This window comes from Hyperolius riggenbachi, chromosome 4 (genome assembly GCF_040937935.1).
Source record: "Hyperolius riggenbachi isolate aHypRig1 chromosome 4, aHypRig1.pri, whole genome shotgun sequence".
NCBI classification, from domain to species: Eukaryota; Metazoa; Chordata; class Amphibia; order Anura; family Hyperoliidae; genus Hyperolius; species Hyperolius riggenbachi.
In genome coordinates this window covers 273,709,799-273,831,694 of record NC_090649.1, presented here as the reverse complement: position 1 = coordinate 273,831,694, position 121,896 = coordinate 273,709,799, and the positions used below count along the sequence as shown (strand labels likewise).

The window sequence follows — 121,896 nt, the reverse complement described above, 5'->3', positions numbered from 1 at the left end:
AAGCTTAGTGAATTAAGGCCAATCTTCTGAACTCCAAACTGAATGTCAGAATGGGTGATTTAAGCAATTTTGAGTGTGGCATGGTTGTTGGTGCCAGACGGGCCGGTCTGAGTATTTCACAATCTGCTCAGTTACTGGGATTTTCACGCACAACCATTTCTAGGATTTACAAAGAATGGTGTGAAAAGGGAAAAACATCCAGTATGTGGAAGTCCTATGGGTGAAAATGCCTTGTTGATGCTAGAGGTCAGAGGAGAATGGGCCGACTGATTCAAGCTGATAAAAGAGCAACATTGACTGAAATCACCACTCGTTACAACTGAGGTATGCAGCAAAGCATTTGTGAAGCCATAACACGCACAACCTTGAGGCGGATGGGCTACAACAGCAGAAGACCCTACCGGGTACCACTCATCTCCACTACAAAAAGGAAAAAGAGGATACAATTTGCACGGGCTCACCAAAATTGGACAGTTGAAGACTGGAGAAATGTTGCCTGGTCTGATGAGTGTTGATAGAGTCAGAATTTGGTGTAAACAGAATGAGAACATGGATCCATCATGCCTTGTTATCACTGTGCAGGCTGGTGGTTGTGGTGGTGTAATGGTGCGGGGGATGTTTTCATGGCACACGTTAGGCCCCTTAGTGCCAATTGGGCATCGTTTAAATGCCCCAGGCTACCTGAGCATTGTTTCTGACCATGTCCATCTCTTCATGACCACCATGTACCCGTCCTCTGATGGCTACTTCCAGCAGGATAATGAACCATGTCACAAAGCTCGAGCCATTTCAAATTGGTTTCTTGAACATGACAATGAGTTCACTGTACTAAAGTGGCCCCCACAGTCACCAGATCTCAACCCAATAGAGCATCTTTGGGATGTGATAGAACGGGAGCTTCATGCTCTGGATGTGCATCCCCCAAATCTCCATTAACTGCAAGATGCTATCCTATCAATATAGGCCAACATTTCTAAAGCATGCTTTCAGCACCTTGTTGAATCAATGCCACGGAGAATGAAGGCGAAAGTTTGGTGTTCCTAATAATCCTTTAGGTGAGTGTATAAATGCTGGCATACTGGTCGTCTCAGGTTTCCTTTAAAGGGAGAAAGAATCCCTCTTTTTGTAATGTGTGAAAGTATACTGTAGTTCACGCTGATGACACAAATTCACAAAAATTACAAATCTTTAATTAAAATATTAAAATTAAATAGACATTGAAAGCCACCTTATATACACTGGACTAAAGATGCAAGCCTTGCAAATACACGCTTAAGAATAAATAAATGTTTTAAAAAATCATCACTTTTCCCACATGATATCATCCTTCTTCAAGCTCATCTGAACCTTCTGCACATTCTTCAGCAGCTGTAGGGCGGGGTTGCTGTTGGTAGCTGGAGGGCTTCTCACTGGGGCTTCTTGCCTTTGCCTTGGAGTGCCAGGAAGGTCAGGTCTCGGAGATTGTCCAGAAAACACGGATCTGGCATTGGAGGAGAGTTTCTTCAATGAACGAGCTGCTTTCTTAAGCCTGACGACCTGAAATATTGTGCAATTTAAGAAACTGATGTTAAAGTCTATCCACAAATCACAGCATCTTTAATAAGCAGCATGAGACATAAAAGCCCATGTATGGGGTAAGATATACTTTGCCTCATAGTTTTCTAGCAGTGAGGCCAGGGGTATCACCATAAGGAGGGTGGGGGAATCTGTCCTGTACTGCATAAATACACTTACAGTACGTGTTAGGGACCAGTTCACAATAACACTTAACACTGCTTTCCTAGCTTTTTCTATAGTGAGAAAACATCACTTTTTAGGTGATAAATACTTCCTAAACAAGGTCTTTTGCACATTGTTTTTCTGGCATACATGTTTCCAAACGCTGTTCAAATGCTGCGATTATACTTGAAAATGGCAAGCATAGGTAATGGCGGAGTTGAGTCATGGGGCAAGTTTTGTCATGGGGAACATGTACCATATATCCTTGACTATAAGTCGAGAAATTTAGCTCTGATCCACTATGGCAAAACATAAGGGTCAACTTCTATTCAAGTCAGACCTCAATTCCCTCTCATATCCGATGGGAGGGGTTGTATTATGCTGCTGCAGACAACCCCTCCCTTCATCCCTGCTAATAAGCCTGGGCAGTAGTTCTCTTGCAGAATTCCCTAGCTGCCAGCCTCTTTCTCCCCTCCCTGTGTGTTACCACTATATATGCAGAGTGAATACAGCGGAGCTGACATGTGTTACCTTATCCACCGCTGATCGGTTTGTTCTTCAATCTCCTCTTTCTCAAGCCAGTGAGCATGCAATAGCATCTCTCCGGCTCCTGGGGTCGTGTGACTCCTGATGTCACATGACACGGGAAGCCAGAGTGACGCTATTGCATGCTCACTGGCATGAGCAAAGAGGAAATCAGAGGACACAGCGCCCAGTGGTGAATAAGGTAACCTATGTCCTCTCTGCTGCTTTACTCTGCATGCATGGCACTCAGGGGGAAAAAAAGAAAAAAAAAAAAAGAAAGAAAAAGAGGCAGGCGTCATGACGGCTGACCGAGAGTGGGGAAGGGGGCTTATGGAAGTGAAATACTGCCCACCACTAGTAGGAGGATGGAGAGAGAGTGAGAATGGGTGGAGGTTTGAAAGTTAAATACTAGCCACTCACTGGGGAAGGGGGGAGGGGTGTACAGTACTGGCCACAATTAGTTACTGAGATGGGGAGGGGCAATACTTGCCTCAGTTTGTTACTAAGGGGGTGGGGGGGGGGGGAGCAAATACTGGTCGCTGTTGGTTTCTATGGGGGGGGGGGGCAATACTGGCCACAATAGGTTATGGGGGGTTGCAGGCAACACTGGCTTTAATTGGTTACTGAAAGGAAGGGGCAGGGGGAAGATATCTCCAATGGGGGTACCAGGAGGGGTTAATGGCTGCACTTGGGGACCAGGAGTGGTTAATGGCTGCAGTGCTTTATGCAGTAGGCGTTAAACCTCCTGATCCCCGAGTGCAGCCAGTAATCTTTATAGTCCCCACTTGCAGCAATTAACTTTCCTGGGCCTGTTTATATTTGAGTCTTGAAAAGAAATCCAGCTTAATGGGGTAAATTTTTGGGTTTGACTTATCTACGTGGTCGACTTGTATTCAACTATATATGGTATATTAACGCTGATTATCTGCTTAATCCATCTTTTTCACAGCCCTGACATCACTTAATATGGTAGATTGCTTACATATAAAGCTGCATGCATACTTTCAATAACTGTCACCCAGAAACATGATTCTTTGAAAGATCACTGTACAAACACATTGCTCGGAAGACTGTTCTGTGGAGAGGATAAGCAAGAGGTGCCCTGTTGTAGGGGATACAATAGAAGTCAGTAATTAAAGTGTACCTGAAATGTTACATACTTGCCTGGTAATTCCTCCAGCCCCATGTGGTCTATGGACTCCCTTGCTGTCTTCCCCGACTGATCCGTTGTCCCATGGTCACCTCTGGTAATTTGGCCAGTCATGCTCTTCTGCGCATGTGCTGCCCGGCTTCGCACACGTCCCTGTCACATTTCCAGGAGCGTTCTGCGTCTGAGCAGTACTATTACACAGGCACAGAATGCTTCCGGCTGAGGGAGTGTGATGGGGAGGTACGCACGGCCAGGCATGCACAGAAAAGAACAACTGACCAGGAGGATAGGAAGGGAGCCCAGGTACCACATGGGCTGGTATGTTCCATCTCAGGTTTCCTATGATCCAACATGGCAGATCACCAACAATGTTGTCAGTGGACTTCTGTATTCATACTAGGTTTATGAATGATTTCCACAAAAGATCCTTTAAAGAGGAGCTGTTAGGTATAAGGTCTCAGAGAAAATAAACACATATATCAGTAGCTAAAGATTGGCTGTACTTACATTACATATGCATTTCACTGTCCACGTTTGGATATCACAGAATTTGTATATAGTATATGCAGAGATAGATGCTCCTGACAGCTCATGGCAGGCTCCATGTTTTTCTGTCAAATGTGTCGTCATGTCCTGCCTGCTTCCTGATCACAGATAAGCTCCTACTTGAACAACACAGTGTGCAGTGAATATTAATGAGCCATGTGGCTAGGAACAATAGCTGACTCCTGCAGAGTACTCTGCCCCGAGATTTATCAGTGCTACACGCTGGACTGATTACAAGCTTCTGTAACATCTCATTAGCAGCCGAGGGGAGGGCCCCAGAATGCTTTGCAGTTTAGTATGCGGCTTGCGTCTTTATGGGTCTATAACAGACTTGCTGATAAGCACACATCAAAGGTAACTGAGATTTTTATCTTCACTAATGGCTTTTGAGCTTCCTTCTAAACTGTTTAACACAGGAGAATAGAGGTTTAAATTAGCTTCTGCAGCCTGACAATTACTCTATAAAATTAAGATAATCTGCTGTGTGCAAGTAGCTTTAGTCAGAATTAATTAACCAGCATGCTGAGTGATATCTGGGGCTTTCAATCAGCACTATCTCTATAAATACAAAACCAATGGTTGCAGCAGGTAACCATATTTAATCCACTGTAGGACACTTAGCTCCTCTGGAGAATTCCTCAAAGCTCACAATTGATAATAGGTCACACAGAACCTGATCCAGAATAATTTGCTGAAAGCTTCTAGTTTCTTAAAGTGAGTTTTTTTTTTATGTTAAGGAAGCAAAAAAACCTGGCCCTTTAGTGTGCTGGTAAAGGTGAGCTACTGGACCCATACATGGTGTCTATAAAGATTCCTTCAGTTTGGCACATCCAAAAATTATTATTAAAATACAAAAGTAGAAAAAAAAAATCAGTTTATTTCCTTCATCTCTCCATTATACTGCTAAAGCGTGATGTTTAACTGGCTGCCATAAGTTATTAAATCACTATACATTCTCTTATGATAGATGAGCTCTGTCCTCAGACTGCTTACGTTTTGCTGATGCCTCTTCAGTTTCAGTATTTGATCACTTTTTGTTTCCATTTGCTTTATAAGGCATTCCACCTCACGTTCTAAATCTTCACGCATGTTGGTGTCTTTTGTCTCATTTATTTGCTTCAGCAGATCATCATGTTCACTTAGAGGTAAAAGAAATTTTCATCAGTTAATACCATTATGATATACTAAAATACATTAAAATATTGCACTTTTTCACATGTAACAATAAGTCATTGTTCCTCTTTGCATTTTCACTGTATTCAATTATTCACTACATTGAATGGATTGGGCAGGTGCAATAAAAACTGGAGCAAAGGTAGAGTAATTGCCCAGAGTAACCAACCAGGTTTAAGCAGCTAAATAAGAAGCTCTGAATATTTTCTCTGAGCAATTGCTCTGCTGTTCCACTTTCCATTGCACCTCCCTTGTCAGATCAGCATCACTGAGTATTTGGAAACTGATAAATGAAAAGAGAATGTGTGCTTCAACTACAAAGAAGAAATACTGTGGGCCTCCTATTCTGCTGCTGACCCACAAGGATTTCCCTACTTGAAAATCTCTGCTGATCAGTTGTTGTTTAAAGAGACTCTGTAACAAGATGTTCAGACTCTGTAACAAGATGCAGCCTTAGCGGTATGCGCTGGCGTTCTCCTCGCTGTTCAACAAAATATATGCACGAATAAACTTTTCATATGAGATCTATGTTGATGGACAATTCACCTTCTAAGACCCAGGAGAAACTTCTATCAATATGGGAGGGAACATCTAGACTATAACATCCCCCAGGCGGCAGTTCACTTTTTACTGGCTTTGATAAAGGCGGCTGTGGACCGCTGAAATGCGTCAGCACTTCAGTAAATCCACCTGGGGATCCGAATTGCATTAAGGAATACAGCACACTACTTAAAAACGCACGGAAAACGACTCTTATCAAGTCCGTGCACTGCAGCTGTATAGTGTTAACCACGCAACCTTGCAATAGGAGACGCAGGCAACAGGTGACGTCACCGAAACTGAACTAGCCGCCTCCCGGAACTGCCACTACGCCTCACCGCTACAGAGGCAGAGGATTACACGGGAGACGCGAACTGTCACAAGTTGTAGAGCAGCCGGCCGTAGCTCCAACGCGTGAACTGGACTTATATCTAGAGGCATCGCAAAGGGGAGCGTGAGTATATATAAAACTACATCTAAACGGATTACCGCTCCTGAAATACCTATTGGACAGCGCTAGTACGGGGAAAAAACAGTATGCCACTGTGCTGACTAGTGAATCAGCACCTCTACTACCCAATAGGACTAATTACAAGGGGAACGGTAAAATCATCGAAGAGGAACATTGTGCAACGGATACTGATACTCCCCAATCTACTGAATTTCCATCATATAGTCATTGGTCACCATCCATATCTATTGCACAATATATTAGTACTCAAGAAGTTGTATGCGCCAAAACCCCTCCCCCTCTTGGCGTACTTATCCCAAATAACCCCATACCTATCCATTTCACACATCCTCTTCTTTTTTTACACATTGGAAGGTCTGAGTGTGTTTGAATGGATGAATGTTTTATGTTAAAGCAATCTTATTGATTAGATGGGTACCGATATTGTCTGATGTAATACAATTTTATGTGTATATTTTATGAATACAATTGTTTGATACATGTTTTATAAAAATAAAACCTTATACTTTTAAGTACCAAGTCTATGAATAGGCATCTAAAATTATTGAGGATCCAAAATACTGATTAGTTATACCCAGCGCAACTAGTCTATTGTTTTATAAAGATGTTCAGCCTTATTTCTTCTATCCTATAAGTTCCTACACCTGTTCTAATGTGGTCTGACTTGCTGCAGCCTTTTCTAATTGCACGGTCTCTGTAATAAATCTAATCTTCTTTCCTTTGTCAAGCCTTGTCCAGGCAGAGAGGAATGCACTGCTCTGCTGTGATAGGGAGAAGTTATACACACCTCCTCCACGCCCCCTGCAGGCTCTGTGTGTGTGCTGTGTGTATGAGTCAGACAAGGTCTTTGCTCACAGCCAGTGTCTGCAGGCTCAGTAGCTGTGACCTTGTGAACAGCTGTGAGTGCAGAAAGATCAGTTCAGAGCTCAGACAAACAGCTAAGGTAACAAGTGGTGTAACATTCCAGCAATCAAATCACGTTTGAGAGGAGCCTCTGCAAACAGGCACCTGCTCTGATGATGCATTTCCTGTTTGGCGGCCATCTTCATTGTTTACAAAAACAATGAATAAAACAGTGATTTTATTACCAAGAAAGCAGCGTGGAGCAACGAAAATGTCACAGAAGGGGCTAGGAGAAAACAAACAGGCTGGTATGTTTATTTATGTAAGATTTTCACAGTACAGATTCTCTTTAAATGCAACTAAGCTAAAAGGAAAACTGTAGTGGAAGGAATATGGAGGCTGCCATATTTATTACCTTTTAAACAATACCAGTTGCCTGGCAGACCTGCTGATCTGTTTAGTTGCAGTATTATCTGAATCACAACAGAAACAAGCATGCAGCTTATCTTGTATGTAGAATAAACACAGCGCAGATGTACTCTTCTAAGTAGATATTAGGCTTCTCCACTCCTCCACCTGTATGCACTCAATGTGCAGATAGAGCAGACAGGGAGGCTTTTAGTGGAATGTACAAAAGTTGTATTGCTGGATAAAAAGGAATATACAGTACAGGCAATCCGAGGATAGGCACTTACTTTAAGAGGTTCCTAGTCCACTTAGGACCCCCCCCTGGCTGACAGCGCTTCCCACCCAAAGTGGTACTCAGGCCCCTCAACTCGATCCTGTATCTGTATTGCCCGCTCCTGTCCCGACTAGTTTCGGCTATTGCCGTCTTCAGGGGGTTTAGTGATTAGTTAACCAGCTAGTTGATCAGTAGCTGCTGGCATTGATTAGTCCAGTTTCTTTTCTTCTTTTGTTTTGTTTTTTTTAATTTGGCTGTTATGCACATTTTTCGCTGATCACTACTCAATAGCTACCTGATAGTATATAGCAGGAGTAGGCTAATGCTTCATACACACTTGAGATAAAAGTCTTTGGAAAAGGCAAGATCACAGACCAATTTTACCCCCTTCCATGTAGTATGAGAGCCATACTCTACACAGTCTATTCTATGGAGCTGAACTCCCCATCAGATAAAATCTTTGCAAGATGCTGCACACAAAGATGCCCGTACACACTCAAAAGATCATTATCTGCAAAAGATCTGTTCCTGCAAAATATCCATTCCTGCAAAATGCATTCATAGTCTATGAGATCTGCAGATCATCATACACACTTGGTTTAACAGACAATCATCTGCAGATAATCTGCAGATCAGATCCACCAGGATGGATTTTCAGATCTGCAGATGATTGCCAGATATGCAGATGAAGTCTGTTAAACCAAGTGTGTATGATGATCTGCAGATCTCATAGACTATGAATGCATTTTGCAGGAATGGATATTTTGCAGGAACAGATCTTTTGCAGATAATGATCTTTTGAGTGTGTACGGGCATCTTTGTGTGCAGCATCTTGCAAAGATTTTATCTGATGGGGAGTGCAGCTCCATAGAATAGACTGTGTAGCTATGGCTCTCATACTACATGAAGGGTGGTAAGATTGGTCTGTGATCTTGCCTTTTCCAAAGACTTTTATCTCAAGTGTGTATGAAGCATAACCTTTTGACTTGTGGGTCATAATGGGTTCTTAAAGAGAACCTGGGTTGGCATAATAGTATTAAAGATACATAATAACTGATCCTGGGGGCTTAGCTGGATCAGGTAGAGCCCCTTACTGCTCCTTCCGCATTGTTATAAGCTTTTAATTTTTTATTTTTTTTTAAATAATTGGCCACGATGCTGCAGACTCAGGTTTGTGCGTCTCATCCGAGAGCACCGAGCACAGAGAGGCAGGGAAGAGACAGAGAAGAGGCTTTCCTAATGCCAGAGTGGGTGTTCTGCAGGAGTGTCTTTCCTGCAAAGGAAGCCTCTTCCCCTATAGAGCAGGGGGGCAGATAGCAGTGGCGAGAGAACACAGAGGAATGCCATTTAGAAGAGAACATGCCCCTGTGTCCCATTTGCCCCCCAAAATCAGCCTCTGGTACACTTACAATTTGACAGAGGGGCCTGGACCAAGAACAGATAGATGGAATGTTTGGATGGGTGGGCGTGGACATCCGGGGAGCACCAAATGAGACAGTGCATGCGCTCCATTGCCTTCTTCTGTTTGACTGCTTTTAGTCACTGCCATAAGCCTGAGGCAGAGCGGCACAACTGAAGGGAGCTGACTAAACAGGGAGTTCTGTAATAATTAGGAGCCTATAATACACACATAGTTGTATTTCAACAGTTTTGAAGTTTGGCCATGCGTCTTTAAAGAGGAACTTCAGCCTAAACAAACATACTGCCATTAAGTTACATTAGTTATGTTAATTAAAATAGATTAGTAATATAATCTCTTACCCACCCAGTTTTAAAAGAACAGGCAAATGTTTGTGATTTTATGGGGCCAGCCATCTTTTTGGTCGAAAGGAGGTGACAGGGAGCACAAGACTTAGTTCCAACTGTCCTGTGTCCTGATCACCCCCCCCCCCCCCCCCACAGTAATACAATGAGGGCTGCCAGGTTCTGTTTGTCACATTACACACAGGCAAGCTGATATCATCTCCAGCCCTCATCCTGTGAAAACTTCACTCCACTCTCCTCCTACCTCCTCCCCTCTGCCTTTGAAATCTCTGGCTAGTAACCTCCTCCTGCACAGACTGAGCTCCCATAAGCCCTTGCTACTTAAGCTCAAATTGCCAAGGCTCTCTGGAGAAGCTATGTGCGAGGCTTGTTTAGTTTATAGGGAATTAGAGTATTAAAACAAAGCAAAAAAAGTATTTGGCTTGAGGAATGCCCTATAAACTATATAAAAGGAACACAATTATGCAACGAGTAAAAGTTTATCTTGGATCCACTTTAAAGAAACACCAAGCATTTTCAGTGCTGCGGAGTAGATTTTTAGTCTGGAGGTTCACTTTAAGTGCCTTTTGCCTCTCCACCCACTTTAAAATTCTAGTACCCTTGGGCCCCTGCCTCTCCCTCCCCCCACTGTCTCATGGGAGCCTGCTTTTTCTCTACCCCCTGAAAATCAGTCCCCCAAATGTCTATAGCCCCCCCCCCCTAATACATTTAGCCAGAGCCCCCCCCTTCAAGAATAGGTAGCCAGAGTCCCCCCTAGTATAGATAGCCAAATTACCCTCCACTATACGTAGCCAGATTACCCCTCTCCAGGCATCCTCACAATGTAGCATCTCTCATCATGTGACTCACATATACGTACAGACAAGTCACATAAGAGATGCTACAGCAATGGGGACTTGGGATTGGTGCTGGGTAGAAGAAGCTGAGCCTGTAAAGGCCTACTGGTCAGATCACAATTGCATGTGTGTGTGATGGGACAATAAACTGCTAGACAGTGTTCCAGCAAGTCTGTGTGTGGACTCTTCTTTCCTAAGTCATGTTCTGAGCAGCCTTGGAATTCTGCACCAGCATTCTCACAGCTCGGAGTGCGGTTTTCTTTTCATGTAAAGGAATTTAAACATGTGAGGGGAGCTCTCTGCTCACATGCAAATACTGCGGCTGGGGGAAGGCACATCTCCCTTGGCCTGGCCCTGCCTACCCTGATTCTAGTTTCAAAAACCAAATGGGTAGAATATGGCCTGCAGGCCCATGGGCCTCAGATATTCAGTAGATTTCAACATGAAATCTATTAAAATCTAACCGCAGCATTGCACTGCTCGATGCAGTGCAACATTATGGTTCACAAATCTACCGCCAAACCTGCCCCAGCGTGTTTAATCAGGATCTACTGCTTGGCCTGATTGATCATTTCAATAGATCTTCAATAAAAATAAATAAATATTGAAACTACTATTGAACTGACATATTGGGGCATCGATTTCTGACCTTTAGATCAAGTAAACAATAAAAGGAAGATATGTATTGTTTGCGCTTTCTATACACTCAGCATGGATTAGGTAAAGTGCTCTCAGCATTGCTGCTTTTCAGCTCAAAAGGTCTTCTGTAAACACTTTATAGCAACTAACTAATTAGCTGTTTAAACTACATTAAGGAGTGAAATAAGCTATTCAAATGAATAATTTCAAATAAAAATCAAATATTACTTGTCTCAAAGTACAGAACATTTATACTTACATATTCATCTGCTCCAGCTCGCTCTGTAAAGCGAATAGTAGATCAGACAGACTATCACCTGTAGAGGGCATTGCGCAGGCTGATGTCCTGATGGTTCCTGCACTCCTAGATGGCTTGTGTCCTACAGATTTGGAGCGCTTTAATGTTGTGCGTGGACTCTGATGCTTTATCATGTGCATAAGACTCTGGACATTTGCACTTATGGAATGACTGCTACTGGTAGACTTCAAATGAAAAAAAGTAGAAAAAATATATAAATATCTAATTATAATGCAGATTCTAAATTTCATATGCACCACACTACACAGAAGCAACTTTGATAGACTTCTAAAATACATGACAAGCCAAGCAGAGGTTATTGAAACCTCATCTAGTTGTCTGTTCATGATAATACATTGGCATTCCTATCAACACTTATGCTGGCCCCACACTGTCAGACTAATCTGGTAAATTTTATTAGATCAACCACATTAACAGATCAGGTTATTTACTAAAGCTTTTCAGCAGGGCCGGATTTACCATTACTCATTGTAGGCACGTGCCCTTTCTTTCCCTCCCTCATATGTTTATTTAAGTGTGATAGGCGCTCTGCATTCAGCGGGATCGGGAGTTCATTTGCAAAAAAAAAAAATGGTGACCAGCGCGCCCCACACCACTGTCGCTTATGACAAGGGTGAATAGGTATGAGAAGAGCGCAGGGAAGCGGTGGATTTCATAGAGCGGCAGTAGAGGCTCATGTACAGAAGCTTCCTCTTTCCAGGCCTTCCACGTGGTTCCAGGATTGCTGGTGCAGCAGCCTCACATGCTCAGCACAAGCAAAGGAAGGAGGGAGCCGCTGCAGATGAGCCTGTACTGCCATGGGGGTAAAAACAGTGAGGCCAGCCACCATCAGTATGCCTCTCTCCATCTCCTCCACAAGGCAAACATTTGGCTCCTCTGCGTACTGCCTGAGAGAGTGTCCGTGTCCCAGTGCTAGCAAGTCAGAGGGGTTCTGCTTTCAAGAGGAGGGGAGGATTAGCAGAGCCAGGAGCCCTCTTTACCTGCTGGCCGTCTCATCAAAGTTTCCAAACCGGAGGCTGACAGTGGCCGCTGAATGCTGTGTTGTATATTAGCCTAGCTTGCTAACATGTAGTTTTTGTAGTGTTTTCAGCAGGTAAAAAAAAGGCTAACTTCTTCACTGAAAAGCTCCTGAGCTGTATTTTTCTCTCCCCTCTGTGACAGCTTACAGGTCCTCTTCACTTCCCCCAAACATCTCTGACAATTAAACACCAGGAACCTGTAGCTTCAGAGCATAAGTATGGACATGCTCCGATTATGATGCCTGGGACTTGTAGTGCTCCAACAGCTGGACAGTTTCAGGCTGCCAGAGACTTGGACTGCAACTTCTAGCATAATCTGCACCATTCAGGTGCAGCTATAAATGCTAAGATAAATCTTCAGTGCTGCTGTAGAACTTCAAATATAATTTAATTTATTACCAGCATAGCACCAATGAAAAACGAATAAGATGGATGAAGGAGGGACTCTCTGGTCCAGGGGTCCTGGTGCGATCACAACCTCTGCATCTCCTATTGCTACATTACTGACTGTGGACTTTCTACACTAAAACAGTAGCATTGTAGTGCAGCTGCGAGCTCCTGTGGGAGTACAAGTCCCAGCAGAGGCATGTACAACTGTGGTCCAGTTGCAAGATTTAATATGTGTCCATTATCATGTGAAGTCCCAGCATAAACAGTGGCTTGCAAAAGTATTCGGCCCCCTTGAAGTTTTCCACATTTTGTCACATTACCACCACAAACATGAATCAATTTTATAGGAATTTCATGTGAAAGACCAATACAAAGTGGTGTACACGTGAGAAGTGGAATGAAAATCATACATGATTCCAAACATTTTTTACAAATAAATAACTACAAAGTGGGATGTGCGTAATTATTCAGCCCCCTTTGGTCTGAGTGCAGTCAGTTGTCCATAGACATTGCCTGATGAGTGCTAATGACTAAATAGAGTGCACCTGTGTGTAATCTAATGTCAGTACAAATACAGCTGCTCTGTGACGGCCTCAGAGGTTGTCTAAGAGAATCTTGGGAGCAACAACATCATGAAGTCCAAAGAACACACCAGACAGGTCAGGGATAAAGTTATTGAGACATTTAAAGCAGGCTTAGGCTACAGAAAGATTTCCAAAGCCTTGAACATCACACTGAGCACTGTTCAAGCGATCATTCAGAAATGGAAGGATTATGGCACAACTGTAAACCTACTAAGACAAGGCCGTCCACCTAAACTCACAGGCAGAACAAGGAGAGCGCTAATCAGAAATGCAGTCAAGAGGCCCATGGGGACTCTGGACGAGCTGCAGAGATCTACAGCTCAGGTGGGGGAATCTGTCCATAGGACAACTATTAGTTGTGCACTGCACAAAGTTGGCTCTTATGGAAGAGTGACAAGAAGAAAGCCATTGTTAACAGAAAAGCATAAGAAGTCCCGTTTGCAGTTTGCCACAAGCCATGTGGGGGACACAGCAAACATGTGGAAGAAGATGCTCTGGTTGGATGAGACCAAAATGGAACTTTTTGGCCAAAATGCAAAATGATATGTGTGGCAGAAAACTAACACTGCACATCACTCAGAACACACCATCCCGGCTGTCAAATATGGTGGTGGCAGCATCATGCTCTGGGGTTGCTTCTCTTCAGCAGGGACAGGAAAGCTGGTCAAAGTTGATAGGAAGATGGATGGAGCCAAATACAGGGCAATCATGGAAGAAAACCTCTTGGAGTCTGCAAAAGACTTGAGACTGGGGCGGAGGTTCACCTTCCAGCAGGACAACGACCCTGAACATAAACCAGGGCAACAATGGAATGGTTTAAAACAAAACATATCAATGTGTTAGAATGGCCCAGTCAAAGTCCAGATCTAAATCCAATCGAGAATCTGTGGCAAGATCTGAAAACTGCTGGAGCTGTTTTGCAAAGAAGAATGGGCAAGGATTTCAGTCTCTAGATGTGCAAAGCTGGTAGAGACATACCCTAAAAGACTGACAGCTGTAATTGCAGCAAAAGGTGGTTCTACAAAGTATTGACTCAGGGGGCTGAATAATTATGCACACCCCACTTTGCAGTTATTGATTTGTAAAAAATGTTTGGAATAATGTTTGATTTTCGTTCCACTTCTCTCGTGCACACCACTTTGTATTGGTCTTTCATGTGGAATCCCAATAAAATTAATTCATGTTTGTGGCAGTAATGTGACAAAATGTGGAAAACTTCAAGGGGGCTGAATACTTTTGCAAGCCACTGTATATGTGGTTGAACTTCAAGTTATGGAATCTGCCAGCCTGCCACCAGAGTCGACAGATCAGAGCCTGCCACCAGAGTCGACAAATCAGAGCCTGCCACCAGAGTCGACAAATCAGAGCCTGCCACCAGAGTCGACAAATCAGAGCCTGCCACCAGAGTCGACAAATCAGAGCCTGCCACCAGAGTCGACAAATCAGAGCCTGCCACCAGAGTCGACAAATCAGAGCCTGCCACCAGAGTCGACAAATCAGAGCCTGCCACCAGAGTCGACAAATCAGAGCCTGCCACCAGAGTCGACAAATCAGAGCCTGCCACCAGAGTCGACAAATCAGAGCCTGCCACCAGAGTCGACAAATCAGAGCCTGCCACCAGAGTCGACAAATCAGAGCCTGCCACCAGAGTCGACAAATCAGAGCCTGCCACCAGAGTCGACAAATCAGAGCCTGCCACCAGAGTCGACAAATCAGAGCCTGCCACCAGAGTCGACAAATCAGAGCCTGCCACCAGAGTCGACAAATCAGAGCCTGCCACCAGAGTCGACAAATCAGAGCCTGCCACCAGAGTCGACAAATCAGAGCCTGCCACCAGAGTCGACAAATCAGAGCCTGTCACCAGAGTCGACAAATCAGAGCCTGTCACCAGAGTCGACAAATCAGAGCCTGTCACCAGAGTCGACAGATCAGAGCCTGTCACCAGAGTCGACAGATCAGAGCCTGTCACCAGAGTCGACAGATCAGAGCCTGCCACCAGAGTCGACAAATCACAGCCTGCCACCAGAGTCGACAAATCAGAGCCTGCCACCAGAGTCGACAAATCAGAGCCTGCCACCAGAGTCCACAAATCAGAGCCTGCCACCAGAGTCGACAAATCACAGCCTGCCACCGGAGTCGACAAATCAGAGCTTGCCACCAGAGTCGACAAATCAGAGCCTGCCACCAGAGTCGACAAATCAGAGCCTGCCACCAGAGTCGACAAATCAGAGCCTGCCACCAGAGTCGACAAATCAGAGCCTGCCACCAGAGTTTACAAACCAGAGCCTGCCACCAGATTTGACAAATCACAGCCTGCCACCAGAGTCGACAAATCAGAGCCTGCCACCAGAGTCGACAGATCAGAGCCTGCCACCAGAGTCGACAAATCACAGCCTGTCACCAGAGTCGACAAATCACAGCCTGTCACCAGAGTCGACAAATCACATCCTGCCACCAGAGTCGACAAATCAGAGCCTGCCACCAGAGTCGACAAATCAGAGCCTGCCACCAGAGTCGACAAATCAGAGCCTGCCACCAGAGTCGACAAATCAGAGCCTGCCACCAGAGTCGACAAATCAGAGCCTGCCACCAGAGTCGACAAATCACAGCCTGCCACCAGAGTCGACAAATCACAGCCTGCCACCAGAGTCGACAAATCACAGCCTGCCACCAGAGTCGACAAATCAGAGCCTGCCACCAGAGTCGACAAATCAGAGCCTGCCACCAGAGTCGACAAATCAGAGCCTGCCACCAGAGTCGACAAATCAGAGCCTGCCACCAGAGTCGACAAATCAGAGCCTGCCACCAGAGTCGACAAATCAGAGCCTGCCACCAGAGTCGACAAATCAGAGCCTGCCACCAGAGTCGACAAATCAGAGCCTGCCACCAGAGTCGACAAATCAGAGCCTGCCACCATAGTCGACAAATCAGAGCCTGCCACCAGAGTCGACAAATCAGAGCCTGCCACCAGAGTCGACAAATCAGAGCCTGCCACCAGAGTCGACAAATCAGAGCCTGCCACCAGAGTCGACAAATCAGAGCCTGTCACCAGAGTCGACAAATCAGAGCCTGTCACCAGAGTCGACAAATCAGAGCCTGTCACCAGAGTCGACAGATCAGAGCCTGTCACCAGAGTCGACAGATCAGAGCCTGCCACCAGAGTCGACAAATCACAGCCTGCCACCAGAGTCGACAAATCAGAGCCTGCCACCAGAGTCGACAAATCAGAGCCTGCCACCAGAGTCCACAAATCAGAGCCTGCCAACAGAGTCGACAAATCACAGCCTGCCACCGGAGTCGACAAATCAGAGCCTGCCACCAGAGTCGACAAATCAGAGCCTGCCACCAGAGTCGACAAATCAGAGCCTGCCACCAGAGTCGACAAATCAGAGCCTGCCACCAGAGTCGACAAATCAGAGCCTGCCACCAGAGTCGACAAATCAGAGCCTGCCACCAGAGTCGACAAATCAGAGCCTGCCACCAGAGTCGACAAATCAGAGCCTGCCACCAGAGTCGACAAATCAGAGCCTGCCACCAGAGTTGACAAATCAGAGCCTGCCACCAGAGTCGACAAATCAGAGCCTGCCACCAGAGTTTACAAACCAGAGCCTGCCACCAGATTTGACAAATCACAGCCTGCCACCAGAGTCGACAAATCAGAGCCTGCCACCAGAGTCGACAGATCAGAGCCTGCCACCAGAGTCGACAAATCACAGCCTGTCACCAGAGTCGACAAATCACATCCTGCCACCAGAGTCGACAAATCAGAGCCTGCCACCAGAGTCGACAAATCAGAGCCTGCCACCAGAGTCGACAAATCAGAGCCTGCCACCAGAGTCGACAAATCAGAGCCTGCCACCAGAGTCGACAAATCACAGCCTGCCACCAGAGTCGACAAATCACAGCCTGCCACCAGAGTCGACAAATCACATCCTGCCACCAGAGTCGACAAATCAGAGCCTGCCACCAGAGTCGACAAATCAGAGCCTGCCACCAGAGTCGACAAATCAGAGCCTGCCACCAGAGTCGACAAATCAGAGCCTGTCACCAGAGTCGACAAATCAGAGCCTGCCACCAGAGTCGACAAATCAGAGCCTGCCACCAGAGTCGACAAATCAGAGCCTGCCACCAGAGTCGACAAATCAGAGCCTGCCACCAGAGTCGACAAATCAGAGCCTGTCACCAGAGTCGACAAATCAGAGCCTGCCACCAGAGTCGACAAATCAGAGCCTGTCACCAGAGTCGACAAATCAGAGCCTGTCACCAGAGTCGACAAATCAGAGCCTGTCACCAGAGTCGACAGATCAGAGCCTGTCACCAGAGTCGACAAATCAGAGCCTGTCACCAGAGTCGACAGATCAGAGCCTGTCACCAGAGTCGACAGATCAGAGCCTGCCACCAGAGTCGACAAATCACAGCCTGTCACCAGAGTCGACAAATCACATCCTGCCACCAGAGTCGACAAATCAGAGCCTGCCACCAGAGTCGACAAATCAGAGCCTGCCACCAGAGTCGACAAATCAGAGCCTGCCACCAGAGTCGACAAATCAGAGCCTGCCACCAGAGTCGACAAATCAGAGCCTGCCACCAGAGTCGACAAATCAGAGCCTGCCACCAGAGTCGACAAATCAGAGCCTGCCACCAGAGTCGACAAATCACAGCCTGCCACCAGAGTCGACAAATCACAGCCTGCCACCAGAGTCGACAAATCACAGCCTGCCACCAGAGTCGACAAATCACAGCCTGCCACCAGAGTCGACAAATCAGAGCTTGCCACCAGAGTCGACAAATCAGAGCCTGCCACCAGAGTCGACAAATCAGAGCCTGCCACCAGAGTCGACAAATCAGAGCCTGCCACCAGAGTCGACAAATCAGAGCCTGCCACCAGAGTCGACAAATCAGAGCCTGCCACCAGAGTCGACAAATCAGAGCCTGCCACCAGAGTCGACAAATCAGAGCCTGCCACCAGAGTTGACAAATCAGAGCCTGCCACCAGAGTCGACAAACCAGAGCCTGCCACCAGAGTTTACAAACCAGAGCCTGCCACCAGATTTGACAAATCACAGCCTGCCACCAGAGTCGACAAATCAGAGCCTGCCACCAGAGTCGACAAATCAGAGCCTGCCACCAGAGTCGACAAATCAGAGCCTGCCACAAGAGTCGACAAATCAGAGCCTGCCACCAGAGTCCACAAATCAGAGCCTGCCACCAAAGTCGACAAATCAGAGCCTGCCACCAGAGTAGACAAATCAGAGCCTGCCACCAGAGTCGACAAATCAGAGCCTGCCACCAGAGTCGACAGATCAGAGCCTGCCACCAGAGTCGACAGATCAGAGCCTGCCACCAGAGTCGACAGATCAGAGCCTGCCACCAGAGTCGACAGATCAGAGCCTGCCACCAGAGTCGACAGATCAGAGCCTGCCACCAGAGTCGACAGATCAGAGCCTGCCACCAGAGTCGACAGATCAGAGCCTGCCACCAGAGTCGACAGATCAGAGCCTGCCACCAGAGTCGACAGATCAGAGCCTGCCACCAGAGTCGACAGATCAGAGCCTTCCACTAGAATAGACCGATCAGATCCTGCCACTAGAATAGATCGATCAGATCCTGCCACTAGAATAGACCGATCAGGGCCTGCCACTAGAATAGACCGATCAGAGCCTGCCACTAGATTCGTCAGCTCACTGCCTGTATGTCACTAGAATTGAGCAATCGCTACTAGCCGTCATTAGAATAATTGATTTATGAAGTCAGTTAAGTAGTTATAAACTGTCTGAATCTGATTTCCCACATGCAAAGTAAGTACCTCTGCTTTTTTATTTTGTTTTTCAGCTGAAATGATAGTTGATTGATGGTGACAGGTGAACATTTCTGTGTACAGGTGTACCCTGATGTCTTTGACCACGCCTCCAACAACAGATTGAAATTGGTTCACTCAAATGCCATTGCAGCTGATTTTGATTGCTCCACTTTCAATCTGCAAACTTATTGACCATCCCTATTGCCTACTACTACCTTCCTATCACTAAAAATCTACTTATTACCACCTGCCTTTGATTAGAAACTATCACAATTTTTATCAATATAATGTCCTTGTGATTTGTATTATCTGCTTGTTGTTGCTAATATCAACTTATACAGTATTTGGTAAATTCTACATATCAGAATATCTGCACATTTTTGGTATTCTCTACTTGTCTTGGATGTGATGTGAGGGGGTGTGGCCTAGGTTAAGGGGCAGAGTTTAGGGTGCCAGAGCTTAAAGTGGAACTCCAGTGAAAATAATGTAGTAAAAAAAGTGCTTCATTTTTTACCATAATTATGTATAAATGATTTAGTCAGTGTTTGCTCATTGTAATAGCTTTCCTCTTCCCGATTTACATTCTGACATTTATTACATGGTGACATGTTTACTGTGGGCAGGTTATGTAGCTGCTCCTAGCTGTTTTGGCTGTTAGAGACAGCTGTAAACCGCTAATTCCTGTCTGTGAACATTGTTACATTGTGGCAGTTTGCCCAGAGTACCGCGGTACTCAGAGCTTCTTGTGGGAGGGTTTTCAGCACAAAATCAGTCATACAGCACCCCCTGATGGTCTGTTTGTGAAAAGCATTACATTTCTCATGTAAAAGGGGGTATCCGCTACTGATTGGGATAAAGTTCATTTCTGGGTTGGAGTTTCTCTTTAAGTGCCTATAGCAGTGGTCCTCAAACTAAGGCCCGCGGGCCGAATGCGGCCCCCCGAGGCTTTTTCACCGGCCCCCCAAACCAAAATGTTTAACTTATAGATGTGGCCCGCTGCACCCTTAAATATCAGTGGCCCGCATATAGAATAGCAGTGCTACCCATCCACATACTACAGTGAGCAGTCATTCAATGGCTTCCAATCCAATTCTGCATCAGGTGACACTGCTGTCCAAATGATTTGCAGGTTGTCACCTGGGTATGCTTCACTGTCTGGTGCACAAAAGACACTCTTCGGGCGCCGCGTGACTGGGTGGCTGCTTCTGGGAGTTCTCCTCCGGGCAAGATTGGGGGGAATCCATACCTAGATTCAATATGTTTTTCAACATCATTTTATGTATGTTCCGGCCCCCCAGCAGTCTGAAGTATGTTGACCCGGCCCTTGACCGAAAAAGTTTGTGGACCTCTGAGCTGTAAATCCAGCCCTGCTTTTCAGTGTTCAGTGATAACAAAGGTCTATTAATAGTAGGTGACTGCATCTCAGCCTGCTTAAGTGGGAGGCAACCCTGTCCTATATCTGTGACTGGAAATGTAATTTAAAACAAAGGAACCAGTGTCTGCCAAAACAGTAGGAATATCCAGGGAGTACAAGAGGAAAGTAATCAGCTGCAAATTGTAATTAATTGTATCAAGGCCTACAAGTTGCTATTAACCACATTCCAACAGTCTGCCATGTGAAAATGACAATATAAAATGAAAATGAAGAATTAGTATGCAATAAGAATCTAGAGCCTGGTGCAGAAGCAGTCAGTGTCCAAAAATCACTTGGGATTTATATTAAAAAGGGAGAAGCACTACTTCAATAACATTTCCTCGATAGGGGCTGCATAAAGGCAGCCATTAAAGATAAAATGCCCCTCGCGATCAATTATTCAATTCAATTGGAATATCAATACGAAACTATCGTTTGGGCCTACTAACGGAAAGAAATCTGCTATGTGATTCGATCAGATTGAAGGAATCAATACATTTCTTTGGATCGATTTCATTAATCTGATCAAATTGCATAGCAGTTTTCTTTCAGTTAGTGAGGCTGAATGATTATATTACGATCCAATCAGACAATCAATCGTCTGGAGATTTGTATTAATGGTTACCGTTAGGCTTATCAAATGCTTGCCTTCATTTACTTTTCTACAAGACAGTGCATTGTATGGTGAACAAAGCATTAAGTGCCAAGACTATTCAGTCTGGATACTGATGAGTGGAAATGACAGAATTCATATAAAATCTGCACTCACCGTTCCAGCAACGAATGGGAGATCACCTGACTTCACAGACATCCTCGGATCAGGAACTGCTGCCATTGCAGGCTTCTGTTAACACAATATTGAAATCATTATGCAAAGTGATGTACTGCAGTTGGCAAGTCATACTTTCTCATTAATAACACTTCAATAATGAAAGGCATCTTGGGAAAGAATGCAGCATACAGAGATGAAAAGCAGGATATCCCAGGTCACTGCCATGTTAATCTAATATGGTGTTCCTAAGCATAGTGAATACTTTCCTTCAATGAAAATGAAACCTGTAGGTGCAAACCCCACATGGTTAAAGCAGATCCGAGATAAAAAAAAACTATAACAAGTAACTTGTCTATATATCTTATCTAAAGTTTAGATAGTTTACACAGCAAATCTAGCTGAAAACAGCTTTAAAAGAATATTATTATTTCTTCCTGTGATACAATGACAGCAGCCATGTTTGTAAACATTACACAGAGGCAGGCTTATCTGCATCTTGAGCAAAAAAAACCTAATCCCCCCTCCTCCTCTGAAATCTTTGGCTAGTAATACCTCCCCCTCCTCCTGCACAGACTGAGCTCCCATGAGCCCTTGCTAATGTCTGAAAGTGCCTTGGCTCTCTGAAAACCTGTGGGTGTGGCTTGTTTAGTTTATAGGGAATTACAGTATTAAAACAAAAAAGTATTTGGCTTGAGGAATGCCCTATAAATAATAGGAAAGGAACACAATTATGCAATGAGTAAAAGTTCATCTCGGATCCTCTTTAAAGGAAGACTAAGATGGTGAATGCAATCCTGCAGTCTTATAGTAGTAACTGCTCTCTCAACACTAGGGTACAGAGATGAGGCTCACAATTTCACAATCTATGAAACCACATAATCCTGTATAAAATTGACAAGACCGCCTCTCACAAACAGAAAAACACAGAGTTCATTTCTCCACACTGGGCATTTGGGGGGGGGGGGGGGGGGGGCACTTATAGTGCTAATAACATTTACTAAACCCTGAATTAACTGTGTGATTGAGTACTCACTGACTAAAAAGACAACAGAGTATTTTTCTTAATACAGCAAACAATTTCATGGACTGGCATGTGTACGAAAAATTAGATTTTCAACTACTGTTCCAGTGACAACCATAATAATTATGGGCGGGTTGTACAATGGTCCCCCAGTCAGAACACAAACAGCAGGAGAAAAAGTGAAAAAAAGTTGACTGATAATGTAGCACACACTAACCAAATGAACGTTCATCACCATCACTACCACTGCATCTTATTATACTGTAAATACCTGCAATGGCTTCTTTTTCTTGACCTTCCTCTGGGAATCATTTTCAGCAGCTGCTGACAGAAGTATCCTGTTCACTTCAAATCCACTCTCCAGCTGAAAGACAGCAAGTCAAACCTGAAATAAACTGGTATTAGACCATACACCCTTACCACATCCATGCAGTATAACAACCAACACACTGAGAACACTTTGAACACATTGTTTAGGTACACTGCCATACTACATGGAAGGGATAAAGCTGGACAAAATCAAACAATCAAAATTATTATGAATGACCTGGTTATTTCATGGAACGTATAGCTCAGTTATGGCTAAAGCTCCATACACACACTTAACCACTGTCCCTCGAAACAAACATTAAAACAGCGAGTTGGTCAAGAAGAGTTCAAGTTGCATATACTATATCTGCTGCATACTAGGGAGATTATATTTTTTGGCCATAGCTTCCAAAGTGAGTAAATTACTGGTTTCCAAAATCTGGCCCAAGAAGTTCACCCCTCTACCACTACAGAGCCAGAACCTATTGTCAGTTATCATCAAAGTCCTACCAAACAGTAAAAGACAGTATTCATCGTCCATGTAAACTGATCAGTTTTGGGATATCATAGCGGACAATAATCAGAGTTATCGAACTATAACAAATGACCACTCAATTCAAACTACTCACGTTTGGAAAATTTCACAGTTCTGGGTCTTCCCTTTTGTGCTTCTGCTAATGATCTGATCTACGGACTATTGAGAGCACGTTGGTTTCAAATCTAATCCAACTCAACTTTGAAAACAATCGGGGATCACTCGTTTATTAACAGTTATGGAGCATGTGTACGGAGCTTAAAGAGGAACTCCAGTGAAAATAATGTAATTGAAAAAAAGTGCTTCATTTTTACAAGTATTATGTATAAATGATTTAGTCAGTGTTTGCCCATTGTAAAATCTTTTAAATCCCAGATTTACTGTACATTCTGTCATTTATCACATGGTGACATTTTTACTGCTGGCAGGCGATGTAGCTGCTGCTTGCTTTTTTGGCAGTTGGAAACAGCTATTTCCCACAATGCAACAAGGTTCACAGACAGGAAACTGCCAGGAGTACCATGGTCCTCAGAGTTTCTTGAGGTAGGGGTTTCAACACAATATCAGCCATACAGAGCCCCCTGATGACCCGTTTGTGAAAAGGAATAGATTTCTCATGTAAAAGGGGGTATCAGCTAACTGACTGGGATGAAGTTCAATTCTTGGTCACGGTTTCTCTTTAAAGGGACACTTAAGTAAAAAAAAAATGAGTTTTACTCACTTGGGGCTTCCAATAGCCCCCTGCAGCTGTCCGGTGCCCTCGCCGTCTCCCTCCGATCCTCCTGGCCCCGCCGGCAGCCACTTCCTGTTTCGGTGACAGGAGCTGACAGGCTGGGGACGCAAGTGATTCTTCGCGTTCCTGGCCACAATAGCGCCATCTATGCTGCTATAGCATATATCATATACCATATAGCAGCATAGAGGGTGCTAATGTGTCTGGGAACGCGAAGAATCACTCGCATCCCCAGCCTGTCAGCTCCTGTCACCGAAACAGGAAGTGGCTGCCGGCGGGGCTAGGAGGATCGGAGGGAGACGGAAAGGGCACCGGACAGCTGCAGGGGGCTATTGGAAGCCCCAGGTGAGTAAAACTCATTTTTTTTGTTTGACTTAAGTGTCCCTTTAAATTATGAGTATCCTAAGCTTTACACTAGAGAGGAATGGAGGATAAAGGACTAGAAAGGACATGCTTGAAAACTGATGTATCAGAATAAAGATATAAGATACAGCAGGAGATCTAATGCTGGGAATACACGGTACGTTTTTGTACCGTGTAATCGAGCCGCTGATGGCTTGATTGATAATTTCCGACGTGTCCGATCACCCGCCGGATCGATTCCCCTCTCGATACCGCGGGCAGGACAATGGTAAAAAACGAAAAGAAGATGAGAAGCGCCCGCGGGGACGAGCGGGAATCGATCCGGGCGCCCGTGGGGACGAGCCGGAATTGAGCCAGCGGCTCGATTACACGGGCAAAAACGTACAGTGTATGCCCAGCATAAGACCTAAGGTGCCCATACACTATGAAACATTAAATCGGCAGATTAAGTCACTCTGATCAAACCTACCAAAGATTGTTGCCCTAACATGCTGCCCGTTGGTAATTTCAATCAACTTCTATCAAAAATTGACTAACAGCAGGATCGGACAGGATGGTTTTTGATTGCTTGATAAGGGGCATGATGAAGCATGCAGCAGTATTTATTTGGGGCGGGGGGGGGGGGAGGGGGCTAGAATACATGGCACGTTCCCCCCTGCTAATACTGCTCCCCCAAGGGGCCTATGCACAGTTTTGACGCAGTGAAGCGCTGACACTCGCCTCTCTAGCCAGCACGTTCCTTCTCCCGTGCTGCCGTTATCTACCAGTGCCCGTAATGAACAAGTGAACCAGCAGTGTGCATGAGTCCATACATATTGCCTGGGTCTTGGAGTATGTGCACCGGGAGATGATGGCAGAGGAAGGAGCATACCAGCTAGAGAGCCGTCTTTGCTCTGCTTTGTTGATCCTCTGCATGGGGTCCAACGGAGAGCAGCATTGGCAGGGGGGACACCTGGCGGAGTGGCATTGATTGATTTTTGATCGATGTGCAGTGTGTGCCTGTGATAGATTCCTCTCTTATTGGATGAATCCAATGTGCGGAGAAAGTCTGCCCAGGAAATGGCAGACAGGCTTAAGCTTTGCACAAAAAGTGGGATCAGCGCATCACCAGGCCGCCTCCGATCAGAGATGCGCTGAGCCCCTCCAGGGACTGCAAACGCACCTTGAATCCAAACAGAGGCTCTGCATATACACCAAAAGCAAAGCTGTTAAGTGGGAGCGGCTGACCAAAAATGAATTAAATTAGTACAGAGACTGCAAACTCACCTTGAATCCAAGGGGGGCTCAGCGCATCTCTGATCGGAGGCCATTCGGAGGCGGCCTGGTGATGCGCTGATCCCACTTTTTGCGCAATTTTCAATTTTACTTGTTAGCGCGCCCAGGCTATGCATATGCATAGGTAGGATTTAGTTAGTGTTAGGCCCCTCCCATGGAGAATTGACTTCTTCGCAGTGGGAGGGACGAGTATTTAACAAGTTGCATGCAAGCTGTTACAGGAAACCAACATCCTCCAGTGGTAGACAGGTCATGTGTATGCTAGGTGTGTATTTTATCCCATAAGTGGGGCTTGCACTCTTTTGCAGGTAGGCACTCATCTGTTTTTAAGTAGCGCTGTTCATTTCCTTGCTAGGCTTAAGCTTTGATAATGGACTCCTAAGCTCTAATTTATTTAACTTTTCTCCTTTGCTTTCTTGCAAATGTTTGTCATCTTATCTGAAAAATACATTCTCTGTACCCAGCCATAAAAAAGTACTAGAAAAAAAACCCACACATGTAAGAGAATTCATTTTAAAATTAAGTTAAATTTGGGGCAACTTATTTTAAGTACATTTTTGTTTTCTGGTTCCTGAAAATGTATTTTATTGACCTTTGGCCAAGTTGTACTTCTTACTAGACAACCTACAAACACACAGCCTCTAGGTATACATATTGTTTACTACCCCACCTCTTGTCCCCCCTACTCTTTTAGATTGTAAGCTCACCTGGGCAGGGCTCTTGCACTATTTTGTGTTTTAGAATTTGTTATTCATTTTGTGTCTTGTAATATGATGAATAAAATGTATAATAAATTCATTTTGTCACTGTAAATATCAATTCTGTATTTGGTACTAGTGTCTTTACTTTGTACAGCGCCACAGAATATGTTAGCACTTTATAAATCAGTAATAATAATAATTATAATGATGTGGAAAGATTAGGTTTTGTACCCCTAAAATTGTAGGAGTAGCACATAGAGGGGGATGGGGGGGGGGGGGGGGGGACCTCTGCACCGGTCTGTATATCCCTCTCTCTCCCATGTCCAGATAGGATTTGATTGTCTACCAACCTTGCATTGCCTGTGAATTTTTTTTAAAGGAATTTTGAAATAAAACAGTATTTTTAGCAGTGGGTGTGCGCTCTGCTCCCATCTTTGACTGTATCATAGTACTAGCTACATTTGTGAATAACACTCCAAAGTGATATACAGTACCCACTTAAACCTGTGCACCCACCCACTATCTATTGTATTGGGATGGGGGGAGGCGGAGAGGAATACAAATTATAATAAACTATCTGAAGATAATCAAAGATCAATACGTTGGTCTTTCAAGCCAACATAATAATAAGTTGGAAAAACACACTTAAGAGTATAAAGTTTATTGATTCAGAGCCCTAGCGAGAATGGCAAGAAAATAATCCATTAGCAGGAATCACTGGACATGATGTGCAGGTACTTGTGTGTCTATTTGCAAATTTTTTCTTTTTTCTGCAGTACTGAAACAACATGATCGGTAAAAAATTGTCACTTGGCGTTTGCTTGAAAAACGTTGGCTGCAGAACCTGGGGACACCTGCACAGACATCACACTGTCTGTTACCCAAAACAATTGTGTCAGACAATAAAGGCTCTGTAGAGGCCTTACAATTAGAGCTCTTGGTGTTTGATATATAATGACTACTGCTTTAGGTGAATGTGGCTGGCTACTATAAGGGATCAGCAATTTCTAATCGATTGTCTGCCCACCATACAGAAACACAGCAGAGACCAAAGCAACATATTACAAAAGAAAGACGCCTACGCAAATGCTTATAGCATTTTGCATTTCAAATCCCTCACAGGAAAATAATGAGCAGAATCTAAAGTACCTGGACTGCTTTATCTTCCATCAGCTTCCGCTGCTGTTTCTCTACATACAATTTTTCCTCCAACTCGAGGATTTTGCTCTGAGAAATAAAAAAAAGACAAATACACATCTTTATCAGTACACTATAAACAATAACAATAATATTTGTATAGCGCTTTTCTCCCTGGGGACTAAAAGCGCTGTGACCCTGCATTATGCAGTCTCAAAGGCTAGGGTAAAGAGGTGAGTTTTTAGTCTTTTTTTTTTTTTAAAACTGTCCAGAGTAGGAGCTTATCGTACTGATTGTGGAAGTGAGTTCCATAGAGTAGGGGCTGCATAGGAAAAGGCCTGAGCACCAAATGTTAAGTGTATCCTGGGAATAACCTGCTTCATCTTGTTGGCAGAGCGGAGGGTACGTGGAGGGGCATAAAGTTCCAATAGATCCGCCATGTATTTGGGTCCCATGTGGTTTAGAGCCTTGAATGTCAGCAGGCAGATCTTAAAATTGATTCTCCATTTTACTGGCAACCAGTGAAAGGGACTCCGAGCAGTGCAGAAACTATGGAAAGATGCATACCATTTTAAAGCTCTTGTTCTCCTCTTTCCAACGATATATATAAACCGCTGCCCTACGCCTTTTAGTTTTCGCTATTTACGCGATCGAAATCGCGGCCGCCAAATTCGATTGCGAAAATATCGAAAACTAAAAGGCATAGGGCAGCGGTTTAGGTGTCGTTGGAAAGAGGAGAAAGAGAGCTTTAAAATGGTATGCATCTTTCCATAGTTGCTTGTATTACACAGGACGACTTTTCCCCAAAGTCGTCAGCTGAATGGAGCTGCCGACTTGGGGGAAAAGTCGTCCTGTGTAATACAAGCAACTATGGAAAGATGCATACCATTTTGAAGCTCTCTTTCTCCTCTTTCCAACAACACATAAACCGCCGCCCTACGCCTTTTAGTTTTCGATATTTTCTCACCGCAATTTCGATCGCGAAAATAGCGAAAACTAAAAGGCGTAGGGCGGCGGTTTATATATTGTTGCAAAGAGGAGAAAGAGAGCTTCAACATGGTATGCATCTTTCCATAGTCACTGCACTGCTCGGAGTCCCTTGAAGAGTTTGCAGTACTGGGGTGATGTGTGAGCTGCGGGGGGCATTGGCTAGGAGTCAGCATTCTGTACTAGTTGTAAGGGGAGCAGAACTTTATCTGTAGATCCGATGAACAGGGCGTTGCAGTAGTCTAGGCGGGAGGATACAAATGCATGAACCAGGGCAGGTAGGTCTTCAGCTGGGATAAGGTGTTTGATTTTCGCTATATTTCTTAGATGGAAGAAGGAAGACCTGACGACAGCTGATACCTGCTGTCTGAGTTTTAGATGAACTTTATGCATCATATGTGGACCACCTACCACCAACACCTCTGTTTTGTCAGAGTTCAGCCTCAGCCATCTGGTGTTCATCCAATTTTGTAAATCCACTAGACACGCATTTATGGATGCTGATGGGTCTTGGGTGCCAGGCTTGAAGGACAGATACAGTTGTGTGTCATCTGCATAACAATGGTATCCTAGGCCATAGTTCTGGATTATTTTGCCCAGTGGGAGCATGTAGACTGCAAAGAGTAATGGTGATAGTACAGAACCCTGTGGAACTCTATAGGCAAGTGGCACTGGATTAGAGTAGTGTGTGCCCAGACATACTTGCTGTGTCCTGCCAGATAGGAAGGACTGAAAACAGAACAGTACCCCTTAGGCCACAGTAATTCCTCAGTCGCTGGATTAGTATTTCATGATCGCAGTAGAGCCCGGAGGACGTCCGATGACGTCAGCGCGCCGGCGTGGGATGCAGAAGTTCCGGGCCTTGGAGCGCAGAAGAGCCCGACCTGGCAGCCGGCCTGGCCAGGTCGGGTCGGCCACCGGAGACCAGCGGGAGCCTGCGGAGCGGCGGCGAGGGCACCTCCTGCCTGCCACGGGCTGGAGGAAGCCCCAGGTAAGTGGAAATTGATTTTTATTTTTTACCCACCCTCCCTGAACCTTCCCTTTAAGGATCCAGTTGGGCCAAGATCCAGGTCGCAGGTAGTGGGGCGGAGACTTTGAATGAGAATTCCAAAATCTTCTTCACTCAGAGTGTCAAAGACTTGCCATGGTGGTATGGTAGTAGGCATATGCAAAGTCCAGTGGTCAATTGATGATGTTGGTGTAATGCTGGCACAGATGGCGGACACTTTGTGAAGAAGGCAGAGAATTCTTCACACCTTTCCCCGGAGAATGTGGTTGGGGCTTTTAGGCAGGAAGGATTGCAGAGTGATTCCACGGTGTGGAAGAGTTGAGCAGCTCTGTTGTTGGCTGTAGATATTTTGTGCAAGATAAAGTCTGATTTTTTTCTTGGTTATTGCTTGTTGGTATTGTCTGAGGTGTTGGACTAGGCTAGATTTGTGCTCCTCAGACCCTGATTTACGCCACTGTCTTTGTAGTTTGCGCTTTTTTTTTTTTTTTTTAGATCCATGATGGTTTTGTCAAATCAATTAGCTTTCTGCTTTTTGGTTGCTGATTTGGTGTGCCATGGGGCAATTCTGTCAATTGTTTCATATATCGTGTTGTTGTACTGGGTTACTAGAGTGTTGGGGTCCATTTGACTGTGGAGCAGATTTGTAAAATCCAGGTTGGCAGTTATCCTTTCCGGCATTAATTTATTAAGAGGACGGATTTTGATTGTTTCTTTAGGGTGCTGCTTGATAGGGTGATGTTCAATAGTAAACTGTATTATGTGATGGTCTGACCACACCATTGGGGTTACTGTTATGTTACCAATGTCCATTCCAAGGTGGAACAGTAAGTCTAGATTTTACAACTTGTGTGAAGCCTAGTCCACCCATGAGATTTATTAGTTCATTTGCATCTTGGGATTGAGTGTCATCAGCCCAGACGTTGAAGTCACCAAGGATGATCCATCTCGGATAAGACAGAGTCAGCATGGCTAGAAGTTCTAAATACCCAACAACCCTTTTGTCCTAACCTTTAAAATCCAGTTTGCAATTGACATTTTGGGTATTTAGCGTTAATACTGTGGATTTGACTGTATTTACTGTTATGAGTGTCCTTATAAGAAGCCAGAGTAGCTGCAGACATGTACCCAACAACCCTTTCAAAACAAAAAGTGACCAGGCCTGTTTTTTTTTATTTTTTCCAAAGGAGATTCATTGGACATTACTGAACAGAAATCCCACTTTTGTTTTAATAAGTTTTTTTTAAAAACAATTTTAAGTTTTGCAGTGCAAAGAGAACAGCAATGGTTGCCAACACAGGGGCAAAACAGACAAATATAATCAGCTGAAAAACTTTAAGGCCCCTTTTACACTTGATCTCTTCCGTAGCAGTGCGATTGTTGTACAATAGCATCGAACAGTCCCGAAAGGTCGCACCGCATGTTACCGCTGCCGTACAACCAAAGCCTCATTTTCAGGTTCACCAAGCATGATGCACTGTTACTCTTGCGACGTTAAAATGGGACCAACGACACTGTGCCGCATTTAATGTGATGGCCCTAAAGGACTATTACTACTTCTGCCACAGGATGCGGCATTTTGGGGCAACTTGGACGTGTAAAGGGGGCCTTAACATGTCTGCAGCTACTCTGGCTTCTTATAAGGACACTCATAACAGTAAATACAGTCAAATCCACAGTATTAACGCTAAATACCCAAAATGTCAATTGCAAACTGGATTTTAAAGGTTAGGACAAAATCCAAACTTTACGCATAGCAGGTAAACTTGGGAAGATCAGGGGAAAAATTAGGAGAGGATGAGATGCCACGATAAAAAGAAAGCACAAAGACAACGAGAGCCCAAACAATGCAATATGCTGTGATAAATGACAGGCAAGTGAAGGAGAATAGTACTCACAAATAGAGTTGGGCCGAACCTCCGATTTTAGGTTCGCGAACCGGGTTCGCGAACTTTCGCGAAAGGTTCGGTTCGCGTTAAAGTTTGCGAACCACAATAGACTTCAATGGGGATGCGAACTTTGAAAAAAAAAAATTATGCTGGCCACAAAAGTGATGGAAAAGATGTTTCAAGGGGTCTAACACCTGGAGGGGGGCATGGCGGAGTGGGATACACGCCAAAAGTCCCCGGGAAAAATCTGGATTTGACGCAAAGCAGCGTTTTAAGGGCAGAAATCATATTGAATGCTAAATGACAGGCCTAAAGTGCTTTAAAACATCTTGCATGTGTATACATCAATCAGGTAGTGTAATAAAGGTACTGCTTCACACTGACACACCAAACTGTTCACTGAACAGAACAGGTATACAGTGGCGGGTTCACTGAACAGAACAGGTATGCAGTGGCGGGTTCACAGTACAGGTATGCAGTGGTGGGTTCACAGAACAGGTATGCAGTGGTGGGTTCACAGAACAGGTATGCAGTGGTGGGTTCACAGAACAGGTATGCAGTGGTGGGTTCATAGAACAGGTATGCAGTGGTGGGTTCATAGAACAGGTATGCAGTGGTGGGTTCACAGTACAGGTATGCAGTGGTGGGTTCACAGAACAGGTATGCAGTGGTGGGTTCACAGAACAGGTATGCAGTGGTGGGTTCACAGAACAGGTATGCAGTGGTGGGTTCACAGTACAGGTATGCAGTGGTGGGTTCACAGAACAGGTATGCAGCCAGGGACAAGCTAAGCCTAACTAATCTTTCCCTATGAGAGAGAGTGTGCAGCAGCTCGCCCTACTCTCACTAATGCAGGCACACGAGTGACCGTAATGGTCGCCGCTGCCTGCCTTTTAGTAGGGGGGGAGTGGCTCCAGGGGCTAGTGTAGCCTAATTGGCTACACTGGGCCTGCTGACTGTGATGTAGAGGGTCAAAGTTGACCCTCATGGTGCATTATGGGGCGAACCAAACTTCCGCAAAAGTTCGCCTGCGGGACGCGAACGCGAACCACGGAAGTTCGCATGGAACCGTTCACAGGCGAACTGTTCGGCCCAACTCTACTCACAAAGGACGTTTGCAGGAAGGACAACCAACCAAGTAGGCAGGTGGAGATTCACAAACCTGTCTCCACTTGGGTGTACCCAAATGATAAGTGGGCGGTCTCTCTCTCTCTCTACGTAACTAAGCAAGTGCCCAATGACGGCGTTGTGGTCCCGCCCGCAAGATCGTCAATGCCAGAAACGTAGCGGGCAGCCGTGATCGACAGGGCTGCACACCAATCAGCAGCAGCCATGTCGAAAGCCTCTCTTTTCTAGCTCCCCGTGAGATCCTCTTGCACAAGCCACAGCCTGCCCGATGCTGCCCTCAGCCTGGTCAGCTGCCAGGTCACAATAGCAATGACTAGTGGCAGTAGACCTCTGCAGGTATGTGGCTTCTGCATGTCTGGGGACACAAAGGTCGGAGGAGGACACATAGGAACAGAAGGAGATTCGGAGGCACAGAGGAGGAAACAAGGGTACACAAGATGACAGAGGAGGGGAAACGAGGACAGAAGAGGACAAAAGAGGTACAAGGAGCCATAATAATTGGGGGGAGAAGATCCACAAAACGCACCTGTACCATGGACGCACCAGGTTAAGTCTATTTTTTTTCTGATTTTTTTTTTTTTTTACTCTAAATCTAGGTGCGTCTTATGGTCCGGTGCATCTTATGGTTCAAAAAAATATGGTAATCCTGTTTACCAATGACAATTTGAAACTGTCTGATGGGGCAGCCTAGAGTTTTTATAGTGTTTTTTTTTCCTTTTTTAATAAAGACAATCTGAAGACTATTCAAAGGTTCTGTGACATACCTTTTAAAGGAAAAGATTATGTAATGGGCATAAATTACAACATTTTTCTTTTAATGCCCAGTACCTTAACACTTTGTGGAAATCTCCTTTAACACTAAACAGGGTATACCGCCCTACCATTCACAACAGATGTGGGTTACAAACATTTATATAACATAGTGCAGCTTTAACATTCAGGTGTGATGTACAGTACATAAGAAAAAAGTAGATGTGTTTAGGAAAATCTCCCTATGTCACTTTCAGCAATATATTATTTTTTCTCCACTTATTGAAAACCACTGTGACTAATTAATGCAGTATTACAGTCTGGCATAGCATACAATAAAAAACGTTTCCTAACTTCTTATTGCCAGTATAATTTTCCTACCTGCCTTTGCCCAAAGTGATACAAGTGTAAAAGTCCCAATAATTATACTATATAGTACAGTTAGTGGTATAAGCAGCTTAACTATATGGCTGGCTCAATGCTGTTCAGAGAGAGCCATATATAGGAATATAAAGTAGTCTTCACCTCAGGGTTTCTGCAGTTGTCACATTAGTCACACAGATAAGGTCCCTGCTTTGAAACAATCTTATCTCCTGCTCTCCATACAGCAAAGGAAAACCTCTTCTCAGTGGGGACAGCCAAGTAAAGCACATTTTCTTGTTAGCTCTATCATCTAAAAAGGCTCCAGGGAAAAGTGAAAACACACTTTTATTAACTACTTCAGGCCCATTTTTTTTAACAGTTTTCTTGGTAGCTATAACAGTGTCGCTAATATATTGGAGCAGACAAAACATTCTGACTGTAATTTTGATTTAAAATATAGATCTCACCTCTGCAGCTTGCTGAGTGCTTGTAAGTCTAAGACATTCATTCTCCAGGAAGTCAAGTTTTTCTAGCTTGTCCTGAAGGTTTCCTTGCTGAAGTAATGTCTGTAAAATAGGTAAAACTACTTCAGAAAAGTAAGTATTTCTAAATAGACTAGCAAATATAGCAAATAGCAAAGCCTATACAGTCATATGCAGTATTTGTGCTGTAATCAGAGTATCAAAGTAGTACTAAAAAACATATTGTTTCCGAAAGGTAGATGAACCAGTCACTAATAGAAAGAATGAACGGAGAGTAATATGAAAGCTGCAATCTAGGGTAACATTTTACTGAATAAACTATAATCTATATGCATGTTGGATTATTATGGATCTGTACAAATTAACAAGATGACACATCATTGCATTCCAGGGGTTCTGGAGGTGTGTTTAGCTTCTATGGGCAACAATGGTTAATTTGCATATATTCAGCATTGATGCACTGGGAGACATCTCAAGCTCACTCCAACCTGAATTATCGCAAATTCTTTCTGTTTTAAGAAAGCAAACTCTTGTTTCCCTTAGTATTTTAGTAAGGTGGCTTTTAGGACCATTGTAGCCCCTCACACACTCCAATGAGTTCTGGGTCACCATGCGCTTCTTGGTTAGTCTGTACCTATCGGTGTTACAATCCCTACTCCATAGAGCCAAATTAATCCATGCCATGCACTGATGAGGATCAAACAATCCGAAACAGTCTGTCTGCATGTTGGATTATTATGGCTCTGTACAAATTAACAAACTGACATCATTGCATTCCAGCGGTTCTGGAGGTGTGTTTAGCTTCTAAGGGCAACAATGGTTAATTTGCATATATTCAACAGTGATGCACTGGGAGACATCTCAAGCTCACTCCAACCTGAATTATCGCAAATTGTTTCTGTTTTAAGAAAGCAAACTCTTCTTTTACTGAATAATAGATATTTATATTTACAAAAAGTTCAACTTGTGCTTTTTTCCCAAATCTTTTTGGTAGTTTATAGTGGAAGTTTTTCTCCAACCTCATAGGTTCTATCATATGACACTCAGGTTCTCTTCCAGAAAAAAAGCAGTGACAATTGTGCCCTGCACTTTCTGGTTTAAAACAAATCAGACTGGACATGAGCCGGACCAGAATTTAAACATCATGATTTGCGTCCCAAATCAACATGGCGTCTCTGCAGACAACTGGGTCACTAGTTCAGCAAGGAGACTGAATGCTGGATGCTTCTGCTCTCCCTGTTATTTGGAGGGATCATGGATCTCTCAGGTTTACTACACATTACCTAGTAGTGTTTTGCTATGGAAGCATTTCAGGAAATGAAATCACAGTAATATGATACAATTTTCCAATGTTTCTCTCTTGTGTTTGTAGCCAAAATGTGAATCGTCGATTGTGACCATATGATATACAAGGTTGACTAATAGATACCAGATTCCTTGCGTTAAAGTACAGACCATGTGTCTACATGACAAGGTGGGACTTTTGTAGTTTAAAGGGAGGCACATGGGACGAATTTCTTAGACCTCCAGTAAAGTAAAAGGGGAATAAAGTCTCTAAAAGGTCATTAGTCAGTATAGGTAGGTGCAGTTTTAGCAGTCCCAGCCACACCAAAGATGTTCCAATTCGATAAGTTCAGGTAACACTTTTACTCTTACTTTGCAGTGTCTCCGATATAATGCGAGCACCGAGTTACAGTCTAACTCTACCTTGTGTTGCTGGCATCACAAAGAAAAAAGGAAATCTTATTTTATCACATGTGATGAGAAGGGCTAGGGGTGTGGTGTGATCAGTTCACAAGCGCCGTAATGCAGGGCCGTGCAGAGGATTCTCAAGGGGGGGGACTCAAATTTGAAAAAGGGGCCCTAATCGATAAATCGTGCTAAATTGTGTATGTAATACCCCTTCTCCAGAAAGCACTAGGCAGTCTTAACCCCCCCACCCCCCACACACACCACACACACACACACACACACACACCTTTATAGAAGTATCAGGCAGACTTTGTGTCTTCTTCCAACCACTTCTTTGGTGCCACCACCCTCATATCAGCAGTCATAGGTGCGCACTATTAGAGTGGGCACAGTGGAGCCTGATGTAGGCATGGATTCACCTTTCATTACTGGGACCTCTGTCCCTCTAGATCAGCACCCAAGCTTCTTTTCAGGCAAAGAAGCAGTGGTTGCCAATATGCAGTGGTTGCTAAGCATTAGTAGATGCAAAACTGCAGTAAGTGCCAAGGTGCAGCGGGTGCCCATATGCAGTAGATGGTAAGACGCAAAGGTTCACTTTGTGCTAAGTTGCAGTGGGTGCCGATGTGCCAAAGTACAGTCCGTGTCAAGCTGCTGTGGGTACCAAGGTTCAGTTTGTATTGGGTGTTTATTTGCAGTGGATGCTATGCTGTATTGGGTGCTGAATGAGTAGCAGAAGGCAATAAACAATAGTGGGTGCCATGTGAGTGCTAATTGGTACAGGGAGCTATGTGAGTGTTGGACATGAGTGAGTAGGGAGTGCCATGTGTGGTCTGGATGTGTGCCATGGGAGAGTACTGAGTCTCATATGGGTTCAGACCAAGGATGGGTACTGGGAGCTATTTGGGTGCTGGCCATGGACGGGTACTAGGTGCATATAATGGCTTTGGAACTTTGTGCTGTGTGAGTACTATGCCATGTGGGTGTTGATTATGGGGGTTATAGGGTGTCATGTGGGTCTTAGGTGCTAATACTGAGTGCCAAGTGGGTACTGGGAGCGAGTACATGGTAACATCTGGGTAATGGGTGATGGCTAGTGGGGTATTTGTTGTCATGTGAGTGCTAAAGGCAGATGCTGGGTGCCATGTGGGTTCTGGGTGCTGGCACAGGGTGTCATGTGCATTCTGGCTGTATGGGTTGGTGTCAAGCATCATGTAGGTGTTGATTGCAGTTACTGAAGCCCTTGTGAGTTCTGGGTGCAAGTACTGGATGTCATATGTGAGTGTTTGGTGCTTGTGCTGGGCACCAAGTGGAGGCTTAGTGCAACTGGAACTACTGCAGATGAAACATGTGGGTGTTGGGTGCAGGTACATTGGTGCGAATACTTGGTGCATTGCCTGCACTAGGTGCTAGCTATGGGTGGGCATTGTGTGTCATGTGGATTCTGAGTGCAGGTACTTTGGGTGCTAGTACTGGTTTATGCGAGTTCATATAATGTGCAAGTACTGTGCCAAGTGGGTGTGAGTACTGGGTGCCAGCTATAGGGTGAATGATGCAAGTACTAAGTGCCATATGGAGGTCGGATATAAGTATTAGGTAAAAGTTGCTTGGTGCAAGTACTGGGTGCTTGCTATAGTGGGGGTTACTTGTTGAGTGTAATGTGGGTGCTGAATATTGGTGGGATTGCAGTGGGTGCAGGGAGTGGGAGGTCACTGTGGGTACTGCTATGAATGGCATAGTTGTTGCTAGGGGAGGTAGAGGTCAGTGTGGTTGCTGGGGGAGGTAGAGGTCAGTGTGGGTGCTGGTGGAAGGGTAGGTCACTGTGGGTTCTGTGGAAGGAAGAGGTCAGTATGAGTGCTGGAGGAAGGGGAGGTCACTGTGGGTGCTGGGAGAGGTCATTGTAGATATTGGAGGAGGGAGTAGTTGTGGATGCTGTGTGTTGGAAGAGATCAGTGTGGGCGCTGCTTTTGGGATGGGAGGTCCCTGTAAGTGCTGCAGGGGACAGGAGGGTAGCCTCTGGGGGAGGGAAAGATCACTGTGGGTGCTGGGGGAAGGATAGGTCAGTGTGGGTGCTGGGGTAGGCAGGATCACTGCTAGATTTGGGGAAGGAGAGGTGATTGTGGGTGGTAGGTGAAGGGAGAGGTCACTGTGGGAGGGAGAGGTCACTGTGGGTGCTGGTGGAGGGAGAGGTCACTGTGGGTGCTAGGTGGAGGGAGAGGTCAATGTGGGTGCTGGGGAAGGAGATGTCACTGTGGGTGCTAGGTGGAGGGAGAGGTCACTGTGGGAGGGAGAGGTCACTGTGGGAGGGAGAGGTCACTGTGGGTGCTAGGTGGAGGGAGAGGTCACTGTGGGTCCTAGATGGATGGAGAGGTCACTGTGGGTGCTAGGTGGAGGGAGAGGTCACTGTGGGTGCTAGGTGCAGGGAGAGGTCACTGTGGGTGCTAGGTGGAGGGAGAGGTCACTGTGGGAGGGAGAGGTCACTGTGGGTGCTGAGGGAGGGAGAGGTCACTGTGGGTGCTAGGTGGAGGGAGAGGTCACTGTGGGAGGGAGAGGTCACTGTGGGTGCTGAGAGAGGGAGAGGTCAGTGTGGGTGCTGGTGGAAGGGTAGGTCACTGTGGGTTCTGTGGAAGGAAGAGGTCAGTATGAGTGCTGGAGGAAGGGGAGGTCACTGTGGGTGCTGGGAGAGGTCATTGTAGATATTGGAGGAGGGAGTAGTTGTGGATGCTGTGTGTTGGAAGAGATCAGTGTGGGTGCTGCTTTTGGGATGGGAGGTCCCTGTAAGTGCTGCATGGGACAGGAGGGTAGCCTCTGGGGGAGGGAAAGATCACTGTGGGTGCTGGGGGAAGGATAGGTCAGTGTGGGTGCTGGGGTAGGCAGGATCACTGCTAGATTTGGGGAAGGAGAGGTGATTGTGGGTGGTAGGTGAAGGGAGAGGTCACTGTGGGAGGGAGAGGTCACTGTGGGTGCTGGTGGAGGGAGAGGTCACTGTGGGTGCTAGGTGGAGGGAGAGGTCAATGTGGGTGCTGGGGAAGGAGATGTCACTGTGGGTGCTAGGTGGAGGGAGAGGTCACTGTGGGAGGGAGAGGGAGAGGTCACTGTGGGTGCTAGATGGATGGAGAGGTCACTGTGGGTGCTAGGTGGAGGGAGAGGTCACTGTGGGTGCTAGGTGGAGGGAGAGGTCACTGTGGGTGCTAGGTGCAGGGAGAGGTCACTGTGGGTGCTAGGTGGAGGGAGAGGTCACTGTGGGAGGGAGAGGTCACTGTGGGTGCTGAGGGAGGGAGAGGTCACTGTGGGTGCTAGGTGGAGGGAGAGGTCACTGTGGGAGGGAGAGGTCACTGTGGGTGCTGAGGGAGGGAGAGGTCACTGTGGGTGCTAGGTGGAGGGAGAGGTCACTGTGGGAGGGAGAGGTCACTGTGGGTGCTGAGGGAGGGAGAGGTCACTGTGGGTGCTAGGTGGAGGGAGAGGTCACTGTGGGAGGGAGAGGTCACTGTGGGTGCTGAGGGAGGGAGAGGTCACTGTGGGTGCTAGGTGGAGGGAGAGGTCACTGTGGGAGGGAGAGGTCACTGTGGGTGCTGAGGGAGGGAGAGGTTACTGTGGGTGCTAGGTGGAGGGAGAGGTTACTGTGGGTGCTAGGTGGAGGGAGAGGTCACTGTGGGTGCTGAGGGAGGGAGAGGTCACTGTGGGTGCTAGGTGGAGGGAGAAGTCACTGTGGGTGCTAGGTGGAGGGAGAGATCACTGTGGGTGCTAGGTGGAGGGAGAGGTCACTGTGGGAGGGAGAGGTCACTGTGGGTGCTAGGTGGAGGGAGAGGTCACTGTGGGTGCTAGGTGGAGGGAGAGGTCACTGTGGGTGCTAGGTGGATGGAGAGGTCACTGTGGGTGAGGGAGAGGTCACTATGGGTGCTTGGGGAGGTAGAGGTCAGTATCGGTCCTAGGTGGAGGGTGAGGTCAGTATGCCACACTAGGATTCCTATCCAGGCCTCTTCACCTGAAAGTTCCCCAGACGGAGACGGGGCTTCTCGCGGGTGGGCGGGGCTTACCGCGGTTGGGGACGGGGCTTATTTTGCGCGATCAGAGAGGCCTTTTTTGCTGATTTTAAAAGGGGGGGGGGGGGGGCCTGGGCACCCAGAGCACCCCCCTCTGCACGTGCCTGCCGTAATGTATACATTCTGTTTCCCTGACAAAACACACAGCTGCATCTAGGCCAATGCCACATACGGACGGAGATTAATGAATGCTACAAATTGCTTATTCCCAACAACTTTATACTGCAAAGGTTTTTCTTCAGGGAGGAACAGCCAGTTACAAAATCTGTTAATTGATATTTCAAGCATAATCCCTCAGCAGCCATCACTTCTCATACAAAAGCCTGTGTAGCAGAAAATCACTGAGGATAAGAGATGGTAGAGGCATTGTAGGGAAATCTAGTAGAATGCAGTACATTATTCAGGATACCCACTTTTACTGTGATTTTCCTGGTTTCAGCATCAGAAACACTATAATTATAAATAATAATAAATAAATATATAAAAAATAATAAATATTAATATATAAATAATACTAAATATGTAAAAATTATATATGTTTTTTTTTTTTTTTTTGAATCCTGTATGCAGCACTGCCCTCCCAGTGATGCTTAGCCTAGGCTCATTAAATACGCTTAGTTCTCATGCCCAGAGCATTCTGGAGGACCAGGTATATTTTCTACTGGCTTTAGAACACTCAGTAAACAAGCATTCTGTTGAGATCAACTGCCAGGATTAAAGACGACGCCACCTATGGAAAAAGATTTTACAACGGGCAAACACTGACTAATTAATCTACAAATGCATACTGTATAAGTTATTTTATTAATGACGTTATTTTCTCAACAGTTCCCCTTGGAAATTGCAAGATTTCGGCCCATAAACTTGCAACTTATGCAAATCATTCTTTTCAGGTACTTTTATCAAGAATGTACAGGTGCCCCTGGTGTCTGTCTATATATTTTTTTGTAGCAATCAAAGACATCAGCTTATTGCATGTAACTTTATAAAGTTGTATATGATATAGTGCAGAGTTTCTCAACACCATTATAGCAGATACCTGTATAAGTCAGATGGTATTTACAGAACATCCCCTATTATGAATAACAAAATTCCACCCACCTCTTGATCCATATTTATTGGTTAGAAGTACTTGATTTTTAATATAAATGTTTTTTTATAACATTCCTTTATGCTTTTAAATAACTAATAACACTTTTCAGATATCTTTATATATGATTAATTCTTTTGTTGTAGATCTTCAAACTCATTTTAAGGCCTCTTGCACACTGCAAGTGATTCCGGTTCAGATTCCGCTTTTTAATCAGTTTTTACATCCGATTCAGATTCCGATTTGCAGTTTGCTCCCTGCACACTGCAAATCGGAATCTGAATCGGATGTAAAAACTGATTAAAAAGCGGAATCTGAATCGGAATCACTTGCAGTGTGCAGGAGGCCTAAGGGCTAGGGCCCACTAGAAATCGCAATCCAATTTGCTTAAGTGTGTTTGCAGCAATTTTTACAGCATTCTCTGGTAATTTTGAAGTTTGTTTTTTTTAATTAATTTAGTGCCAGCAATTTGCATAGCAATTGCTAAGACTGACCTCGACTCATTCAAATACCACCCAATCCAAGTGTCCAAGGATATGTCTATGGCCTGTTGAGAACTAAGATTATAGAGTGTCCATGTGGCCTACACAGATATAAATATGTTCATGGAATCGGATTGTAATCTTTCTAACAATTGAGGCCTCTGCACACATGTTCTCCCTGATCAACTGGCAAAAGAAATGCATCAGTAATATTTAATTATAAGACGTGATTACAGCATTCTAACAAACAATATTTTAGTTACATGCATATTAAACAAAATCTGCATAAAATAAGGAATGGAGGAAATGAACTCAAAAGAGAATCATTATTGCATTCCGATTCTAAATATACTCAAAAATTCAAGAGGAGGGAGCCTCAATTTTTGAAATTATTATGCTGAATCCCAGATGCATCCCAGATAATGCGCAAGAAGTAGTTCAATCAAACAGTGAAATTAAGCCTTCTATTTTGGAGAGTGTGGAGCTGCCTCATTGTATCAGCATATGGAAACACAATTTGTATGAAATGAAATACTGAAAAACTGCTGTAGTAAGAGTGGGGAGATATTACTAAGGCAGCTAGGATTCAGTGAAGTGTATTCCGTTTTCTTGTAGGGTGCAGACTGATTTACCAAGCTAATCCAGGTCACCAATAAAAAAGGGACAAAATAAGCTGCCTTCTCATTGATCTCTGCATCTCACGTTGTAATACTAAACTTAGAAGAAAACAACAGTAGAACCTGCTGGTTGAGGACTGTATTCTTCTCCTGTTCAGCATTCTGAACCATCTTCCTCATGTATCCCAGCTGCTTCTCCAGGAGGGTGCAACGCTGCTGTGCTGAATTCAGCTGGGTAATTACGTCTACAACAGAGAAAAAACAAAACAAAAATACATGCATGACTAAAGTGTGTGGAACACCTGGCTTTTTAAAAAAATATTTTTGCATTTTGGCAAGTGGCCCAAGTGGAAAAATAAGTACACAAATAGCGAGGTAAGCAAACTAAAGCAGAACTCGAGACAAAATCTCTATCATTTTAGTTTGCATAAAATGTACTGTCAGCACTGGGCCTGGGAAAAGTTCAGCAACTACATTGCTTGTTATGGGGTAAAGGAAGTTAAGTTGGCAAAACTTGTTATTTGTTATTAGGTCTTTGTGGCTTGTTAAAGAGAATCTGTATTGTTAAAATCGCACAAAAGTAAACATACCAGTGCGTTAGGGGACATCTCCTATTCCCCTCTGTCACAATTTCGCCGCTCCTCGCCGCGTTAAAAGTGGTTAAAAACAGTTTTAAAAAGTTTGTTTATAAACAAACAAAATGGCCACCAAAACAGGAAGTAGGTTGATGTACAGTATGTCCACACATAGAAAATACATCCATACACAAGCAGGCTGTATACACCCTTCCTTTTTAATCTCAAGAGATCATTTGTGTGTTTCTTTCCCCCTGCAGCTATCTTCCACTGAAGTGTCAGCCTTTTTCTTCCTGCAGAGTGCAGACAGCTCTTCCTGTATGTAATTCCTCAGTATGTGAAAGCCCAGCCAGCTCAGTGGAGGATTTATCCAGCTTGTAAAAGATAATAGAGCAGAGAGAACCTGCCATAATCTAAATAACACACAGGCAGTGTGCAGAGAGGGGCCTGGAGGGTGGAGATGCATCACAGAACCACAACACTGAAGAACTTGGCAGCCTTCCAGACACAGGCTGACAAGTCTGACAAGAGAGAGATAAGTTGATTTATTACAGAGATGGTGATAGTAGAACGTGCTGCAGAAAGCCAGAACACATTAGAATAGCTTTTGGAACTTGTAGGGTGATAAAAAAACAGGATGCAATTTTTGTTACGAAGTCTCTTTAAAGTATGGAAGTAAAGGGTTAAGGGGGCACCCATCACTATTGTATGGGACGGGGAAGAAGTGGCAGATTTTAGGTAGAGAGGGAAAGATATGAGGGCTGCACTAGCTTTATGACCCCAAGGTTGCCAAAAGTGTGTGGGGTGATGGTAGTATCATACGAAGTGCATGGATAAGAAAAAATTAAACACTGGCAAGTGTCAGACAATTAATTTAGATATGCATTTCACATAAGCCTCTAGCAGCAGCCAGACATTCGTGAGATGGTGCGACTGTAAATGATGTGGATGCAAAAATCACATCACAGAAGACAATCTCACAAATACAGTAAGATGTGGCAGGAAGGGTCTCAGAAAAGAGCAAAATATCAGTGAAGGCACAGGCAGCACTGAGATTAAACAAACAGACACTGTGATAAAGAGGCAAATATTGTATTTATTGTGAGAAGGTAGTATTACCATTCTTCTGTCGTATAGCTTCATGCTGAGCAGCCTCACTCTTTTCTTTTTCAGTCAAGGCCTTCTTGTGTTCAGCATTCTCTAAGGATAAGCTTGTTAGCCGGTTCTGTGCTTTACACTTCTCCAATTCTAACCGGGAAATCTTCTCTTGAAGAGTTTTCAGTGCTGAGACTAAAGCTGCCATAAATTACACGAGACAAAGATTAAGATAAGCCGGACAGTAAAAAAAAAAAAAAAAAAAAAAGAAAAAAAAAAAAAAAGAAAGAAAAAAAAAAAAAGGGGGGAAGGAGGGAGAGAGTGGAAGTGAGAGAAAAGGAGAGACAGAGAAAGAATGGTTATGTACAATGGCTATTTTAGCTACGAATGTGGAGTATCTGGACAAAACACTATTTAAAGCATCAATATTTTTCACAAGCAACCCGAGACAGTTTTGTAAGTCACGTGAGGCCAACTCTCTGAAATATCGTTTATAACGGTACCAAGGATCACTAGTGTGCCATAGTACATAACTTAAAGGGAACCTGAAGTGAGAGGTATATGGAGGCTGTTATATTCATTTCCTTTTAAATAATACCAGTGTCCTGGCTCCCCCTCTGGCTCTAATACTTTTAGCCATAGACCCTGAGCAAGCATGCAGATTGTGTTTCTGGTGAGATAAGATGCATAGTTGTTTAATGCTGGGAATACACGGTTAGTTTCTGCCGCAGATAGATGGCTCAATAGATCATTTCCAACATGTTCAATCTCCCATTCGATCAGATCACTGCTTGATTTCTGATAGAAGTGAATGGAAAAAGATAAGAAAAACGAGCGGAAGATAAGAGAATCGGCTGCAGAATCGAGCGGCAAAAACGATCGATCGGAGAATCGAGCGGCAGACACAAACCGTGTATTCCCAGCATTAGGTATGTGATTCAGACACTGCTGCAGACAAAGATTAGCCGGACTGCCAGGCAACTGGAAATAACTAAGGAAATAACGAAGCATTAACGAAGCATGACTGAGCCGAGTTCTCTTCCCATTCTGCATCATAGGTTGTACTTGTTATCTATGCTGCTATGTCATTTGTACCCCCTTCTTTTTAAATAGTTCTGTGTGCAGTGGGTTTGTTAAAAGGAGTTTATATGGTTGGGTCAATCTTTATGGTCTGAGCCAAGGGCTTATGTCAGATGTGCAGGGTTAGGTGGGAACACTTCCCAATCTTGCAAGGAACCAAGCAAGGGCACCGTATAGTGATAAAGCTGTTGTATGCTTTTATTATAGTCAGCCTCATTATTCAGGGCCCAGAGATTGCAGAACAGCTACACAATTTGTCCATGATTGCTGATCACAATTTCTCAAACATCAGTCACTAGCTTTACATGTTTGCCCCCTCACCAAGTTTGGTAACATTTCAGGCTTAAAGAGGAGCTGTTAGGTATAGGGTCTCAGAGAAAAAAAAACACATATATCAGTAGCTAAAGATTGGCTGTACTTACATTACATATGCATTTCACTGTCCACGTTTGGATTTCACAGAATTTTTATATAGTATTTGCAGAGAATGATGCTCCTGACAGCTCATGGCAGGTTCCATGTTTGTCTGTCTCCTATGAAGCCAAATGTGTCGTCATGTCCTCCCTGCTTCCTGATGATTCGACTCACACAAAACATCCGTAATGGAAAACACTACTGTGCAGTGAATATTGATCAGCCATGTGGCTAGGAATAATAGCGGACTCCTGCAGTGTACTCTGCCCAGAGATTTTTCAGTTTTCAGTGCTACGCTGTTGTAACTTGAGCCTGTACTTTCTCACTAGCAGCCCAGGGGAGGACCCAAGCAGCCCCAGAATGCTTTGCAGTATGGTATGCGGCCTTTCGTCCTTTTGAGAGCTTGTGTCTAACATCCTTGCAGTTCAGCACACATCAAAAGTAAGAGAGATTTTTAACTTCAGTATTGCCTTTTTGGCTTCCTTCTAAACTGTTTAACACAGGAGAATAGAGGTTTAAATTAGCTTTTGCAGCCTGACAGTTACTCTTTAAAGTGGATCCGAGATAAACTTTTACACATTTCATAATTGTGCCCTTTACATATATATTTTATAGGGCATTCCTCAAGCCAAATACTTAATTTTTTGTTTGTTTTAAAGAGAACCCGAGGTGGGGTTCTTCCATCGCAATCGATATACAGAGGCTAGGTCTGTCTATAGAGCCCAGCCTCTGTTGCTAGTTAGTTTCTTTCAAAGCCCCCCCTGCGCGCTGTCAGACCCCATAAAACACAGCCGCGCTGGCGACAAGCAGCGTGTCGCAGCCGGCTGTGTTTAGCTCACTACTGTCAGTCTCGCCGCTCCCCCGCCTCCTGAATCGCTCCGGTCCCCGCTCACGTCCCTTCCGTCCCCGCTGATTGGAGGGAAGGGACGCGGGCGGGGACCGGAGCGATTCAGCAGGCGGGGGAGCAGCCGAGACTGACAATAGTGAGGTAAACACAGCAGCGTAGCGCGGCTGTGTTTTATGGGGTCTGACAGCGCGCAGAGGGGGGCTTTGGAGGGAACTAACTAGCAACAGAGGCTGGGCTCTATAGACAGACCCAGCCTCTGTATATGGATTGCGATGGAAGAACCCCGCCCCGGGTTCTCTTTAATGACCTAATTCCCTATAAACTAAACAGGCCGTGCCCACAGCTCCTACAGAATCTAGGCATTTATTTATTATTTATTATATTTATAAAGTGCCAACATATTACGCAGCGCTGGACATTAGTTTAGGTTGCAGACAATATTTAGGGGTGACATACAGGAAAATGACAATACCTGAATACAAGAACGACCAGATCATGCAGCACAGTATGAGTACAAGGTAATGCTTAGTCAGTCACTGGAGTGGAGCATGGAGATTAGGCAAGTTAGGTTCACTCAGATGCATAGAATGGGTGCACAGTAATGGAGGTGCATGATCAGGTAGGACACAAAAGGAGGAGGACCCCGCCCAAAAGCTTACAATCTAGAGGGTGAGGTAAGGACAAGAATGGTAGGGAACCAGAGTTCAGCTGTGGGTTTAGAGCACTTGTGAGGGGTAGTAGGCCAGAGTGAAAAGGTGAGTTTTGAGGGCTTTCTTGAAGATGTTGAAGGAGGGGGCTGCCCTAATGGGTGAAGGTAGGGAGTTCCATAGTGTTGGAGCAGCTCTTCAGAGGTCCTGGAGGCGTGCATGGGACCGGGTGATGCGGGGGGCGGTTAGGCGAAGTTCATTGGAAGAGCGGAGTGAGTGGCTAGGTGTGTACCTCTGAGTAAGATCGGAAACGTAGGGTGGACAGATTTGTAGGTCAGACACAGTATCTTGAATCTGAAACTGGATAGGAAGCCAGTGGAAGGATTCAAGGAGGGGGATCCGCGGTGGTGGAGCGATGGGAGGAGTGGATAATTCTGGCTGCCGCATTCTTGATGGACTGCAGTGGGGCTGTTCGGGTCATAGGGAGACCAGACAGAAGGGCATTGCAGTAGTCGAGGCGGGAAATTATGAGGGCATGGATGAGGAGTTTGGTGGTGGCAGAGGTCAGGAAAGGGCAAATCTTACAGATGTTACAAAGGTGAAAGTTGCAGGACTTTGTGAGGTTTTGGATGTGGAGAGTGAAGGAGAGTGCGGAGTCCAGGGTGACACCCAGACAGCGGGCTTGAGAGATAGGGCGAATGGTAGTGTGGTTAACAGTGACATGCACATCTGGGAGGTTCATGGATGGCCGGGGTGGGAAGATCATAAATTCCGTTTTGTCTAGATTTAGTTTCAGGAACCTAGCGGACATCCAGGAAGAGATGGCTGATAGGCAGGAGGAGACCTTGTCCATGGCAGTGGTGGATAGGTCAGGGGTGTGGAGGTAGATCTGGGCGTCATCTGCATACAGATGATAGTTAAAACCCATGGAGGAGATAACCTTGCCAATGGAGGAGGTGTATAGGGTGAACAGTAGGGGGACAAGGACCGAGCCTTGGGGGACTCCCACCGAGAGGTGGTTGGGGGTGGATGAGGACTCATTGAAGGCGGTCGTGAAGGAGCGGTTGGAGAGGTAGGATGAAAGCCAGGTCAGGGAGAGATCGTGAATGCCCATGGACTGGAGGAGTAGGGGATGATCTACTGTGTCAAAAGCTGCTGAAAGGTCAAGGAGGAGGAGAATGGAGTATTTACCTTCAGCTTTAGCTAAGGCAAGGTCATTGACCACTTTGGTGTGAGCTGTTTCGGGTGAGTTGGCAGGCCGAAATCCAGATTGCAGTGGGTCTAGCAGTGAGTCGACGTTGAGGTACTGGGTCAGGTGTTTGTGAACCAGACACTCAAGGAGTTTTGAGGCAAAGGGAAGGAGGGAGATAGGGCAGTAGTTGGATGGTAGGGAGGGGTCGAGGGAGGGTTTCTTGAGCAGGGGGTAGTACAGTGGCCTGCTTGAAGTCTGAGGGGAGGTGCCTGTGGATAGGGAGAGGTTGAACAGGGTAGTGAGGACTGGGGCCAATTCCGTGAAGTGAGGCTGGAGTAAATCAGAAGGGATGGGGTCAAGGAGGGAAGTAGTGGTATGGGAAGTCTGCAGTAGGTGGTTGACTTCCTCGTTGGTAGTGGGAGTGAAGGATGTGACGGGAGGATAGGGTGGAGGAGGAGCTGGTTGTGAGGGGATGGGAGGTGAAGATTGGATATTTCCTGACGGATGGAGACAATTTTGTTGGTGAAGTGGGTGGCTAAATCTGTGGCAGAGAGGGAGGAAACAGAGGGTGGGAGGGGGAGGGGGGGGGGGGGGGTTTAAGCAGAGAGTTAAATTACAAAAAGACGCCAGGGGTTGGAAGCTTGTGCTCTGATGAGCTTGGTAAAGTATTCCTGCTTCGCATAAGCAAGGGCAGTGTGGAACTGCAGCAGGTTAGTCTTGTACTGTAGGAAATCCTGGTTAAGTCTAGTTTTCCTATATTTCCGTTCAGTGGCGCGTCGTTTTCCTCTGGATGTTGCGAGTATGGGTAGTGCGCCAGGGCTGGGGGTTAGGGGGTAGGTTGCAGCGAAATATTGGTGGAGCAGCTTTCTCTAGGGCTAGGGCTTCTCTAGGCATTCTAAATCCTATGTAGCAAGTGCTCATGGGAGCTCAGTCTGGGGAGGAGGAGGCTTTTACCGAAAGAGGAGGAGGAGGCATTACCAGCCGAGAGCTGCTGAGATTTCAAAAGCAGGGGGGAGTGCAGTTTTCACAGGCTGAGGGGTGCAGATACAGAGCAGTTTGGCTGTGTAATGATGACAAGCAGAATATGGCTGCTCTCATTTGATCACAAGAATATATAATCATATACTGTTGAAGCGGTTTGCAGCTAGATTTACTGTTTAAAGGATACCCTAACTGACATGTGACATGATGAGATAGACATGTGTATGTACAGTGCCTAGCACACAAATAACTATGCTGTGTTCAGTTTTTTCTTTCTCTTTCTTGAAAGAGTTAATTATCAGGTATGCAAGTGGCGACTCAGTCCTGACTCAGACAGGAAGTGACTACAGTGTGACCCTCACTGATAAGAAATTCCCCTTTTTATCTCTTTCTTGCTCCCAGAAGCCATTTTCTGCTAGGAAAGTGTTTTATAGTTGGAATTTCTTATCAGTGAGGGTCACACTGTAGTCACTTCCTGTCTGAGTCAGGACTGAGTCAGCCACTTGCATACCTGATATTTAACTCTTTCAGGCAGAGAAAGAGAACACAGCATAGTTATTTGTGTGCTAGGCACTGTACATACACATGTCTATCTCATCATGTTCGGGTATCCTTTAAAACCATCTACTCTACAACTTTATATAAGATATATAGCCAAGTTACTTGCTATAGTTAGTTTTTCATCTCGGATCAGCTTTAAGGGACCATTCTTGCTAGAGGGATATAGAAGCTGCCAGATTTCTTTTCTTTTCAATAATGATAGTTGCCTGGCTGTGTTCCTGATATTTTTGGCTTCAGTAGCACCCAAACCACAAACCTGAAACAAGAATATGGCCAGGGTAGCCAGATGACCTGATGTGTACTGTGAGTCAGTGGTTGAAAGTATTAGAGGCAGAGGATCAGAAGGCCAGGCAGACAGGCAATGAGCATTGTTTATAAGAAAATAAATAAGGCCCTACTCCCTCTCACTCTAAGGCCACTTAAAGTAAAATCCACAACATTGAACAGTTCTCTGCTGCTTAATATAGTGGAAAAGCTTAAAAGACCAGTATTGCAATATATATATATATATATATATATATATATATATATATATATATATATATATATATATATATATATATATATATATATATATATATATATATATATATATATATACATGTATAAGCATACCTATAAAATGTACATTTATTTCTAATGCACTTCAAATTATTTTTCTCCTAGGTCGTTATCACTTACAATAGATTGTGAAAATCTGTCAGATTTTGAACTAGTCCATCTTCTCATAGGGGATTCTCTGGGATTTCTTTATTTGTAAAAGCACTTAGCGGCGTTGTTCAGCTGAACTGCTAAAATAGTGAGCAACAAGTAAAGTTGAGAGGCCAGAAGGCATCTTTTAGCAGATCCTTAAAAAAAGAATAAGGCAAATACTGAGAATCCCCTATGATGATATTGACTAGTCCAAAACCCATCAGATTTTAAATGCTTACTGTAAGCGACAGAAACATAGGAGACAAGTAAGTTAGCGCATTTTACTGTAGGAGAAATGTACTTCTATACATATGGATTTTAAATTTTACAATTTTTCACAATAGTGGTCCTTTAAGGAGTGGTAAGATATTACCCTGCATAATTAGGAATACACATAATTAACAATCATGATTTGTTTGGAGCATACTATCATAAACTGATGTGCGTGCGGACACAAATAATAGAATGTTAGAAGTGATATAACACTTCCTGGCTTGTAGGAATTGTGACTGTAATGCGGAAACTGTATATTTTTTCTTTTCAGGGTCCTAACAATATCAGAGTAGTGCCTCAGGAGCTAAGATAATTCCAAAGGCACATTGTAAACTATATTTGGGTAACAACAAATCAATACATACATAATCATCAATACATAACACAACTGTTATATTCTTTTTTGAATGTACTTAGAAAATTGATGATTGCTCGGCTATAAAGCCTTGATAAGATGGAATAATGTTAGAAGGAAACACTACTTGGAACTGTTCATATTTTGTATATATGCTGTATGATAAGCAAATACAGTTTTTTTAATATAAAATGAAATACTGATTGCTCTGATTTATTTCAAGGTACACCGTCAATCTATAATTACTGTTATAGAGGGTTCAGACCCCGCTATGCCGGATTTATATGATAGCAACGCTTTAAAGAGACACTGAAGCGAAAAAAAAAATATGATATAGTGAATTGGTTGTGTACTATGAATAATTACTAGAAAATAAGCAGCAAAGAAAATATTCTCATACTTTTATTTTCAGGTATATAGTGTTTTTTCTAACATTGCATCATTCTATAATATGTGCAGATTACACAACACTCAGCATTCAAAATTAGTCTTTCAGAGCAGTCTGTGAAGTAATGACCTCTCCTCTAGCAGAGAAAAAGTAAATAGTTCACTTACAGTTGAGATAATAAAAGTCAGATAACAGCCCTCTCCACGACTAATTTAGTCGGAGAGCTTAATGGCTTGTTTGCATAGAGATAACAACTGGAGTTTCTCAACTCTTCCTGTACTGGAAACAATTAGACTGATGTATCTGATCTTAATGTTTTATTTCTTAGCTGTACTACACATACAAATCATAATATCATAATTTTTTTTCGCTTCAGTGTCTCTTTAAGGGTGGTCCTTTACTGAGTTAGCAATCATGAAAAAGGCAAGAGCCGCTCAGGTTTTTGACAGGCGGCCTTGCGCAAGTCAGGGGACTCCTTGTACTTGGTCCATAAGATGCACAGACTCCCCCCACACACACACACACTTTTCAGGGAGAAAAAGTGTGTTTTATGGTCCTAAAAATACAGTATATGGAACAGTTGGTAATTACCGTATTTAACCATTTTCAGGAGGCATGAAGCACTTTTTCCAATAAGCTTTAAAGGACTTACGAGGCCAACGGTGGAAAAAAAAGTTAATTACCTGTATTGTCATTTCAGGCACGGAGGACGCCGTCCGCGCCCTCCGTGCCGATCCGCCGGGTCCCCCTGCTCATTATCCCACCTGGCCGGCTCCCGACCCCACGGCCCGGGTCGGGCTCTCCTGCCTCACGAGAGATGGCCGCTTCCTCTGGCCGCGGCTGCGCAGTCCGCCTGGCCGCGAGGGCGGCTGCGCAGCTCTAGGGCCAACACCCCCGATCCACGCTACGTAGCGTGGATCGGGGGGGGGGGGGGTGTTGGCCCTAGAGCTGCGCAGCCGCACTCACGGCCAGGCGGACTGCGCAGCCGCGGCCAGAGGAAGCGGCCATCTTTCCTGAGGCAGGAGAGCCCGACCCGGGCCGTGGGGTCGGGAGCCGGCCAGGGGGGATAATGAGCAGGGGGACCCGGCAGATCGGCACGGAGGGCGCCCTCCGTGCCTGAAACGACGATACAGGTAATTCACTTTTTTTCCACCGTTGGCCGCGTAAGTCCTTTAAAGAGACACTGAAGCAAAAAAAAAAAAATAATTATGATATAATGAATTGTATGTGTAGTACGGATAATTACAGGAACATTAGTAGCAAAGAAAATATTCTCATTTTTATTTTCATATATATATATATATATATATATATATATATATATATATTTATTTATTTATTTTATTTATTTTTATATATGGTAACATTGCATCATTTTCTAATATTTGCAGTTAACACACTACAGGTCGTCCTCGGTTAACGAACGAGATAGGGACTGTAGGTTCATTCTTAACCTGAATCCATTCTTAAGTCGGGACGCTGTGCCATTTCTATCCCTTGTGCCTCCAGTGTCCCCCTCTGTCTCATCTCTGGCCCCAGAGTCTCCTTGGTCTCCATTGTGTGTCAAATTTGCCTCCTTGTATCTCCCTTGTGCCTCTCCCATGTTCCTCCTTGTATGCCCCATGTGTCTCTTATGTGTCCCCTTGTGTGTCTCCCATGTGCCACCTTTGCCCCCATTCTTTAAGCAGAGTAGGCGCAGCGGAAGCCAGATAGGTTACATCTCACCTGTTTCATGGCGGTGTAACGTCACATCTCACCTGTTTCATGGCGGTGTAACGTCCCATCGTGCTGCCTGGAAGCTGCGTGGCCCGTCCTCTCTCCATTCACTGTCCTCCCCCCCCCCCCCCCGGCTGCTTCCCATGCGTCGCATAATGATGCAGTTAGTAGGAGCCGCCACTAGGGGGCTTCTCCTGATTGCGTCATTACGCGACGCATGAGAAGCTGCCGGAGGCGGGGGGTGTTAACGACAGAGAATGGAGAGAGGATTGGCCGCGCAGCTTCCGGGGCAGCATGATGGGGCCTTACACCACCATGGAACAGGTGAGATGTCCCTGATATGGCTTCCGCCGGCGTTTGTATCAGCAGTTAGAGACACTTGAGATAATAAGTTTCAGAAGACAGAGCTCTCTGCGACTTTGAACGTCATGGAGCTCAATGGCTCTTTTGAATAGATAACTGGAGTTTCTGAACTCTTCCTGTACTGGAAACAATATTAGACTTGTATCTCTGCTCCTAATGTTTTATTCCTTAGCTGTACTACACAACCAATTCATTATATCATCATTTTTTTTCCCCGCTTCATTGTCTAAAGGGTGCCATTATCCATCTCTCTATCTGGAGATAGAAGGCCAGAGGACCAATTTCACAAATCTCTGGTACCTACAATAGCTAAACATGACTTCAGATTCCATGGAGGCCGTTGGTTAACAGGCAAAGAGAAAAAAAATAACTTGAAGAGTGTACTAATAATTTGCAAATGTGAGTGAAGCAACCTGAGGACTCTTACACATAGAAGGCGCCGGCAGCGGAAAGGTATCTAACGCATTAAGTTATGTCTGAGCCTGTCCCATGTTTTTCTCCCGTCAGGTAGTAGCACAGGGTGTAAAGCAAACACTGCCATTCAGCTGCATTAACATTAGAGGAAGAAAGTGGCTCAGTGGTCAGCAGATGGGAGGCTGAACTGCCCAACCAGCATACAGTTCAGCCTCAAGTGTGAAAGAGGCCTGAAAAAAGATGTAATACATTGACTTATCCTTTGATATTGGTTTAGTTAACTGAATAGCCTCCATTCCAGTGTTCCGTGTCGTGGACTGTCAGAATTTAGTTTCCTATCAAATTCTTCAAGTAATAAAAGCAAGCACATCAAAATCCATTAGGCCTCTTGCACACTGCACGCGATTCCGATTCAGATTCCGCTTTTTAATCAGTTTTTACATCCGATTCAGATTCTGATTTGCAGTTTGCTCCCTGTTCTGGGTCCATTTTCTTGTCCGGTATAGTATGCTAACTAAAAAAAGGGAAACAAGCTTACCTTTGCTATTGGGAACTTCTAGAATGTCATATGAAGGAGAACTTGGATCTTTCATAGTGGAAGGTGGAGGTTTTCTTATAGATGAAGACTTAGAGTCCAAGAGGTCTGTTAGGGGTTTGGTAGCAGGAAGATGATAATAGCTGTCCAAGTAACTGTCCTTTAGCACAGAGTCCATTTTTAGGAGCTGCAAATTACAACAAAACTTTATAAACATATGACATAATACTCAAGCTATGTTTAAATATAAAATTCTTATAATTATGCAGTAGTGGAAAAAATAAAGCTGTGGGGCTAATGGTAAAGGGGTGGGGCTACATTGTGGGAGGGGGTGGAGCAACCTTGGGTGGCTGTTGGGCCGCATGCCATTAAAAACTTTAAAGAACATTGAGGCCACTAGAAAACGCTCGGTGGGCTGCAAATGGCCCACGGGCCGGATTTTGGACACCGTTGTCCTAAGGGATATTAATCACACCTTTTATGCCACTAGCAAGCAAGGAAGTACTCAAATATAATTTTGATGGTCCTTTTTTCACCTAGTTTTTTGGTAGATTTTAATTGAAAAGTGTTAAAAAAAAGTTATTTTAAAATGAGCACAAAATACCATTTTGAAAGAAAACGATTCAATGCATCCAGTCACAATTTTTGTCCAGGCTGGATTACTGTAACTCCCTCATTTCTGGCCTCCCCTTGAAACGCACTGCCCCCCTGCAATCAGTGATGAACGCGGCTGCAAGACTCATCCATTCTTCGCACCGCTCCGCATCCACATCTCCCCTTTGTGAATCCCTGCACTGGCTCCCTATCCGTTTCAGGATAACTTTCAGGATTCTATGCCTGGCGTATAAATCTGTGCACAAAACCTGCCCTACCTACATCTCGGAGCTTGTTCACAGGTATACACCAGGTCGCCCCCTCCGATCCTCCCAACGACCTTCGCCTCACCACCCCACGCATTTCACACTGCCATGCCCGCCTGCAGGATTTCTCAAGAGCTGCCCCCACCCTCTGGAACGCCCTTCCACCACCCATCAGACTTGCTCCCTCTTTCAACTCATTCAAGCAAGCCCTAAAAACCCACCTCTTTATGATGGCCTACCCACCTCCTACCACACAGTAACTCTCTACTGAATATTTAACAGCCCCACCTAGAGTTTCCACCCCACCCTTTAGATTGTAAGCCTCTGGCAGGGTCCTCTATTCCCTAGTGTAATCTACAGGATCATGTGCTCCTGTCCTATGACAGCCTGTACTTGTATTACTGGGCCTACCTAACCAGCCCATATCACATGATCATGTATTTTGTACAATTTGCATGTATAACTTTGTTCTATGTTGTATAACCTTGTTAGGTCTGTCATCATTGTATATATTTATTGTCCAGCGCTGCGTAATATGTTGACGCTTTATAAATTCAATAAATAATAATAATAATAAGGCCAGGATATGGAGAACAGTCAAGCCACGGCCAGCAAATGGAACATATTACTGGTATAATTGTGAAATATACTTTTTGTGCTAGAATATTGAGCCTGCAGTCCAGTATCGCTACAATTTTTACTGTCAGCATGGCTAGGCTAATTCCTAACTGCAAATGGAAACTGCAGCCAACAGTTCACCATTCTGACAACACATCCTCTTTCCCATAGAAAAAAAAATTCCATTATTCATGCTATGACTCACTTAAATCTTTCATTTCATCACTAAACAGAGGGAAGTGTGTTGAAAAGCATTAATTGCCTCGTGCATCATATTTTAAGGTGTTAATTTTATTTTTACAGTGTTTGATGTCTTTACGTTTACTGTGAATTCCAACAGCCAGGCCATCTGCTATTATTAAATGAAGAAAGAGAGCAAAAAGCATTTTCTGTCTATCCATGGAACACAGATAATTATAGAAACTTGCCTAATCTCTGACAGATGGTGTGAGCATTTCATTAAAAACAAGTTGAAAGCATGTCTCTCTGTGAAAGTGAATCTGCACAATTACCCTTATTTCTTATGGCTGAACTCCAGACCTTACACTAAGGGCCCGTTTCCACTTGTGCGTTGTGGGTCCGTCGCGTGGGTGCAGATGCGTTCGCATTTCCATGCGGATTTTCACGCAGAATCGCTCGCAGTTTGCGCTATGAGATTTTAACCATGTCAATGCCGGTAACCATTGACATGGGTTTTGAAGCGGAAACGCCGGGAAAACTGCAAGACTAAAATGCTTGCGGTTTTCCTATTTAGTTACATTACCGACGAATAGTGTGCGGGTGTGCGGCATGTGAATTCTGACGGCTCTGCCGTGCAGATTTTTTCTGCACAGCAGACCGCATAGCATTCCTGACAAGTTGAAACAGCCCCATCCACTTGTATTGGTTATGTGAATCTGCATGCAGAAAACGCTTGCAGATTCGCTCTAGTGGAAACGGCCCTGACAGTAAAGTGTAAATGTTCTTATCACAGTCACTGACTTTTGTGTCAAAACAGTAGCAACATATACCGGTAGCAGAATGCAGTAAATTATTCAATATACCCATATACAGTAATTTTCCTGGTTTCAGCATCAGAAATAAATACTGCTGTATATTGGTATGTAGCTCTGCCCTCCCAGTGATGTTTAGCCTAGGCTGTTTAGCTATGTGAAATTCTCCTCCCAGAGCATTCTGGGAGACCAGGCATTATTTCCACTGGCTTTAGAATTCTCAGAAACCTATATTCTGCAGAGATGCACCTGACAGCACTGAAGATGTCACCACCTGTGATAAATTTCACAACGTAATTCAGGGTGAGGAAAGATTTTACTATGAGCAAATACTAAATTTATAAATTATTATTAAAAAAAAAACTATTGTATTAATTACATTATGTTCACTCCAGCTCTCTTTTAGGCTAGGTCCACACTTGTCCCCTGCAGAACGGATCCGTATTTGTAAACATTTTTTTTCTCTCTGTTCTGAGAGAATTTGCTTTTTTTGCTAGGACCTTTCCAGTTCGTGGAAACTTCCCCACCCCTGGGTGGGGGGGCCGCCATGCTGAAGGGGAGAGCAGGCAGTAAGGGGGCAGCGGTTGGGAGGGGGTCGTTCCCCCGCCCCCCCTCATCTGGGTCCCCCCTTCCCCGCTCCCCCTCAAGCTAGTTTTAATAATTTAAAAATCAGTCAAAATCAATATAATGTAGCAGGTGGCGATCAGGGAACTTACTTCCTTGCGCTCCACCGCGTCACTTCCTGTAATGCCGTCCAATGAACATCAGAGGACGGCATTACAGGAAGTGACATGGCAGCGGTGAGAAGTAAGTTCCCCGCTCGCCGCCTGTTACATTATATTGATTTTAAACGATTTTTAAATGTGAAACTAGCTGGAGGGGTAGCGGGGACATTGGACCGAGGTGAGGGGGTGACCCCCCCTCCTTCCCGCCGCCACCTCCGTCCTATCTGCTATACCCCTCCAGCATGGCGGCCCCCTCTCACCCACAGGCTGTGACACAGAAACGTATCCGTTTTGTCCCTAAAACGGCCTGTGAAGATGGGGGATCTGTTTTCCCATTGCTTTTCACTACCCCTCCGTGTATCCGGGGTCCGCGAAAATGCAGCAAATCCGGACTGTCCGTTCAGGTTTTGAAAACGGGTCCCTGCAAACTCAGACTGATCAGTTTTTTTCTTGGGTGAAGACAGCTGCTATTTTTAACATTGCTATCCGTGGCTCCGGTTTTGATCCAGGCTGAAAAACGGAGCCACGGATATGTTTCCGGACCTAGTGTGAACTAGATCTTACTGTAACTGCAATCACAGGAGTGAAACAGCATTGTTTTCATAGGCTGGAATTCATTAGATCCTATAACTGGAGTTCAGAAATCACTGTATGCATAACCTATTTGCTACTGCTTGACCCCGATTCTGCTATAATCATCTGTAACTTACCTGCCATATATCTCCTTTTCTTCTAGCCTGTCTCCTTGTCCTAGATTACTGCTGCCGTGGATGTGGCTGATCCAGGTATGTTGTTAACTCTGGCCTCACTCCCATCCCTGTGATGCTACCATGGTCTACTCCTTCCTTCTCATGGGATGCTCCCCTGTACTCTGCATCTAACCAAAATCAATCATCATAGGCCCTATTGATCAATGCTTTATTGACTGTACAATTATTGAGAAAGGTAGACTTTTTCAGTGAGAGAGTGTGGCTGGGCCACTCAAAGGAAGCGGTATGCAACTCACAGCTGTATAGCCTCAAACACATGCAAGACTGTTCTCCAAGGTGGTTGGTCAAGGTTGTCTTGGATGAAGATCTAACGTGTGTACAGTTGTCCCTTGAGGTCTGCTGAAGTCACTTAATTATTTGACATGCCAGATTTTTAAGAGATAAACAGTGGCCAAGTCCATTCACTTCCTTACCCATCTCACCAGAAGCCTCTCCATCGTATGCCATCACTCCTCCCCACTGCTATAGCAGAGCGAGGCATTGGTGTGGTGCTTGGCACCCAAACTGTCTCCTGAGGGATCGACTCTCTTATACTTTACCTTACAGCTTAGCACTGCATCAAGCAGTACAGTACAAGTGGAGGTAAGGACAATATTAGCTGGAGTCTGTCCTTATATTGAGTGGTGAAAGTGTAGGTAAACAATTGATATTAAGGAGTTATGAATCTGATCTCCCTGTCCTCCGCCACCTCCTGGATCCTTCGCAAGTCGGGCGTACTGCACTTGCGTGGCCTGGCTGCACGCGTCTGCACAGTAGTACAGTACTGCACAGGTGCAAAACGCTCCCAGACGAAGGAGCGCACAGCTGGACTGCGCCGACTTGCAAAATTACCAAGCCTAGGATCCAATCAGCTTGAAGGGGGCTGGAGGAGGCCCCAGGTATGTATATATCTATATATATATATATATATAAAATCGGATGTAGGTGTGTGTGTGTGTGTGTGTGTGTGTGTGTGTGTGTGTGTGTGTGTGTGTGTGTGTGTGTGTGTGTGTGTGTGTGTGTGTGTGTGTGTGTGTGTGTGTGTGTGTGTGTGTGTGTGTGTGTGTGTGTGTGTGTGTGTGTACCGATTTGAACGAAACTTGGTATACAGATCCCTTACTACGATATGTTCTGGGGGTCTCGGTCCCCCCTGCACACGTGGGCGGAGCTACATACAGCAAATCAGATTTTACCCATTCAAGTCAATGGAAAAAATGGAAAAGTCTGCCATTCTCACAGTAATCAAGCCACAGTCCCCACACTTGGCACAGGTGGTCACTTGGTGACCGAGGTTACAAATCCAGGAAAAGTGGGCAGAGCATAAAACAGCCAATCAAATTTCAGCCGTTAATTTTAAATGGGAAAATGTAAACTGCAGCTATTCTTAGACTGTTAATCGCAGGGTTCTCAAACTTGACACAGTTGGTCACTGGGTAAATCCGATTAAGATTCAAGAAAGTGGGTGGAGCCTACAACAGCCAATCAAAATTCACCTATTGATTTTCAAGGGGAATATTTAAACTGCTGCCATTCTTACACTGTTAATGGCAGAGGCTTCAAACTTGCTACAGTCGTCATTGGGTGACTGGGGTCCAAATGAACTAAAGGGGCGGGGCCACATACAGCCAATCAGGTTTCCTTGGTGGATAAACTGCTTCCATTCGCGCATTTTTGATGCCAGGAACCTGAAAGCTCACAAACGTGGTCATTGAATGACTGTGTGTCCAGGTTACAAAAAGTGGGCGGAGCCAAAAGGCTTTTACTGGGAAAATATAAACTGCAGCCATTCTTACATCGTTAATGGCAGGGTTCTCAAACTTTGCACAGTTGGTCATTGGGTAACTGAGATTAAGATTTTGGAAGGTGGGTGGAGCCTACAACAGCCAATAAAAATTCACCTTTTGATTTTCAAAGGGAATGTTTAAGCTGCTACCATTCTCTTATGCTGTTAAAAGCAGATGCCTCAAACCTGGTACAGTTGGTCACTGGGTGACTAGGGCCCAAACTCAGAAAGGGGGCGGAGCCACAAACAGCCAATAAGGTTTGTTTTTAAATGGGAATATACAAAGTATTGATACCAAGGACCCCAAAGCTGATAAACTTGATAATTGAGTGACTGTATGTCAAGTTTAGAAAAAGTGGGCGGTGGCAACAACTACATTTTTAACATGGCAGGGTTCCCAAACTGTACACAATTGGCCACTGGGTGACTGGGATGAATATTCAGAAATGTGGGTGGAGCCTACAACAGCCAATCAAAATTTACCTATTGATTTTCAAGGGGAATATTCACATTGCTACCATTCTTACACTGTTAATGGCAGAGGCCTCAAACCTGATACAGTCAGTCATTGGGTGACTGGGGTCCAAATTCACTAAAGGGGTGGAGCCCCAAAAAGCCAATCAGATTTGTTAGATTGATTTCAGCCATTCTGTTATTGGCAGGGTTCTCAAACGTGACACAGTTGGCCACTGGGTGACTGGGACTAATATTCAGGAAAGTGGGTGGAGCCTACAGCAGCCAATCAAAATTCACCTTTTGATCTTCAAGGGGAATATTGCAACTGCAGCCATTCTTACACTGTTAATGGCAGAGGCCTCAAACCTGCTACAGTCGGTCGTTAAGTGTCTGGGGTTCAAATTCAGTAAAGGGGCGGAGCCAAAAACAGCCAGATTTCTTTTCTGGATAAACTGCTTCCATTACCACAATTTTGATGCCAGGAACCCAAAAGCTCACAAACTTGGTCATTGTGTAGTGACTGTGTGTCCAAGTTACAAAAAGTGGGTGGAGTTAAAACAGATTTTTCTGGGAAATTGTAAACTGCAGCCCTTCTTCACTGTTAATGGAAGGGTTCTCAAACTTAGCATAGCTGGTTACTGGGTGACTGGGATTAATGTTCAGAAAAGTGGGTGGAACCTAAAAATCCCAATCAAAAATCACATGTCACTTTTCAAGGAGAATATTACAATTGCTGCCATTCTTGCACTGTTAGTGGCACAAGCCACAGACCTGGTACAGTTGGTCATTGAGTCACTGGGGATCAAATTCAGAAAAGGGGACAGAGCCACAAACAGTGAATCAGATTTGTTTCATTTCATGGGAAAATACAAATTATTGATGCCAAGGACCCCAAAGTTCACAAACTTGTTCATGGAGTAGTTCCTTTGTGTCCAGGTTACAAAAAGTGGTCGGAGCCAAAAAACAAATTTCACTGGGAAAGTGTAAACTGCAGCCCTTCTTACACTGTTTATGGCAGGGTTCCCAAACTTTGGCCAGATGGTCACTGAGTGACTGAGATTAATATTCAGGGAAGTGGGTGGAGCCTATAATAGCCAATCAAAATTCACCTGTTGATTTTCAAGTGAAATATTTAAATTGCTGCCATTTTTCTACTGTTAATAGCAGATGCCTCAAACCTGCTACAGTTGGTCATTGGGTGACTGGGGTTCAAATGCTGGAGAGGGGGTGAAGCCACAAACAGCCAATCTGATTTGTTTAATTTCTATGGGAATATCCAAATTGATGCCAAGGACCCCAAAGCTCACAAACTTGGTCATTAAGTGTTTGTGCGTTAGGGTTAGAAAGTGGGCGGAGCTAACACCAGCCAAATACATACACGGGCAATGCCGGGTCATCAATGGGTGGAGACAAATACAAATTTCACTGGGAAAATGTAAACTGCAGCCATTCTTACACTGTTAATGTCAAAGCTTTTAAACTTTGCACAGTTGGTCACTGGGGGACTGGGATTAATATTCAGAAAAGTGGGTGGAGCCTACAAAAGTGAATCAAACTTCACCTATTGCTTTTCAAGGGGAATATTTAATTGCTACCATTCTTGCACTGTTAATGGCACAGGCCTCAAACCTGGTACAGTTGGTTATTGGGTGACTGGGGTTCAAATTCAGAAAAGGGTGTGGAGCCACAAACAGCCAGTCAGATTTTTTCATTTCAATGCAAATTATTGATACCAAAGACCGCAAAGCTCACAAACTTGGTCAGTGAGTAATTGTGCGTTAGGGTTAGAAAAAGTATGCAGAGCCAACACCAGCCAAATACATACCCGGGCAACGCCGGGCAATCAGCTAGTATATATATATATATATATATATATATATATATATATATATATATATATATATATATATATATTTATTTATTTTTTTTTAAAGGTAGGAAAAAGTACTTTGGCCCAATCAGATCTATTTCTGCATGACCAAATGATAAAAAGCTTGCCTGGCAATTATATTGCTAGTTTTAAAAATCTGGCGATTTCATTTTCCTGGTTCATTCAGGGCTGTTAACCTCCCTGGCATTTAATTTCCCCAGTATTTCTGTGCAAAAAGTGATGAAATTAATTTATGACTTTTTTTTCCCTGTAACTTGCCAAAATGTGTCAAGCAAGGGTCTAGTATACAGTGCAGGAGAGTATTGATGTGTATGCACTTTTATACTGTTCACAGCATGTTTTGTATGGACGGATAATCTGTCAATACCGCTAGGGAATTAATGAAGCATTGTTTAAATGTCCACATCCTTGGTTATATAGCAACACTTATTGCTCAGCTCTGGCCTTCCTCTTTATTTTTTTTAACTGGTCAGATCAGTGGATCAACATAGAAATTCACAGTTGCTTCTGCTGACGTTCCCATTCAGTTTAGTATTGTGGCGAAATGAGAGCAATGGCAAAAAGCATCCATGAACTTCATGCCCGAGCTTTCTATTGGTCCAATGAAAGTCCACAGAGTAAGGAAAGCCTCGGCAGGAGATTTAAAGAACTGTAGTGAGTTGTTTCTGGCGTTATTCAGACACTACTGCAGCCAAATAGATCAGCAGGACTGCCAGGCAACTGGTATTGTTTAAATGCCTCCATATACCACTCACTTCAGTTGTCCTTTAAAAGGATCACAACATGAGGAATGAAGGCTGCAATCTTCATTCCCTCAGTTGCCTGGCTGTCAGTTCAGCTTTTGGCTTAAAGGGACCCTGAGTACTCATTAAAAAAAAAATGAAATTTTGACTTATGTGGGGCTTCCTCCAGATCACCATAGGCCACAAGGTCCCCCGGCCTTCCTGGCGCCTCAGTTATGGTACGACTTTGGCCTGAAGTCGTCAGGCCTGCTTCCCACTTTGCCGATCCACGTTATCACGCCGGCTGGCTACGCCTCATCATGCCAGCCGGCGTGAGAGTCCTGCACATGCGTAGTTCAATATTAGAAAACCACTCTCACGCCGGCCAGCGTGATGACGCGTAGCTGTCTGCCGTGAGGACACGGATCGGCAAAGAGGGAAGAAGGCCTGACGACTTCAGGCTGAATTTGCACCATAACTGAGGCGCCAGCCGGGACAGGAACCAGGAGGACACCGGGGCACCTTGCGGCCTACGGTAGGCTGGAGGAAGTCCCAGGTAAGTCACTATTTCATTTTTAATGAGTGCTCAGGGTCCCTTTAACTTGTTTTTTAGTCACGCTTGAGTCAGCAAGCATGCAGCTAGTGGAGTCAAACTGGAGTCAGAGTTTCTGATCTGCATGCTCATTATGGGCCAGTGCGCTGGCATACAGTCAGGTCCATAAATATTGGGACATCAACACACTAACATTTTTGGATTGGAAATGAAACAAACACTATGTGCTTTAATGTGTACCAGAGATCTTGAAAAAGTAAAGATTTGATACTTACCCGGGGCATTATCCTGCCCCATAAACACGTCTGAGTCCACGCCGTCCTCCAGCGGTTTGCGGTTCAGCCGCGACCAGCCCCAGTAACTGGCTCAGTTGGATCCAGTCTAGGTCTTCTGCGCATGCACGGACCGCATGCGCTGTAGACCTGAACTGACACGACTGAGCCAGTTACCAGGACTGATTGTGGCTGAACGGCAGACCGCGGGAGGACGGCATGGGGCTCAGGCGTGTTTATGGGGCAGGAGGACGCTCCAGGTAAGTAAGTATCAAATCTTAACGTTTCAAGATCTCTGGTACACTTTAGCTGCAGACTGTCAACTTTAATTTGAGGGTATTTACATCCAAATCAGGTGTAGGAATTACAACAGTTTGCATATGTACCTCCCACTTGTTAAGAGACCAAAAGTAATGGGACAGAATAATAATCATAAATCAAACTTTCACTTTTTAAAACTTGGTTGCAAAGCCTTTGCAGTCAATTACTGCCTGAAGTCTGGAACGCATAGACATCACCAGATGCTGGGTTTCATCCCTGGTGAGGCTTTGCCAGGCCTCTACTGAAACTGTCTTCAGTTCCTGCTTGTTCTTGGGGAATTTTCCCTTCAGTTCTGTCTTCAGCAAGTGAAATGCATGGTCAGTCGGATTCAGGTCAGGTGATTGACTTGGCCATTGTGTAACACTTCTTTCTCTTCAAAAAACTCTTTGGTTGCTTTTGCAGTATGCTTTGGGTCATAGTCCATCTGCACTGTGAAGCACCTTCCAATGAGTTCTGAAGCATTTGGCATGGCTGCCAATGTAACTGGTTCTCTTGTATTTATTGATGTGGTTCTCTTGTATTTATTGATGATGTGACTGCTGACAAAAGCAGCAGGATGAATTCAGAAGTGTTTCAGGCAATATTATCTGCTCATATTCATCCAAATGTTCAGAGCAAGCCGGAACTGAAGATAGTTGCAGTAGAGGCCTGGCAGAGTATCAACAGGGATGAAACCCATCATGTGGTGATGTCTGTGCATTTCAGACTTCAGGCTGCAATTGACTGCAAAGGATTTGCAACCAAGTATTAAAAAGTGAAAGTTTGGTTTACGATTTTTATTCTGTCCCATTACTTTTGGTCCCTTAAAGCGGTATTGTCACCATAAAAATTAAATTTCAACAGCAACTGGTCTGAGTGTATTAAGTGATAAAGATGCTAATCCTGCATTCAAAACTTGCAAAACTTTTTCAGCTGTTATGGTTTGGAGTTATCACATACTTTATGAGCACTGGCCCTAGTGCCAAAGAGTTTAATGGGAGTTCTTTTTATCTATAATATATTCCTCCTCTTCCATTTAAGCCGCATCTACACGCGTAGATGCAGCAGCGATGTGGCTTGATCCGACAGGACGGATCTCCCCACCGCCGATTCCCTGCTCGTTCCCCGCAAGGGGACAATGGCAGGGAATCGAGCGGAAGATAAGCGGCGCTGGCGGGGCCGCGCAGGTAATCGAATCCGGCGCACGCGCGGGGACGTGGTGGGCACACGGAAGAGGTGATCCGGCGGTTAATCGAGCCGCCGGATCGCAGCCTCATCTACCCGTGAAGATGAGGCTTTATTTCCCTGCCTAGCTTTCTTATCTGAAACACCTCTGCTCACTTGTGTTTACAAGCAATGCTGAGGTGACTCAGCGATTGGAGGATAAGACAGTGTAGTGCCTAGTATACACCTCAGTGGGAGTGTCTGAAGACTCTGGGAGGAGGGCAGCTAATGAATACACAATGAGCAAAAGAAGGGAGGGGGGGAAACACAGAGTCGGGGAGGATATGATGTCAGCATTAGCTTGGCAAGATTGCCACTGCCTAGAATAGGATTTTCTGCTTTTCCTTAATAAAATTCACAGGAATCAGTACGTGGATAGCACAATACATCTGTTGTTATATAAGTAGAAGTAGTATTTATCTACTTATATATGTGTTTTTTATTTCTAGGTTAGCATTCTTTAACAAGTGGGAAGCACATATGCAAACTATTGTAATTCTTACACAGTTCACCTGATTTAGATGTAAATACCCTCAAATTAAAGCTGACAGTCTGCAGTTAAAACGCATCATGTTCATTTAATTTCAAATCCAATGTGGTTGTGTATAGAGCCATAAATGTTGGAATTGTGTCAACAGCCCAATATTTATGGACCAGACTGTAGAGGTCAGGAAACTGGCATTGTTTAAATGAAGATGGCAGCATCCGTATTGCTCTCAGTTCAAGTTCCATTTAGATTAATTTTCACACTAGGCATTGCATAACCTGCAAAAGCAGGATCGCCATGTAACAGAGTGGAAAAGTCGCATTGCACTGTACTCATGTGATGCGTACAGTGAAGCATATAGTCCATCAAAAATATGCTTCACTGCAACTGTAAATGTGCACCCTGTCAGGTACTACACAGGATGCCTCACGTTATTCCAATGAATTCCATTGCACCCCAGTGCTAATGCACCAATGTGGAAGTACTATTACAATATACTTCCATTCTTTGCCATGAGATTCATGGTGACGCTCGCAGTCATTTGCAACTCCGTGATTACCTACGCATTTTATCAGATGTGCGGCAAAAGCACATTTGCATGTATATTTTGTGAACTATGCCTTAAGGTACGTAAGGACGTAATATTGAACTCGGTTGAGGTGGCCATTTGGAACAGCAACCATCTCTCCTTACCTCTCCCATTGGAAGCCACTCCGCTGTGCGTTGCACCACTGCCCTTCCTCACTTCCCCATAGAGAAAGTACAGCATGCAGCCCCCAAACTGTCAGAGGGACAGAGTTCTGATATATTCTGAGAGTTTATGACAATATAACATGTGCAGAGGTGTTCCTCGATATTGGAGTCTTCCCTTCATTAATCTGCCCCAAAAACCCTAAAATGCTTATCTGACCACTATTTCTGTCCTCCCACTTGTCCATCCCCTTCCACAGGACCAAGTGGGCCACTCAACATAGAGCAGCTCATCCATACACTGACCATGGGTAAACTGTCACCAGCAGCAATCACAAGAGACTGTTTCCAGCATAATTTTGGGTATAAAGTGAATTTTGCATAAGGGGTTAAAGACAGAAAGAATAAAGAATATTTTTGGAGGTTTCCAATTATCACATGAAAAGACATTGTTGAGGAGCATAGGATGACGACAATATCTGATTATGCATCACAATGATGTTTCTCATCCAGGCCTGATAAAGAACAGGTGTAGTCCTGTATAGAAAACTGAACATAAACATATCACAAAATCAATGACATGGCCTTTTTGTGTAGCTCTCGTTTTCTCTGACTGTGTGAACGTGATTTTTTCATCTATCACTGAAATTATGAAAATGGAAGCATCTTTCAATAAACCGATTCTTATAAAACAAATTTCATATCCAAAAATCCACTTAGATGTGGGATGTCTAAAAGGCATCCTGCAGGCTTAACCAGTTCACCATCACTTGATGGCCCCTGATATGTCCCTCTCCAATGTTCTCTGGTACTCCCTCCAAGCTATGTACCCTCACTAGATGAGATACAGTCAAGCAGGGCTGTGGAGTTGGAGCCGGAGCAATTTTGGGTACCTGCCTGGAGTTGGAGTCGGGAACAAAATGCACCGGCTCCAACTCCTACAAAATTTAAACTGCAAGTAAAAGAGAAAATATGATAAAATGTTCTTACTCAGATAATAGTCACCATAAATAACTTACATTTTAGAAGATTGTGAGTGAGCACACCAATTGCTGGATACTGGGTGCTTGGTATCATGGCATAGGCAATGCCACAATCAAAGACAGCAGTCCAGTATATCAGCACACCGTTAACCCAAATCTCACTCTTTATTGAGCAATCATATCCACAGGAAATAGTCGACAATTGTGTTGGGGGCCACGCAGGGTCCCCCTTTACCAAGGCGTGTGGTACCCCTGGGGATAGTTACCTGTAGCGGCTGCTCCCCGTGTGTCCCTTCTGCCCCTAGGGCACAGTTACCAGCAGCAGCTTGGCTCCCCGGGTGGCTGCAGTTCCCCGCAATTCAGTCCGAAAGCCTGGCCGAGTTGTACTTCATCACGAATGCGTGGCCCGGCCAGACACGTTCCCGTTACAGGGAGCGCTCTGCACATGCACAGAAGACCCAGACTGGACCTACTGAGCAAGTTTCCGGGAATGAAAGAAAGGGCAGAGTCCAGGGTGACGTTCAGGCAGATAACAGTACAATATTTTCCTTAGCTGCAATTTTTTGCAGATTTTTACAATCAATTTGTATAGAAAACCAAACAGTACGTGGAAAAGACTCCTATTAGACCTACCGGTAATGGAGTTTCTGATTGTCATCCGGGACAACCTGAGATCCGGTCCCGCCCCGGATCTGTGGAAACACAATTAACCAAGAAGATTAAAAGCCCCCGCCCTCCCTTACTCCTCAGTGAGTCTGAAAGTATATAAGCCTAGAAACACCAAGTTGAAGAGAGGAAATGTAGACACCTGCAAGTGGCTAGTGAACCCTCCAGTGACCTGCATATTATATGATAGGTGCGCAACAGGCGAAGGGAAGGGTTGTAGGCGTTGTCCCGGATGACAATCAGAAACTCCATTACCGGTAGGTCTAAGAGGAGTCTTTTTCTAATTATCATCCGGGACAACCTGAGAGATAGTCAAGAAGTCTTTTAAAGAAAAAAGACTCACCTAGGGAGGGACCACCGCCTGAAGCACCTTTCTGCCAAACGACTGATCCTGTTGCGATAATACATCCACTCTGTAGTGTTTGATAAAAGTAGATGCATTGGACCATGTTGCCGCTTGACATATCTGCTGGATGGTGGCTAGTGCTCTTTCTGCCCAAGAGGTTGATAATGAACGGGTGGAATGAGCTTTGATGTTAGAAGGCACTGTACAATTACTCCCCTCATAGGCTATCGCTATGGTCAGTCTGATCCATCTAGCAATCGTCTGCCTGGAAGCTTGCTGCCCCCTATTCTTTCCCGAAAATAACACTAACAGATTACTTGACTTCCTAAATTCTCTGGTTCTAGTGAGATAAACTAAAATAGCTCTTCTGACGTCTAGACAGTTAAAACTTTCCTCCTTTGGTCCTAAAGGTTCAGAGCAAAAGGAAGGGAGAACTATTTCCTGCGATCTGTGAAAGGTAGAAGCTACCTTTGGCAGATAAGCAGGATCCAAGTCTGATACTATCTGGACAAATAATAAAAAACGGGTCTTTGATGGATAAAGCTTGTAGATCACTTAAACGTCTAGCAGACGTGATGGCGATTAGAAAGGCCACTTTGTACGTTAGAAATTTCATATCAATATCCTCAATTGGTTCAAATGGAGATTTTATTAGACCGTTGAGTACTAATGACAAGTCCCACTGGGGAAAAATCTTCTGTCTGGCTGGAAAAGATCTTTGTAAGGCCTTAAAGAAATTTTTCACTAATTCTTCCTGTGCCCAGTGTCTATCTAGAAGAATGGATAAGGCTGAGCACTGAACCTTAAAGAGTAAAGGTGGCCATACACTGGTCGATGTGCCATTAGATCGACCAGCTGACAGATCCCTATCTGATCGAATCTGATCAGATAGGGATCGTATGGCTGCCTTTACTGCAAACAGATTGTGAATCGATTTCAGCCTGAAACCGATCACAATCTGTTCAGCTGCTCCTGCCGCCTGTCCCCCCCCCGTATACATTACCTGAGGCTGGCTCCCGGGCGTCTTCTCCGCACTGCACCGCACCGCTGTTCTTGCTCCATCCCAGCGCTTCCTGTGTTACTCCGTGACCAGGAAGTTCAAATAGAGCGCCCTCTATTTCAACTTCCTGGTCACCGGAGTGACACAGGAAGTATAAGCGTACACTGGGAGATGCGGAAATGCGGTGCAGCGAGGAGAAGAGGACCCCGGAGCCAGCTTCAGGTAATGTATACCTGCTCGGATCGGGCCCGAATCGTACGCCGCAAGCGACGCGCTCCTACCGCCGGGCGATCGAGGGTAATTTCCCGCACGGCGCGATCGACGGTCCGATCCGATTTCGGGAGGGAATCGGATCGGCGGGTGCGTTTAGCGCAAGCGATTGGCAGCAGATCCGATCCCAGGATCGGATCTGCTGTCGAAACGGCCGTGAATCGAGCCAGTGTATGGCCTGCTTTACTGTCAGGCTGCAGAAGCTAATTTAAACCTCTATTCTCCTGTGTTAAACAGTTTAGAAGGAAGCTCAAAAGCCATTAGTGAAGATAAACATTTCAGTTACCTTTGATGTGTGCTTATCTTAAAGTCTGTTATAGACCCATAAAGACGCAAGCCGCAGCTAAACTGCAAAGCATTCTGGGGCCCTCCCCTCGGCTGCTAATGAGACGGTACAGGAGCTTCTAATCAGTCCAGCGCGAAGCACTGATAAATCTCGGGGCAGAGTACACTGCAGGACTCAGCTATTGTTCCTAGCCACATGGCTCATTAATATTCACTGCACACCGTGTTGTTCAAGAACGAGCTTATCTGTGATCAGAAGCAGGCAGGACATGACGACACATTTGGCTTCACAAACATGGAGCCTGCCATGAGCTGTCAGGAGCATCTATCTCTGCATATACTATATACAAATTCTGTGAAATCCAAACGTGGACAGTGAAATGCATATGTAATGTAAGTACAGCCAATCTTTAGCTACTGATATATGTGTTTATTTTCTCTGAGACCCTATACCTAACAGCTCCTCTTTAAGAGTAATGGGTGCTAATTTCATGTCGAAACCATCCTGGAGAAATTCCAGGACAGAACTAGTCAAAATTCGATCTTTTGAACGTGATTCACACCAAGCTGTATACACTTTCCAAACCTTACGGTATATTTTCTGAGTTACCGGTTTTCTACATTTCATAATAGTTTCGATAACCTTTTCAGAAAGTCCCTTGTTTCTCATTATTACCCTCTCAGGATCCAGGCTGCCAGATTGAATAATTGTGGACTGGGGTGATTCAGTGGTCCTTGAATGAGGAGATCTGGACGAACTGGCAAAGGAAACGGTGGTTCCATCGCCAATTTCAGTAGAGTCGCATACCATGGCCTCTTTGGCCATTGGGGTGCAATTAGAATTAACCTTACTTTTTCTTTCTGAAGTTTTACTATCGGAGGGAATGCGTAACATAGGTTGAATTCCCAAGGGAGACTTAGCGCGTCCAACCCCAGCGACCTGTGGCACTTGTGGAGTGAAAAAAAACGCTTCACCTTTGCATTCCGCAGGGATGCAAACAGATCCACTTCTGGAACTCCAAACTTCTCTGTTACCAATTGAAAAACTTCTGAATGAAGTTCCCATTCCGATTGGTTTATTTCTTGCCGGCTCTAAAAATCCGCCTCTATGTTGAGGACCCCTTTTATGTGAACCGCAGATAAAGATAGAACTCGAGGTTCTATCCACTCTAAAATTCCTGCACAAAGGGACATCAGATCTCTTGATCTCGTGCCCCCGTTTCGACAGATACGCCACTGTCGTTATGTTGTCTGAAAAAACTAAGACATGGTTCCCTTCTATCAGAGATTGAAAAGATAGAAGGGCCTCCTGGACTGCCATCAGTTCCCTGAAGTTGGACGACTTCCTTCTTATTGAGGGTGCCCAATTTCCCTGAGCATGATTGCCCAAAGCTGTCGCCCCCCAACCCCAGGAACTCGCATCTGTAAAAACCTTTATCGGATCGTTCTGCCTCCAAAATTTTCCCCTGGACAGGTTTTGTGGATCCAACCACCAGGTCAGGCTGGACTTCACCCTCTCTGTCCCTTACTCCTCCTCTGTACAGGCTTGACATAGATTTCTAGGGGCCTCTAAAGATATCTTAGTATTGCATAGGCCACATCTTTTATACTTTGGTGGAGCAGATTTAGAATCAGTTCTTGCCTGCAACACGAACATAAAATGACAAGATACTGAGACACCATCAATGAAATCTGGCAGTAAAAAACTCTCTCCAGCTGGAGGACTTACCACCCCAGAACCTGATGGCTGCCCCTGCGAGGTGGCTTTGGAAGCGGGGTTTGGAGCCTCTGTGTCACGCTGCTGCTGAGGCTGCTCTCCCTTCTGCGCCCATTTCTGCGGTTGAGACATGATTTGGGATTCAGGCTGCCTCTCCGCCGATGCTGCCACTGCCTGCGCTGCTCGCAAGTATTTGCAAGGGAGACGCCAGGAGCACACCTGATTTACTTCCTGGCTCTCCGCTCCACCCCTTCCGCGGACGCGTGACGTCAGTACGCTTTCCACCCGCCTTCAGCGTCCAACGTCAACCTGGTAGCCACCCACAGTCCTCGGATGCGCCTTGCAGAGCCGGCGTCTGTTGGAAGAGGAGCAGTGTGATGGCCATACAACAACCAGAGGCCGCACACTGAACACTACGGAAGTCCGCGGCCTGTGCTACCTCCTGCAACACATTGCCCCTGGACCCCCGAACGGAAAGACTCACACTTTGGTGAGTTAACAAAATAAAAAAAAACTGGGAGCTTGCTTCTTTTAGGCGTTTCCGCGCGGAAACACAGATGAACTGAGAAGTAAGGGAGGGCGGGGGCTTTTAATTTTCTTGGTTAATTGCGTTTCCACAGATCCGGGGCGGGACCGGATTTCAGGTTGTCCTGGGTGATAATTAGAGAAAAATAGACATGAAATGATTCTATGGTAGATTGGAATACAGAATTTTGATGATTGGAATGTTGGATTTTACAATCATATTTGAAGAAAAAGTGCCCTAAGGCCCGGTTCACATTAGCGTTTTTTCCAGAACCTAACCGGAACGTATACTATACAAACGGAATGGATGTGGATGTGGATGGATTCAATGTTAACATATGGCTCCATTCACATGCGTCCGTTGAAACGGACCTAAAAATTGCTGCAGGCCCAAATTTTCCAGACCGTTCTGCTTAGCGGAACTGATCCGGACAAACATGCAGCAGCATTGGGGGCAAAGGGAAACGGAACGTTTCTTCACACTAGTGAAGAAACGGACCGTTCCATGGGGGATGGGGGCATGGGCCGACGCGAATCTAGCGACGGGAGGGTGAGAGGAGGGTGCAGCAGCCGGGCGGGTGGGCTAGGGAGGGTTTATACATACCTAATCTTCATAGGCAGCCGGCAGTAGAGGCTTCCGTCTTCTTCCGCGTCATGTGACTAGTCACATGACGTGCTGTGTAGTCACAGCGGAAGAAGAGGAAGCCTCTACCACCGGCTGCCTATGAAGATTAGGTATGTATTGCCGAGTATTATTTATACTGAAGCTAACGTCCTCCTTTGCTGTACCTGTTTTGAATGCATGTTGTGTATTTTAGTCCACAATTGTGGAGCTCTGCACATCTATTGCAGGTAGACAATTCGGGTGCAGCCTCTGTTTGGAAGCACTGCCAATGTCTCCTGCTGTACAAAACTCATGAAAGTATACTTATGGCTAGGTGCATCAATTTGCATTGAAATTATAGATTAGGACTAGTACATGATTTGCATCCAGGGCTGTGGAGTCGGTCCAAAAATCCACCGACTCCGACTCCACGACTCCGACTCCTCTAATTTGCATATTACAATTTTGTTGATTAAAAGTATGTAACATGAAATTCGTCTCTTACCTGCCAACGCTTAGGAATTTTACAAGACAACTGAAGTGAGAAGGATATGTAGACTACTATATTTATTCCCTTTAGACTAAAACTAGTCCTTGGTAAGAGTACTTGTAAAAGGGACAAACCGGAACAAAGAACATCTATCAGGCCCTAGGCAATGCAAGTGTGGGTACATGTAAGAATGATGTGCAGGTACTCTGCAGGGGAATGAGGAGATTGTAAACAGACAACACCTCTGTGTTCAATGTGCACAGCATTCTCAGTGGATTCCCTGCAGCTCTGTGGGGAGTGCATATGTAGAGTATAGTACTACTGTAACAAAGTAAACCTGAGACAGATGAAATTAAAGTTTTATACATACCTGGGGCTTCCTTCAGCCGCCTTCAGAATAATCAGTCCCTCGTTGTCCTCCTCCACCACCTGGATCTTCTGCTATAAGTCCAGGTACTTGAGCCAGTCAGGCGTAGTGCGCATGCACACACTCCGCCGCCAGGAGCATACTACACCTGTGCAGCACTATTGCGCAGGTGCAGAATGTTCCTGGCTGTGGGAGCAGCATGCGGCCGGACAGCGCTGACTGGCTGAATTACCAGGACTCATAGCAGAAGATCCGGGTGGTGGAGGACAGTTAGGGACTGATTAGCCTGAAGGGGGCTGGAGGAAGCCCCAGGTATGTATAAAACTTTACTTTTCATCCGTCTCAGTTACCCTTTAATTTGTAGTCACCAAACCAAATTTTAATAACATATCAAATTATTTGATTTCATCAGCAAAGGGAGTGCATACATTTGCATAAATCAGCATCAATGCAGAATTATTTCCATCTCGTTGACCATCTCTATTAGTGACACAGCTACACATCAGGCTTTATTCTTACAGCATAGATGTTATTTAGTATATATAAGAGATTCCTGTGTACACATCATATATACAGTCACAATCAGATATGTATATCTGACTTTAAAAATACGGAGACTGCTTTATTGAAGCAGCACAAGTAACTCATTTTGATTGGTTTATTTCATTTTTGTGGACTAAGCACAGCAATTACTGTATATAACCTGTATATATACATTATTTTTAATGACTATTATCTGAGAAATAGAACATTTTATCATATTTTCTATTTTAATTACAGTTACAAATTCATTAGGAGTCGGAGTCGGTGCATTTTTCCCCGACTCCGACTCCAGGCACCCAAAATTGCCCGACTCCACGACTCCGACTCCACAGCCCTGTTTGCATCTGATTTGCATTCAAGGCATGTATTTAGCCCTATGGGGCTCTGCATGCCTCTGTTAGTCTACAATTCAGTTGCAGCCTATGAGCGCTGTCATTTGTTTGATGTATGGATTGCTGAGTGAAAACTGATCCAATCAATCATTGATCAGATCCGTTTTCACTCATGTGAACCGGGCCACGGACTGAGCCATCTGGATCCGGTGAAGCGGAGACCGGATCCGCTCACCGGATCCTTTTGGCTCATTTTGCTAATTTGAACTGGGCCTAATCGTAAGTAAATCAGAAAGGAAATTAGGCATTGCTCCTATGAATGGGTAATTTATGGGAATAATGGATAAGTACATTCTTACTAACAATCCTGCAAATCTGATCAAATGATCGCATCTGAGAAAAATATTGAAACATTAATGGGTACTTAATTTAGAATTCACTTTTGGTTACTGTCTTTGTAGGCCACCTCTGCCATATGTCAGAATTCACTTTTAGCTATTGACCATTAGGCCACCTCTGTCATCTGTGTAAACTGGAATTTCAGGGAATATATCGTTAAAAATAAGTATCTGCTAGCCTTTATAATAATAATCCGAACATTTGTATAGCATTTTTTTCTCCTGTTGGGACTCAAAGCGCTCAAGAGCTGCAGCCACTGGGAAACACTCAAGAGGCCACCCTGCAGTGTTAGGGAGTCTTGCCTTGAACTCTTTACTGAATAGGTACTGACCCTAGCCAGGATTCGAACCCTGGTCTCCTATGGCGTCTCTCAAAGGTGGAGCCCTTAACCAGTACATTATCCTTATGACATGTATAGTGTGTACCGGGCCTAATGCCTGGTTCACACTATAACGCCAACGCAGCAGATGCAGAAACGGTGCGGTAACCACATCTTCTCCGGGTCGCTCACATACCTGCCGTTTTGTATCTGCTCCGTTTTTTGTATCTGTCCTCTGTACTGTCCGCCCCTGCTCCTCCCGAAAACGATCGCAGCCTGGCAGAAGCATGGGGCTCTATTATTGGAAGTTATTTCGCATTGCGCTTGTCTTCATTGACAGTGTGAACGCATGCCATTTATAACACAGGATGCGTTCACCATCCGATAAGTATCCCTGCAGTGTAAATCGGCCCTTATCCTTGCAAATTACAGCTGCAACTCTTACATACCAATTATATAAATTTCACCATATATGTGAATTTTGTGGTATAAATTAAGAAAGATGAACATCTGAGTTTTATGAATTGGGTAGGTTTAGAGCACCCATTAGCTAGTTAATATTGTTTATTACGGTATCACCTACATAGGGCACATATGGAGTAGGAACGGAGCTGGAACACCCTTTTTTTTGTCAGATATTTAAATTTTTGCTTGTCAACCCTTTGAGGATGTGGCCTGCTAATAAATAATATACTTGAACCTTATCTATTATTGTAGCACCATGTGTCATTCCTGCTGGGCTTTGTTTGAATCAAGATAGAGCTGCTTTCCTTTTCTAGATTACATAACCAGATCTGCATATCACAAAAAAATGCAGCAATGCTGTGCGATTTAAAAACAGGAAAATTGGATCTGAAAAATTGCCAAACACAACGATGCGATGCCACTGACTTGCATTTGGGGTGCGGCGAATGTGATGTCACAAAAAAATGCAAACTGCAGGCTAAGTCCTTTACTGAATGTTTATACATAGTTTGAATTAAGATTTTTAACCAAAATAAGCAGAATTGGATGGCTGGCTGGCACCAAATTATGTTGTAAGTGGAGCAGGATAGATATGCTGCTATGCAAGGTGCTGTCCCCAGTGCAAATCAATGTGCTCAGGACTGTGAAAGCAGATTGTGAAATAAACACGTAGAGGAATAGAAGTCCAGCACCAGTTTGCTCCTTCACTACCCGCATGTGACAAAGTGCCAGTGCATAAGGATAATGTTCAACATTGATGCATATCAATTGAGTATTCTTCTGAGACCATGAAAGTGCACTTTCATGGCCTTAAAATAAGCTAGGACACCGCCTGTAAAACGGTCATAGGGCCGTGCACTCCCTACTGCTAGACCTCTCTTCCCCTACAAGCAACGATAAGTAAACAATACTCATTTGTTATGCATTAATCCTTACCCTAATGAACTACCACTTTATTTGTCACGTGCTGATAATGGAGAAGCTCAACAGTGCCAGACTTTTATGCCTCCATGTGTTCATTCAACCAAAATAAGATTTAAAAACTATACTTGAAACAAAGCCTGGACCAGAGAAGGCTCCCCATATTACAGTAGAGACCACGGTTTCTCTATAACATAAAAAAGGAGGAGCAGAGGCACTGTTGTTGCAAAAATGAGGTACTTTTTAATCCACGGTGCAGTGACACAGCAGGTTATACAGTGGGAGTGAGGCATCCGCTCACCCCCACTATATACCCCGCTGTGTCACTGTGCCGTGGATTAAAAAGTACCTCATTTTTGCAACAACAGTGCCTCTGCTCCTCCTTTTTCATATTTGCAACTGATGTTTCTGAGAGCACATTGGAGCATGGAGTACGCAATCCGGTGAATCCAGCGTCACTCTACCCGCATTCTGTGCCAATCTGTTTCTCCCCAATATTGTTTCTCTGTAACTATTTAACTCACTTTACTCAAATAGACTTCTGCATGCCGAACTGCTGGCCACAAAATGAGTGCATCTGGACTGGGCATGCACAAATAAAATCCATGCATGCCCAGTAGAAGGAAGCGCTCATATACAGAGTAAGGGCCGGTTCACACGGACGGCAGGCGGCGTTGGGGCGGCCAGGAAGTCGCGTCGTCCTGTGACGTCCCGTTCGGTGGCGGCGGTACAGAGATCGTCGCGATCGGCGTTTCTCGTCCCCGCAGGGGGACATGAAGACGCGCCGGCTAGCCGTCCCTAGACGTTGCATGCGGCTTCTAGGGACGGCCGAAACGATGCGTTAAATCGGGATCAGAACGCCGCGTTTATGCAATCGACGGTAATCGACGGTAACCGCGCAATGCTAAACGCTCCTATTCACTTGAATGGGAGAGTTTAGCCGATGGGTCCCGAACGCTTGACGGTAGACGCCGCCAAGCGTCCGTGTGAACCGGCCCTAAAGAAAAGCCATGCACGAGTGGATTTGTTCTACTGAGCATGCTCTGACCTTACTTGCACATGCCTGGTGTGGATGTGCTTGTCTTCTTCCAGGAGCAAGGCAATAATATGAAGAGGGACCCTGTTCTAGAATGGTGGGGTCTACCAGGTTACGGGAAGCCTCTGGCTCATCCAGAGGCTTCCCACTACTGAAGTAAGTATCCATTTAATTTTTTTGCATTTTCCACATATCACACAGAGGAAAAACCATGTCATTTTGCTAACGTGTTTCCTGCCTTACACTTGCCTTGCAAGTGTGTGTTGCATTATCCTATTTTACCGCAGGACAACGCAAGGCATTGGGTCCTAGCCCACTTATCACTAGGGATAATCAATAAGTTGCAAATATTTTTGGGCTTATGCAAATTTATGTAAATGTTATGCAAATACATGCAGCTTGAAAATGGACCAATCTATTTAAACCTGGGTGGGACTTGCTTGGTCCTGAAATATTGGGCAGTGGCGCAAGGTAGATATAGAGCGGCACAGGTGTACTCAAGGCCAGTCCCCAAGCCTTAAAAGGAAGAAACAATATAAAAACTGGAGCACCTGGCGCTCAATTGCAAACACAATGTGATCAATATGATCCAGTTATAAAGAGCTGTCAATGCAGCAATGTCTCATGCATCAGTTCAAGCACAATTCCTGTGGGCGCAACTGTGCTCCTTACTATTGGTAATGTGTCCGTTCAATGATAATGATAGTATCAGAGTACCTCTCTTAAGTCAGGTGGCCAATACCTCCATACAGGGAACCACTAATCCTCCCGTCCGTTTCGGCGTGTGTGGAGCAGTTCCTTTTCCGCGCGGCTCGGATCCGAGATCGCGTGAGACAGCTAGCAGCCTCCGTCAACTTCCGCCGGTGGTGACGTCAACTCTTGCATTCCAATACTATCCCAGCTGGTGTTGGCTCACTTCCTGGGTAGGGATACGCAAGAGGGACAAACAATAGTGCAGACTGCGCCCTGAGTTGGTGACGCTGCGCTATAAAAACACACTTACGGACGGATTCTTGGTTTTATTGCATCAATAAAATATATATCCCGATCCGGATTTCAGCCTCACGCCTTCATCAGGGGATATATCATACAATTATGATCTGGTTTATATAGGAGTGTCTACAAAGGTTTCTCCTCCCACCTCATTCTCATTAATTGCCAACACTACAGGAGGTGAGAGGGGACATACAAATATTCCCTTTAGTTACAACAGTATATATAAACAACATTAAATTACAAGCACCAATATCAAACCTAAAATAAATTTATAATGATAAAACCATAAGGTAGATTAATAAACCAATAAAATCTATATATAATAAAAGGTTATTCATCTTTAATAAAACAATTGAGATCTATATGGGCGTTGAGACCCCCAGGTTTAAGTGTGTCTAACCAGGGCTGTGGAGTCGGTCCAAAAATCCACCGACTCCGACTCCTCAGTTTAGGATTACAATTTTGTTGATTAAAAGTATGTAACATGAAATTCGTCTCTTACCTGCCAACGCTTAGGAATTTTACAAGACAACTGAAGTGAGAAGGATATGTAGACTACTATATTTATTCCCTTTAGACTAAAACTAGTCCTTGGTAAGAGTACTTGTAAAGAGGTAAAAACCAGAACAAAGACCATCTATCAGGCCCTAGGCAATGTAACTGTGGTTACACGTAAGAATGATGTGCAGGTACTCTGCAGGGGAATGAGGAGATTCTTCCTCTATTACACATTCTTCATGCACAATCTGAACCAGGTTTATGGGTGACAGACAACACCTCTGTGTTCAATGTGCACAGCATTCTCAGTGGATTCCCTGCAGCTCTGTGGGAAGTGCATATGTAGAGTATAGTACTACTGTGTAACAAAGTAAACCTGAGACAGATGAAATTAAAGTTTTATGCATACCTGGGGCTTCCTCCAGCCGCCTTCAGGATAATCAGTCCCTCGTTGTCCTCCTCCACCTGGATCTTCTGCTATGAGTCCAGGTACTTGAGCCAGTCAGGCGTAGTGCGCATGCACACACTCCGCCGCCAGTAGTGACTCCTCATCCCCATCCCAGAAAAACAAACAGTCATCTATGAACCTTTTCCAAAATATCAAAGGCCCCCCTCTAAATGTTCCCAGATGTTGTTCCTCCCAAGCTGACATGTATAGGTTAGCTACACTGGGAGCATGTTTAGCGCCCATAGCAACTCCCCGTTGCTGACTATAGAATCTGTGCTCAAACCAACTCAGGGCGCAGTCTGCACTATTGTTTGTCCCTCTTGCGTATCCCTACCCAGGAAGTGAGCCAACACCAGCTGGGATAGTATTGGAACGCAAGAGTTGACGTCACCACCGGCGGAAGTTGACGGAGGCTGCTAGCTGTCTCGCGCGATCTCGGATCCGAGCCGCGCGGAATAGGAACTGCTCCACACACGCCGAAACGGACGGGAGGATTAGTGGTACCCTGTATGGAGCTATTGGCCACCTGACTTAAGAGAGGTGTGGAGATATATTGGGGTGCTGATGATGTTAGGAATACAGGAACATACTTCTTTCATTTTTCTGTCTACTAAGTCTGCTAACAGCTAGGCTGGCTCTTGAAGGTGTCACCTAGCTCCAGGAAACGGTTAATGGGAGCCTGTATGTACATGTAAATTCTGTATGCCTGTTACAAGCAATTCTGGCTTTGGGGAAAGCTGTGTGTACTATAGGACAATAGGAAGGGCTTTTGAGTCTGTATGCAGTTCCTCTGAGAGTGAGTAACTGCTAATTGGGTTGTCTGCATAGGTTCTGAACTCTTTGACATGGAGACACCCAATTGTCCCAAAAGACAATCGGACTAATTGAATCTGCCAACTTCATAGGCTATCAGGAAACTCAGTAATTTACTTCACACAGGACATCCTGCTGCAATGTGAAAGCCTTAATCAATTGTCACCTGTAACCTGGGGAGATTAGAGGTTAGGGAAATCTTTTCATGTATGTGGGCTATAGTACATTTTTCCCATATGGATGTTAGATCTCTAGAAATTCAATTATGACTGAGATTTAATTAAAAACTAGTTCCTCCCCTCCCCAAGGAAGTTGCAGCCTCCAGGCGTATCTTACAGTATAAAACCGCAGCTAGGATAGCCACAACTTGTAGTTCTTGGAGGTAGCTCACACGGCTAGAACTAACCTGGTTCCTGACCAGAAGTGCGTACCCCCGCAACAACGCCAGATCGGTACGCTGGTACGTTTATTTCCTGTTTATTTTGGTAAGCAAAATTGCTTTGTGTGTTATCTTTGTAACTCTTAATTTTGTAACTTTTTTACTTTGTTTTTTGTAATCTTTGTATATATCCTGTTCTGCATTGTTCCATGTTTTTCTGGAATATTAAATTATTTAATAAGCTTGACTTCTGCCGTACTAAACTAACACTCATAGCCTAGAGGAGACTGCAGTGTAGCTGTGTATAAGTCCGTGCCTAATTGTATGCTTGAGCAACACTACCATATGAAATTGTAATTGCATTGTGTGTGGGGGCGTTTGTCATACGTTGGCCTAAAGCGCGCAGCTGACCCAACGTACGAAACGCCAGTGCGAGTAGCTAACAGTATCGTTCGGAACGACTGTTAGTGGTTTTGCGTCACTATAGTGTAAGATTGCAACTGTGTGTGTGTGCGTGGCGCTCTCGTATTTGGCCTAAGCGCAGAGCTGACCCAAATACGAAAACGCAGATTGCGTATTGAGCACTCGATAGCTGAGTGAACGTGTCTAGCAACGCTAGTGGTGGCAGTGAGAAGTGTTTGAGGGGTTCCAGCCTTGTTTGTAGCTTAAATAAGGCTGTTCCCCGCTTAATCTGGTCAAACCCGCAGTCGGGAACCGTATACGCAGGCGTGCCGCGGGCCGGTTCCTGACAAGAGGTACTCTGATACTATCATTATCATTGAACGGACACATTACCAATAGTAAGGAGCACAGTTGCGCCCACAGGAATTGTGCTTGAACTGATGCATGAGACTTTGCTGCATTGACATCTCTTTATAACTGGATCATATTGATCACATTGTGTTTGCAATTGAGCGCCAGGTGCTCCAGTTTTTATATTGGCTTGATTGGTCCATTTTCAAGCTGCATATATTTGCATAAAAATAACAAATTTGCATAAACTCAGAAGTATTTGCATCTCATTGATCATCCCTACTTACCACGTTGCATTGCGCTGGAAGTTTCTGATCCCGATTATATTATGGCTTCCTCAATCCTCCAGTGTATCTGTGCCTCTTTCTGTTCATCTGTGTGTATGCGAGCATGATGAAGTCATTATGTGCAGCATGCAAGAAGATGGAAAGGGCCTGCCAGACTGTCGAGTACTACTGTCCATCCCATATGCATCTAGTGCAGATAGTTGGTGACAGCGGTGTGGGGGAGATGGCACACTGGGCATGCGCAAAGGCGAAAGGAACAGATGGAGCAGAGCAGAAAAGGATCAGGCACTTCTGAGCAGCAATGGCATGAAGATAAAGGTGGAACCAAAAAAAAAAAAAAAAAAAAAAAAAAAAAAAAAGTGTATGAAGATTTATAGCAGGTAAATATGCACTTAAAGGGCAACTAAAGTGTGAGAGAGATTTGGAGGCTGCCATATTTATTTACTTTTGAGCAATACCAGTTGCTTGGCTGTCCTGCTGATCCTCTGCCTCTAATACTTTTAGCCATAGACCCTGAGCAAGCATGCAGCAAATCAACTGTTTCTGACACTATTGTCAGATCTGACAAGATAAGCTGCATGCTTGTTTCTGGTGTGATTCAGACACTACTGTAGCCAAATAGATCTGCTGGACAATCGAGCAACTGGCATTGTTTAAAAGGAGATAAATATGACAGCCACCATATAACTCTCACTTCAGTTCCCCTTTAATAATGCAAATACCGCCACCAACCTGCAATATTAGTGCCCTATCCTTGAAATTAACATGCATTGTAAGGGCTCAAACCCACTAGAAGCCTTTTCTAAGTGCTGGTGATTTGAGAAAGCTCTTGCTAATGCAATGCTATGGAGGATTTTTATAAACTCACATCTCCCAAGTGGGATCACACCCATAGCATTACATTAGCAAGAACTTTTCAAATCACAAAGCGCTCAGAAAAGCACTCCTAGTGGGTTCCAGGCCTAAGTACGCATTGTGACTAATTTATACTCGCATGTTCATGTTATAAATCACATTTAGGGCCCATTCACACTTGTGCGTTTTCAGAGCGATTTCAGCATTGCTGAAAATCGCTAGCGATTTGAAAAACTTGTGTACAATGAAAGTGTATTGAAGTGTTCTCATCTAAGCGATTTGCTGAAACGCAAACTTGTTGCCTGCAGCATATTCTGAGCGATTCTGCAGGCTTATATTGAACTAGAAATCGCAAAACGTTAATCACTGAAAAACACTTTCTATACAGTGAAAAATCGCTAGCAAAAAATGCCAGAAAATTGCTCAGCGTTTTGCGATTTTAGATGTGAACGGGGCCTTAAAGCATCTGAGGAATTTCAGTTACCCCTGCTTCTCTTGCTATATAATAAGGCAGAGTACTCACTCGTTAGATGTGTGTGAATTTTCCCACACACAGCAAGATGCGCACTGCCCATTGTAGTCAATGCCCTGCTCGGGAATTGCATGTTTGTGTTCTGCGTTTGCATGTTGAAGTACAACAAAAGTTTGCCTTCTTAAAACAGAACGTATTTGCAAATTTTTAGGTTGGAGTGAGCATATGATGTCTCCCAGGATGCATCACTGCTGAATATGCAAATAAGTAGGTTAGCTTTCTGTTTTTTTTTCCACACAACGTGCAAGTTGTTCACAAATAAAATGTACTGTATTCTGCTGCATCAAAAGAATCATGAATAAATGCAGAAAATTGCATGCAGGAAACCGCAAAACTACTGAAACAGGGGAAAAACACACTGTCAAGCAATTGCTTAAGTAAAGATGAGATCGCGGCACCATCAAATTCAGTAATTATTGCTCTTTTATTGAAGACAGGTAAGGCACATGTTACAGCAAAGTTTCGGAGTGTGAAATTGCTGAGACAGGTAGGTAGCACAGCTTCCACCCTGTTACCACCAAGGGACGGAGAAATCCGTACCTGACGCCGCTCCCGCCGCTGTCCGCGCCCCCGCTCGCTCAGAGATCAATGAACGGGAAAAACCTTTCCCGTTCGTTGATCTAAGCCCCCCGCAATGATCAGCTGCTTCTACGAGAAGCAAGCGCGATCATTGTGAAAAAAAAAAGTTGCCCAGCCTCCCTGAACTTCCTGCAAGCGTACTTCCTGTATGCTTGCAAGTCGCATAAACAAAAACTTAATAGTAAAACTACACCCTAAAGCATTTTTCATACACAAATACATTAGTTATACATTAAAAATTAACTCATTACCTCCCACAATCTAATTATTTTTTTTTTTATAATTAAAGAAAAAATAAAAAAAAATACATAAATAGTTACCTTAGGGACTGACCTTTTTAAAAATGTATGTCAAGAGGGTATAACACTGTTACTTTATAAACTATGGGCTTGTAATTAGGGATGGACGCAAAACTGAAAAAAATGCACCTTTATTTTCAAAAAAAATATTGGCGCCAAACATTGTGATAGGGACATAATTTAAACGGTTTTATAACCGGGACAAATTGGCAAATAAATTTCATTGGTTTTCATTACAGTAGCATGCATTATTTAAAAACTATAAAGGCCGAAAACTGAGAAATAATAAAACATTTTCCCACATTTTTTCCTATTTTTCCATTAAAACACATTTAGAATAAAATAATTCTTGGCATAATGTCCCACCTAAAGAAAGCCTAATTGGTGGCGGAAATAACAAGATATAGTTCATTTCATTGTGATAAGTAATGATAAAGTTATAGACTAATGAATGGAAGGAGCGCTGAAAGGTGAAAATTGCTCTGGAGCTCAAGGAGTAAAACCCCTCAGTGGTGAAGTGGTTAAAATCGCGAAAAAAAATCGTACGTGCTTGCGGCAATTTTTATGCGTTTTTAATGCAAGCGAATGGGAGCAATTTTTTAAAAGCGATGAGAAAGCCGATGACCCGAAAACGCTAAGAAAAGCGCTTAGGGCCCGTTTCCACTAGCGCGAATTCGCATGCAGACAACGCATGCGGATTCGCATAGGCAATACAAGTGGATGGGACTGTTTCCACTTGTCAGTTTTCATTTGCGTTTTTATGTGCAGGATTTTTCTGCACGGTAGACCCTGCAGAATTCGCCTGCGTGTGGAATGCAGGCGATTCGCAGGTAATGTATTTAATAGGGAAATCGCATGCGTTTTTTCCCGCGATTTCGCATTGTAAGTAATGTAAATTGACACAGGCAGTGACATGGTTAAAATCGCATATACCCTGCCTATGCGAAATCGCATGCGAAATCGCGGCAAAAACGCATGCGGAATCGCACCCGCATGCGATTTTGTCAACGGTGATATGCGGCGATTCCGCACCGCACTAGTGGAAACGGGCCCTTATAGTGAGTCTGAGCTTGTCAAATATGTTACATGGTTGCACTCTTTTTCATGCATGAGGGCGGCCGTACTGCACGTGGCCATTCTGGTGTGGGTGCAGCATGGCTGTGCTCGTGCATGAAGAGGAGCGCAGGAAATGATCAAGAGGATACCAGGCAGTGGCAAGCCTTTGGAGGATCCAGAAGCTTCCTTCTTCTTAGGCAAGTACGGTATCTATTTTCTTTATTTTAATTCGCCTTGTGTTTTCTTTAAAGGAAATGGGCAATAGGGGCCCACATGCGTGGTATGGAGCAAATGAGGGTAACTGAAGGATTTACCAGGATGGCCAGTGGAGGATTGCAGCGGCCCGAGAAAGCCCACGGCCTGAAGGAAGCCCTAGGTATGTATAAATACTTTCATTTTTTTTTTGTTTCAGCTACACATTAAAGTAAACCTGAGATGACAGGAACAGAGGGATTTTGACTTGCCTGGAGCTTTTAGTCAGCTCTCTGTATTCTGTCAGCTCCCTCGGTGTCCTGCCTGGCCAATCTGCTGTGCTGCTGTGAAATCTGCGATCTAGCTGGGTTGCAGGCCACTGGGAATGCACTGTTCTGAGCCACTCGCCTCCTCTATCGCACCCCTGTGGCTGGGAGAATTCTGCACAAGCTTAGTTACAAGTCATACGAACTGCGTATGTGCAGAACGCTCACGGGCCATAGGAGCGCAATCAGGGAGTAATGTGGCTGCACAGCAGTTACAGACTTTACTGGAGGTAAGAGCATCACAACAGCGGGGACTGGAAATACATGGAGGGAGTTGGCAGATTCCAGGTAAGTAAGAATCCCTTGTCTTCCCTTCATCTCAGGTGCAGTTTAATGTAAGTCTGAAGAAGTCTGAACGCCACAGAACCTTACCAGTCCTTCTTTGAGCTGTTGTTCCAGTGCAGGGTCACGGTGAAGTTCTTCAACCATTTTAACACATTTTAAAGCGTGCATTATACAATGCTCCACTGTGTATTCAGCATTAGGCCCCGATCACAGTGCTGTGGTGTAACGGGTGATTTGTAACGCAGCTTACAGCACTGCAATGCATCACCTATACGATGTTCATAGTGTGGTGTGTGCATTGCGGTATAACAGGTCGCAGCATGCTAATGTACTGCATGCAGCTCGCTACCGGTAAACACGTGTGCTAAAAGCAGACATAAAGCATACTTTTCATTGACTGTATGGGGCACATCGCAGCCGTAATGCGCAGTGCTACTTCTTTGTTCCGTTACATTGCATTCCTGTTATACAGGGAATGCAAGTCCCACAGTGAACATGGCCTATGGGTTGGCAAGTGCCAGACTCTCTGTAAATGTAGATTGCTGTACATGGAGAAAGGTAATAGAAAAAAGAAATGCATGATGGGATTCAGGGTTTAGAAAGTTATGATAGGGTTCCAAAATAACATGACATCACCATATTTGGATAAATTTTGCTTTTTGTTCAGGAATAAATGAAGATTGAAGTTCAAAGAAAAATAAAAAGACATCCCCAGAAAATAAGCCTGAGTGTGGAGCAAAAATTGCCATTGTCAAATGTTTATGGGATCCCAGCACTGTAAGCAGATCAGGGAAGCCAGAGGCTTACCTCTACTGAGGTAAACATCTGGAAGACTATTCAGAGGCTTCCTTCTACTGAGGTAAACATCTGGACTATCCAGAGGCTTCCCTCTACTGAGGTAAACATCTGGACTATCCAGAGGCTTCCCTCTACTGAGGTAAACATCTGGACTATCCAGAGGCTTCCCTCTACTGAGGTAAGCATCCAGAATGTGGCATATTATTATTATTATTACTATTTGACTTCCTGAAGCAAAACAGCTCTGTCCAGCTGGAGCACTGCTTACAGTATCTGCAAATGTCTGTTTGTGGGAATGAGCACTGTGGCAACATGAAAAATGCTAACTAACCACTCATAAGGGCTCGTTTCCACTGTTGCGGTGCGGAATCGCCTGGATTCCACCGCGGACGAAATAGCATGCGGATGCGTTTCTGCATGCGGTTTTCCCCGCGATTTCGCATGGCTAAGAAGCAGGCGAATTTAACCATGTCACTGCCTGTATAAATTTCCAGAACATTACATGCGAAATCGCGGGGAAAACCGCATGACAAAGCCGCATGCGATTTCCCTATTAAAAGCATTGCAGGCGATTCGCCCGCATTCCAGCCACGCGCGAAATCTGACAGCTCTGCCGTGCAGATTTCCCCCGCACACCAAAACGCACAAGTGGAAACAATCCCATCCACTTGTATTGCCTATGCGAATCCGCATGCGGTACCCGCATGCAGATTCGCTATAGTGGAAACGAGCCCTAACACAATTCTGACGTCAATCTCATAAAGCCCCACGAAAAAAAAAGTTCTCCGCCACTATAATTCCCAAACCTCACTACGGTCCAAAACATATCTGCAAACTTTACTATTACCTAATAGACAGTACATATTATGTTTCCTAATCATCTCAACCCCCTGAGAACACAAGAAAATATAGTAATATCCTATATACATGAAGCTTTGTACATTATACAGTTCTGCAAGCGCCTTCTCAAAGTGCTCCTGATGCATACCAAAACTTACAGGTAAATCAGCACCCCCAACAACATAAAAATGCTCTAAAGTGTGGATAGGGATATTAAATTAAGGGCACCTGAAGCAATTTTTGTATTGGAAACCACAGCAGAAAAAAAAAGTGCCATCACTATATAAAGGTGTGAAACAAAATATTTATCAGTTACATTGTGTAATGGCTGTTAAATAGGTAAAAGGGACCTTGTAGCACAGGAAACTCTAAAAGCGTGACAGCAGTACACTGGCATACTGCACGATGCTGTCAATGTAGGCGAGAAGCAATCATTTGGCTTCACGTTGCAATGACACACTGCAAGCTATATGGAACAGCAGAGTCGTGACAGAAGCTGCTTGCAGTCTACACCCTACATATAAGCTTTATGTTCAACATTTCCTACTGCCCAATTCATCCGCTGATCTGACCCAATAAATGGAAGGGAATCATACCTGCAAACATCCAGATTCTGCACGGCTAGTGCTGATAAATGAAACAACGGCTCAGTACAGTGTGTACATGACGCTCAGTGGGGAGGAGCTGCAGTAACCCAGCAAACACCGCCCGTCTCCACACGCCTACTTCCTCACTGCTAGCCAATAGTCTCAAAGTGGGTAACTCACCAATAGTCATAAATCTTATTTGCATATGCTTGCTTAAAACCGATTGGCTGAAAGTAAGTTAGACGGTTGTGCGCTATGATAGGGCAGTGGGAGTTCCAAGGTGGGAGAAGGGTGACTGATTTGCGATAGGTTGCTTAGGGGAGGAGAATTGTGGCGTGGGCTAGGCGGGGCTTTGCGCAGCGGCTGGATGCAGAGAGCTGGCGGGACTAGGATGGAACGACACAGTCAGCAGCAGCATTAGGGAATAGTGACCAGGATGGGTGATGATGAGTTGTTGTAAAGTGTACCTGCAGGCAAACGTGTATAAAATAAACGCATAAATACACCAGCAGCTATTAAAGTATGCCAATATTTATTGCGCTAATACATGAGTAGAATAATGATTAACCCTCGCCGCTGCAGGACCCTGAATATGCGGAGAGCGCTTTCCCAGATAAATATTCCATTCTCATTCAATCACTCACATCCATTCCCACACAGGCAATCTAGCCAGTATCGTCACGTCTTGCCTGACCTTTTCCACTAGAGCGATTGCTGAATTGAAAAATCGCTAGCGTTTTTAAAATTGCTACGGTTTGCTAAATAACATAGGAATCGCGGTAGGTAATTTCCACTATCGCGAATCGTTTTTTACTAAATCGCGCCCTGGAGCGATTTTTGCCTCGATTTTGCTATGCAGTGCATAGCATAGCAAAATTGCGATCGCAAACGGGAAATCGCCGGGAAATTTTGGACTTTGCTGAATCGCAATTGCTAGCATTTAGCGAGATTGCTAGTGGAAAAGGGCCCAGCTTCCTGCACACTGCAAATCCGATTTGCGATTCCGTTTCTGATTTGCAATTCCGATTTTCCCTGAATGCTATCAACAGAAAAACGCAGCATGCTGTAACGATTAAAAATCGGAATCGCATATAAAAAAATCAGAATCGGATTTTAATTGTTTTTTACATGCAATTCCGATTTCTAATTGTTACTGCATGCTGCATTTTTTTCTGTTGATAGCATTCAGGGAAAATCGGAATCGCAAATCGGAATCGCAAATCGGATTTGCAGTGTGCAGGGAGCCTTAAAGCGCTTGTGCAATGATTCCCTATGAGAGTGTTCACATCTGAGTGGTTTGTTTCCAATTCGTTCAGCAAAGCGCTGCCTGTACCATTTTTGGGGCAATTTCCCTGTAATGGCAGGTATAGGGAAATCGCAAAATGCTTGAAAAAGCGATTGGTATAGCGATTTCCCCACCGCTTTTAAGAATTAATACATTGTATTTATTCTTTTCCGGATCAAAGAGTTCACTTCCTGACTTGTGTCATTAAGTGAAAAAACAAATCGCTCTGCTAAAGCGCTTTGAAAAGCACTTTACAAAAAAATGAAGCACGCAGGTAAGCGACAGGAAGGGGGAAAAAAATCACTCACAAAATCGAGAATCGCTATCGTCAGCGATTTCTTTTTTACACGTGAACAAAGCCTTAATAAAGCAAATTGGAAATAAGCGTATGTTAAAGAGAACCCGAGGTGGGTTCTAACAATGTTATCATTCAGCACACAGAGGCTGGGTCTGCATATACTGCCCAGTCTCTGTTGCTATACCGCTCTCCCCCCCAGGCCCCCCCTGCGCACTGCTGTCCCCCTAAATCACACAGCCGTGCTATCGACACACAGAGTGTCGCAGCCGGCTGTTTACCTTCTCCAGTGTCAGTCTCGCCGCTTCCCCGCCTCCTCCATAGCACCAATCCCCGTCCGCGTCCCTTCCCTCCAATCAGCGGGGAAGGAAGGGACGCATGCGGGAACCGGCGCTATGGAGGAGGCGGGGAAGAGGCGAGACTGACACTGGAGAAGGTAAACAGCCAGCTGTGACACACTGTGTCGATAGCACGGCTGGGTGATTTATGGGGGGCAAGCAGAGCGCAGAGGGGGCCTGGGGGGGGGGGCGGTATAGCAACAGAGGCTGGGCAGTATATGCAGACCTAGCCTCTGTGTGCTGATAACATTCTTAGAACCCACCTCAGATTCTCTTTAAATACTATAGGTAATTCCAGGGTTGTAGAAAATCATTGTGTGGATTAGGATTATATTTGTATACAAAATTTGACACCTCAGTAGAGTTAATCACTGTTCCTCCTACGTTTCTGCCCAGATGGATAGAGGATGAGGATATGCAAATCAGTTGGCCTGTCCCATGGTGCATTGCGCTGGCCAACTTTGTCTATTGGTGCGTACACATGCCTGATCCTTACAAACGACGGGTCGTCAGACCTGCCGCCGGGACGGCCTGTCTGCCGACAGTTTCCCATTGTGTACAGTCTGACGGCAGGCTGATCAGGCTGGTTTTGACTGATCCACTGGTTTTGACTGACCTGTCGTTTGTAAAGATCAGGCATGTGTACGCAGCTTATCAGAAATAGGAATAATCAATAAGATGCAAATACTTCAGAAATTATGCAAATTGTTTTGCAAATATATGCAGCTTGAAAAAGGACCAAACAATTTGAGGCTTCTTGCACACTACATGCAATTCAGATTTTTTTTTTATACAATCCAATGTTTTTATTCCAATACGGCATCTTGCATCTGATTAAAAAACGTAGCAACATGCGGTACGTTTATTAATCGGAATCCAAAATCGTATCGTATAAAAACAAACAAAAAAAAAAAACGGAATCGCATGTAGTGTGCTAGAGGCCTGAAGAGAGAACTTGTAACATAAAATAGCCTCTGGATCCTATCAAGGCTTCCCTCGTACTCCTCCATCCCACTGTGGTCTCACTAGATGTCCATGAACGGCGGGCATGTAAATATTTACCTTTCCGGCTCCAGCACAGGCGCAGTAGCGGCTCTTGTCTCGGGCTAAAGCGGAAATAGCTGATCCCGGTCGGGTCCGCTCTACTGCTCAGGCGCAAGTCTAAGGTGCCTTATCCTATTGGGGAGCTGCTACTTAGGACCCCTCTTGGCTGATATGGCTTGGCTGACCCCTGATGACGTCGTGAGCCGAAACTAGTCGGGGCGAGAACAGGCAGTGTCGCGCGCCCTTGCTGTTACCACCGATCTTGCAGCTATGCAATTCGCTTGCTCTGCCGTCTATAAGACGGCAGAGCTCTGTAAGCAGGTCAGGAGCAGCTTTCATTGGCTCCTGACCGCATGATCACGGAGAGCCAATCACATTGGCTCCCATTGATAGACAGCGTCAGGAGCCAATGAAAGCGGCTCCTGACCAGCTGTCAGCACTCTGCCGTCATAGAGACAGCAGAGAGAGGAGCCTGCGGCGATGGGGCAGCAATGTGACTGGCAAGAGTGACGGGTATGTGAGGTGATTTTTCGGGAGGCGGCGTTTTACCGTACCAGCAGTCTCTGGTCTATAAGAGGACAGAGACTGCTGGTACGGAAGTGGTTAAATTGCCTTAGCCTCTGGACGGTTTCTGACATCTTTGCTGGACTTAGGCTACTTTCCACTGTAGCTTCCAAAAAAACATATGTGATTTGATTGGCGAAAATTCGTAAATTTGTACGCGTTTCATGCAAAGTTTCGTACACGTAAATTCGCATTAACCACATTTAACATAATCTGCCTAGTAACAGCTTAGTCATGACTGCTGACAATTTCCTGTAACCATGCATTTAATGCGAATTTTCATGCAAATAACGCATTGCTATATGATGTCATTGCAAAGCATTATATGCGAATCGCGGCCGATACACATCCTAAAAAAATGAAGCAGTACAAATGCTTACGAAAAGTCGCATTAAATGGAAACAGCCCCATTCACTACCATTTGTTGCTAAACTACTTTTCTATGCAAAAAAATTAATACAAAACGCACAAGTGGAAACCTAGCCTAACTGAATTATAAGATATTAATCTGTTCATTAATACTGGATTTTGCTGTGAATATGCATAACAGCACATGCATGTGGCCACGGACTATCACTAGCAACCAATTGCCCTACCGGATTCTATGGACATATTAACTAAGCTAAGGAGGCCCTTTATTGAATATCTAGCTCATTTGACCATAGTTCTATGTGTGTGGTATGTTTGGTGGGTTGTGGTTGATGGGAGGGTGTCTGGGTGGGAGGTATGGGGGGGGGGGGGGGGCAGCAACATTTTAACTAGGTGTTTTTGTATTCAATAAAGTATATTCATTTTATGGAAAAGTAAGCCTTCTGGTAATTATTGGTGCGCATACCCCACATTTCATACCGTTCTCATTGTTTATTGTTTTTTACACTTTTTAAAGTGGACCTGAACTCTTGCACAGGACACAATGAAAACATAACAGAAATGCACCCTGTATGTATTTAAAGAGTTTAGCTTGTGTAATCCCCCCTCATTTGTGTCTAATCACTAGTTGTAATTTGATCCCCCCCCCCCCCTGTGTCACATGACTGCCTATGGCAGATAAACCCACTTGAAAGTAGAGGCTGTAAACAATATGTCTGCTTCCATGAAACAAGAAGTAGAAACCTGCAGATTTATTTTAGGATTTGTATCCGCCGTAACAAAGAAATGTTTTTTTGTTTAAAGGTTATTATGCTGTTGTGTATCTTTTAGAGCAGAGAGGATATTCTGAGTTCAGGTGCACTTTAATGACAGGGTTCTTAAACTTCGCACAGGTGGTTATTGGGTGACTGGGATTAACATTCATGAAAGTGGGTGGAGCCTGCAACAGCCAATCAAAATTGACCTATTGATTTTCAAGAGAATATTTTAATTGTTGCCATCTTACTCTGTTAATAGCAGAGGCCTCAAACCTGGTACAGTCAATCATTGGGTGATTAGGGTTCAAATTCAGAAAGGAAGCCACAATCAGATTTTTTAAATTTTTATGGGCAGATTTTCTGTATTAATGCAGAGGAACCCGAAAGCTCAAAAACTTGATTGAGTGTGTGTTAAGGTTAGAATAAGTGGGCAGGCCAACAACATCCAAATACATACCCGGCCAACACCGGATCTTCCGCTAGTAAATTATATAAATAAAATACATGTATGTTAAAATATAAAAATTAGGTTCTTATCCATTAGCCGGGCGCATCCGGCAGGTGGCGCTAATTACTATTCCCCCTCCAGGCCGACATGGATAGTAGGGAAAGATGTAACTCTGGTGGAGTTTTGTCGACTCGCCACCTGCCGGATGCGCCCGGCTAACGGATAAGTACCAAAAATTATATTTACTGCTCAGTAAAATAAAGGGAACACAAAAATAACACAGTCTGAATGAATGAAATATTTGTATTAAATAATTCGCTCTTTATAAAGTTGAATGTGCTGACACCAAAATCACACAAAAATTATCAATGAAATTCAAATTTGGTTCTTTTCCGGTAGCCGGGCGCATCCACTAGGTGGCGATAAAACTCCACCAGAGTTACATATTTCCCTATTATCCATGGCGGCCTGGAGGCGGAATAGTAATTATCGCCACCTGGTGGTTGCGCTTGGATAACGGAATAGTACCTCAAATTTATCAACCCATGAAGGTCTGAATTTGGAATTGCACGCAAAATTGAAGTGGGAAAAAATACTACAGGCTGATACAACTTTGATGTAATGTCCTTAAAGAGGAGCTGTTAGGTATAAGGTCTCAGAGAAAATAAACACATATATCAGTAGCTAAAGATTGGCTGTACTTACATTACATATGCATTTCACTGTCCACGTTTGGACTTCACAGAATTTGTATATAGTATATGCAGAGAATGATGCTCCTGACAGCTCATGGCAGGTTCCATGTTTGTCTGTCTCCTATGAAGCCAAATGTGTCGTCATGTCCTGCCTGCTTCCTGATCACAGAAAAGCTCGTACTGAATAACACTAGTGTGCAGTGAATATTAATTAGCCATGTGGCTAGGAACAATAGCGGACTCCTGCAGTGTACTCTGCTGGGAGATTTATCTGTGCTGTGGCTGGACTGAGTTACAAGCTGCTGAAACTTGATCCTGTAACTTCTCCTTAGCAGCCGAGGGGAGGGCCCCAGAATGCTTTGCAGTATTCTTTGCGGCTTGCGTCCTCTTAAGCAGGGCTGTGGAGTCGGTCCAAAAATCCACCGACTCCGACTCCTTAGTTTAGGTTTCCTCCGACTCCACGACTCCGACTCCTCTAATTTGCATATTACAATTTTGTTGATTAAAAGTATGTAACATGAAATTCGTCTCTTAACTGCCAACGCTTAGGAATTTTACAAGACAACTGAAGTGAGAAGGATATGTAGACTACTATATTTATTCCCTTTAGACTAAAACTAGTCCATGGTAAGAGTACTTGTAAAAGGTACAAACCGGAACAAAAAACATCTATCAGGCCCTAGGCAATGTAAGTGTGGGTACATGTAAGAATGATGTGCAGGTACTCTGCAGGGGAATGAGAAGATTGTAAACAGACAACACCTCTGTGTTCAATGTGCACAGCATTCTCAGTGGATTCCCTGCAGCTCTGTGGGGAGTGCATATGTAGAGTATAGTACTACTGTGTAACAAAGTAAACCTGAGACAGATGAAATTAAAGTTTTTTACATACCTGGGGCTTCCTCCAGCCGCCTTCAGGATAATCAGTCCCTCGTTGTCCTCCTCCACCACCTGGATCTTCTGCTATGAGTCCAGGTACTTGAGCCAGTCAGGCGTAGTGCGCATGCACACACTCCGCCGTCAGGAGCATACTACACCTGTGCAGCACTATTGCGCGGGTGCAGAATGTCCCTGGCTGTGGGAGCGGCATGCGGCCGGACAGCGCTGACTGGCTGAATTACCAGGACTCATAGCAGAAGATCCGGGTGGTGAGGGACAGTGAGGGACTGATTAGCCTGAAGGGGGCTGGAGGAAGCCCCAGGTATGTATAAAACTTTACTTTTCATCCGTCTCAGTTACCCTTTAATTTGTAGTCACCAAACCAAATTTTAATAACATATCAAATTATTTGATTTCATCAGCAAAGGGAGTGCATACATTTGCATAAATCAGCATCAATGCAGAATTATTTCCATCTCGTTGACCATCTCTATTAGAGACACAGCTACACATCAGGCTTTATTCTTACAGCATAGATGTTATTTAGTATATATAAGAGATTCCTGAGTACACATCATCCAAGGTTCGGTCCTTGGCCCCCTACTGTTCACCCTATACACATCCTCCATTGGCAAGGTTATCTCCTCCATGGGTTTTAACTACCATCTGTATGCAGATGACACCCAGATCTACCTCCACACCCCTGACATATCCACCACTACCATGGACAAGGTCTCCTCCTGCCTATCCGCCATCTCCTCCTGGATGTCTGCTAGGTTCCTGAAACTAAATCTAGACAAAACGGAATTTATGATCTTCCCACCCCGGCCATCCACGAATCTCCCAGATGTGCATGTCACTGTTAACCACACTACCATTCGCCCTACCTCTCAAGCCCGCTGTCTGGGTGTCACCCTGGACTCCGCACTCTCCTTCACTTCCCACATCCAAAACCTCACAAAGTCCTGCAACTTCCACCTTCGTAACATCTGTAAGATTCGCCCTTTCCTGACCTCTGCCACCACCAAACTCCTCATCCATGCCCTCATAATTTCCCGCCTTGACTACTGCAATGCCCTGCTGTCTGGTCTCCCTATGACCCGAACAGCCCCACTGCAGTCCATCATGAATGCGGCAGCCAGAATTATCCACTGCTCCCATCGCTCCACCACGGCAGATCCCCTCCTAGAATCCCTCCACTGGCTTCCTATCCAGTCCAGAATCAGATTCAAGATACTGTGTCTGACTTACAAATCTGTCCACAAAACCTGTCCAACCTACATTTCCGATCTTACTCAGAGGTACACACCTAGCCGCTCACTCCGCTCTTCCAATGAACTTCGCCTAACCGCCCCCCGCATCACCCAGTCCCATGCACGCCTCCAGGACTTCTCAAGAGCTGCTCCAACACTATGGAACTCCCTACCTCCACCCATTAGGGCAGCCCCCTCCTTCAACATCTTCAAGAAAGCCCTCAAAACTCACCTTTTCACTCTGGCCTACTACCCCTCACAAGTGCTCTAAACCTACAGCTGAACTCTGGTCCCCTACCATTCGTGTCCTTACCTCTCCCTCTAGATTGTAAGCCTTTGGGCAGGGTCCTCCTCCTTTTGTGTCCTACCTGATCTGGCACCTCCATTACTGTGAACCCATGCCATGCATTTGAGTGAACCTAACTTGCCTAATCTCCATGCTTCATCCAGTGACTGACTAAGCATTACCTTGTACTAATACTGTGCTGTGTGATCTGGTTTTCTTGTATTCCTGTATTGTCATATTGCTGTATGTCACCCCTAAATATTGTCTGTAACCTAAATTAATGTTCAGCGCTGCGTAATATGTTGGCGCTTTATAAACACATTAAATAATAAATAATAATAATAATATATACAGTCACAATCAGATATGTATATCTGACCTTAAAAATACGGGGACTGCTTTATTGAAGCAGCACAAGTAACTAATTTTGATTGGTTTATTTCATTTTTGTGGACTAAGCACAGCTATTACTGTATATATACTGTATATATACATTATTTTTAATGACTATTATCTGAGAAATAGAACATTTTATCATATTTTCTATTTTAATTACAGTTACAAATTCATTAGGAGTCGGAGTCGGTGCATTTTTTACCGACTCCGACTCCAGGCACCCAAAATTGCCCGACTCCACGACTCCGACTCCACGACTCCGACTCCGACTCCACAGCCCTGCTCTTAAGAGCTTGGGTCTAACAGCTTTGCTGATAAGCACACATCAAATGAAAGAGAGATTTTTATCTTCACTATTGCCTTTTTGGCTTCCGTCTAAACTGTTTAACACAGGAGAATAGAGGTTTAAATTAGCTTCTGCAGCCTGACAGTTACTCTTTAAAACAAGAAAAAATGAGGCCCAGTAGTGTGTGTGGCCTCCACGAGCCTGTATGACCTCCCTACAATGCCTGGGCATGGACTAGAGCATCCACCAACTCCTGGACAGTCCGTGGTGGATGGAGCGAGACATGATGTCCCAGGTGTGCTCAATTGGATTCAGGTCTGGGGAACGGGCAGGCCACTCCATAGCATCTATGCCTTTGTCTTGCAGGAACTGCTGACACACCCCAGCCATATAAGGTCTAGCATTGTCTTGCATTAGGAGGAACCCGGGGCCAAACACACCAGCATATGGTCTCACAAGGGGTCTGAAGATCTCATCTCGGTACCTAATGGCAGTCAGTTTACCTATGGCAAGGACATGGGGGGTGTGCAGCCCCCAAAGAACTGCCACCCCATACCATTACTGACCCACTGCCAAACTGGTCATGCTGAAGGATGTTGCAGGCAGCAGAACGCTCTCACGTCTGTCACGTGCTCAGCGTGAACCTGCTTCCCTCTCTGAGGAGCACAGGGCATCCGTGTTGAATTTGCCGATCTTTGTGTTCTCTGGCAAACTCCAAACGCATGGTTTTGGGCTGTAAGTACAACCCCCACCTGTGGATGTTGGGCCATCATACCACCCTCATGGAGTGTTTCTGACTGAGCAGGCACATGCACATTTGTGGCTCCCTGGAGGTCATTTTACAGGGCTCTGCCAATGTTCCTCTTTGCACAAAGTCAGAGGTAGCGGTCCTGCTGCTGGGTTGTTGCCCTCCTACACATCTCCTGATGAACTGGCCTGTCTCCTGGTAGTACTTCCATGCTCTCGACACTACACTGAGAGACACAGCAAACTTTCTTGCCACAGCTTGCATTGATGTGCCATTCTGGATGAGCTGCACTTCCTGAGCCACTTGTGTGGGTTGGAGAGTCTATCTCATGCTACCACTAGAATGAAAGCACCGCCAGCATTTAAAAGTGATCAAAACATCAGCCATTACCACTCCTTTATTGCGGATGCCTTGCCTATAATTTCCAACCTTAGTCTATTCCATTTGCACAACGGCATGTGCAATTGATTATCAATCAGTGTTTCTACCGAAGTGGACATTTTGATTTCACAGAAGTGTGATTAACTCTGTTTTTGAGCAGTATATATGTGTGTGTGTGTGTGTGTGTGTGTATATAGCAGCAATAGCAGCATAGGGGGCGATATACAGGCTGGGAACGCGAAGAATCACTCGCGTTCCCATGCCTGTCGGCCGGTGACGGCCAAACACGGAAGTGTTCGCCGGCGGGTCCTGGAGCGTCAGAGTGGGGCTGCGAGGGCACCGATCGGCTGCTGGGGGCTGAGGGAAGCCCCAGGTGAGTAAATCTCATTTTTTATAGTTGACTTAAGTTTCACTTTAACTTGAACTGAGCCTGTGGTCTTCCATTTCCTCAGTATGTTTTTAACTGTGGAAACAGACAGTTTAAAATGCACCAGCAGCAGTTGGTCTGTGGAGAAAATTGTGGATCCCATATGGACAGGAGTCCAGAGGAGAAGAACCTCGTAGGTAAGTATGGGGAGGTTAGTTTCAAAAACGTTTAATCCCAGGTGCACAGTTTCCTTTAAAGCTGCACTGTTCCTGCACTGAGACCCCTTGAATATATTCAACAATATTGGCAAATGTGTTTTTTGCAGCTGCATATCCCTCTGTGTACAAGCACACCACACTGCACCAGTGCAGTAACACTGAGCCACTCGTGCATGGCTTAGAGCGGGTATGTGCTACTGCGCAGGCAAGGGTTATACTGGTGCCTACGCGGTGCGGCTGCAGTTGCACATGGGCAGGAGCACACCCACGGAGAAGAAAAGGGTCCTGGCGACCAGGCATGGGCTCAAATTTGGATTCAGGTGAGTCCGGATAGTGCTATCCGGATCTCTTCCAGTAATGCTGTGCAGGCTGGGCGGGGGGGGGTCAAGCTTACCTGTGTGATGTCTTCTTTGTCCGTCCTTCGGCGCCTCCCACGATGCGTTCCACTCGGCGCTCATGTGACTACAAACACTTCCTCCTTCCGGGTTGAAGGAGGAAGTGTTTGTAATCACATGACGCGCGTGGAACGCATCGTGGGAGGCGCCGAGGGTCGGACGAAGAAGACGTCACACAGGTAAGCTTGACCTTCCACCCAGCCCGCACAGCATTACTGGGTGAGATCCGGATAGCACTATCCGGACTCACCCGAATCCGAGCCCATGCCTGCTGGCGAGCAGCAGAGGATGGTGATCAGGGAAGTCTCTGGAGCATCTGCAGACTTCCCTCTACTGTGGTAAGTATCTAGTTTTTAGAAGAAAAGTTGTAGAGTGGACAATGTAATATGAGCTGCTAGGAGAATTGCAAGAGAATGCCTACTTTTAAAAAGATGTACAAAAATGGTAAAAGTAAGACTGCACTTAAAATGTAGCACAAATAGGTTTGATCTGATTAATGGCCAACACATTTGAGCTCTAAAGGTGTGTGTGCATGGTGAGTTTTACTTGTTGTCCGTGTTGTGATTGGCCGTGGTGATCAGAATTGTGTGTGGTGGTTTATATTGATTGATTTGGCCCTATATCTTACATACACTAAGGCCCAGTGCACACCAAAACCGCGAGCAGATCCGCAATACGCTAGCGGTTTTGGGAACTGATTTCAGAGCGATTCTAGGTATGTTTAGAGAGGTTTTCTAAACATACCTAGCGGTTTTGCGTGCGTTTTTGTGTAACAGATTACACATATTGTTACAGTAAAAGCTGTTACTGAACAGCTACTGTAACAAAAATGCCTGGCAAACCGCTCTGAAGTAGCGTTTTTCAGAGCGGTTTGCGTTTTTCCTATACTTTACATTGAGGACGAAACGCTTCCGAAATCCGCAAACGCGCAGCAGGAGGCGCGTTTGCGGCTTGGCAAGAACCGCAAACCGCCGGTGTGCACCATCCCATTGCAATACATTAGACAAGCGTTTTTATAGGCGGATGCGGCCAGCGGATCGCTCCAAAAACCGCTCGGTGTGCACTGGGCCTAAGTGTGTTTTAATCAGATTAAACCTATTTGTGCTATTTAAGCACAGGTATCTAGTTTATTTTTTACTTTTGCTTTAATGCTGGCCCCTTAGAAATAAGACATCAGAACTGTGAGTGCATCCCAGTCTGCGTTGAAGTCAAATACCTATGTAGCCTGCTGTGTAGCCACAGGCTCCACTGCCTTGCAAAGGGACTCAAAATTGAATGCCTCTACACTGTCAAGAACCAGTAAACACATACAAAACTGATACAAACCTGACAGGACAAGAAAGGACAAAAAATGTACAGATGTATGTGTGAACACAGCCACAGAAACACATATAAAACTGATTCCTGCTGTCAAAAACTGGACTGGACACCTTTTTATGTGTATGCTTAGGGCCCAATCATAATACAAATCGCAAAACGGTAGCGCTTAGTGCTACCGTTTTGCACGGGTGATTTTACAGCGATCAGCGTGGTAAAAAAAATCACTGGATACTTCCACGATTCAGAGCGATCGCGATCAGCGCTTTATTCACTCTTCCGGGACCGGCTGCCTAACCCCCTTAAGGACCAGGCATTTTAATAGGGGGGGGCGTGCTTGGGTGGTCAATCAGCCGGATCCCTGCTGGGGCTTGCTGGGCTGTGTGCCCCCCCTGTAGCCAGATGTCCCCCCCCTTTAGCTAGCAGCTTTTACTCACCTCCCAGGTTCCAGTGATGAGCTGCTGTGGACACCCTCCACTCCGGCCGGCATCCCTGCTCGTACTGACGCTAAGTTCGGGGTCGCCTCTTGATGACGTTATCAAGCCGGGACTCAGCACTTACGTCTGAGCAAGCGCTGACCGCTGGGGTAACGGCAGGAAGGGGAGTGGATCCTTCTTCCCCCTCCTTACCACCACAGCTCTTACTAGTGATCACTATGATCCGCTGGCGATCATAGTGATCAGAAGCCATATGCCATGCCTTCTGATCACTTAGGGGAGATGTCCGCTTCGTTTTCGCGGACGTTTAATCTACATCCACTCAGAACGGCAGCACCACCTGCTGGACGTAGATACAAAGTACGTCGGTCCGAATGTGGTTAAGCACTGCACCGTGATCGCTCCAGAATCACGGCAAAATGCTGCAGGTAATGCGTTTGGTGATTGGCGCTAATCGCAAATTGCCAGCGATCAGCGCCAATCACTGCCATATACTTTCTATTGCACTAGCACTTTAAAAAGCATTAGCTCTTGGGCGATTAGCGGGAATCACCCACTAATCGCTTAAGTGCGAACAAGCCCTAAGCCTGAAAGGCTTGGTTTGCAGATAGCAATATTTTTAATATGTAAGAAAGAACCTTGACTACCCCAGAGGACATGTAATGTACTTTTTTTCTTTTAGAGTCTCAGAAGACCCCTTTAGCAGTCCACGCACACACACACTGCACACATGCAAAGTTCCACTGTGTCCTGTCGGCTTCTTTAGGCATCTAGGAGCCTCATTTACCAAGAAGACCCCAGAAGCCTGTATTTTAAATAGGTAAATGGAGTCATTTTTTACTCCCTACCTATTTAATAATAAAAAAATAAAAATATAAAGTTTCTCTTCTGCCAGCTCTCTGGGTAGCCCCAGCAAACCATCTTTGAACCACATTTTCATTTGTCAGTTTAGATGGGCAGTGAAAATCCTCTCCAGGGAGTAACCACATTGGTTAAAACTCTGGACCAACGAGGAGTCTAAAGATGCAGTGTAGCTGAAGGGCGACAGAAGCAGGAGTAGTGCGGCAGTTTCTCCTGGGAAGCAGCGGATGAGGTATAGGTGGTCAGCAGAGTGGCGGCCAGTGATGGGTGGTGGGCGCTGTCGGAGAGTGGCAGGCTTTGCCGCCCCTCGCTTACCAATGGTAAAAAAATATAATAAACTTTATTTAGGATAAAAAAAAAATACTACTTCTGTATTCTTCTGTGTTTCATCTGTCATTACTTTCTTCTTTAAAGGTATACTGTAGGAGGGTCGGGGGAAAATGATTTGAAGTTACCTGGGGCTTCTAATGGTCCCCCACAGGCATCCTGTGCCCGCGCAGCCACTCCCCAATGTTCCGGCCCCGCCTCCGGTTCACTTCTGGAATTTCAGACTTTAAAGTCTGAAAACCACTGTGCCTGCGTTGCCGTGTCCTCGCTTCCCCTGATGTCACCAGGAGCGCACGGCACAGGCACAGACCATACTGGGCCTGCGCAGTACGCTCCTGGCGCCATCAGCGGGAGTGAGGACACGGCAACACAGGCGCAGTGGTTTTCAGACTTTAAAGTCTGAAATTCCAGAAGTGAACTAGAGGCGGGGCCGGAGCATTGGGGAGTGGCTGCGCGGGCACAGGATGTCTGTGGGGGACCATTAGAAGCCCCGGGTAACTTCAACTCATTTTCCCCTGACCCCCCTACAGTATCCCTTTAACGTCTTTCTTTTCCTTTAAAGAGGAACTGTCGCAAAAATCTTAAAAGTTAAAACGCATACAAATAAGAAGTACATTTCTCCGGAGTGAAATGAGCCATAAATTACTTTTCTCCTATGTTGCAGTCACTTACAGTATGCAGTAGAAATCTGACATTACCGACAGGTTTTTGGGCTAGTCCATCTCTTCATGGGGAATTCTAAGCATGGCCTTTATTCTTTATAAAGACATTCTCTGAAAATGATTAATACAAAGATGCTGGCCAGCCTCACGAGCAGCTGCACACTATTTTGGAAGTTGGACGGAACAACTGCCATTCACTAAATGCTTTTAAAAATAAAGAAAACCCTGAGAACCCCCCTATGAGAAGATGGGCTAATCCAAAATCTGTCGGTAACGTCAGATTTCTACTACCTACTGTAAGTGACAGCCAGGCATGCTCGAATGTACCAAAATTTCGCTGAAATTCGGTTCGGATTCGAATTCGGTTCACGGTCGGTAAAAAAATTCGGTAAAAAATTAGTGTTCGCGAATTCGGATGCGTTTTTTTTTAAAGGGAAATCAAATTTAAATAGGTGTAATTAAAAAAAAACAAAAAAGTGACGTATGGCAGCAGGAAATGTATTCTGTGGACCCTGGCGGTGGGAACACAGACAGCAGGAGGATAAATGCAGCAGGAGGAGGAGGAGTGACGTGTGGCAGCAGGCAATGTAACGGGGCAAAAATACAAGAAAAAGAAAAAAATGTCTGGCACTATAGTTTAATGTGCAGCGATGTGACACAATAGTGGTATCATAAAAAATGGCAGTAACATGACAAGCTGACAAGCATAAATGCATGTATATTACCATGGAGTGTCCTTATCAATGTCTAGGTGCAAGTGGAAGACAGCGGTGGTGGGTGCCGGTGGGTACACAGGCCGTGCACCCACCGGCACCCAGACATCGATAAGTACACTCCATGGTAATATTATACATGCATTTATGCTTGTCAGCTTGTCATGTTACTGCCATGCTTTATGATACCTGCTCACTATTGTGTCACATCGCTGCACATTAAACTATAGTGCCAGACATTTTTTCTTTTTCTTGTATTTTTGCATAGACTTTACCCTGTGGTCTAGAGCACATAGTTTACTGGGTGCTTCTCTGCCAGCCATTCCCTGATCACCTGAGTGCCTACCAGCTCTCTCCTACACACTGCAATGTAACGGGGCCATGGTACTTAGCGTTGGTACCACGGCTGTAAATAAAGACACCAAGATCAGGAGGTTCCGGACAGCAGTCGTGGAGCCCACATTGTGTCCAATGCACAACTGGGACAGCACAGTTTTCAACCCAGACACCTCAGAATTTTTTTTTACAACAGTATAGCTATTGTAGTGGAGTAATAGCTAGTGGTGCATGGCAGCAGTGCATAATTCTGTGGACCCTGGCGGTGGGAACACAGACAGCAGGAGGATAAATTCAGCAGGAGGAGGAGGAGTGATGACTGGCAGCAGGCAATGTATTCTGTGGACCCTGGCGGTGGGAGCACAGACAGCAGGAGGATAAATACAGCAGCAGCAGAAGCAGGAGGAGGAGCAGTGGCGGACATATGGCCGTGCAGGCCGTGCAAGCGCACAGGGGCCCCTCAAGCTCCGTTTTTGAGGGGCCATTAGGTATTGCAAGCGGTTTTTTTTTGTTTGTTTTTAAGTTTTTTTTATCCCCGGGGGGCCCAACTCTTATCACTCCCTCACCTCGGCGGGCCCCCCTCCTGTTATGCGCGGCGCCGAGCGGGAGATACAGCTATAGTCTCCGGGCTGCTGCAGCAGACACTAGAGCTCCAGCCGCCTGTCCACTCCTGTCTCCTCCTCAGCAATACCGCTCTGCACTACTTCCTGATTCAGTGCGTGCAGAGCGGTATTGCTGAGGAGGAGACATGAATGGACAGGCGGCTGGAGCTCTAGTGTCTGCTTCAGCCCGGAAACTATAGCTGTATCTCCCGCTCGGCGCCGCGCATAACAGGGGGGGGGCCCGCCGAGGTGAGGGAGTGATTGGGCCCTCCTCCCAGACTCGGCAAATAGTCCACCCACCCTCCTGACCAGGTAATCTTATCTTTCACCCTCCCAGACCGACCAGCCCGCCCCCCCAGGTAATCCTACAGCCCGCCCCCCAGGTAATCCTACAGCTTCCCCCCCCCCAGGTAATCCTACAGGCCCCCCCAGGTAATCCTACAGGCCCCCCCCAGGTAATCCTACAGCCCCCCCAGGTAATCCTACCGCCCCCCCAGGTAATCCTACAGCCCGCCCCTCAGGTAATCCTACAGCCCGCCCCCAGGTAATCCTACAGCTTCCCCCCCCAGGTAATCCTACAGGCCCCCCCAGGTAATTCTACAGCACCCCCCACCCCCTGGTAATCCTACAGCTTACCCCCGGTAATTCTACAGCCCCCCCAGGTAATCCTAAAGCCCACCCAGACCCAGGTAATCCTATAGCCCACCCACCCAGACCCAGGTATTCCTACAGCCCACCCACCCAGACCCAGGTATTCCTACAGCCCACCCACCCAGACCCAGGTATTCCTACAGCCCGATGGTATTCCTACAGCCCATCCACCCACCCAGACCCAGGTATTCCTACAGCCCACCCACCCACCCAGACCCAGGTATTCCTACAGCCCACCCACCCACCCAGACCCAGGTATTCCTACAGCCCACCCACCCACCCAGACCCAGGTATTCCTATAGCCCACCCACCCACCCAGACCCAGGTATTCCTATAGCCCACCCACCCAGACCCAGGTATTCCTATAGCCCACCCACCCACCCAGACCCAGGTAATCCTATAGCCCACCCACCCACCCAGACCCAGGTAATCCTATAGCCCACCCACCCACCCAGACCCAGGTAATCCTATAGCCCACCCACCCACCCAGACCCAGGTAATCCTATAGCCCACCCACCCACCCACCCAGACCCAGGTAATCCTATAGCCCACCCACCCACCCAGACCCAGGTAATCCTATAGCCCGAAGACCCAGGTAATCCTATAGCCCACCCACCAACTCAGACCCAGGTAATCCTATAGCCCACCCAGACCCAGGTAATCCTCCACCCACCCAGACCCAGGTAATCCTCCATCCCACCCACCCAGACCCAGGTAATCCTACAGCCCACCCAGACCCAGGTAATCCTATAGCCCACCCACCCAGACCCAGGTAATCCTACAGCCCACCCACCCAGATAATCCTACAGCCCACCCACCCACCCAGACCTAGGTAATCCTACAGCCCACCCACCCACCCAGACCCAGGTAATCCTACAGCCCACCCACCCAGATCCAGGTAATCCTACAGCCCACCCATCCAGATCCAGGTAATCCTACAGCCCACCCACCCAGACCCAGGTAATCCTACAGCCCACCCACCCATTCAGATAATCCTACAGCCCACCCACCCAGATAATCCTACAGTCCACCCACCCAGACCCAGGTAACCCTACAGCCCACCCACTCAGACCCAGGTAATCCTACAACCCGCCCAGACCCAGGTAATCCTACAGCCCACCCACCCAGACCCAGGTAATCTTTCAGCCCACCCTCACCGGTAATCTTTTAGCTCACCCACCCTCATGGGTAATCTTTTGCATCACAGGTTATCTTTTAGCCCACCCACCCTCACAGGTAATATTTTAGCCCACCCACCCTCACAGGTAATTTTATTAGCCCACACACCCACCTACCCTCCCGACCAGATAATCTTTTAGCTCACCCACCCTCCCGACCAGGTAATCGTTTAGCCCACCCACCCACCTGCAGCACTTTACAGAGTACATCGTTATGTCGCTCACTGTCCTTTAGAGGAGCTCACACTACTCCTACCATAGTCATAGTTGAATGTCTTATCATATTATTATGTATTTATATAGCTCTGACATCTTCTGCAGCGTTTTACAGAGTACATAGTCACGACACTGACTGTGCTCAGAGGAGCTCACTATCTAATATCTTCTATATGTATAGTAAATAGCGCATAATTTTTTATTAGGAGACAGGGCTTTACTCAAAGTTCCCTGTTGATGTCAACTGCTGAATTAACTGCTGCTAAGTTCATGTACCCGTCATCGCACGTATGATTGCACGTATTTTCTGGGCATATCTGCCGACTTGATTGCACATATTTTCTGGGCATATCTGCCGACTTGATTGCATGTATTTTCTGGGCATATCTGCCGACAAGATTGCACGTATTTTCTGGGCATATCTGCTGACAAGATTGCACGTATTTTCTGGGCATATCTGCCGACATCATTGCACGTATTTTCTGGGCATATCTGTCGACATCATTGCACGTATTTTCTGGGCATATCTGCCGACATCATTGCACGTATTTTCTGGGCATATCTGCCGACATCATTGCACGTATTTTCTGGGCATATCTGCCGACCAGGGCCGGCCCTAGACTATTTGCCGCCTGAGGCAAAAAAAAAATTTCCGACGCCACCCCCTCTGGGGGGCCGCCGAGCTGGAGGGGTAGCTGGCAGGACGGGGGTATTGGGCCTAGCGGCGGGGAGGGGGTCGTACCCCCCCCTCCCTCGCCTGGGTCCCCCGTGCTCCGCTCCCCTCCAGCCTTAAATACAAGCAGCCGCTATGTGTAAGAGGCACGGGCGGGTAGGACTCACCTCTTCCTCGTTCCAAGCGTGCGCTCCACTGACGTCACTTCCTGCAACGCTGCACTAAGTGACGTCAGTGGAGTGCACGCTTGGAACGAGGAAGAGGTGAGTCCTACCCGCCCGTGCCTCTTACACATAGCGGCTGCTTGTATTTAAGGCTGGAGGGGAGCGGAGCACGGGGGACCCAGGCGAGGGAGGGGGGGGGTCCGACCCCCCTCCCAGCCGCTAGGCCCAATACCCCCGTCCTGCCAGCTACCCCTCCAGCTCGGCGGCCGGCTCCCCGCACCCACGGACGGGCGGGTGCCGCCCCTGGAATTTTGCCGCCTGAGGCAAAAGTTTCACCCCGCCTCATGAGCGGGCCGGCCCTGCTGCCGACATGATTGAATGTATTTTCTGGGCAAATCTGCCGACATGATTGAATGTATTTTCTGGGCAAATCTGCTCACATTATGTGTATTTTCTTGAGAAAACCTGCACAATTATGTGAATTTTCTGGGGAAAGGGTCACCAAAACTTGGGCCCACTGTCTTTGCGTTGCACTTTTCAAGGGAACCTGAGGTGAGAATAATATTGAGGCTGCCATATTTCTCTCCTTTTAAGCAATACCAGTTGCCTGGTTGCCGTGCTGGTCCTCTGCCTCTTATTCTTTCAACCATAGACCCTGAACAAGCATGCAGCAGGTCAGGGGTTTCTGACAATATTGTCAGAACCAGGGCCGGATTACCGACCAGGCAACAAACGCAGTCGCTTGGGGCCCCCATTCAGAGTCAAAGGGGCCCCATTAGCACATAAACCAGCCCTTGCCATCCTGTCAGCGGTGGTTGGAAGGTATAATGGTTAAAGGGACTCTGAGCAGTGCAGTAACTATGGAAAGATGCATATCATTTTAAAGCCCTCTTTCTCCTCTTTCCAATGATATCTAAACGGCTGCTCTATACCTTTTAGTTTTCAAAATTTTCGCGATTGAAATCGCGGCCACAGGACGACTTTTCTCCAAAGTCAGCGGTGGCTGGATGGTATAATGGTTAAAGGGACTCTGAGCAGTGCAGTAGCTATGGAAAGATTCATATCATTTTAAAGCTCTCTTTCTCCTCTTTCCAATGATATATAAACAGCTGCTCTATGCCTTTTAGTTTTCGATATTTTCGCGATTGAAATCGCGGCCACAGGACGACTTTTCTCCAAAGTCAGCGGTGGCTGGATGGTATAATGGTTAAAGGGACTCTGAGCAGTGCAGTAACTATGGAAAGATGCATATCATTTTAAAGCTCTTTTTCTCCTCTTTCCAATGATATATAAACGGCTGCTCTATGCCTTTTAGTTTTTTATATTTTCACGATCGAAATCACGGCCACAGGACGACTTTTCTCCAAAGTTGGCAGCTCGATTCAGCACAATGCAATGAAATATAAAGAACCCAGGGGGATATAATTACAAACATCATGCTGGTAGGTGTGAGGATGTAATGAATTAGTTGTGGGTATGCTTAAAGGCATATCCACAGGCACTGCTTGGAGTCCCTTTAAGGGCTCTGCCGCTGACACAGGAGACCAGGGTTCGAATCTCAGCTCTGCCTGTTCAGTAAGCCAGCACATATTCAGTAGGAGACCGTAGGCAAGTCTCTCTAACACTGCTACTGCCTATAGGGCGCGTCCTAGTGGCTGCAGCTCTGGCGCTTTGAGTCCACCAGGAGAAAAGCGCGATATAAATGTTATTTGTCTTGTCTTGTCAAATGATGCCGTGCGCTGCTGATTGTCTTTAGAGCCAGGCTCTCCTCCTAGGTCCCCCTCCTGCTACTGTGCACTCTGCCGCTGCCCACTCCACCCTCCCTTCCCACAGAGAACCACAGCTGCAGCAAGAATGATAGCAGCAGATGGCAAACGCTCACTCACCTATCCATGATCCAAGCAATAGAGATCCCGTCATCTGAAACCCATCTGTCTCTTCTACAGTGCAGCCGCTCGCTCTGAACTTCCTGATTCTCAGATCAGACATGAAGTAGGAAGTAGTAATAGTAGTAGTAACAGAGTGGCAGCACTCTAGAGGAGACAGATGGGCTCCGGATGACGGGACCTTTATTGCTTGGATCGCAATAGGTGAATGTGATTCATCTGGTGCTGTCATTCTCCCCCACTGCGGCTGCCTTCTCTGCTGGACTATCGTATTCACTGGGATGGAGGCTGCATGGTGGCTGTCTAGTTTGGGAGGAAATTGGTTGTTCGGTGGTGGGAGTGGTTATGTAATTCTGTCTGGGGAACGGCTTCCGGTTTGGCGGTGTCCAGAGCTTTCTGCTATTGCCAGGCTGGAGATGCAGGGGGAAAGTGCTGCTGCTGTGATATCTGGCGCCCTCTTCACAGGGGTGCCCCAGCCCCTGAGTGCAAATGTCCCAGCCATTCATCTCTCACTCTGCATTTTGCCAGTGCTATTCCCTGCATTGTGCACCCACAGAGGAAAGCGTGCTGTTGCCCATAGCAACCAGTAGCTCGGCTGCCCGGTGTGTGCGACATATTGCTGTGCAGCTGCATCTTCTGATTCTATTACGACATGATGGGGGGGCCCAAATCAGTTACTTTGCTTAGGGCCCCATTTAGCCTTAATCCGGCTCTGGTCAGAACTGAGAAGATTAAGCTGCATGCTTGTTGCTGGTGTAATTCAGTTTATTACTGCAGCCAAATAGATCAGCAGGGCCGCCAGGCAACTAGTATTGTTTAAAAGGAAATCAATATGGCCGCCTCCATATCACTCTCACCCCGGGATCACTTTAAATTACAGTTAGCTCCGCCCTTATCCGGTCATTGCCACGCCCATTTTTTTGCCGCAGGTTCTATCCACACCCATTTTTTGCCGCAGGTTATAGCCACGCTCATATTAGGTCAGGGGGGCCCACAATTGATATTTTGCACAGGGGCCCACTGCTGGCTGTGTCCGCCACTGAGGAGGAGTGACGTGTGGCAGCAGGCAATGTAACGGTGCCATGGTACTTAGCGTTGGTACCATGGCTGTAAATAAACAAAAAGATCAGGAGGAGGTTCCGGACAGCAGTCGTGGAGCCCACATTGTTTTTCCTATGCACAACTGGGACAGCACAGTTTTCAACCCAGACACCTCAGATTTTTTTGTTTTGTTTACAACAGTATAGCTTATTGTAGTGGTGTAATAGCTAGTGGCGCATGGCAGCAGCGCATAATTCTGTGGACCCTGGCGGTGGGAACACAGACAGCAGGAGGATGAAAAAATTCATAAATAAATAAATACAGCAGGAGGAGGAGTAACGTGTGGCAGCAGCAGGCATGTCACAGGCCATGGTACCTAGCGTTAGTACCACAGCAACTAAAGAAAAACCAGGCCAAATTATCAGGACCCAGGGACTGAAGGTTGATGTCAAAGAATAATTCCCAGGCACCTCATGTCCTCCTCTCGCCGACAACAGGTGCCTGGATCGTGCCTTCAATCCAGGCCTGGTTTATCTTAAGGAATGTAAGCCTGTCCACGCCTTCTGGGGACAGACGAGAGCGCTTCTCGGTGGCCACGCCACCGGCCGCACTGAAGCACCTCTCGGACAGCACGCTGGAAGGGGGGCAAGACAATACTTCTGTCACAGGAGCCCTCAGTGGCTGACCGCACTTAGCCTTCTAAACGGTGCCAGCGCACAGATCGTGCGAACTCTGGTCGCAGTCAATGCGCAGGAACCGTTAAGAATTAGCCGCAGACAACTCCGAAGGGAGCCTGTGAGACACGGGTAATTACAACATCACCTACTGGTTCAGAGTAAACTGCCACCACCGCTGTTCCTATGGGACCGTGGGGCCCACTAACTGACTGACTAATCCTGCGAATAAAACGGTTAAACACACGATATTCTGTCTAGCCAACAACAAACAAACAGTAGCGTATCTTCAGAGACCCGGGATCATTTCTGTGTGTGCTGATAAGCAGGGTAGCGAAACAGTGAATGACTTGGGGAAAGTCGTTTATTCACGCAATATAAATAATTAATATATACAGACAATTATGAAAATCAACAACTATTAAAACCGTAATAGCCAGTATGAAAAATAAAAGAAGGGAGAAAAATACTTAGTTCCTGGAAAGATGTCCTTATTGTGGGAAGAATCATAAAGTTCTTGGTTTCAAAGTCCAGAGTTCAGAGTTCAGACCAGGTGGATGCCAGCATATCCTCAAGCTGGCATCTGATGAGTGCAAGATGGTTCAGTGTGGAGGACACTGAGTTTGGGTCCTCAGCCATTCTTATGCCCCTGCTTCAGTAGGAGGGAGTGAGGGCGGGGAGCCATACACCCCCTTCAAAGATGAGATGAGCCCTCCCCTTATCCTGGGGCTAGAAATCATATCTACCCATATATGGGCTCTAACTCACAGAACCGTACAGGTCAGGGCAGATTTATTAACATTTTCAGGTCTGTCTCGATTTACCCAGCGCCCTGATACCAGACATGAGGGGTGGGACCCCTGTGGTATCATCAGGACACTTTGAAACTGCATAGCTGGCAGTCCTTACCTCCGAAGGTTCTGAAACTTCCTCAGAACCAGCACCGGGGCTCATGCTACACTTCCCCCATGTTCGGTGAAGCTGCCATCTCAGGAACCCCAGAAATATGACAGATCTGGGAAGTTATGGATTATGCCATGAGACTGAAGTTGTGTTCTAGCTGCTAACAGCTGACTTTCCTTTGATCTTTAGCAGAGAACAGAGTGTCCAGACCTCCCGTGGATTCGTAGCCTGCTTGGCGGCACCTAGGCATCCTTTGGTTAATTAACATCTCCATGAGATCAGCTAAGTGTCACCTGGTTCCCAGAGCCAACAGGGAAATTGGGCCTTCCACAGGGAATATGTCCAAGCTAATTAACACCTCCCCCCAGGCTTTCACTCAGCTAAGACAGATTCCCCAGCTGTTTTAAGCAGAGGGATACTACACGTCAAATCTTGGTTCTATTGATCTGAGGCGCACTTGATGCAGGAATCGAGTGCGATCGTTCTTTTCTTCACGGGCGGTTCCAGGACGCGCCTGCGTCCCCGCAATCGTCCGTGACAACTTCCAGGGCGTACTGCGCCAGCTCACTACAGATGTGCAAGCGCTCCACCCAGTACTCCATGGGGTCCACAGGCTCCGCGCTGCCGGGTGTCAAGCCCACTGATGGACCCCATGTAGTCGGCCACCATCTGGGTCATGCGCTGGCTGTGACCTTGAGAGAAGGTGGCTGCTGCACGCACCTCCTCTTTTGGCTGCTCTACCGTCATGTAGAACGCCTGCGTCAATGACAGCAGGTCTCCTGGGCGCCTGACGCTGCTGCTGGCCACAGGCACCAGCTGCTGTGCTGGCTGGAAAGGGACAGAGGGGGTGGAAGGCTGGGGGAAGGCTTCCTCCAGTCGCCGAACAAGCATCTCCTGCAACTCCCTTGTTCGCTGCTCACGGTCTGTAGCAGGCAGAAACTGATCGCACCTCCCCCTCAGCCGTGGGTCCAGGATCATGCTGATGCAGGCGCCCTCCCTCGCTTGCATCTGCTTGACCCTGGAGTCTATGCGCAGGCAGCATGGGGAGCAGGGTGGTCCGTCCAACAGAGAGATCAGGGTCAGCGTCCTCCTCCTCCTCCTCTGGCCCCTGAGCCTCTTCCTCCTCTCTCCACCCTTGCACCACTGCTGCTGCGCTCCGCTGTTCCCCCTCAGCAGCAACGTCCAGCACCTCCAACTCCTCCTCATCCTCCTCATGGGACTCAAATACCTGCGCAGCAGTGGACTGCGCAGGTGGCTGCTGTTCCAGCTGCTTCAGGGCCTCCTCTCCCAAATCCACCAAATCGCCATGTGCCCTGTCCAGCAGACAAACAAAGGGCACCCACTTACAAAAAACACCCAAACAGATTTCTGCATGAAAATCGGAATTATTTCAGCACCAATTACAGTGTTAACAAAAAACAATCAATCCTATGTTAGCAACCAGCTCCCTAGCTATCTTACCTATCCCAACCATTTTGTATAGGTCCCAAAGCTTACGCGACACCTCCTGTGGCGCAAAACCACCACCATGGAACCACCGCCAGGTCCCATAGCTTACGTGACACCTCCTGCGGTGCCAAAATGGCCGCCATGGGACCACGGCCAGGTCCCATAGCTTACGCGACACCTCCTGCGGCGCCAAAACCACCACCAGGTCCCATAGCTTACGCGACACCTCCTGTGGTGCCAAAACGACCACCATGGGACCATGGCCAGGTCCCAAAACTTACGCAACACCTCCTGCGGCGCAAAAACCACCGCCATGGAACCACCACTAGGTCCCATGGCTTAAGTGACACCTCCTGCTGCAAAAAAATTAAAATAAAATTAATGAAAAAAGAAAAAAAAAAAAAGACCGCTGGACCAGCCACTAGGTCCCATGGGCTACCATTTAGCATACACAAGGTTTCATTTGCGATTACTTTAATTTTTCCGCCGGAAATTCGCATTCTGAGATTTTGGGAAATCTCGGGCCAATGTGGTTGTCAGGTGCGGTAATCACGGCATGCGATAACCACGAATTTTAGACACGACGTAAACCCCGGCCGTTGTCCCTCAAAATGTATTATGTGCACCGGTTCCTGTATTTCCGCATTGGCGCTCCACACGACTACTGGAATATACGACGTGGGGTGCGTGTGTGACATCATTTGGGATGGGGCTGCCATGATAACGGGCCTCTGGTTTGTGTTTCCCCCAGGCCAAAAGGTTCCAGTCCTCCCCTGGGAAGTAAGAAGCCCACATTTGAGCTTTTCATCACCTAGAATTGTATATGGCCTTGTATAGCCAAATCCAGAGTTATCTGAAATCATTCATCCACATTTCACCATGTATAACACAAGACTTAACTTACAAATAAACTCCCTGAAGGCAACCTGTTTGTAAGTAGGGGATCGCCTGTAGTGAAAATCATGTGGTATGAGAACTGGAAAAGCATGTGATCAGCTGACAGACATGCAAGACTGATTAGCTGTGATTACTTCATACACTACACTTGATTGTGACCCGCAGGCCTTGCAGATCAAACACCTGATCAAATCCATCATCTCATGCTTGTCTATGGGTCAGGGCCGGTTCTAGACTGGCACATATGAGAGGGCAGTCAAAAATGGATAGGGGGTAACATGTTTGAGGAAATTTGTGGCGAAAAAATGGGGGTGGTCATGATGTCATGTGGGTGGAGCTAACTGTATTCTAGTTATACCAGCTAATGTAGTTACATAAAAAAAGACGTAAATGCACATAATGACAGACAGCGTTTCCCCACTAAATGCACGTAATGACAGACAGCGTTTCCTCAGTAAACGTCCATAAGAGACAGCTTTTCCCCAGTAAACACACATAAGAGACAGCTTTTCCCCAGTAAACGCACATAATAAGAGACAGCTTTTCACCAGTAAACGCACATAATAAGAGACAGCCTTTCACCAGTAAACGCACATAATAAGAGACAGCTTTTCACCATTAAAGAGAACCCGAGGTGGGATTTTATTATGCTAGTTGGGCACAGAGGCTGGTTGTGCACACTAACACCAGCCTCTGTTGCCCCATGCTGTGCCTCCAAGACCCCCCTGTGCGCCACTATAGCCCCCGCAGTGCTGGCGACACGCAGCGTGTCGCCAGCACAATGTTTACCTAAGCGCTGTCTGTCAGCGCCGCTCCCCCGCCTCCTCCGTATCGGCGCTACCCGCCTGTGTCCCTTCCCTCCCGCTGATTGGAGGGAAGTGACGCGGCGGGTAGCGCCGATACGGAGGAGGCGGGGAGCGGCGCTGACTGACAGCGCTTAGGTAAACATTGTGCTGGCGACACGCTGCGTGTTGCCAGCACTGCGGGGGGTATAGTGGCGCACAGGGGGTCTTGGAGGCACAGCATGGGGCAACAGAGGCTGGTGTTAGTGTGCACAACCAGCCTCTGTGCCCCACTAGCATAATAAAATCCCACCTCGGGTTCTCTTTAAATGCACATAATGACAAACAGCCAGTGTCCACAGTATATGTAGCCAGGATTAGATGTGGCCAGTATATGTAGCCTGGATTAGATGTGGCCAGTATATGTAGCCAGGGGTATAGATGTCCCCTGTATATGTAGTCATGTATATAGCTGTCCCGACTCCCCAGTGTATGTAAGTGGGACTTACCGTGTCCCCAGGGCCCAGTAGCAGGAGTATAGATGTCCCCAGGTGGGTGTCAGCAGAGAGAGGAGGGAGGATGGGCACAGCAGTGGGGTCAGGAAGGGGGGACATCTTCCCCCCCCCCTTCCCTCACCTTGGGGCTCCCCCTCTCTCTCTTGCTCCCCTCTCCAGAAATCAGCAGCGGGCCGGCGGCAGAAGACAACTCTCTTCCCAATCCCAGCGCGGGAGAGAGAGAGATCGATCTGTGCGCCACGCCACTACTCTGGTCGTCCAGACCAGAGTAGTGGCGTGGCGCACAGATCGATCTCTCTCCCCCGCGCTGGGAAGAGAGAAAAGTCTTCTGCCGTTGGCCCGCTGCTGATTTCTGGAGGGGGTAGCGAGAGAGAGGGGGAGCCCCAAGGTGAAGGAAGGGGGGGGAGGCTTCCCCCCTTCCCTGCTGTGACCACCGCTGTCCCTCTTCTCTCTCTGCTGACACCCCATGCTTGATTTATTTGAGGGGGCACCGCCCCCCTCTCGCCCCACGCTAGAGCAGGTGTACCGACGAAATAACCTACCCGTCAAATCAGCCTACATTTACTATCAAACGTATAGCAAGAGGGTTTGGGGAGGGGGAGGGGATAGTAAAGTCTATGGGATGTAGGTTACTTCGAGCACCAGCCCTGCTATGGGTTCTATTCATAAACCGTTACCGCAAGCTTTCCGCTCAAAACAGCGGACTTTCCCGACCATTTAGCAAAGTGGGCATTCATAAAAGCTGTTCCCGCATGAAAATCTACAATCCCCCAGCAGAGCGAGAAATTTCCGCCTTCAGCAGTGTTTTTCTAGATTTATCTAGAAAAAAATAACAAAATGGCCATTCATAAAGATTAGAGGAAGCGGTATGTGGACGGGAAATACCGCTTCTTTGAAGCCTGCGGATTACATACAAGTGAATGGGACAGACCTCCCAGAGAGAGCAGTGCACGGAGGAACTCTGCCGACGTAAGTGTTTCCGCATGCCTTCCAACAGCTTACCGCCAGCCTTCAGCGGGAGATCTCCGCACTTGCATCGCAGCTAGAGTGGGGCCGAACCTCCGATTTTCGGTTGGCGAACCGGGTTCGCGAACTTCCGCGGAAGGTTCGGTTCGCATAAAAGTTCGCGAACCGCAATAGACTTCAATGGGGATGCGAACTTTGGAAAAAAAAAATTATGCTGGCCACAAAAGTAATGGAAAAGATGTTTCAAGGGGTCTAACACCTGGACCCCCAGGTGGAGGAGTGGGATACATGCCAAAAGTCCCCGGGAAAAATCTGGATTTGACGCAAAGCAGCGTTTTAACCTCCCTGGCATTCTATTAAGATCGCCAGGGAGGCTGCGGGAGGGTTTTTTTTAAATAAAAAAAAACCTGTTTCATGCAGCCAACTGAAAGTTGGCTGCATGAAAGCCCACTAGAGGGCGCTCCGGAGGCGTTCTTCCGATCGCCTCCGGCGCCCAGAATAAACAAGGAAGGCCGCAATGAGCAGCCTTCCTTGTTTTGCTTACATCGTCGCCATAGCGACGAGCGGAGTGACGTCATGGACGTCAGCCGACGTCCTGACGTCAGCCGCCTCCGATCCAGCCCTTAGCGCTGGCCGGAACTTTTGTTCCGGCTGCGCAGGGCTCGGGTGGCTGGGGGGACCCTCTTTCGCCGCTGCTCGCGGCGGATCGCCGCAGAGCAGCGGCGATCAGGCAGCACACGCGGCTGGAAAACTACCGGCTGCGTGTGCTGCTTTTTATTTTGTAAAAATCGGCCCAGCAGGGCCTGAGCGGCGACCACCGGCGGTGATGGACGGATATATTCGTCCATACCGCTGAGGAGGTTAAGGGCAGAAATCACATTGAATGCTAAATGACAGGCCTAAAGTGCTTTAAAACATCTTGCATGTGTATACATCAATCAGGTAGTGTAATTAAGGTACGCACCGCAAACAGCTGTTTGTGTAGTGACGGCCGTGCTGGACTGGTGCGCACCATGGCGAGAGTGCAGGTTTTGGTGGCTTTACAGCCCACATGGTCGCCTGGCTGATGTAGCTGAATGACAGAACAGTGACTGTCCAGCTGATCAAATTTGGTCTGACCACAATGAGGCAACTACCTTATTATCGTGGGTGTGCGCCCCGAGACACTCATCTAGGCGCCGGTCATTGCTTCATTGTGATACGCAAGCCCCTTCACCACGGCAAGGTAATGATCACAAAGGGGAATGGGCGCATGTACATGCCTTTTCTTTTGTTGTTGCAGCTGCCCGCAGTGCAGCCAGAAAAATTAGGCAGTCATGTACACGCACCAGAAAAATTATTACAGCGGCCGCTGCTAGCAGCGGCCTAAAAAATTCAGCAATCCGCCTGGAGTCCCGGACCCTGTTGGTGGTGGCGGAGAAGGTAGTCAAGCGGCCTGCAGGCAGACATGCTGTGTGGAGGGACTGGGAGCGACTTAGTCTTCTTGGGGCAGGCCAGGCAGCCAGTCACACGGCGTGCAGGCAGAGATGCTGTGTGTGCGGGGACTGACTTAGTCTTGGGGCGGGCAGCAGCCCTCCGGGATCCATGCCTTATTCATTTTGATAAAGGTGAGGTACTTAACAGTTTTGTGACTTAGGCGACTTCTCTTCTCAGTGACAATGCCTCCAGCTGCGCTGAAGGTCCTTTCTGACAGGACGCTTGCGGCAGGGCAGGAGAGAAGTTGGATGGCAAATTGGGACAGCTCTGGCCACAGGTCAAGCCTGCGCACCCAGTAGTTCAAGGGTTCCTCATCGCTGTTCACAGCAGTGTCTACATCCACACTTAAGGCCAGGTAGTCGGCTACCTGCTGTTCCAGGCGTTGGTGGAGGGTGGATCCGGAAGGGCTACGGCGAGGCGTTGGACTAAAGAACGTCCGCATGTCCGACATCACCATGAGATCGCTGGAGCGTCCTGTCTTTGACTGCGTGGACACGGGAGGAGGATTAGTGGCAGTGGTACCTTGCTGGCGTTGTGCTGTCACATCACCCTTAAAGGCATTGTAAAGCATAGTTGACAGCTTGTTCTGCATGTGCTGCATCCTTTCCACCTTCAGGTGAGTTGGTAACAGGTCCGCCACTTTGTGCCTGTACGGAGGGTCTAGTAGTGTGGCCACCCAGTACAGCTCATTCCCCTTGAGATTTTTTATACGGGGGTCCCTCAACAGGCAGGACAGCATAAGAGATGACATCTGCACAAAGTCGGATCCAGATGTACCATCCATCTCCTCTTGCTCTTCCTCAGTGACGTCACGTAAGTCAACCTCCTCCCCCCAGCCGCGAACAATACCACGGGAAGGTTGAGCAGCACAAGCCCCCTGCGACGCCTGCTACGGTTGTTCTCCTGCCGCCGTCCCCTCCTCCTCCTCCCCCAAAGAAACACCTTGCTCATCATCCTCTGAGTCTGACTCGTCTTCTGCACACGACTTCTCTTCTTCCTCCTCCTCCCCCCTCTGTGCTGCCGCAGGTGTTGAGGAAACAGCTGGGTCTGATGAAAATTGGTCCCATGCCTGTTCCTGCCGTAACTGTTCCTGGTCACGCTCATTCGCAGCTTCATCCGCCACTCTACGCACAGCACGCTCCAAGAAGTAAGCGTAGGGAATCAAGTCGCTGATGGTGCCTTCACTGCGGCTCACCAGGTTGGTCACCTCCTCAAACGGCCGCATGAGCCTGCATGCATTTCTCATCAGTGTCCAGTTGTCGGGCCAGAACATCCCCATCTTCCCAGACTGTTTCATTCTACTGTAGTTGTAGAGGTACTGGGTGACGGCTTTCTTCTGTTCTAGCAGGCGGGAGAACATGAGCAGGGTCGAATTCCAGTGAGTCGGGCTATCGCAAATCAGGCGTCTCACCGGCAAGTTGTTTTTCCGCTGAATTTCCGCAAAGCGTGCCATGGCTGTGTAAGACCGCCTCAAATGCCCACAGAACTTCCTGGCCTGCTTCAGGACATCCGCTAAGCCAGGGTACTTAGACACAAATCTTTGAACAACTAGATTCATGACATGTGCCATGCAGGGTATGTGTGTCAGCTTTCCCATATGCAAAGCGGCAAGCAGATTGCTGCCGTTGTCGCACACCACGTTGCCTATCTCCAGGTGGTGCGGGGTCAGCCACTCATCCACCTGTTTCTTAAGAGCAGCCAGGAGAGCTGCTCCAGTGTGACTCTCCGCTTTGAGGCAAGACATGTCTAAGATGGCGTGACACCGTCGTACCTGGCATGCAGCATAGGCCCTGCGGAGCTGGGGCTGTGTAGCTGGAGAGGAGAACTGCCACTCAGCCAAGGAGGAGGAGGACAGCGAAGAGCATGTAGCAGGAGGAGAGGAGGTGGCAGGAGGCCTGCCTGCAAGCCGTGGAGGTGTCACAATTTGGTCCGCTGCGCCCTGCTTGCCATCGTTCACCAGGTTGACCCAATGGGCTGTGTACGTAATGTAGCGGCCCTGCCCATGCTTGGCAGACCAGGCATCCGTGGTCAGGTGTACCCTTGACCCAACGCTCTTCGCAAGAGATGACACCACTTGCCTCTCAACGACACGGTGCAGTTGGGGTATGGCCTTTCTAGAAAAATAAGTGCGGCCTGGCATCTTCCACTGCGGTGTCCCGATGGCCACAAATTTACGGAAGGCCTCAAAGTCCACCAGCCGGTATGGTAACAGCTGGCGAGCTAACAGTTCCGCCACGCCAGCTGTCAGATGCCGGGCAAGGGGGTGACTGGCCGAAATTGGCTTCTTCCGCTCAAACATTTCCTTCACGGACACCTGACTGCTGCTGTGGGCAGAGGAGCAGGAAGCGCTCAAGGGCAGAGGCGGAGTGGAGGAGGGTGCCTGTGAAGGTGCAAGGGAGAAAGCGGCAGAAGCAGATGATGCACCTGAAGGAGGAAGAGGAGAAGGAGGGTGACTTTTCTTTTGTGTGCTGCTGCTGCTGCTTTTGCTCAGGTGGCCATCCCATTGCTGTTTGTGCCTTTTCTCCAGGTGCCTTCGTAAGGCACTTGTCCCTACGTGAGTGTTGGCCTTTCCACGGCTCAATTTTTGTTGGCAGAGCGAACAGATGGCTTTGCTCCGATCTGAGGCACACACATTAAAAAATTTCCACACCGCTGAGCCACCCTGGGATGTGGGCACTATGGGGACCTCAGCAGCTGATGCTGAAGGGCAAGTTGGCTGGCTGTACATAGGTGGTGATACATGGTGCCGGACACTGCCACCAGCTGTTTCTGACGAAGAGCTGCCCCAGCTTCTTTCAGCAACTTCTCTCCTCCTACTACTCTCTGACTCCCACTCTGAACTGTCCCCCTCTTCATCTCCTCTATTGGGAACATACAGAGGATCCGTATCATCGTCATCATCGTAATCATCCTGCCCAGCTTCGCTTGCCTCAGAAAAATACAAACATGCACCATCAGTAGGTCCTTCATCCTCCTTACACGTTACATCCATAGTGTTGCTGCGTAACTCAGACATATGAGCTGGTGAAAATTCATCTGGCTGTAACAACAATGGCTGTGCATCAGTGATTTCACCACTAAATAATTCTTGCGAAGTGTCAAATGCAGCGGAAGTGGTGCTAGTAGTAGCGCTGATGGCTGAGCAAGATAAGGTGTTCTGTGTCGCTAAATACTCAACCACGTCCTGACAATCTTGGGAGGTGATGGGACGTGCCTTCTTCCGAGCACTGTACTGTGGGCCAGGTCCACACGAAATTACATTTACATGACCTCGCACAGACCTGCCGGGTGGCCTTCCTCTGGCTCTGGCACTACCTCTTCCTCTACCTGTTTTGTCCATATCGGGTATGCACGGAGTGGTATATCACACTGCGTGCACTCACGTAGGTAGGTGGGTTCACTTAACTGCACAGGTATGCGCACTGATGCGGTGGGTTCACTGAACAGAACAGGTATGCAGTGGCGGGTTCACTGAACAGGTATGCAGTGGCGGGTTCACTGAACACAACAGGTATGCAGTGGCGGGTTCACAGAACAGGTATGCAGTGGCAGGTTCACTGAACGGGTATACAGTGGCGGGTTCACTGAACACAACAGGTATGCAGTGGCGGGTTCACAGAACAGGTATGCAGTGGCGGGTTCACTGAACAGTACAGGTATGCAGTGGCGGGTTCACTGAACAGAACAGGTATACTGTGGCAGGTTCACTGAACAGAACAGGTATACAGTGGCGGGTTCACTGAACACAACAGGTATGCAGTGGCGGGTTAACCTCCTTAGCGGTAACCCCGTGTGTGACACGGGGTAAGCCGCCGGAGGGTGCCGCTCAGGCCCTACTGGGCCGATTTACTTAATTTTTTTTTGCTGGACGCAGCTAGCACTTTGCTAGCTGCGCCAGCACCCCGATCGCCACCGCCGCGCGCCCGATCGCCGCTATCCGGTGCGGCACGCGGCCCCCCCCCCCAGACCCCGAGCGCTGCCTGGCCAATCAGTGCCAGGCAGCGCCGAGGGGTGGATCGGGTCTCCCAATGACGTCCCGACGTCGCTGACGTCGGTGACGTCATTCCGCCCCGTCGCCATGGTGACGGGGGAAGCCCTCCAGGAAATCCCGTTCTTTGAACGGGATTTCCTGATCG

At 46.1% G+C, this 121,896-nt stretch overlaps 1 protein-coding gene across 4 annotated transcripts; it reads right to left on the bottom strand.

Annotated features, from left to right (window-relative positions):
* Positions 1-1,168: 1,168 nt before the first annotated feature.
* Positions 1,169-88,186, bottom strand: CEP57L1 (centrosomal protein 57 like 1). Of its 4 annotated transcripts, none has more exons than XM_068279439.1 (12): positions 88,039-88,186; positions 78,249-78,425; positions 53,920-54,103; positions 43,482-43,658; positions 41,911-42,032; positions 33,852-33,950; positions 27,274-27,351; positions 22,480-22,572; positions 21,185-21,259; positions 11,149-11,372; positions 4,934-5,078; positions 1,169-1,536 (listed from the first exon to the last, which is right to left on the bottom strand). In XM_068279439.1, the coding sequence occupies exons 2-12, from the start codon at positions 78,252-78,254 to the stop codon at positions 1,303-1,305; spliced, it is 1,437 nt and encodes a 478-aa protein (XP_068135540.1). In that variant the 5' UTR covers positions 78,255-78,425; positions 88,039-88,186; the 3' UTR covers positions 1,169-1,302. The 4 variants fall into 4 exon arrangements, with proteins under 4 accessions (XP_068135540.1, XP_068135542.1, XP_068135541.1 ...); XM_068279441.1 differs by having other exon boundaries at positions 78,224-78,425; positions 88,039-88,185; XM_068279440.1 differs by lacking the exon at positions 78,249-78,425 and having other exon boundaries at positions 88,039-88,184.
* Positions 88,187-121,896: the final 33,710 nt, after the last annotated feature.

What these genes read in the sequence shown, in the direction of transcription:
- CEP57L1 (XM_068279439.1), bottom strand. An exon ending in AGAAGTTCCCAATAGCAAAG is followed by an intron (nt 43,659 to 53,919) that starts GTAAGCTTGTTT and finishes AATTTATGGCAG; the next exon opens with CTTTAGTCTCAGCACTGAAA. An exon ending in AGAAAAAGAAGCCATTGCAG is followed by an intron (nt 21,260 to 22,479) that starts GTATTTACAGTA and finishes TTGTGTTAACAG; the next exon opens with AAGCCTGCAATGGCAGCAGT.